Source organism: Jaculus jaculus, chromosome 15 (genome assembly GCF_020740685.1).
Source record: "Jaculus jaculus isolate mJacJac1 chromosome 15, mJacJac1.mat.Y.cur, whole genome shotgun sequence".
Classification (NCBI taxonomy): Eukaryota; Metazoa; Chordata; class Mammalia; order Rodentia; family Dipodidae; genus Jaculus; species Jaculus jaculus.
Genome location: NC_059116.1, coordinates 16,338,176 through 16,482,354, shown reverse-complemented (window position 1 = coordinate 16,482,354; position 144,179 = coordinate 16,338,176).

The following is a 144,179-nucleotide window of genomic DNA, read 5'->3' as shown; positions in this document are numbered from 1 at the left end:
TTTCCTATTTTTTTAAAAATAATCACAATAATCTCTTTGCCTTTTCAGCTTACTTGAAGTGAATGTTTTTTGTGATTAATTAACTTTACTCACCTCGGCATTTAAAAATTCACAGCTGCTATTCATTGCTCTGCATCCTAAAGGTAATAGAAGTGACTACTAACATAGCTGTCTATGCCAAACTATCCCAAAATGTAGTTTCTTTTTAAACAGCAGAGGGACATGCTTGCTTCCCTGGTAAATGAGGCCTTCAGTACCTACCCAAGAATCTCAGCACACTTACAAGGGTTTAAGGAACAAGATCTCCACTGCTCTGAGCTTTTACAGCAGGATAAGATGGACAAATGGCAAATCCTCCTCTGCAGGTAGGTTCACAGAGTCACCGGCATGTCTGGGAGTAATGGAAGTATACAATGCCCCAATATTTTACTCTTGTGCACTTCTTAACCTAAGTGTTTTTTTACCCCTATCCCACTCAGGGTTTATCTTTCTATAGTCTCAGATTATAAAGATATTGATCAAATGACTTATATGAAGGTGGAGAGAGGTCATCCTACTAACTTTCAACAATTCACTTTTTAACATTTTTATTGAGAATTTTAATGCGTGGACATACTATGATTTGATCATATTCCTCTCCATCACTCTCTTTTGTCACCCTTCTTCCACCCCTCTTCCACCAAGCAGACTCATCATTCCAAGTGGTCCACCTGTTTTGATGTCTCACTTCTTTTGTACTTCTCTGCCCTGTGTGTCAAAATGCTGACGGGCTCACGAATTGTGCAGTTTTTGTGGGGGTAATGACAATCACTGTGTGGCCATGAACATGTCAGCCAGTTCCACATGTGGGGGACAGTTTCTCATATCTGCTTTCAACAAATAGTGTTGGGAAAATGGAACATCCATATAGCAAAAGAGTAAAACGGAACTATTTCATTACATCATACACAAAAATCAGCTAAAATGGATTAAAGACTTAAACTTTGGCAATACTGAGAGTATAATATTCCTAGAAGAAAATGTAAGGTGAATACTTTATTATTTTTGCCTTGGCAGTGATTTCTAGGATGTGACTCAAGTACAGGGGCTAGCATACAAATTCAACAAATAGGACTACATCAAACTACGACATTCATTTTTGCATAGCCAAAGACATAACCAACAGAGTAAAAATACAGCACATGAATGGTCTCACTCTAGCCCAGGCTGACCTAGAACTCACCCTGTAGCCCAGGCTGGTCTCAAACTTATGGTGATAGTCCTACCTCAGCCTCCTGAGTGCTGGGACTAAAGGAGTGTACCATCATGCCGGGCATTATCACTCAATAGCAAAATTAAAATTAAATTATGATTAAAAAAACTTTTAACAAAACAGAAAAAAAAACCCTCCCAAGCTCCATGTCCAAAGTAAAACAATTAAAACAAAACTAAACAGAACTAAACAGACCATAAAAACACGACTTGAAAAATCTGCAAAGGGGGCTGGGAAGATTGCTTAGCAGTTAAAGGCACTTGTTTGGAAAGACTGCTGGACTGAGTTTCATTCCTCAGTACCCATGTAAAGTGAGATACACAAAGTAGCACATGTATCTGGAGTTCATCTGCAGAGGCAAAGAGACTCTGGAATGCCTGTTATCTCTCTTTCTGTGTTTCTCCTTCTTCAAAGATAAATAAATAAGAATATTTAAAAATCTTCAGGGCTGGATAGATGGCTTAGTGGTCAAGATGCTTGCCTGTGAAGTCAAAGGACTCAGGTTTGACCCAGTACCCAAGCAAGGCAGATGCAAAAAGCGGCACATGTGTCTGGACTTCATTTTCAGTGGCTAGAGGCCCCGGTGTGCCCATTCTGTCTGTCTGCCTCTATGTTTCTCAAATAAATATATAAAAATTAAAACTTTAAAAATCCTCAAAAAACTCAATAAACATAAACCCAAAGAGAATGTGCCAATAGGCAACATATATATATATATATATATATATATATATATATATATATATATGTTGTCTATTGTGTATATATATATATATATATATATATATATATATATATATATAGACATAGCATTCAATGTTACGGACCATCAGGGAAATGAAAGTAAGAATCACAATGACATATACCTCAATGCCTTTCAGGAACAGGACAATAAGAACAACAGAATACACGTGTCACTAAAGATGTAGTGAAATCAGAATCCTCTTTGTATGCCATTGGTGGGATGGTAAACTAGTGAGGCCACTATGGAAAACAGCATGAAGAATTCTCATAACTATTTTATTCTCTAGTAGCTTCCCTACTGTGTATACATCAAACAGAATAGAAATCAGATTCTTGAGTGGATATCTGTGTTTCCATATTCATTGCAGCTAAAAAATGACAAAAAAAACCCCTGAATGTCCATTGACAAATGAAAGAATGTATGATACACATGCAAACAAAGATACTGTAGAAGTTACCTTCTTGTTTGTGACTAAAACACCTGACTAAAAGCTGCTTATAGAAGAAAGATGTTTATTTGTGGCTTATAGTTATGAGGGGGCTTTTCATCATGGAGGGAAAAGAATGGATGGCACCACATCTTGTCACCGTAGCATGGAGAGAGAAACAAGACTGCGCTGGCTATGGACAACCCGCTGGGATTGGGTCAATCAACCTCAAAGTCCATCCTCAGTGATGGACCTTCTCCAGCAAGGCTCCAAGTAAGTATGAGGCTTAATCACAGACATATGAGGCTAGCAGGGACACTTTCCATTCAAATTGCTACAAACTATTCTGCCTTTAGAAATTCCTGCCACAGCCGGGCTTGGTGGCGCACACCTTCGATGCTAGCACTTGGGAGGCAGAGGTAGGTTGATCGCCGTGAGTTCGAGGGCACCCTGAGAATACACAGTGAGTTCCAGGTCAGCCTGGACTAGAGTGACACCCTACCTCAAAAAAAAAAAAAAAATTCCTGCCACATATGACAAAATGGATGGATCTGGAAGACATGCTAAGAATCACAAATGTAACAACATTTAATTTATATGACATGTATAAAATAGTCAAATCATAGAAGCACAGTTAGAGTGGTGGTTGCCCAGAGCAGGTGGGGGGAGGGAAGAATGTCACAAAGTTTCAGTTACGAATATGAAGAATGTTTACATCATACCTGCAGTTAGAAATAACCTATCATACCCTTACAACTTGGCTAAGAGGGCAGAAGTCATTTTAAGTGCTTAAGTGCTCTTATGGTCAAAAAATAAATAATTAATTGTTAAAAATGCATGCACTACACACTCACACATGCATGCACACATGCCTGCATGCAGGCATGCAGCACCACACTGTTGTGTAGCAAATTACTCCAAATTGAAACACTCCTCCTGAAGGGAGGAGGAGGGTTAAAAGGTCAACATGTCTGGGAGAGTCGAAACAGAAAAGTCACAGATTCTGACCAGTGTTGTGTAGCATTTTCTTTTTATTTTTTGAATTGACACATTTTCTGTTGGAGGGAGGAGGGGGATTCACGAGACCCAGGAGCTCAACAAGTCTGGGGACAAGGTTGCGAGACCCCTCCCTGAGGTTATACCAACAAGCTTTTGGGGAGGAGACTCTCCAGACTACCCAGTACCAATGACTGCCAGTCCTGGCAGTGTACCCCAGAGACACAGCGCTCGTGCGTCGTTGCCAATGCTGGGTAGGTTTTGTGGTGATGCAACTACCTTTGAGTCACTCCCATCAGAGACCCCTCACCCTGCCCTCTAAGTAACCCCAGTGAACTCATTGGTTCACCAGAACTGGTTTTGGTGCAGTCATGCTTTGGTCAATTGTCTGAGCCCTATCTGGGGTGAATAGAAGAGATGTATTCATATCTTTAGCGGGGAGGGAGAATTCCATGCTTCCATGCAAGATACACAATTTCTTCTGTTCTCATTTCTTGTTTGCAACCAAAGGATGTCAGACTTGAAACCCAACCATGTTTGAGCCCATCATCTTTGTAACTGCTGATGTACTCTTGCAGTTCATAGGTGCCTGAGGTATCAAATCCTATTGCTTTAATTAATTTATAATGAAGGCTATAATTGCCATAAGGATGGAAAAGTCACACAAGCTGAGTCACATGGAATCCAAATTATATTCAGAGAGTCATTTGGTAGACATGAAGTCAGGAATGAGGATGGTCTCATGGCCTCTATCAGGATGATGGTTGAACGCCACAGGCAGGTCATTCAATGCTAGAACAGGATGAGGCTGGGAGGTGATGGCTAACCTTTTGTCCTTGGTTCCCTTTCATAAGCCTCATGATTTCTGTGGTACACGGCATGTGCCCCCCTCAAGCCTCTCTGTCCATCTGTTCTCATTTTATTTCTCTGGAAAATGCTGTGCAGGGATGTTGCCTGAATGAATTTGAAGTTGTTTCACCATATATATTTCTTTCTCTGTTCCAAGACTTGTAGGACAGTGAGATTTGGCCAGGTGAGAGGCCCACACCTGTACCCTTCTGCAAACCCAGCAGTGTGAGGACCTTCCATTAGACACACTTGTAAAACCCAGCCATGTGCAGAGCTCGCCACTTAGACTCACCTGCAGCCCAGGCGCTACGAGGGGCTCACACCTAGCTGTATCTGCAAATGCAGCAGTGTGAGGGGCTCACACCTAGGCTCACCTGGTGGGAGGCTCATAATTGAAGTCAACCTACTAGCCCAGCAATGTGATGGCTCTGCTCCTACTGAGCATAGTTGACGAATGGGATCCAGGCTGATGCATACACACTTCTTCCCTTTTCTGGACAGCTCTGAGGCATAATTTTGATCATACTTTGCAAGGTCACAGTGGGATTGAGCCTGTCCTGCTTTCACTGAAGACCAGCTCCAAGGCATGCCCACATGTTTTTGTTTTTCCACTTTCCCTGCTCTCCCTTTCCTCGTCCGCACTTCTGAAATGAGGCCTCCACAAAGTTCCTACACCAAGATTTGGCTCATGTTCTGAGTTTTTGAAGATGCTGAAGGGAAATTGTTCACCAGGATGTGGGAACAAACCGTGCACTCACCAAGGTGAGTGTGAGAAGGACTTCGCTGCTATAGAGAGTGGTGCAAAGAACCCTTGGTGTCTGGGATCATCCTGGTAGTTGCGACATTTGCTGGAGATGATTTGCGAGAAGTACAAGTTAAAGGGTCAGTTATGCTGCGTCGTGGGCTGGGGAGCAATGGTAACTGGAGGACGGTAGAGCTGCTTGGCTTTTGCTAATGGTTGCACAAAGTACCAAGATCAGTTGAGGTAAACATCTACAGAGGCTTACTGTGAACATGGAGAGGTTTTGAGAGAGCAGCCAAAACAGTAGTTCCTATCCTTGTGTGCATATTAGATTATATAACCTGAGGTACAAGTGACATCCCAGACTGATTTACATCTTGAAGTGGGACCCAACCAGCAGACTTAAAAAACATTTTTTTTTTTTGCAGGAGTATAGTATACATATATATGTGTATGGGTGCACATGTGTGAGTGCATATGTATGTGTATGTGTGTGCGCCCACGTGTGCATGTGTGTATATGCATGTGGAGGCCATAGGTTGATGTTGACACTCTTCCTCAGTCATGCTCCATTTTAGTTTTTAAGATAGGGTCGTTTGCTGAGCCCAGAGATCAGTAAGTGAGCCCAAAGGAATTCCTGTGTCTGCCTCACCAGCTCTGGGATAAAAGGCATATTCCATCATGCCAGACATTTTACATGGGTGCTAGGATCCAAACTCAGGTCCTTAGGCCTTGCACAGCAAGCACTTTACCCACTGAGCCATCTCGCTGGCCCCACGTAGCAGGCTTTTGAACCTCACCTATGATTCTAACATTGAGACAAATTAAAACTACCTGACGAATTTTTTCACTTGATCTCATGGGACCCAGAATTTAATGAGGAGAGCAGAGTTAGAGGGGAGACTGAATCCATTCCAGAGCCAAAGTCAGCATCTTAATTAGATCTGTCACATCCATAGACTTGGGATATGGGTAATTGAGTGAATGACAATCTTGAAGCAACCCCCCACCATCTCCTAAGCCCTCTGCAGTCTGCATCTTATTCATAATAGGAGAGCATCCCTCACTCATGTGGAGACCCTGCAAAGACATCACATGAGGCATGTGTGTGTGAGGAACTTGAATTCCTCAATTTAGTTGCTATCTCACCACACATTAATAATAGCCCAGCCAGTGTCCAAGGTCAGCATGAAGCAGAGGAGAAAAACTGGTCTATTCACCAGGAAAAAAAAATAATTTGACTGCTAAAGTATTAAACTATCTGACTGTAGCATCAACAAAAGAAAGTTAGGCATGGAAGCAGTCTTCACCGCATCGCATCCCTGTAAGAAGAGCAGAATGGGTAGAATAGAGGATATGAGCGTGGTAGGGCCATCTCATGGCTTGTGCGTGTGTATTCTGGTAAGGATACTGGAATTGGGCCCCTGGGAGCTATTGGAAAGCCAAAGTCGAGACACAGTGATACAGTTCAATAAATTAGCCCAAAGTCAATCTGGAACCCTTTTAGCACAGTGTTGAGAAAGAGGTGGGAATGAAAGCACAGCCCAGGGAGGCAGAGGCATTGGACAAAAGGAATCTGTTACCATAGAGTATACCATTCAGTCTATCCATAAAGAAATCCTGGTGAGAGGGACAAATCTTGGCCTCTTTGGAAGTGGGGGATAAGTCCCAGGAAGAATTGGTGACCTATGCCAATGATAAAGCTTTGGGTCCTTGTGGTTTGGAGCTTACTGCCTCATGTCCTTTTCAATAGATGGCAAGTACTGCATTCACTTTCTCTAACTGTTAGGAAAGAGGCTCACTGCTTGGGGAAGAGTTTAGCATTTGTAGGCAGAATAGTGCTTCAACCCATTTATCAGCTGACTCAAATGCTTCCTGTTTTTGAAAGGCTCCCAGAACAAAACAGAGCTATGCAGCAGGCCCAGCTGCAGCACAAATTGCTCTGTTGCTCATAGCAATGACTCAGCAGGGATGACGGTGCTGGAGGCAGCCGTGGTGAATAAGGTTGCTGGGTAGAGGTCAGATCAGCCTAAAGTTCGAAAATCAGTGTGGATGCTTAGAACAAGGTTCTGCAACGGGGAATTATTTACCATTTGAAAGCCCTGTGTTTCTGAGTCCTAAGATTGTGCCCACTATGACCTGGATATTATCAGATCTATCCAGTCATCATGGGAGACAGTTGTATTAATAACCCATCCTACAATGAAAGTGTTCCACTGGAAATTACTCTTGAGTGGCTCTAAAAGGCTCTTCAGTTACGTGAACATGCGCCTGTACTCATCTCATTGACTTCTGTGACACCAACCCTTTCGTGGCTGTGACTTCTAGGTTTTTTTTTTTTTTTTTTTTTGAACAAGCAACTTACAGAGGAAGAAAGACTTGAGTCTGAGCATGAGTGTAGCTCCTGTTGGCAGACTATGGAGTGCTACCAGCACACACTAGCCTCACTTAGCGACCTTCTAGGGGATAGTACCTAGGAGGACTCTCCTGGTGGGCATTAGAAAGGTGATCATTGGAATATAGAGAGAATGCTTGGGATGTGGCCAAATAGGTATGCTGAATGGAGGACACTGGAAGAGGAAGGACAGCCATAAGTAAGTAAGATCAGAAAAGAGGTTTGAAAAGACCTCCTGGCAGTAGGGACATGATGTGTGCATCGTTATGAAATGCCAATGCCACTAGAGAGTTTGACAGTGAAATATGGCTCCTATTGGACAAGGTGACCTTCTTGTGGTCATCAGCCAGCCTTTGTTCTTGGCTCTCAGTGCTTGAGCAATGAGCCCAGGAATAAAGTGGTCAAGGTTTTGGGCACAGAAGACAAACAATAGTTTCCCAGCCTGGACTGTTGTGCATCACAGCCAAGTTAGTGACCAGCACTGCTACACACCCAACCTGCCGTCATCTATGTCTTAGCAGGTCTCGGCTGGTCTTGAGGACCAGCTATTCACCTGTGGGAATGTGTGCATAGCAGACTTCCTCTGTCGCAGTTAGGGCAATCTCTATGTGTTTACTCTGCCAGCAGACCTATCTGAGGGCTTCAAGTACACCTAGTACTAGATCCCACACAATGCTACATCTGAGTAGAGGGCCCATGATTAGACAATGAGGGCACATTTGATGTCCTACCTTGCTCCAAAGCAGAGTGTTATTAATAATTTTGGGTTCCTCATGATGTTGGAGTTTCATGGTCAAGGTTCTAGCCAATTCTGCTGGCCAGGATGCTACAATGCAGAGGAAGGCCTCATTTGTGATCAGAACTTTATATGGGAAAATGTAGCAATCTTGGCCTAACACCTATTTTATAACTGCGTGTCAGACCCCTTGGGGGTTGAGGGTCTGAGTCACACTGATAAACAAGTAAAATGGATACCAAGTGATGTGTAGGTGGGAGGAATCTGAAGGAGGTAGAGTTGAAGGTGGTGGATGTAGATTATGGTCTGGGATGTGGGATGACAATCAAGACTGGCTTGTTTAATACAGTTTCCTGAATTAGGTCTTTTAAAAATATTTTTTGTTTATTCTTATTTATTTGAGAGCGACAGACAGAGAGAGAAAGACAGATAGAGGGAGAGAGAGAGAATGGGTGTGCCAGGGCTTCCAGCCACTGCAAACGAACTCCAGATGCATGCGCCCCCTTGTGCATCTGGCTAACATGGGTCCTGGGGAATCGAGCCTTGAACTGGGGTTCTTAGGCTTCATAGGCAAGTGCTTAACCACTAAGCAATCTCTCCATCCCAGGTCTTTTTAATTTTATTTATTAAATTTGAGAGAGAGAGAGAGAGAGAGAATGAGAGAGAGAGAATGAGAGAGAGAGAGAGAATGGGCATGCCAAGACCTCCAGCCACTGCAAACAAGCTCCAGATGCATGTGCCACCTTGTGCATCTGGATTACATGGGTACTAGGGAATTGAACCTGGATTCTTAGGCTTTACAAGCAAGTGCCTTAGCCACTAAGCCATATCTCAAGCTCATAAAAGTACTTTTCTTTTTAAAAGTTCTTTCATAATTTCATTTATTTATTTATGAGAGAGAGAGAGAGAGAGAGAGAGAGAAAGAGAGAATGGGTGTTCCAGGTCCTGTAGTCACTGCAAATGAACTCCATAAACATGTGCCACCTTGTGCATCTGGCTCACATGGGTCCTGGGTAATAGAACCTGGGTCCTTTGACTTTGCAGGCAAGTGCCTTAGCCACTAAGCCATCTCTCCAGCCCCTTGGGTGTTTTTGAAATATATGACCAAACGCCCATTTGATGATTTTTGGGTGTGCTTAGTGAAAGGCATTTTAATATGAATGGTCCAAACCCTGGGCTGTAGCAGATACCATTTTTGCCTACCCCCTCATGCTTCTGGGCCACCTTTTAGTCAGCTATTTCCATAGTAACCAACCTCTTCTCTTCAGCCATACTGTGAATTTCTCGCTTTCTGCTCCATACTTTCTCTGATTTCAGGAAGAGAATAGCTGATCAAGTCCAGACCTCCAAGAGAATCAGTTTAATACTTTGCCAACAAGAAGGTGAAACCAGTGGAGGACCAATCTCTTTGAGAGAAGGAGCATGTTCTACAGAGGTGCCCAATGGAAATGAGGCAATGCTCACTGTGGGGCCAGCTGCAGAATGCAAATTTCAGTTCATTGCTGTTTCCTCTTGCCAGTTTCCCTCTCCTGGTCCCACAAGTCACTTCCTGTAGCAGACTTGTGTGCACAGGCTATGTTTGAAACTCTGCTTTTGTGGGTCCTACAAAGACCCTGAACACTCGCCCCACACCCTCACATGCTTTCTCCACAACTACAGCAAGTATAGTGTGGCTTTAGAAACAGAAAATCATTCTATACTTTTGAATAACATGCTGACCTTTTCTCTTTTTCTTCTTGCAGATGCAAGTGTGTTTGGTGTGTGAACGTATGTATATGCATGTTCACATGTGATATTGCACACACACACACACACACACACACACGTGTGTGTGTATAGAGGTCAGAGAGCTCAATATTAGGTGTTTTCCTCACTCTCCACTTTATTTACTTCTCACTTGAAGGCAGGGCTCTTGCTAATTCTGCTAGTACAGCTAGCTCATTTATCCCAGGGGTCCACCTCTAAAGAACTGCTGGTATCATGGCACGTCATAACATGCATAGCATTTATGTGGACTTTAAGGATCCAAATTAAAGTCTCTGTGTTTGCCTGCAAGCACTTTACTGGCTTAGCCATCTCCCCGGACCACCTGCTACATTTTCAATCAGTCTTTCTACTTTATGGCTTCATTAGGACTCAACACCTTCATCACCCAAGACATATACATTTGGAGATAGTGTCCTCCAGAAGATAAGAAAAGTTTAGGGAGGGTATTATTATAAGATTAACATGGAGCCCTTTTCTTACTGGACCAATGTTCTTCCATGGAAAGGAAAGAGACGCCTCTCACAGAGGAGAGGCTGTGTGAGGACCAGCAGGAAGGTACTGCCCACAATCCAGGCAGAGAATTCTCTGTAGAAACCAAACCTTGATTTTGGATTTTCTGCAAGAGAAGGTGAGGAAATGCATTCCTAATCTTCCACACCATGCTGCCATGGCAGTCTATACCGACAGATACACCGCTCTGCACCATTTCCCAAGCAAAATTCTCTGCTTCCCTACTAGGCTTTTCTGCTTAATAAATATATTTACATTACAATACTTCCTAATCTTTTCTTCTTATATAACTGCTTTTGCTATTTTGATGATTTCGTTCTTTTTACGATGTCATCCTTTCATTTGGTGACATTCTATTGTTATTAATTTGTCTGTTGTAAGATCCTGCCCATCTGCAACACTATTGATGACTTTGTATCTCTCTTACAGCAGTAGTCTTCCTCATGTGTCCCGGGATGTTCTACAGGGACGTTTGGATCCCTAGAATCCACATAAATGCTACGTATGGGGGTATGCGCCTGTACATACAAAATGTGTATGTTGAGAGATATGTATTGTACCGAGGAAGGCAGGTTGTAAGTGTTCGTGTTTCTTATCACATACTGCACCATTAGTGCTGAGGCCACCTGGGGTCCCTCCGATGTGGTACCTTGGCGACAATTCCAGCCCTGATGTGTGCTGAATGGTGACGGGGCTGGTGAGGATCCATAGGGTTCCTCTATTCCCTTCCAGTGCTTACTTGCCCTACTGCTTGAGTGCCCTCAGTTTAAATGTTAGTGTTGGACAGGAGTAAGGCAGCCCTGCAGATCTTATGCTGGAAGTCATGATTCAGCAAAGGCAGGGAGCGGGGATGTCACCAGGTTGGAAGCAAGAGGTAGACATGCTCTCTGAGAGATACAGTTATTTATTATAGAACTGAGCCAAAGTAGGTAGATACTCTGAGGCAGAGTACCAGATGAGAACATACAGGCGTGTCCAGTTCTGTGCTGGGGATTTAGGATTGAGTTGAGGAGGCCTATGGAGAGTAGCTCTGGCTGGACGTTATGGGACAAGCTCAGTTACTTTGGCCTGCAGGATGAAGCTAGCAGCCCACTCAGTGGGTGAAGTAGCTCATTTTACTTCCTACATGCTGTATACACCTCACCCCAGTCCTTTCAGCTAGGATGCTACTTTGTAATGATCTTTACCAAGAAGAAACCTAGATCAAAGAGCAGCTAGACGTGCCCACACATAAACACTCACACACTCACCTCCTCACTCTCACACAGCCAACATACTTAAACATCATACACACACACACACACACACACACACACACACACACACACACACACACAACATAAATGAAAGGACTATTTGGGAAAGAAGCAATATTAGGATGGGGTGGTGAGAAAGATGATGGTAATAGGAAGTAAATATTGGCTAAGAACATCGTGTACTTGAACAAAAATGCCATTATGAAACCCATTACTTTGTAACACAAATAAGAAATTTAATTAAAAAGATTTAAAAAAATCGTTATGGGTTTTTGTAGTACTGTGAAGGTGTGTGTATGCATTACAGTGTCCTGGGGCTTGGGACAGCTCCTCTGTTCAATCATTGCTATTCTGCCTCTGGACTGAGAGGTTTCTGCTGTGAATATGACTAGATTCTGTTTTCCTTCTACAGTGTGTGTGTGTGTGTGTGTGTGTGTGTTGTGCATGCATGTATATGAATGTACATATATCGATGCACATGTGTGTGCTGGTGCTTATGCATGTGTGTGCACATTGTGTGGAGGTCAGAGGTGAATGCTGTGTTTCTCAGTCACTCTTCACCTTACTTTTTGAGATGAGGTCTCTTACTGAGCCTAGAGCTCACTGATTCAGCTAGACCAGCCAGTAAGCCTTAGGGATCTTTCTCTCTCTCCCAAGTGCTAGGATTACAAATATGTGCTACCATGCTTGGTATTCTATATGTGGGTGCTAGGGAACTGAATACAGACAAAGCTTGTGTGGCAAGTGATTTACCTACTGAATCTTCTCCCAGGCCTGCTTAGGTTATTTCTATGTCTTGCTTTGGTGTTCTGAAAGCCCAGATTCAATAAAACTGTCCCCTAGATGCTGTTAATTCACCCATGTTGTTTTCCAAGATTTGTTATTGAAAGTTACTGGTTAGCATGTGCCATAAAGTGTACTTCTCAGAACAACGGAGATTTATGGTAAGGCATGACTGCAGATTTCAGACTTCTCACTAATTAATATTGGCTTTTCAGGTAGTTTGAACTTGCCTTTGATTTTTCTCAGGTGTATATTGTCATATGTTTGCTTTTTTTATTATTTTTTTATTTGAGAGGGACAGACACAGAGAGAAAGACAGATAGAGGGAGAGAGAGAATGGGCCTCCAGCCTCTGCAAATGAACTCCAGACGCGTGCGCCCCCTTGTGCATCTGGCTAACGTGGGACCTGGGGAACCGAGCCTCGAACCGGGGTCCTTAGGCTTCACAGGCAAGCGCTTAACCGCTAAGCCATCTCTCCAGCCCTGCTTTTTAGTTTGTATACTGCATAGCAAAAAAAAAAGAATTTCAAGCTCAGAAAGGCTTAATTAGATGGGATTTTCCTCTGCATTCATGTGGGTTTCTCCAGGACATAGAAATTTATCATGTGTCCTATACTGGACGGCTTCTTCACTCATAGTACCCAGGACTTATCTCCCAGAACCTGCTTGTGACTCCTTATCACTCCTTTGCTGTCGACGTAGACATTCATGTCATTATTTATTTTGAAAATAATTCTGAGAAAAATATAGAATTGACAGTTATGTCTCTTGCATATAAGAACCACTGGGTGAGCGCTTCCTCCTCTGTTTGGGAAATGGAGACAGAATGACTTTCTGTGGGGCTCCTTCCAGCCCAATAGACAACTCTTTTCCCCTATTGGTAACTCTCGTTTCCCAGTATGATGCCAGTGAGGGAAACTCAGGGCTTCCGTGATAACAAGGACAGCAGTGCAGTGTGTTTCCCAGCATGCTCTGCTGGTCCTTTCTTGGCATGGGGTCTGGATGGCGTGGGCTCTGCCTTCGTAGAGCCAGTGACTTGCCTTCTGGCAGTGCTATGCCAGCAGTCTCCATGTCAGAGCTGTGTGGACCCGCTCCGCCTTCTTCTAACCTTCATGGCCACTCCTTTCAGCCCAAGAGCCCTCAGTAGCCAAGGATGAGGTTGGTCTTCATGTCGTATAGATGAGCCTGGTCACTTCTAGTTGTCTGAACACTCCATTTGAGAGCATGGGCCAGTTCTGTGGAGGCTGTGGGATGAGGCACATTGAGAAATATATTCAGACTCAGACCTTCCTAACTGGCAACAGCTGGGACCTAATCTTCCAATGCCCAGCTCTGTATTACCTAGTTTCCCACTCTCTCATCAAGACATATCCAATAGCTTAACTCTGATGCCCTAAAATATTCATGCTGAATTCAAAGCCTTTTTAGTCTTTCTTGCAGCTTTATCCTGAAAGTGGCTTTTATGGAGTTCATTCCTCTAATCCAATGGGATACTGCCCACCAGACCCCATTATGATGGCTGCCGTTCTTCTAATGGATGCTGAAGGTAAAGAAATATGATTTGTTACCATGGATACCAGAATAGCTGAGATTCTCCACTGGCTTGCTCAGATTAGAACAGGGCTTGTGAACCTATTGCGGACATGTTTTCAGTGTCTTCCTTGCCATAGTTCACATTGGCCAAGTCTTTGTCTTACAGAAATTAGCCAGGAAATGACCATTTCAATTTGAGAAATAACTGCCTGAACCAGTATTTTAAAGCATGAGAAGTTCTGAGGGATGTGTAAGTCCATGGGAAGAGTGCAACAAACACACCCTGCTGGGTAGCTAAATTTGGGTGCAGGGAAAGTATATCCTTTAAACTCAATATCATTATGGGAAAGATGTCTCCTTGGTTTAGGGATATAAAGAGCATTGAATCTGGGGTCATTGGTCAGGTCCTCTCAGGATCTTTACCCTTTGCTGGGTATTGATCCTCAAGTTGTCACATTTGACCTCCAGCCTCTAATGAACAACAGGAAAATGATTGCTCCAAATTGATTTTTAAAATTTTTTAGGGCTGGAGAGATGGCGTAGCGGTTAAGCGCTTGCCTGTGAAGCCTAAGGACCCCGGTTCGAGGCTCGGTTCCCCAGGTCCCACGTTAGCCAGATGCACAAGGGGGTGCACGCGTCTGGAGTTCATTTGCAGAGGCTGGAAGCCCTGGCGTGCCCATTCTCTCTCTCTCTCCCTCTATCTGTCTTTCTCTCTGTGTCTGTCGCTCTCAAATATATAAATAAATAAAAAATTTAAAATTTTTTAAATTTTCATTTTTATTTATTTGAGAGTAACAGACAGAGCGATAAAGAAAGCAGATAGAGAGAGCCACTTTATGCATCTGGCTTATGTGGGTCCTGGGGAATCAAGCCTCAAACCGGGGTCCTTAGGCTTCACAAGTAAGTGCTTAACTACTAAGCCATCTCTCCAGCCCCAGATTAATTTTTAATGCAGAGAAATACTTAGCCTGGGGCTGCTCCTCAGTAACACTAGATGGGTTAGGTATAAGAGATTTGAGCTTGCTGCTTGAATAAGGAAGGATTTCTACAAATATGCTGACTTCTGAATAGCAGTACTCAAGGTGCGTCAAGTCCATCTGTAGAAAACTATGAGGACCGTAGATGATCATGTGAGTGTCTTGGAGCAGATTTCCAATGTCCCTATTGTGTTATTCATATGCGACATGCGAGGGAGTGCAAAAGCCATTGTTGGCTGTATAAGGCCCACTCTTGGCTTTCTGCTCTATTCAATTTATGTTCTGTTCAAACGGAGATTGTTTCATTAGAGCAAGTCTCCAGAATATGCATATCCTCTTATTTTATTACCTTTTGTTTCTCTAATGAGTGAAATCTCTAGTTCTGAGCATGGCCTTTGCGTAGCTTCTTCCTACCACAGTGGTTTTCAGAGTGAAAGGTTAGCGAGGTGGACTTGAAACAACTGGTCAGGGTTAAGAGCCAGGGGATGTGTGTAAGCTCCACAGAGTCAGGAGATGGGGTTGGTAGAAAGTACAAGAAGACCTTTCATGCACCAGTAGGGTATCAGTAAATTCCCCCAATTGTAATGTTCCCTGGGAATTAGTTCAGCAAGATTGTCATCTCTTATTTTTTTTTCTTATGTATCATGAATCCTAGAAACAGGTAAACATACCTGCATGGCTGTAGATGCATAGGTAAGAACTCTAATGGTGAATAAGTCAGCTTGGCTGGAGACAGTGCAAGGGAAGGGCACGAGGTAGAAGGAGACAGCCAAGCAGGGACACGGGCTTTAATTTCTAGTTGCTATCAGCTTAGTAGACTAGCATTCAGAATACCTAAGTTTATAGGGGACACCTGACTCAAGCCACCACACAAGGAAAACTGACATATAACACTCCTAAGTACCTCCAACCCCATGCAACACACCACCTCCAGCAAGGTAGCACCTCCCAAATTGCCACTAGATGAGAGCAAATTATTCAATATCCCTGAGGCTGTGGGTTATATCTCATTCAAATTGCCACATGTCTGAAATTCTCCATGGGGAAGCAAGACACAGGAGGAGCCCCAGGACCTGCTGGCTAACTAGTCTAGCTGAATCAGTGAGTCCTAGGCCAAGTAATAGACTCTGTCTCAAAAAATACATTAGAGAGTATTAGAGGAAGATGTCTAACAATGATCTCTGGTCTGTTCGTCCACAACATGTGTACACACATCTCCACCTGCTCACATAAATATGTATATTAATGTACATGTGAATACACATGCATGCATATCACACACACACGAATGCACACAGTTTTCAAAAGATCATGAAGTTTGGAGTAAGGCTTGGGGTTTAGACTGTCTTAGCCTGTAGCAGTGGCAAATGACCACATTTGTATATATCTCTCTTAAAGATTTTTTTTTATGAGGAGTACATCAAAGGTTTTTATGAAGAGCATACATAAAATATTTAGCACCAGGCCTGGCACACATTTTATTCTGAACAAACAGCTCTTCTGGTAATAAAAGAGTTATAAAATGCTTTATATGTGAATTCAATGATAATAAAATCATTGATAACATTGTTAGAGTTTTGGGCTGTACAGTTAGAAATTAACTCCACCCAAAGTGAGCTCTGGCCTTTGTCCCTGATCATGGGGTAAGTAACCTTTTTTTTTCCTCAGTACTTTTTATTGAGAATTTAATGCATGAATATTTTATATGTTGATCATAATCTCCTCCAGTCACCCTCATTCTCCACCCCAGTGACAGTGAACCTGCTCTTCTTTCCATGCACGTCATCTTTTATTTTGATGTTTCATTCTTGTTTTCCCCTCCTCCATCATCTATGTCAAAGTGTTGATGGAGTGGGGGCCTGGAGAGAGAGCTTAGCCATTAAGTGCTTGCCTGTGAAGCCCGAGGACTCCAGTTCGAGGTTCATCTTCCCCAGAACCCACGTAAACCAGATGCACAAGGTGGCATATGCATCTAGAGTTCGTTTGCAGTGGCTGGAGACCCTAGCACACCTATTCTTTCTCTGTCTGCCTCTTTCTCTCTCTCTCTGTTGCTCTCAAATGATAAATAAATAAAAAATAAATATTTTAAAAAACGTTGGTGGACCCAATGTTGTTCATGTCTTATGGAGGTAGTAACCTCCACTTTGAGTGCACCATTCCCTTCAAGTCCAGAGGACAGTATCCTAGAGGACGACTTACTCTCTGACTCTTACATTCTTCCTACTCCCTCTTCTTCCATATCGCCTGGTCCTTGGAGGTCTTGGTAGAGAAGTCATAGACAGTACTGAACTCTCAACAGCCTCTCGCTTGCAGCCCTGTGATGAATTTTGAGACTTCCCACTATTCACAGCCATCTCCAAAATGGAATTTCTCTGCTGAGTGGTGGGGGTAGCACTAATAATTTTTGTGTGACATTTCCTATACAATGTTACCTGAGGAGCACAGCCAGGTGTGATAGAAATGTCTTGTCCAGTGCTCAGCCCTCAAGTGTCCCTTCTTCTCATCACTTTGATGGATCTTGGATCTCCCCCCCTTATCACCAAAATCTGCAAAAAAAAGCTTCTTTAACCAAAAGTGAGAACAAAATTAATCAATGGGCATAAGCATATACATTTAGAAGGCAATTTGCTGGATACAAGGTATCTATTTAGCCAGGGAACAGTGGTAACTTCTCCCTAAGGCCTATGACATTCCAAGTCACAGGCTTTTAGCTCAGTTTTAAATACCAGGCATGAATTCCCTCCCTCGGAGCTGCCCTCAAATCCAATCAGAAATCAGTTGGCTGCCCAATGTGGTAATTCGAGTGAGGTATCCCTCATAGCTTCATATAGTCCAAACAATTGGTCCCTAGCTGGTGCCAGTTTAGAAGGGGGAGCTGTGCTGCGAAGGTGTATCGCTGGGGCAGGATTTATGAGTCCAGCTGGCCAGTGCTAGAGAGCCCCGTTCACTCTTGCTGCCTTTGTTCACTTAACAGTGGCAAGATGTGATGTCCCGCCTACGCAGTTCTAGTCTTTTCTCTGCCATGATGAAACTTCCTTCTGAGGCTGAGCTGAAATGAACCCTTCCCTCCCATCAGCTGCTTTTGGTTGAGTGTTTTGATCCAGTAATATAAAGGTAAAAGCAGTCCCATAACTGCGTGCCATTACTACACCTGTGAGTACATCTCGCTTGGAGAGCTGGTTATTTAGCGTGTAGGATCCACTACTTTTGTCCCCCCGCAGCCTACATTGCACTTTTCAGCACCACGACAGCTAGTCAACATAGAAGGCTACCGAAACATGTGCTATTTTCAGAAGTAGGATGTTACCATCTAATTCTGGTGAGTAAATAAGCGCATTGGCAATACCCTGTATTGTTTTGGAGATCAAGTGCCTCTATGACCAACAATTCATTTGGGTTGTCCTAACCCTGGCACTGGGATTTTCCTGTAACAAGCTATGGCTTCTGGGCATAACATTTCCACTCCAACAGGTTTTTTTTTTTTTTCTCTCTCCCTTCCTTTTTTTCAAGTTGTATATTTTAACTAACTAGCAAACAGATTTCCATACGGTTTGTTCAGAATTTCAGTAGTTTTGTGAAATCCTCTCTTCGCCCTGTTTTCTTTCTTTTCTCCCCCTCTGTTGAGCCTATTTGGACCTATACACTCCCTATATTTTCTCATTCTACTATCGCATGGATTAACTCTTCCCTTATGCCCTCCTTCCTTCTCCTCTATCCTGGCCTGTTTCTAATTTCCTGTTGTCTACTATTGACATTTGCTTGAACTTACATACTTTCATAAAAATTCGAAGTTAAAATCCCCTCATGAGGGCTGGAGAGATGGCTTAGTGGTTAAGGCACTTGTCTGAAAAGCCCAAGGACCCAGGTTTGATCCCCCATTACCCATGTAAACCAGATGCACAAGGTAGCACATGCGTCTGGAGTTCATTTTCAGTGCCACGTGGCCCTGGTACTCTCTCTCTCTCTCTCTCTCTCTCTCTCTCTCTCTCTCTCTGTGTGTGTGTGTGTCTGCTGCTTCCTCTCAAATAAATAAATAAATAAATAAGTATTTTAAATAAAAATTTCGCATCTGTCTTTTTAGTCACCCAGAGAGACTGGCAGATGGAGTAATTAGCTGGGGAATTGGGGTTTCATTCTCTGATCTCTGGCAGCCAAGCACTGGGTTAGACACCTTAAGAAGTATACAGGCAGAGACCCACAGAGATATGTAGGCAGAGCAGGGGCAGGCCTTTGGGATTAACACCTTACCCCTTGGATGCTTGCCGTCTGACACTGATTGAATTGAGTTAGGAATGCTGACAGACGCATGGACAGAGTACAGATGGAGCTGGGGAACTGGGACCTTACCCCTTAGATTCTGGCAGTCTGACACCAGTGAAGTTGAGTTAGGGACCCTGGGAGACACATGAGCACAGCACGAATGGACCCAGGGAATTGGGCACCCATCCCAGGCATGTCTGTCTAGGGACCTGGAAAGACACGAGAGCAGAGCAGGGGAGGAGCTCTGGAATTTAAAAAACATATTTATGAGAGAGAGAGAGGGGGGGGGAGAGAAGGGGTGCACCAGGGCCTCCAGCCACTGCAAATGAACTTCAGACTCAAGTGCCACCTTGTGCATCTGGCTTATGATGGTCCTGGAGACACGACCCTGGGTCGTTTGGCTTTTGCAGGCAAGTGCCTTAACCACTAAACCATGTCTCCCTTCCTGGAATTTCTTGAGTATTATGAATGCCTGTATTATTCATGGGGGCTCCTTAGTGGCACCTTCTTGCTTGTGTTAGGTAGATAACTAGAGTGAGGACCCCTATCCCAGTGGGAGCAGTTTAAGGTTACACTTGAGCGGCCTTAATCAATCCTGCTTATATGTTGAGGTGCTAATAAAACCAATACACACCAAGCTCAGGTGAATGTGGAGGTGTCCGTTCCCAGTGTGTGCACTGTTGTGCCGTGGTGTGCACATTCTGGCTGGGTAACAGGAAGCTGAGCACATAGCCACTCTCTGTTTCTACCGTGTCCTCAATTTCACCCTCTGTTCTCCTTTATTTTCTGGTTCTGATTTGCATATATTAAAGTGGTAATAGTAAATATAGCACTTTCCTGAGTTCTGTGAGTCACCCTCACAGATTATCAAACCTGAGGGAGGACATTGGGCTCTCAGATATATAACTGGCTGATCTGAAATGAGACGTTATTGAGATTTTATGAACTTGTAGCTATGGTGAGAAGTCTTGGGCCAAGTCTTACCTTTGAGTTCAAGTCTGGCTGACTCTGGAACCTGTTGACCCCAGTTGCAGCCAAGGGTCTGTTCAGGGAACACGCAGACCTCTTAGCGTTTGTCAGAACCTCCCTTGAGGAGGCGTATAGTGTGTTTGCACCCCATGCTCCTTTTCATCTGCTCAAAAATCCTTGTGAAAGTGGCCCTTCTGCTGTTTTATCCACCACATATCCTAAAATGACACCACATTTAACTGTGGTTGGAAACTTCTCACTCCTTCATGTATTTTGTGGACATTTTCAATTTGCATATAGTCCTCTGCACTTAGGATACTCAACGAAGTTAGATCCTGTCTATGGATTTGAATATTATGAAGTTCAAGGCAGCTGTTGCCATCTAAACAAACCACAAGCACCAGAGGCAGCATTTTGGCCCATGGTTTTCACATTGAACTCCCTCACTTAGGGCTGGATCTCACTGCACTATTCCTGGATCTCACTTCATCCTGTCCTGTTCTAAAAGTGAGACTGAAGGCCTCAGGATGTATTCTGTGGCTCAGACTCTGCAGCTTATATCCCAAGGGTACCCTGAATCTATTTCCAAGCGTCACTTGGAATATACCACTTGGGCTGTATACATAGTTTGGCTACTGTGTGCAGCCTTGCAGCTCTCTTCTCATTCATTGTGGGGTCTGTCTGCTATAGGTGGTGCTGTTCCTTCCTGGTGACCGGTGTCCCTGAGCGTTTGTGTGGGGTATGTGGCACACCAACACTTTTGGTACATATAATTTGTGGGAGAAATCCAGAGGTTTTTTTTTTTTTTTGATTTTCAAAGTAGGGTTTCACTCTAGTCCAGGCTGACCTTGAATTCACTATGTACTCTCAGGGTAGCCTTGAACTCATGGTGATCCTCCTATCTCTGCTTCCCAAGTGCTGGGATTAAAGATGTGCATCACCACCCCCAGCTTTTTTTTTTTTTAACTGCACGAGCCATCATTATCTCATCCAAGGTCTTGGCCTGATGGTGCTTGGTCTGCTCAGTCTGTGACTCAACTGGTTTTAACTGGGATTTTGATGACTAGATGTGTGGAAACCAGGAAGAATGGATAAGATCCCTGTATTTTTCTCATGCTTCAGATATTGTAACAGTGGATTCCAAAGAGCTTTGTCTCAAGTGTCATTAACACAAAAACATGTATTTGGAAAGAGAACAGGACTAGAGAGAAGTTTTTCATCATTGGCTGTTTGAGAATTTGGGGTGGGGATAATAATAATTTCTCTGGTAATCTGTCCTCTATGTTGTGGGAAGGCTTTGTGGAATTATTGACCTCTACTCATTAGATGCCAGTAGCACAACCAGCACTCACTGAAATGTCTTAGAAATCACCAGTGTCTCTGGGGCTCAACAGCATCCCCTAGATGATACCCACAGCATGCTGAGAAACGTAGGGCTGGCCTATTTCTGCTACTTACTTCAGTCATGGGAATGACATTTTATTTGCTCCAAAGCACTGTGTATGCATAAGGCAAATTCATCAAATTGGGTTATGCCCAGAAAATATTGTATGAGGGAAAAGCATATATGTCACAATGTTCTTTTTGCATCATGATTTGGTAAAGATGACTCTTGGATTATCTGAACTAACCCATACAACCTGTAAGAGGTGATGATATGCTGTTACACATTTGTGTTGAGTTCTTTCTGTCTCAATTTTTCTGTCCTATTCTTGAAGATCTTCCTCCCCAGTCTTTTACCTCAGGAAGTCAGAAACATCATCAAGCTGTGGTTTAACTCATTTGCATCTTCCCTACCTCAGCAAGCTGAAAATTTTACTCAATCTTGAAGCATTTGTTTCTCCCACTCTTCAAGCATCAAACCCCATTGCCTTCAGCCTCTGCTCCCAGAACTTTTGCGAAAGCTAGAGAGTAACCTAATGATCAGGATGAAGGCTATGATGGCAAAACAGACATTGGCTCACACTTCTCTTGAGAACTGCATCTCAGACGTTTCTCCAATTTACACTCAGCATGGTCCAGTCTGGTTCTTCATCCCATTTTCAACACTTGGTATTGCATTCTCTTTAACTTCACCCTTGCAACAGACATATTTCAGTGTGGTTTTAAGAGACTTGCTATGCAACATGAAGAGAAAGAATGTGATGCCAGGCCTTGAGGAGAGTGACAGTCTTTTACTTATTAAGTACTTCCCACACATTAAATACAACACTACGCATCCTGACCACCCTATTACTTCATTGCTAGTGACTATCTGATAGCTTTCACTTTTCAGAAGAAGCAATAGGCTTCAAAAACACTTAATAATTTACCATGATCGCATATTTATGAATGTCACACCATGGAGGTGGCTGTAGACTTCTTTCAGTATTGGCATTCAGAATCATCTATGCCTTTAGTAGAAAGAATGCAGAGTCTGGGGTTGGGGAGGGAGGAGAGTTAACGAATTTCTCCAGCATCCTTTGGGATTTCTCTGGGAAAGAAAGGAATTGAATCTGACCTTTCATTTGGGTACAGAGTTCGCCCACCACAGAGGCTCAGGGTACATTCTGGGTACAATCATGCACGTTCTGCTGCACAGCTCTCAGATGCTTCCTCCAGCAAGGCAGCTCATCCTGATCTCCTACTTGCTCTTCAGGGCCTCACACCCATGTGCTCTCAGTCCATATAGCCTGGTGGAGTGTGTCTGCATTTTCAGGTTAAGCAGTTGTTGCTAAGAATTCTTTAGTGGATAATTCAAGGTCATACAGTAGACAGAATCTTATTAATCGCCCAAATTTTAGTGTTTTTTTTTTTTCTTTAGCTATAGTTCAGGGAACTTTTAGCTATAGGCATTTTCTTGAGGGTCCTTTGTGGTAGGATCTGGTCTGACTACTTTCTAATTCTTCTATTTTATTGAGCCTGCTATTGGCTGTAACAAGAACATAATGAGTGCAGCCTCACAGATGATGGTATTGATAGACAAGCTTTGTTGAAGGGCACTGTGCTGAAACTGTGGGACCACAAATCTTAATAATGGCCTGGGCGATGGGTGCTGCTACTCTAGATGAGAAGAAGGGCCGTGCTTGTCCATAGTTGCTGGACTGAAAACCTAGGATGTATAAGTCATTAGTTACTATGTTCGCTGCACAGTCAGGTTCTTGTTTTCTTACTCAAAGAGTTGAAGTACACAAAGACGACAGAACAGCAAGGAATTTTATTAAAGTGCGAAGCAAAATTTAAAAAAAAATGGGGTCTGGAGGGATGGCTTAGTGGTTAAGGCATTTGCCTGCAAAGCCAAAGGACCCAGGTTCAATTCCTCAGGACCCACGTTAGCCAGATGCATGAAGGGGTGCAAGTGTCTGGAGTTCGTTTGCGGTGGCTGGAGGCCCTGATGCACCCAATCTCTCTCTCTCTTTTTCTGTCAGATAAATAAATTAATAAATAATAAAATATATTTAAAAATGGGTAGGGAAATACACTGCAAGAGAGTAGCAGAGTCCTTGAGCTTGTTGGCCTCAGAATGATGGGTTACTGTTTAATCTTTTTATTTATTTATTTATTTTTTTATTTGAGAGCGACAGACACAGAGAGAAAGACAGATAGAGAGAGAGAGAGTGAATGGGCGCGCCAGGGCCTCCAGCCTCTGCAAAAGAACTCCAGACGCATGCGCCCCCTTGTGCATCTGGCTAATGTGGGACCTGGGGAACCGAGCCTCGAACCAGGGTCCTGAGGCTTAACAGGCAAGCGCTTAACCGCTAAGCCATTTCTCCAGCCCCTGTTTAATCTTTTTACAGTGTCGATTAGGGACATAGTTTGGGTGGCTCTCTGTTTTGACTAACAGGCTTGGGTTAGGTAAGCAGTTGCCTACCACTTATATCCTTTGCCATGATGCATAGGATTTTAATTACATGTATACCCAATTACACAGGGGTGTGAGATGGTAAATAAGAGATGCTTTCCTAAAAGTTCACCCAGAGGACACAGTTTACCTGATTGCACTGGCACCCAAAACCAGTCTCACCTTGATCAGTCCATCTCCCTCCTTTTCTAAATGTATCCTGGGACATGCTTTAAAAAGAACAGGGCAATATGTAGGGGTTGCTAAAGGTAGTAACTTATTTCCATTGTTTAAAGCAGAAATATGTGGAACTAGATACAGGTGAATGTCCCAAGTTACTAAATGCATCCTTAAGGAAAAGGTTTGTTTACTGTTCAAACCAAGTGGAGTCCTGGGGTGCAACCTTTACCTACACTTGCATGCTTCAAGGTCACTGATCTTTTGTGCTCCCCTTTCAGACCAGCCAGCTCACTTTTTCCTGGGGTTCTGGTCTCAGGTTGTCATTGGCTGCCCTTACCTTCGCTCAGGTCCCTTTTCAAAGTTACCACTTCCTAGAGGGCACCTCTGAAACACCTGTGAAGCTTCCTTGTTCTTTTTACTATGTTCATAAAAATATGGACACATCCCTTTGCATTTTTATTGGCTTATTGTCTTTCTCACCCTCCTCTCCTGGAATCTAAGCTTTACAAGCTTGTCTTGTCCATCCAACACTCCCAACACCTAACATCCTCTGACAGGAGGTAAGTGATTCCCTCAATTTTGCTAAATGGCTGTATAAATCTCATGGGATTGCATTCTTTCAAGAGCAGCTACTTGCTTCAAGTTGATTTGCGCTGTCTCCTTGTAATTTACTATCTGTGTCACACATTTGTGTGTTCACGTGGGTTTCATGCACACTAGTATATCTAAAATTTCTGCACTAATGCCGTTGTGTGTTACATCCCATTTTACAACTTGCTTTCATTTTAATACTAAATGTTTACAAGGCTAATCTGTGTTGAACTTTTCTGGAATGGCACAGCAATTTAACTGTTAGGCAATATTTTGTTGAATGAATAAAGAGTGGCTTTATTCATTCTCCTCTGGGGCTATGGTTATTTCTCACTTCTCTGGGGCAGAGGGAGAGTCTACTTAGATACATGTGGGAATTCCCTTTAAGACCTACAGATGTAAAATTGTTTAATTATACATTATGTGCACATTCAACCTTACCAAACCTGCTTATTTTTCTCCAGAGTCCTGTGTGTGTGTGTGTGTGTGTGTGTGTGTGTATTATTAATTTTATTATTAAGAACATATTTTATGGGCTGGAGGGTTGGGTTAGCAGTTAACATGCTTGCCTGTAAAGCCAAAGGACCTAGGTTCAATTCCCCAGGACCCACGTAAGCCAGATGTATAAGGTGACAAGGTGGCACATGCATCTGGAGTTTGTTTGTGGTGGCTGGAGACCCTGACATGCCCATCCTCTCTCTATCTTTCTCTCTCTCCTTCTCTCCCTCTTTCTCTGTGTCAAATAAATAAAAAAATAAAAATGACCATATTTTGTATGGCTACATCATGTGTTGGTACCAGCTTTGTTATCCATTCATCCAATGATGGGTATCTGGGTTGATTCCAGTTCTTACCTCTAATGAATTGAGCATCTTAAACATGGTTGAGCAAATATCTCTGTAGTGATGCATGGAGTATTTAGGATAAATGCCCAGTAAGGGAATAACTGGGTCTGTTGGTAGTTCTATATTCATCTTTTCCAGGAATCTCCATATTGATATCTATAGTGGTTGAACAAGTTTGTATTCCCACCAAAAGTTAACGAGAGTTCCTCTTTTCCCACATCTTTGCCAACATTTGTTGTCATTTGATTTTTCAATGATTGCCATCCTTGCTGGAGTAGGGTGGAATCTCATAGTTGTTTTAATTTCCATTCCCTTGATGGTTAAGGATGTTGAACATTTTCTTAAGTGTGTGTTACCCATTTCCATTTCTTCCTTTTAGAACTTCCTATTTAGTTCTCTACCCTGGTTTTTAAGTGGGTTTTTGATTTTTTTATTGCTTAGTTTCTTTGAGTTCTTTGTAGATTCTATATATTAGGCATCTGTCAGTGGTATAGCTAGCAAAATTTTTCTCCCATTCTGTGGGTAATCTATGGGGTTTTCTTATGGTATTTTTGTGTAAAAGCTTTTTAACTCCATGAGATCCCATTGGTAGAGAGACTGTTTAATTTCCTGGGCTACTGTGGTATTGTTCAGGAAGTCTTTCCCCACTCTTATATCATGGAAAGTTCCTCCTATTTTTTTGTCCAGTATTTGAAGAGTTTCAGATCTTATAATGAGGTCTTTAATCCATTTTGAATTGATTATTGTGCATGGTGTGATGAGTGGGTCTAGTTTCATTTTTGTACACATGTTTATCAAATTTGTCCAGTACCATTTGTTGAAGATGCCATTATTGGCATCTTTGTCAAGTAGCTGCAGCTACTTGACCTAAGGTCCTGGTCTCCAGTTCTATTCCATTGGTCTGTTTTTCTGTTTTTATTCCAGTACCATGCTGTTTATGTTACTATGGCTTTGAAGTATAGCTTTAGATTGGGTATGGTGATACCGCCAGTGTTGTTTCTTTCACTGAGGATAAGCTCGCCTATCTGAGGCCTGCTCCTATTCCATATGAATTTTGAGATCAATTTTTCCATCTGTGTGCACAATGTTCTTTGGTTTTTATTGGTGTTTCATTACATCTATACATTGCTTTTCATAGAATTGCCAATTTCTCAAATTAATATTCTCAATTCCTCCTTAATTTCTTTCTTGAGTGATTTTATGTTTTCATTATATATGTCTTTCACACTCTTGGTTAGTGTTATCCCAAGGTACTTAATTTTTGTGGCTGTTGAAAATGGGACAGCCTTGCTGATTTCTTTCTCTGTGTATTTGTTTCTTGCATATATATAAAGGCTATTGATTCCTGTATGCTGATTTTCTATCCTGCTACTTTACTGAAAGAATTAGTTGCCTCTAGCAGTTTTGAGATGAAGACTTTTGGGTCACTTATGTATAAGATCTTATAATCAAATAGGGCTAATTTGATTACTTCCTTTTCAATTTGTATCCCTTTTATATTTTTTTACTGCTCACTGCTTGGGCTAGGACTATGTTGAAGAGCAGTGGTGAGAGTGGGCACTCCTGTCTTATTTCTGATCTCAGTGGGAACCCTCTGAGTCTCTCCATATTAAATATTATTTGGGATTTATGTACTTTATAGATAGCTTTTCTTGGGTTGAGATATAAAGTGATCATGCCCATCCTCTCCTGTGTTTTGATCATGAAGTGAGGTTGAATTTTGTCAAAGGCCTTTTCTACATATATTGAAATGATTATGTGGTTCTTGTGATTAAGTTTATTTATGTGGTGCATTATGTTGACTCATTTCTATATGTTAAACCATCCATCCCTGCATCCTTGGGATAAATCCTACTTGATCAAGGTGGATATTGAATTTTAATGTGTTGTTGAATTTGGTTCGTGAGGATTTTGTTGATAATATTTGTATCTAAGTTCTTCAGGGATATAGGCTTCTAGTTTTCTTTTCTTGTTGTATATCAGTTTGGCTTTGATATTAGAGTGATGCCAAATTCACAAGAGGCATTAGGGAGGATTTTGTTCTCAGATTATATGAATCAGTTTAGAAACATTCGTTTCACTTCTTCAATTAAGGTTTGATAGAATTCAGTTGAGAAGTCCTGGACTTTATTTTTGGGAAGGCTTTTGATTAACTTTTCAAACCCAGTGAATGTTATAGGTTTGTTTATTAAATGAATCTGCTCAGAGTTTAGTTTTGGTAGGTGGCATGCATCCAGGAATTCATTCATTTATTCTAGATTATCAAAATTTTGTGGGGGAGAGGTTTTGGAAGTATGTCTTGATGATTCTTCAAATTTAATTGATGTCTGTTGTGAACTCTAACTTTTCATTTCGAATTTTGTTAATTTGAGACTTCTCTTTTTACATTTGATCAAATTGACGAAGGGTTTATCAATCTTTTTCATTTTTTCAAAGAAAAAACTCTTTTGTAAATCAATTTTCTTAGTTTCTAATTCATTAATTTCTGTGCTGATCTTGATTATTTTTTTCCATCTGGAGCTCTGAGGGTTGGATTCTGGTTTTCTAACACCTTTAGGTAGATAGTTAGGGGTTTAATGTGGGATCTCTCTATGTTTGTTACGGAGACATTTAGTGTTATGAATTTTCCCCTTAGGATGGCCTTCATAGTACCCCATAAGTTTTGATGGATTCTGTTTTCCTTATCATTGTCCCAGCTGAAACTACAATCTCTTTTTTGAGTTCTTCTACAACCTTTTCAGTCTCTAGAAGCTGGTGGAGTTCCTGATGTGTCTATTGTTGTTAATTTCTACCTTTAAAGCATCGTGATCTGATATGATGCAGGAAGTTATCTAAATTTTCCTGAATTTGTAGAGGTATGCTTTATGGTCTAATATATGATATATTTTGGAGAAGTTTCCATGGACTTCTAAGAAGAATGTGTATTCTGTAGAGTTGGAGTAGAAAGCTCTGTAATGTCCATTAGGTCCAGTTTATCTATGATGTTGTTGAGCTCTATTATTTGCCTGCTCATTTTCTGCTTGGATTATCTGTCTATTGATGACAGTGGAATAATGAAGTCCCCAGTTATGATGGTGTTAGTATTTATTTCTGTTTTGTTCACAAGCAGGTTTTGTTTAATAGACGGTTGTTCTACTATGTTTGGTACATATAGATTTAGATTGTGATGTCCACATGCTGGATCATTCCTTTGATAAGTAAGAAGTGGCTTTGTTTGCCTTTTTAAAAATTAATTTTGGTAAGAGTAACACCTGCTTGTTTCTTATTTCCATTTGATTGGAATCTCATTTTCCATCCTTTCACCCTGAGGAGGTGTCTTTAGTGGTAAGGTGGTTTTCTTGAAGACAGTAGATAAAACAGCCTATTTTTCTGATCTACCTTGTTAAAGTGTATCTTTTGATGGGTGAGTTAAGACCATTGATATTTAAGGTTATAACTATGAGGTTGGATTTAATCCCTGTCATGATGGGGTGCTTAGTGAATTTTGGTCCTTTCTTGAGCTTTGTACTCTTTTGAGCCTGCTCTAGTTCTGGTTATTGTGATCTTCTTTTTTTTTAAATTTTTTTTGTTTATTTTTATTTATTTATTTGAGAGTAACAGAGGGAGAAAGAAGTAGATAGATAGAGAGAATGGGCACGCCAGGGCCTCCAGCCACTGCAAATGAACTCCAGACGGGTACGCCCCCTTGTGCATCTGGCTAACGTGGGTCCTAGGGAACCGAGCCTTGAACTGGGGTTCTCAGACTTCACAGGCAAGTGCTTAACCACTAAACCAGTTCTCCAGCCAGGTTATTGTGATCTTGTTGGCTCTTGATATTGATTATTTCACTCGTCTATGTGGATTATTCCATAAAATTCTCTGTAGGTTTCACTTTGTGTTCCTATAATCATAGAGCTGACTTTTTCATGGAAATTTTTTCTTTCACCATCTATTATAAGGGTTACTTGCACTGAGTACAGTTATTTGGGGTAGAAGTTATTGCTTTTTAGACTTTGAAGTGTTCCATTCCAGGCTTTTTGGAATTCCAGGGTTTCCATTGAGAAATATGAAGTAATTCTGATGGGATTTCCTTTGTATGTAGTGAGTTATTTCTCCCTTGCTACTTTTAGCACTCTCTATTTGTTTTCATTGTTGAGTTTTAACTATGATGTGCCTCAGAGAGTTTCCTCCTGGAGAGAGTGTATTGTTGGGGTGGGTTTATGGGTTTTATAGCCAGTTTCCCCATGCCAGTGTTTGTTACACTCTCCTGTTACTATGGCCCACTTTATGTTGGCCAGGTCATGGTGTCCACCCTCCCTCTGCTCATGCCATTGTTTCCCCTGCCATCATGGAGCTTCCCTCTCAAGCCTGTAAGCCAAAATGAACCTCTTTTTCTCCACAAGCTACTCTTGGTTGGGTGATTTTTACCAGCAATGTGAACCTGACTGCAATAATCAGTTACATTTAATTGTCAAATTACTCAGCTCAGGAACCAAGAAACAGACATGCTTCCTGGTGGGCTTCTCAGGAAGAACTGATGGAGGTAGGAAGACCCTGGAGTCCATGGCCCTTCCTGTAGTACACTATACGTAAAGAAACTCCACGAGAACACAGGGTCTTTTGCCTGATTGCCCATGCTGCTTTCTGGTGTATCTATCTACTCTTTCTAGTATCCTTCACAGTCATTGGAACCAGCTTTATCATACTTCCACCATGAACTGAAGACCAGTGACTCTCCAGGAATCCTCCAGACCTTAATGCCAACTTGGGACTACCGAGACAACCAAGCTCATGGACTGAGCAGCTACTGGGCTCTCAGACTTGCCAGCCTACAGTTATGGTTGGATCGCCCACCCTGTATCCTGTAAACTAAACTACTAAGTTCCCTTTTATAACACATATTCCTTCCATCAGTTCTGTTTCTCTAGAGAACCCTCACTAGTACACACACACATTGATTAAAATTCTGCATATGAGAGAAAACTTACAGTATTTTTCTATCTTGGTTTGGCTTATTTCTACTTCAATCCATTTTCTCTCAAATGTAATTATTTCAGTTTTCTTTACAGTTCAGTAAAATTCTGTTGTGTATGTGTACCACATTTTCTTTATCCATTCAGCCAATGTGGATATCAGTGTTGCGATTTCTCACAAAACAGGGCTACCGCATGACCTAACTATACTATTCCTGGGTATATGCCCAAAGGACTCTAAGCCTTATGACAGAGATTCATGCAAAGCCTCTATTTATCATGGCGCTATTCATAATATCGAAGAAATGTAAGCAGGCTGGATGTTCTTACGTTGTCTTTATTTCCTCAAGATTCCACATGTTAATGAATCCATGTGTATTGATCATTTTTCATATTTCTTTTTAAAAATCTTTTTATTTATTTATTTGAGAGTGACAGACAGATAGAGGGAGATAGAGAGAATGGGCAAGCCGGGGCTTCCAGCCACTGAAAACGAACTCCAGACGCGTGCGCCCCCTTGTGCATCTGGCTAACGTGGGACCTGGGGAACCGAGCCTCGAACCGGGGTCCTTAGGCTTCACAGGCAAGCGCTTAACCGCTAAGCCATCTCTCCAGCCCCATTTTTCATATTTCTGTGACAAAATACCCGGCAAGGGACAATGTAAGGGTTCATGTTGGTTTATAGGTAGGAAGGAATACAGTCCACCATGGCAGGGAAGGTAAGGCAGCAGGAGCCCGAGGCAGCCCAGCTCATGTTGTGTTCACAGTCAGGAAGCAGAGAAAACAGGAAGTGTAGCCCAGCCATGACTTACTTCCTCCAGTAAGGCTCCACTTCCTAAGTTATATAGCCTTCCAAAACAGCACCAACAACTGGAAACCAAGTGTTCAAACACAAGAGTCTGGTTGTGGGGGGCATTTCACATTCAAACTGCATCATATCACACATATCTACTACGTCTGGTTTATTTCAGTTAACACGTTGACCTCTAGTTCCTTCTGTTTCCCTACAGCTTGCATGATCTCGTTGTTCGTTGTGGCTAATAATGCTCCATTGTGTGTATATGCTACATTTTATTGATTCATTCATCTATTGACGGATATGTAGGTTTGCTCTCTATGTGAACAGTGTCACCATAAACATAGGCAATAGCATTATTTAAAATGTACTGAAAGAGTCTTTTAGCTATATAGCCAGGAGTGTTCTAGCTAAGTCAATTTTAGTTTACTAAGCAACCCACACACTTCTTTGCATAATGACTACACTAATTTACATCCCACCAATAAGTGTCCTTTTTCTGATATAGTTTAAGACAAGGGTCTACTTTTACTTTTACTTTTTCATGAAGAGATACAATAAGTAGGTACTGTTTTTTTTAACTAATCATTTTTGAATAGGAAACTCATTTGTATGATTTGAGGATTAAATAAATGCCACAAAATTCTCTGAGAGGCCTTGTCCCTATACCTGTCCTATGAACTCATTTCTCTCTACAGAGGCAACAAATTCTTATATATACCAACATGTTTCCCTGTGCAAATAAAGCCAACAGGAGAGCTGCACTTACTTTCTTGTCTCTAGGACAAAGTAGCATGTTTGAATATACTATTCTGCACCTTGCTCTTCCCAGTTGCCTACTTGTCCAGGAGTGCTCCTATGGAAGTGCATATGGAACGCCCCATCTTTTTCAGCATTCAAATTGTCTCCACTGCACAGAGCCATCAGAACATGTCTCACCAGGTTACTGCAGTTGGCCACAGAATGCTATCTCCAGATTTTTCTCATTGTCATCATACATGCTGTACTGAAGGACCTCTACACACATCTTTATCAAATTCCCCCAAAGAGGATGTCTGGGTTAAAGGGCATATAAATATGCATCTGAAAATATAATCGATATTGCAAATTAACCCGCACAGCTGTGGACGAATTCTGCCTCCTAACAGGCAAGTAAAGGAGCATTTCTTTCTGCATAGGCTTGCCAATCATGCATTTTTGACAAGGGAGGAATGGCATCAGGGCTTAATTTTTGCATTTCCATGCCTTTCTTTCACATTTTATATTGCTGCTTTAGATTGAGTTATAACTAGAATTGAGTATATAGACTTAAGTTCTCCCATTTCATGACATTGCATATGTACCTATCTTGTGTATATGTATTTGTACTCAAGGAAAATATAAGCTACTACCATTATAGTACGTGGCTCTATTGCCTCTGACTCAATGAGCACAAGTCTCTCAAAGTAAGTACTGCTCAAATTAATATCATCACACATCAATTGTGCCTAATTGGAATTATGACATATATTCTCTTCTGCTTGTTTACTTCTGTTTATATCTGTGAGAATCATTCATATTCTAACATATAATCAGTATTTCTTTTCCATGAAATTTCATTGTAAGAATATACTACCATTACTTAACCATTCCTTGTTGGAAAACTGTCTAACTTGTTAAGTTGTTACCAGTTTGGATATTATGACTAAAGCTGCCATAAACATTTTTGGAGTTTGGTGATACATATAGGTGCTCATTTTTGTTGAGCACATAAATAAGTAGTGGAGGGCTGGAAAGATGGCTTAGCAGTTAAGTGCTTGCCTGTGAAGCCTAAGGACCCTGGTTCGAGGCTTGACTTCCCAGGATCCACATTAGCCAGATGCACAAGGGGGCACATGAGTCTGGAGTTCGTTTGCAGTGGCTGGAGGCCCTGGCACACCCATTCTCTCTCTCTCTCTCTCTCTCTCTCTCTCTCTCTCCCAATTTCTCTCTCTGTCTGTCACTCTCAAATAAATAAATAAAATAAAATATTAAAAGAATAAGTAGTGGAATTGCCAAAGCTGTGAGAGTCCCCAGGTGCTATGCATGCTTCAAGTCTACACATGAGTGTGATATTGGGTTTTGATGAGAGTAAGTTTTGTAAGTATTGGTCTTATCAAAAATTTTCCAATTGGCAACCTGAAGTACTGATGAAACCATAGGAAAGACTCTTAAACACATTTCATGTGTGGGTGTGTGTGTATGTATGTATGTATATAAAATCTCAATGTAGTAGTTCCACTTATTGGAATCACTACATTGTTGGACAGACGTGAGGTCAGTAGATCTGTTTATCTTCTTCCTGATTTTAAAAAGCTCTGGTAAATGCTTCATGACTGCATATTCTATGGGCTATATGTTATTTTTCTTCCATTTCCTAGTTGGAGGAAAGAATACTACTTATTTTTAGTTTACTGAGATGATTGAAATGAAGACTGGCATTTAGTTTTATTAAATATGTTCCTGTCTCTGTTGAAAGATGAGCATGTGACTTTTGTATTTTCATCTGCACATGATGAATTTCACTGACACTCTCTGTAATGGTGAGCCATCCTTGCTTTCCTGTGACAAATTCTTTAAGACATAATTTTAGGAACCTAACTGCTAGAATCTTGTACTGTCATATGCTATTATTTTAAAAATATTTTATTTTTATTTGTTTATTACATAGAGAAGAAGAAGGAGGAGGAGGAGAGATAATGGATATGCTAGGACCCCTTGCCACTGTAAACAAACTCCAGATATATGTGCCACCATGTAAATCTGGCTGATGGGGGTTCTGGGGTGTCAAATCTGGGAACTTAGGTGTCATAGACAATCACCTTAACTGCAAAGTCATCTCTCCAGCCCAACTTATTAATTCTGATTTTATTTTCAAAAGTGGATTGCTTCTTCATTTATTCATTATTTTTGTTCAATTTCTAGATCACTAAAATTTTGTAGTGCAAATTTGGAGAGGTCTCCAGATTTGTGTGTGTGTACATTTCCTTTTATTATTTTTAATGATATTGGGAAGGCTTCTAGAATCTCATTAGACAACTGTTACTCAGTTTTGAAAGTTTCACTTTTTTAAAAAAAATTATTTATTTATTTATTTGAGAGCGACAGACACAGAGAGAAAGACAGACAGAGGGAGAGAGAGAATGGGCACGCCAGGGCTTCCAGCCTCTGCAAACGAACTCCAGACACGTGCGCCCCCTTGTGCATCTGGCTAACGTGGGACCTGGGGAACCGAGCCTCGAACCAGGGTCCTTAGGCTTCACAGGCAAGTGCTTAACCGCTAAGCCATCTCTCCAGCCCAAAGTTTCACTTTTTGATTGATTAACTTTCACTTGAATTCTCAGTCTTTCCAAATTTAGTATTGCTAACATCTGCATAATATGTCTATATAGCAAGTTAGCAAGTTTTCTGACACTGAAGGGCATCTATATCTAGTGGAATTTTGGCAGCTTTAGGATGATTTTGAATATAAAGTTAAGTATAGCTGTCTTGAATAGAAGGGTAATGATAAATCTGGAACAGATGCTGAGTAATTCAGAGAACAAAAGCCATTCTACATGGTGGTAATTACTCTTTTTTATTTATATATCTAGACTATAGATATGATGTCCTCTGTAATAAAAGTAAACTATAGCATTGTAATGCTTTTAATCTTTGTGTATAGTTCAAATGGTATAGTCAGAAAAATTCTCTGACATTCAAAGATTCATAGATTGTTTAACTTTCTGTCAAATATTTTGTGGCAAACATTGGAAAATATCAGTGAAGAACTACCATCTTCCTAAAGCCTTAAACTGACTGATTTCATACTTTGTCTTAACTTCAGGAAGGTACCAGATTTCTTCGTTTCTCTATTGCCCAATGAATAACCTATGTGGAAGATATCAAATAGCAGATATGGTACAGTGTGAAACATAGGATTGTATGTATGTTCCTGTGTCAGGTGAAGGGGCAAATCTATAATTTTTACTTTCCTTAATATTGAACAATAGTTCTAAAACTATCCAGGATAAAGTTGCTCATATAAATGGGAATATCAGGGAGAAAAGAGCACCTGCCATCCCATGATCCCCACAGTTGAGCAGAGTTGCTCACAAATAACCATTGACAAGTGTTGTTCTTGGAACTCTATCCTCATCAATGAGCCAGATTCTCATTTTCTGTTCTTCATGCCTGAAGATTTTAGAAGTTACTTATATCACACATAAAGTACTAGTGATATGCATTTTTTCTTGACAATTAATGATATGGACAACATTTTCATATACTTGTTTGCCAATTATATATGTATTTTTGAAAAATATCTATTCCCATTTATGTCCTGTTTATTATTATTATTATTGTTATTATTATTATTATTATTATTATATATGTCTGTTGACCTCAGATGCATCTTTCATATAGTATCAGTGCAAAGTTATTAGCTTCTTTTTATTTATTTATTTAAGAGAGAAAGAGAGAGAGAGAGAGAGAGAGAAGAAGAAGAAGAAGAAGAGGAAGAAGAAGAGGAAGGAGAAGAAGAAGAAAAAGAGAATGGGTGTGCCAGGGCCTCTATCCATTTCAAACAAACTCCAGATGCATGCTCCACCTTGTGCATCTGGTTTACGTGGCTACTGGGGAATCAAACCTGAGTCCTCAGGTTTTGTAGGAAAGCACCTTAGCCACTAATCCATCTCTCCAGCCATTATTAACATGTTTTAATGACACCCATGTCTTTAAAAATGTATTTGCTATGTCTTTAGATGACTTGTCCAAAGCTTTAATTGCATTCATATACCTTCCTTCACCAAACCATGCACAGTGGCATCTTTCTGCTCACTTTCTCGTAACTAAAAATATAGGTAAAAGCAGTGAACAGTAACTACACCACAGGCAAAGCTGTGCTAAAATTTCCTCTACCAAATTAATTAGCCTACTACCTTTCACTTCAACCTTACTTTTCCAGGGAACAGGCAGAAGGCAGTTAAATTCCTTGCCAGAATGGAACAAGAGTGGTCTACAGCCCAGTTCCTGATCTAGTCCTCATTCCCTCTGACATCTCATGAGATAAGCATTCCTTACATACATTTCTTTCAGCATTCAGGTCTTCTTAATTCTCATCAGAATGGCCCATTAATCTTTATTCACAGCATTCTAAATTCTCCTATCGTTCTCCTCCAAACTAAGCCTGAAGGCTTGTGAACTGCATGGTCAGGTTTCTCAAATAATAGTCTCACCTCTGGTACCAAAGTTTCATGTTATTTGCTTGTCACAGTGACAAAAACATCTGTGAGAAGCAACTTAATTGAGGGAGTGCTTATTCTGGCTCACTGTTCCAGGGACTCTCGGCCCATCATGGTGGCAAAAGCCTGAAGTATAAGTTATTGCATCTTGGCAGCATATAGGAGCCAGAGAACTTGGTTTAGAAACAAAGCCATGTTATAACTATCAAAGTCTACACCTGCCAACCAGAAACTCACTTCCTCTAGCTGGGCTACATCTCCTCAAGGTATTAAAACCTACACAAATGGCACCAGCAGCTTATGAAGGAATGTTCAAACACATGAACTGTTGGTGTAAATTTTGCATTCAAACCATAATGCCACTCTCAGGTACTCAGAAGGAGGTACGGCTTCTGTGAAATGCTTAGAAGAAACAAAAATAGTATTTAGCTGTTAAAATGACTTGATCTTAACATTTTAAATATATATTTGTTATAAGCTGTAGGAATTGTAACTCAATTATACCTTAATACTTCATACGCACTGATATTTTAGCTTCTCTGGGTTAGGTTTGAAAACAGTCTACATGGTGGTTAACTTTGTGGGCCAGCTTGCCCTGACTAAGTTTATCAGTTACTCTTTCCTTTATGGGATAAAACAGCTAGACAGAAACAGCTTATGGAAGGGAAAGGGTTTAATTTGGCTTGTAGCTTGAGAGGCAAAAGTCCATTGTCCTGAGGAGAGTATGGGAGGAGCAGGAAGTCAGCATTATATTGGTATATCAGCAGGGATTAATGAGAGAGAAAGAGACGAAGAAGGATATCTATATAACCTCAAGACTCCCCTCCAGTGACACACTTCCTCTGGCAAGACTCCATGTCCTAATAGTTACACAGCATGCTTGAACAGTATCATAAGCTGCAGATTAAATATCCAAACACTCAAGTCCATGAGGTGCATTACATCCAATCCACCACAGTGTGTGTCTGTGGGGTGTTCAAGAGTGGTTAGCCTAGTAGACTAAGGAAAGATAGCCCTTGTCCATGTGCATGGGCACCAGCAATGAGTTGAGGACCCGAATGGAACACAAAGGCAGAGAACAGGTGGCTTTCTCGGCTTCCACTGGGGCACCCACATTCTCCCCACCCCTCCCCACACCTCTGCCAAGAACCCTGGGTCTCCTGATTCTGGGATTTTCAGTCATGGGTAGCACTTAGGTCATCAGCTATTCTGGGTCTCAATCTTGCAGGCTTTCTGAGCCTATTTAACCATGTGACTCAATCTTTCTGTATTTTCTTCCTACACATCTCTCCGTGAGTCCCATTGTCCCTGTTTTTCTGGGGCTCCTTGAGGAACACAATCTGTAGTTGTCTGTGCCCTGTAATGAGAGCTATACCACGTTCCTGACATTTCTAGCCATCTCAGAGCCAGGGTGAGGTCAGTTGTACTTCATCCTCTGCTCACTGTGAATAAATAATGAACAATGAAAATCACCCAGGGTTACAGTAAGAAACATTGAACTGCATTTGTCTTTTCTGTACTTCTAATGAGCATTGCTGTTTTAAGATGTATGCCAATTTACTAGAGTCATAGGGCAAACTGAATTGTATTTTGTGACTTATCTTACTAAAGATTTATTATCTCCTGAGAAGGTTTAGTCTTTTATTTTATATTGACTTTCTTTTGCACCACCTTCTCCTCTGATTTTATTATGAATCATATCATTCCTATTAGGAACATCCTTTGATGACTGCTCGATGGGCTTGTATGCTGGCACAGAAGTGAAAAGAAAAGCAAAAGAAACATTTTGCTTGAAATGCAAATAGGTAACAAGAATCTTTGCTGAATAAAGTTTATCACACTGACATAGGAAGCAAAATAGGATCATAAAACACAGCTTTTCCCTCAAACTTAAAAAAATTATGTATTTGTTTGCAAGCAGAGAGACTTAGAGAGAAAAGAAACAGAGAGATAGAGAGAATGCACTGCAAACAAGCTCCACATGCATCCACCACTCACTGTGTATCTGGCTTTACGTGGGTACTGGGGAATTGAACTTGGGTTGTTAGGCTTTTCAGGCAAATGTCTTAGCTGAGGAGCACCTCTCTGGCCCTCTCTCAAATGTTTTTATGTCAACAATAATACATTTTATGTAATACTGTGTAATACATATTACTGTGTAATACATATTACTGTGTAATACTGATTCTTTTCTCTTGTCTTTATTTGCCCTGAAATGATTTTTTTAAGTGTTAAAGTAAACGTTGAAAAGGATAACTGATATACCTTTTCTGAAGAAAATATTCTAATGCTTAAAAATATCAAACATTTCTTGCCTTCTTAGCTACTATTATTATCCTCACAATGAAACTGAATAATATAAAATGTGAATGTTTAATATTAACCTATACATTGTATTATTTATGAAACTCTTAAGGAATGCATTACATTTTTACTACTTATCATTTCAAATTTATATTTATTTATGAAGCACACTGAGTTTATATACTTTCTGACAAAACTGGGATTCATATATCTCAAAACCATAGAAATCCCAAGTATGAATATTTGATTTTTCTAGAATTTGGAATTTAAAATTTTAGTTTGGGCTAGAGGAGATTGCTCAGTGGTTAGAAGTTCTCGCTTACCAAGCTTGTTGGCCTAGGTTCCATTCTGCAGTGACCATGTAAAGTCAGATGCAAAGTAGTGCACGCATCTGTGATCCTAGCCCACCTAAAATCATGGGAGGTGGAGCCGGGGAAATCTGATGGCTATAGGCCAGACTCATCTGGATCAACAGGAGACTTTGTCTCAAAGAAGGTGAGGCACAGACAACTTCCTTGACCTCCACATGCATTTCATGGATTTCACACCCCCTCCCTTTGTGCATATAACACATACATGCACAAATAAATAAAAACAGTAGGAAAACCTCATCTTCAACTGAAACTTCATAGAACATCCAAGTATTTTCTATTTTCCATCTTGAATGGCCCACAAATTGGTCTATACATAGAAGGCTGAGTCTCCAAGCCACCTTTGAGAGGTGGAGCTTAGAGGGAGGTTCTTAGGTCACCTCAGAGGTGATTCTGGGTCCCCTATTTCTATTTTTTTTTTCTTCCTGGCCCTATTTTTTTTTTTTTCTGTGGCCTGTTCCAGCCATCATGTGCTACTTTGCCATACACACAAAGCAACATGGCAAATCACGTAGGGACTGTGATCCATATAAACCTTCTTTATTTATAAGTTGATTATCTCATTTTGTTATAGTGTTGGAAAACTAACACCAAGTAAATGAATGAATGAATGAATGCAGTGTATAAAATCTTATTCTTTTCAGTTCCTTTCATTGATAGAGTTAGTAATGGCAGATTGAGTTTCTAAAATATTGTATTTAAAAAAATTTTTTTTTTAATTTATTTGAGAGCGACAGACACAGAGAGAAAGACAGATAGAGGGAGAGAGAATGGGCGCGCCAGGGGTTCCAGCCTCTACAAACAAACTCCAGACATGTGCACCCCCTTGTGCATCTGGCTAATGTGGGACCTGGGGAACCGAGCCTCGAACCGGGGTCCTTAGGCTTCACAGGCAAGCGCTTAACTGCTAAGCCATCTCTCCAGCCCAAAATATTGTATTTTATTAGTATTTAAAAAAAAAATGCTTGTTGTTATCATTGACACCATTCTTCTCCAATTACTATGCCGGTTTTGAGACTTCCCTGTGAGGTCTGTCTCAGGTGCTAGGAACACAGAGAAAGAATAACTTCATAATAATAATGACAATGGTCATAGCAATGACAACGTACATCTATTGACCCTGGGACCAGTTTAGGATGTGGCGTACCAGGCACGTACTTGAGGCACAGCAGACATAGGGCCACCAAGAATCCCAGGAAAGTTAAAGCACAGATGAAAAACGTTCACTCAGCTCACCTTAGTCTCACCCTGTGGAAAACTCACAGTATACAAGGTCCTATACTAAGAAGTTCACATGCATTTCCCCCATAGTTCCAACAACCTTCTCAGGAAAGGTTCTGGCCTGTATGTAGTGGAGGAGTAAGTTACAGCCAATTGCACAGCATCAAAAAGTGGTCAAAGTGGACTTGGAACCCACTCTCTGTGTGTTGAGTGGGTTTTTTCCTTCACAAAGTGTAATATTTGCCTTCCCAGGGTCAGGAATGGGGCTGCAGCCGTAACAGACGGTTATGAAAGTCATGCTGCTTCCTTCTCCCATAGAAGAGACCCTTGCCTGCTAAGATGGCATTATGTGGCTTCCTGGAAATTTGCATACATCTGGCCTTTCTGAGTACCCACTTTAAAACTTTGACAGATTATTATTTTATCTTTTTGTCCTATATTCTGCTAAAAAAATCATCCCTTTTTATTTTGCACAAGTCACAAAACAAAACAATCATCCCAAAGCCCTTGCCCTTTTTAAGCTTTGCATGAGTGGAGCCTTGTCTGTCATCCGCTGTGTGTGCTTACCCGCCCCCATAGTGAGTCTCTGATTAAAAGCGTAATCTTAAAGGCAGGAAGAGATTTGCAAACAAGGCCCTGGTTGATTACTCTCTTCATTCTTGTCAACCTTAAAGATGTTTGTCAAAGCAACCTTGGAAAAAGAAAAGATTTTTTTTTTTTTTTAATAGAAGAAAAACATAACACTCTACTTACATGAACAAGGCAAAGAGGTACTTTTTGTGTTTTGCTTCTCGGCAATTGCTGCATCTGAACATTATTATTGACTTCCTTTTCCTTTGAGGAATGTTGCAATAAATTGAACGATTAAGGAAAATCTTTGCCATTTGAAGCTGCTCTCTCCTGATAATCAAAGCCCAAATTACTTCCCACAATAACATGGTTTGAAGGAATGGGTTCTGCCTTGGCGGTTGGCATACTTCTTTCGGTTTTATTTCCCCCCTTAGGAAAACCCACCTAACAACTCTGAACCGAGAAGGCAAGACAGAAGAAAGAATGGCAATGATGCTGGCTTATTTGGTGCTCCCTGTTCTAAGCACCTTGCCATTGTGTGCTTTCATGAAAAACTTAGTTCCAAAGAAACAAATGAACCTTCATGTCAGTTCTCATTCAAATAATTTTCTACTGAGGTATAACAAAATTACAGAGGAAAGCATGTTTGAACTTATGCCTATCCACAAATTTTGATATGTATGCATGAGCAACTTTTTGTCTTTTTTATGTGTGAGAGAGAGTGACAGAGATCCTTAGGCTTTGCAGGCGATCACCTTAATCACTAAGCCATCTCTCTAGCCCATGAGCAACTTTCAAAAAGTCTACTAACTACTGTGTAGAGAAAACCTGCCTCAGAGAAGGTGGATCATGTGGAGAAGAGATACACTGAGGGTATCAGGCCAGTTCTCTGTATGTGTGGCTGTGCTTATTTGAACGTTTCATGTCTGAGAATCACAGACGATGAGGAAAGATAGCCCATTGTGCAAGCATGTTCAGACACTCCAAATATTGCCAGCAAACAGTGTCCTTGAAAACTTATAACCAAAAGACAGAAGATCATTTATGACATTGTTAACTTGAGAAGTATGAGATGGAGTGAAGAGAGATTTTGTTTGGTCTTATCCAAGGGTCTTTGAGAGCATGGTATCATCAAGTTGACTTTCGGCTGAGACCTCTGATCTGGGAAGCTCTGATGGAGTAGGCTTCTCCATTCTGTTTAGCTCCTCTTCTGGGCAGGGTCTTGCCTTCAACTGATGGTAGTAAAGATAGAGTTATATACAATAGTTACTCGTAAGGAATTTATACATGTGCTAAAGTGAGGAAGTATATTGACTACTACTTAGTAGTAAGAAGAGACAATAAAAGTGTCATTCTTTCACAGAAACTATGTCATTAGTTTTTAAACAGATACATCCATCTGTAGAATCATTTGAACCATCAAGTTTTAGAATATTGATTTTTCAATAAAGCACGTGGGCAACATTAACATCATCATTGTGACACTCTACTCCATTGCGTTATGATGGGCTCTGCTGCCTTTTACAGCTCTAGGGTTTTAAGCTCAGCTACTAATATATTGTCCATTCTTTAAATTGCTATTCTTAAGTCCTTCCTATCCAAAAGCACATTGTTGGCCAAGAGGGTGTAATAAGGAGTTGCACATTCTGAAAGTGTATTTCCATTCCTGGCCATTTTCAGTGGCTGCATGTGGAGATTTCCGTGCCATTGTCCTGGTAGGAAAGGCACTTTCATTTCCATAAGAGAATCCACTCTGTGGTGCCCTTGCAAATGTGCCTTATTAAAGTCGCTGAAGTGCTACCAAATGACAGTGAGAGAAAGGGAGGAGGGTGGTGGCGTGCTCACAGCGTGGCAGAGCTATGAAGCGTCAGCTGCATTGTGCATGCATGAGAATACTGTCGATAGACATCACTTCCACCTCAAGTCCTACTTGCCCCATATTTATGTGACCACTATACTTATAGTGCGGGTTATAGTCCTGACACTATAACTGAATGGATTGACTTCAAAGCTAATTAAGTTACCTTCTGGCAAGGACAGCCTCTAGCAGTTCCAGTTAAACCATTCCCCTCACAGATCTTCCCCATACACCTCACCTAATACACTCCCCAAACTCAGTGCTCCAAATCCTATCATTTCTCCTCTCCCTGTATAATATCTGCTCTTCACCGTCCTTGGGAAAATGTCATCAGGGGATTTGAGCTACTCTACTTCCTGTCTTTCATTTCATTGATTCTCTTTCTCCTGTCACATAAGTATATAACAACATCACAGGGATGTGACTCTTCAAAGCTTTTATGGCTAATGTGATGTTATTTTCTGAAAGATGTCTCAGTGCATTCTTTAGAGCATTCAGGCTTTTTCTAAAAGAAACTTCCCAAATACTGCTCACATGTTATTTGTGAATTTTGCAGACATATAATTGAGACTTAAAGGAAAGGAGCCATCATGAAAAACAGGTCGGGGGCTGATATAGTCACAGACTAGAAATACAGACCCTGTTCTGCCTAATTCAAGTAACTACTCTCATTTTCCTTGTTGGTGATTTGTTGCTGTCATTGTTATTTACAGTGAAAATAAAGTCGAGGAAGAGATAAGGGTTGAATTGGCATGGAATAACATCAGAGAAAGTGAGTAATGGGAGCTGGGCTTGAGACTGGTGCTGCTCCTCTGCCGGGAAAAATGGTAGGGTCAGAGAACCCGCTTTCACCTCAGGGTGGAGGAAGTAGAGGGAAAACAGGGTGGGGGAGGGCACAGTTACAACACCCCCTGGTCCACTACCAGTGACACACTTCCTCTAGCAAGGCACCACCTCCTGAGGTTTCCACAACCTTCCTGAACATTGCCACCTGCAGGGCTCACGTGTTCCAGCACATGAGCCTATGGGGACACTCAAAGTGCCACAGGGAAACAATAGCTAAGAGCAGCTTTTTTTTTTTTGTTTTCCCCCTTTGGCATAAGGCAAAAATAAAAGATGTACAACTCACAAAAGAGTTTTGTATGGGAAAAGTGGTGAATTGAGGTTGGCAAAGAGAGTTAACAGTCCCAGCGCAATAAAGTTTTTCACTCAGTCCCCTGATATGGTTTTGTGCCCAGAGGGCACAGTTATTAAGGAAGTCTGAAATTCCCATTCTTGTTGCTCCCATACGCAGATTCAGGCCCATTTTTCTGTTGATTCTGTCTTTACAAAGTACAATTTCTTCCATGTTCTTGAGTCAAAACCTAAATTTACTTTAATGTGGAGCTATTATTTTGGAAGTTTTCTGTTAAAAATTATTTTTTTAATGTCCTTTTATGACAAGCAAGATGGGACTTAGGAAACTAAAATCATGAGAATAGAGACCCAGCTAAAGCCAAAGGAAGAGTTTTTCTGTTTTAGCAGGGTTTTGGGAATGTCATAGCATTTGAGCATTTGTTAATAGCACATCTATATACATATTTTTTTGAGGTAGGGTCTCACTCTAGCTCATGCTGACCTAGAATTCACTATGTAGTCTCAGGATGGACTCGAAATCACAGCAATCCTCCTATCTCTGCCTCCCGAGTTCGGGGATTAAAGGTGTGTGCCATGTGCCACTTTGCCCAGCCATGTGTATGTATGTGTGTGTGTATATATATATATATATATATATATAAACACATACACATAGTACCAGAAGTGTTCCTTCCATTCTTTCATATCTTACTAGGTCTCATAGCTGCTTCTGAATATTACAAAATTTATTTCTTTGGTTTTGTTGTTTTTGATTTCTCAACAGGCATAATCACCTGCTTATGTATATTTCTATGGATATATTTGGTAAGATAACATGTGTGCACTGTAGCCAAGATAAAAACTCTCCCTTCCCAGATCTTTCATTCATTTTTCCTTAAATATTTCCTGAGATTCCTCTGTGCATGCAGTGCTATCGTAGACGTTAGTTACATGATGCAGGAGCCCACTGACAGTAATCTATGCTTTCATGGATTGTGGGAGGCAACAGAGTAAACAAATATGTGCTATCATGTCAATGAGTGATAATTCTACAAAAAGAACATGGATCCCTCTGAAAGTTATTAGAAACAATGTCTTTATAAGCATGTGATAAAATGTGAAAATCTTTCCATAAGTTCTAAACAAGCATCCGATAATGCAGAGAGAAAAACTCATGCTCATACTTTGTGGTCTCTACTCTTTCATTTCATAATTCTCTGGGCTCCCTGTGTTCAATTTACACTTTCTTCTTCTCTCTGAATTTTTAAACCTTTTCCTTGCCATCTTTCCACCTACTGATTCCTGGGTCTATAATATTGTTCTGTATTTTTTCACCTGAGTCTTTCCCCTCCCCCAAGTACTCAGATATTAAGTCAAATGAAAGTGTCCTTGGAATTCTCCCTGAAGTTTCCCTGTTCTGTCACCCTCACACGCTGTGCCATGCTCCTTCAGAGCACCTGCCATTATGGAAGACACCTAGGTGGATGGTTTTCAGCATGTCCCTCCTACTAGGAAGAGTTGTTATATTCGTGACTTCTCTCATTGCTGTGACAAAATACCTGACAAAGGCATCTTAAGGGAAGAACAGTTTATTCTGGCCCACGGTTTGAGGACACAGTTCATCATGGTGGGGGAGGCATATTGGCAGGAGCCTGAACCATCTGGTCACAGTGCATCCACAGTCAGAAATAGAGGGGGGGGGGCAACGTTGGTATTCATCTCACTTTCACTTTTGTTTTTAGCTTGAGACCTCAGCCCATGGGGACAGTACTACCCACCTTTAGGGCACATCTTTCTAATTCATTTAACCCTGGTCTAGAAACTATCAGAGACATGCCAAGAGGTTTGTCTCCTAGGTGTTTCTAGGTATGGTCAACTTCACAGTCAACATTGACTATCACAGACATCATGAGTGGATGGACCTCCCTCATCTGCATTAATTCACTGTTCTACCTTCCATGATTACAACAGTGGTTAGTAATGTAGTGATCATGAACCCTTCAATGAGGAAATGAATGCACTGTTCCATTTGAAAATTTGAGTGAAATTTGAGAAAGCTATGTCAAGGTCCTTATGAATCTCAGTGCCGTTTGTTAGGCACAACAACATCTTTGTTGGGAAAGGCCATAGATCCATTAGCACTCAAACATGAACTTGGTGTTAGTGTCAGGAAAGTTTTCTAGGACATTCTCTAGGTAGTAATTTGTACAGGTTAAGGCATAGTTACTCTATGACTCAGATATCATCTTAAATACTTAGCACTTGAAAGCTGGAATTGCAAAATGCCTAGCTGTAAGAAGTCCAATTTCCTAGTTATGTTACATTGTCAAAACTTCAGACAGTCTGCAAACACACTTTAAAAAACATTTCAGTATTTCTGTTTCAAATGAAAACACAAAAAGGAAAACTAGAAACTAAACCTTATTATGAAAGAAGATAAAAATGGACTTTCTGGTTTGTTGTTTGAAAAATATTTTTGTGTAAGAAAATTGTGCTATAGTCAATGTAAGAATGAACATTACTTTCACATGCATGCTAGATGTAGTAATATGAATATTAAAAGACACTAGAAATTTCTAACTCAGAATTTTTATTTTAATAACAATTTGAGAAGAATAGAAATCTGTCTAAATCATGAAAGGAAAATGATTATTCAGAATTACCTGAAAAAAAAAAACCCAACATCACTGAGCAGTTTAAGAGGTCATTTAAGAGGTTATTCACAGATTATCCATAAATTTAACCCTCCAAGTGTTTATTTCTCCTCCCACGGCATCTGTAAACTATGGCATCATGTTTGCATGCTAAGTTGAGCCAGAGATGGTCTCTACCATGTTAAGGGTTTCTCAGTGGTCGAGGTTTGTTCACTGGGTGCTCTGTCTTGATGTGTTCACTTGTGTCCTATGTACTGTCTGGTGAGGACACCTTGCTCTGTGTGTACTCAGTGTATCTCAGTAGCAAATTTTATACCTAAGAAAAATAAATTAGCCAGAAAGAGAATTAGTATTGTTTTCTTGTAGATGAAATCTTATTTAAGTTTCAATTTATTCCATGGGGTTTCTTTCAACTCTTATTTCCAGAGTAAATGGGTACTTGTATTCACACAACAGTAACACTTCACTCAGTCATGTGTCAAGCATGGCTGTGTGGAATGCCCTCCAAGAAAACTGTCCTCAGAGGAAACCTTTGGCACTCTGGACCAATTCCATCCATCATGTTTTTAACAGAGGCAGAAAAGCAAGTTGACTGCTGGTCCAGTGTGGCTATTTTAACCTCACTTTGTAAGTTCTGTTAACAATATTTTCTTGCCCTCTGACTAACCTTGGTCTAAGTTCAGCTAGCTCTTGTGTTGAGACACTTCAACCAGCCATCGTCAAGAAAGCCCTGTGAAATCTCTGAGCCCCAGATAGACAGCCTATTCAGTTCTTAGCACAACTTCAGATTCACCGCTGTCCCCTTATTTCATGTGGTGGTATGTAGGAATTTTAGTAGGTCTCATTAGCTCCTGATGTTTTCATGTCAGAGTTGTCTATTGTTGTGTTTGATCCTTTGGATACTGTGTCAGCCTGTCTCCCATACGTGTCTCACTGGTTCTAGAGTTCCCCACCTATAAGATACCAGGACTACTTCCAAATGGAACCATGTTTACAGCCAGTGCTGAGTCTGTGGAACCAGTAAGTGTTGTGACCTTTCACACAAAGTAAATGTGGATTAAGTCTGTTGCCATTTATACTCCACATGGTTTAGCTAGTACAGGGATCTAGGGTCTGAGTTTTAATGAAATTTTGGCTAAGTTTTCCATTCCAGTATTTCTCCTCTCTTTTGTCTCTTGCCTTCTTCCACAGCATGGCTCCTGGAATTCACTATGTAGTCTCAGGGTGGCCTTGATCTCAAGTCGATCCTCCTACTTCTGCCTCCCGAGTTCTGGGATTAAAGGTGTACTCCTGGCTGGTTAATGTATTTTGTTATAGTTATTGAAAGTATTTAATACAAATCCTAATTGCCATTAGAGTTTAATTCAGTTAACTTACTTCACTGTTACTAAATGGTAATCTACTTCTATCTGTTTTAAAATTTAAATCCTAGAACTGAAGTAAGATCTTTGTGAATTAAGTTATATAAGTGTGGGAATTACATTAGAATTTTGAAGGCGTATAAAATGGTTAAAATGACTTAGAATAGTGTAAAACATTTCTCAGAACCTGTAATTTGGCAAATATATGTTCTCATAGCAATCAGGGCCACAGACTCATATGTCCACAGGGGCTTGGCAGGGAAGTAAATTAGAGCATACATATTTGGCCACTAGGGCCATTATTGAGCCATAGGGGATGGAGAAGTCTTTAATAAACTAGAAAATTAATAATTTACTTAATAGCATTCCAATTAAGCTAAAATGGTGCTGGCAATGAGAAAATATTAGAAAGAAAGAAAGAAGAATATTAGGTAACCAGCCCAACTCTATTTTTGAATTTATGAATTTGATGCATTAGAATATAAATAATTAAGCCCAATTTTGTTGAAAATTGTTCTAAGATTTTTTACTTAATTTAAAAATATTTGACATTTCTATACATGTCTGTACTTTGATCTTATTCCTCTAAAATTCATCCTATACTAAAAGGAGTAATTTTTAAATAATGCCAGAGTTGAGAACATAAGAAGCAAATAGCCCCCAAATGTTGTTTGAGAACAGGTACACAAAGGACACTGTAAACTAACTCCAGACACATGCGCCACCTTGTGAATCTGGCTTATGTGGGTCCTGAGGAATTGAACCTGGGTCTTTTGGCTTTTCAGACAAGTACCTTAACCACCTTAGCCACTAAGTCATCTCTCCAGCTCTGCTTTTTCTTAATAAGTATCTAAAAGCAGGGTCTGGCCAAGTCTTTGGTCATGAGGTCAGCTGAGCTGTACAGAGTGTGTGGTGTTGCAGGGAGCAGGCAAGGCGTGGTGGGCACTGGTCCCTTCAGGACGCAGAGAGGAGATTCCCAACGGTGGAGCTGAGCTCACAGCTCACTGGGACAGTGGGGGAGGGGTAGCCCTCCCGCTGTCTGCTTTGAGCAGCAATAAGAAGTGTGAGTAATCCTCAGAGAAAGAAACTCTCTGGACTCCCTCTCACCCCTTTTTGCTTACTTTTTTTCTAAGTAATTGGATGCTGGGGAAAGCACTTGACTCTGATTTCATGCATATTATAAATATTTGTAGGGAGTAGTGGAACATTTTCCCTTTATTTATGCAACAAACAAAAATAATGATTAATTTTGCAGAACTGAAGAGAAACTTGACGTATGTGTATACTGTGTGTGTGTGAGAAAGAAATTGAGTTGAGTTTACTCTTATTTGTGTGTGTGTATGAGTGTGGCATGCATGTGTATGTCTGTGTCCATACATATGTGGGAGAACATGCACATGTGAGGGCATTTGGAGGCCAGAGGTTGAGGTCATGTGTCTTCCCTGGTTACTCCCACTTTATTCTTTGAGACACAGTTTCTCACTGAACCCAGAACTCACCAATTCTGTTAGACTAGCTATCTGGTGACACAGGGTTGGAATCCTGGGAGAGATTAGATATCTATAAAGACTCAGGAGACCTATCACCCAGGCTCATGAACCCCAGCTTCAGGTCCTTGTCCAAGTTACCAAGGAATTGAAAACACGAATTTAGCAAAGGGTAAATTATAATATTTATTTTAGGGAGAGTTGGGATTAAGATGGGAAGCAGGAAAGCCCAAGCCAAGGGAAAATTTCCTCCTTCCCAGAAAGCTTGGGAAGGGGAAGGAGTGATGGACAAAAATCTTCCTCACATATGGAATGGTCTCTCTCTGGGAAATAAACCTCTGGAGGAAGGGACTTATACATACATGGAGAGTAAAGCAGGCTCAGCAATAACTATGGAAGAAGCAGTGGAAAGATTGTAAGAGCCGTGTGATGATGAGGAAAGCTTCGGATGTCTCTTCTCTAGACACAAAATATGGTTACAGTCATGATCTCACAGCAGCTATTTTTACTTGCACAAGGCCTGCATGATATTGGTCCCATTCTACATGCTATCATGGATGATGGTGGAGGGTAAAACAAAACAAACAACAACAAAAAAGAATGACATCGAAGTGGAAGAAGGACTACTTGGAAAGAAGAGGGGTTCAGTGGAGGTGGTAAAGAGAATGGGGGACAAAGCATGGCAGGATGGGATTATGATCAGGGTACATTGTATATATGTATGGAGGCCTCCATAAATCAAAAAAACTTCATAATATACTAAGTGTGGTCATAAACAATTGCTTAATGAGATCAGGTTTTATGTGATCCAAATATTTCTTCCAGTCACTCATGAGACATTGTTGGTTTTTCAGCCTCCCATAAGCAGCACATTATAAATACACAGCTGAAGATTTAAAAAAAAAAAATGAACAAACATCTGTCTATTGGCTTCATTTCCCAGAGTTAGTTATGTGGAAAATTTTGCTGAATAACAGAGCAGTGTTCAGATTGTTAAAAATCAATGTGAAATAAGGATGTGACTTTTAGTAAAATTTGCAAAAGAGGAGGTGGGGGAGGGAAGAGGCAATCAGAGAAGGAAGGGAAGGAGAGAAATTGCTACAAAGAGCATACAACAAAGCAGTTCTCCCTCCCATGAGTCCTTCTGACTACTTTGTTCGGAGAGGAAGATGGACAGGAAAGCTACTCCATGACTGTGAGGGCGGGTGGGGGGCGATGGGTAACATTGCATACTATGGTTCCCAGCACCAGAAATACCTGAGAAGCCTAGACCCCCCTCCAGGGATGAAGCTCGTCCTGCTGGCTGTGACACCTGCCCAGGCCCCTGATATTTTCTAAAGCAGTGGATCTTTCTCACTTTCCAGATCTGGTGTCCTTGGTTGAGCTCCAAGCAAAGATGAAGAATAATGGCATTAATTAATTAATTAATTGTAGAGTCTTTGGGAGGTGAAGTCTGGGAAGAAGTAGGTCACTGGGCTAGGCCTTGGGACTTGATAGTCCAGTGCCTGTCACTTTACTTTGTTAGGGCTATTTTGTTGTTGTTGCTCCTGTGACAAGATGTGGTGCCTAGATGCCTATTCTGCCATGTTGTCCTTGCACAATGAAAATTCCCTCAAAACTGTAAGCTGACATAAACACTTTCTTCTCATAAGCTGCTTCTGGTCAGGTGTTTTGTCCCTGACCAGCAATGAGATGAAAACTGCTACCCCTGCCCACCCAGTTTCTTTCTGAAATTGAAGGTGATCACAGGGGACAAGGATCTGAGCTACTTTGTTCTGTCAGTGGAAAGGACTAAGTGAATTTTAACAAAGCAACCTGGGTGACTGGGTTTTTCTGGGCTTGCTGAGTGGTTCTCGGGAGAACATGCTGTAACACGAACAGGCAGGCTTCCATCCAAGAGGAGAAGATTGGCCTCAGAATGTCATCAACAGCCCCAAAGTAAGGCTTCATGGGAATGGTGAGAAGACTGTGGTTTCGGGGATCCCTGAGTTTAGTTGTGATGAACAAGGGAGGATGTTGAGAAATTAGGTGGTTGGGATAGCAATGTGTAGGAGCTGAGGGGGCAGGTACAATGTGGGTAGGTTTGTTATGTTTCAAAAAGGCAAAGTGAAAACTCTCGCTGTCACTTTACTTGAAGTGGCCAGAGAATGCATCCCAGGTTCCCTTACAGCATGATCACTGTGCTCTCGATGGCTTCCTTTGTCCTGGTTTTAGTAGACACTGACTTTCTCCCCTTCTGCATAATCAGCACTTCAGGTAGGGACTAAGAAAAGGTCACCGGCAAATGGCCACTTGCATTTTTTTGTACATTCTAATGGTTCCAAGACCTTGAGATAATTCATTTTAAGTGATGTCTCTGATTCCTAGGTCTACATTTGTACCTGGCAATCCACACTACTGTTGGTGATGTAAAGACATTCTTTCCCACTGCCTCCTTATTTCTTCTTTATTATCCATTTCATTAATTAAGGAGTGCAGAAAATGGTGTAATTATATGAACTGAACTTCATTGGATGTGGCAAACATATGTATAATTTTAGAACATTTTATCTTAGTTGATGGACAGTTTGTCCAAGAGCCAGGAATTGCCAAGAATTGGAGAGGGGTGTGGGACAAATAGAGGTGAAATTAGCTTACTGCTAACTCAGGTGACCCAAGTGACTGAGTAAAGGAGGTGGATCCTGGTGAGGATCTGGAAATTTCAAGAACAGTACAGATGCTGGACATCTGGGAACCAGAGGTCCCAAGGGTGTTGCCCTTTAAATGATTAGGTTTCTAGAACATTCTATCACATGTGGGTGCCATTTGAGAGCCAAGTATGCTTGCCCCACTCCATACTTTTCTAAGATGTCCTTAAAGAAGATCCTGTCATCACTACCTGTGACAGTGGCCTAGGTATCAGGTGTAGGTTCTGGGTATGATTGGGTTTTCTTCATCAAGGGATCACGGAGTTCCTAACAACTGTCCAATCATAGCAGGAAGCTCTAAACCCATCAGTCTGAACTCAATGTCCATATGCAGAAATCGGGGATAATGGTTCATTCACATTTAAGGTAAGCTGTCATCTGGCTTGGCATTGTGTGTGGAAAGTTAAGAAGTTTGGAAATCATTCTTATGGGTATCATGCATACCATATTTGCATAAGATTATTTTCCTGCTACATTCAAGGCAAAGTTAATGTGCCACAGAGGTGTATAATCTGTGAAAATACTCAGCAGTTCTCATGGCTTTCATCACTTCTCATAGATACCATTTGCCTCTTTTTCATTCTTTGTCTTCTAAATTCTCACTCTGGACTGTGTCACAATGCTTTCTTCCATTTTCCACATCAAGTCCCTAGAAAGACAAGAAGACTTGTGTATCTAAAATTTTGTTCTTTAACATCCAATGCCTTTATTCACTGTGGGTAGAATACTTACAAAAGTTCTCCAGTTACCTTAAATAAAGTGATTGGACCTAAGTAAAGAAGGTGGTGGCATCATCCTGGAAAGACTCCACCTGGTGTGGGCTGAAGCCACACTAAGTTAGTTGCTGCCCGAAGTGCAAATTATTCACGAGAAAATGCTGCTAGGGAGCACTTCTATTTCTACATTTGGCTACCTTAATCTGCAATGTGCTTCAAGTGAAAGATATGCCTTGACATCTAAGACCTACTGTAAAAGTATAAGATATTTCACGGAGCATATTTTTACTCAGGTATGTGTGCAGGTATATGTGTGCGGGTATGAATGCACGTGTGTATGTGTGGGGGACAGAGGTCCATATTGGGTGTCTTCCTTAATCACTCTGCAGCTGCTCAGCTGCTCTGGGTAGTGTGCATCTTTGCCTATGGAGCACTGCAATTGAAGACAGGCCACATGTCTACCCTTCTATGTGGGTGCTGGTGGTGCATCTACTAAACCACCACCCTCAACCCCTCCTACATAGCTGATTATTTATTGATTGCAGCTTGATTATTTGCTGGACACATTTGATTTAATAAAATATATTACTGAAATTTTGCTTGTTTCTCTTTCCATTTGTGATGTGGTTGTTGAAAAAGAAATCTTAAAATACAGATGTAGTTTGCATCACATAGGTATTCCACAGTACTGCTATGTACCACATATTAACAATCGAAAGAAATATGTTTCTGATTTGCTTATAGCATCAACTTAAAAACAATACACTCATCCAATCCTGAAAGAATGTGACTTTAAAGGAGAGTCTCTACTAACTGTGTGCTTGTGATTAGGTGATGGTGCATTCACATGATAGCAAGGGCCGAGACCAGCAGAAGAAGGCTACACAAAGATCAGGACCATCTGTTACATTCTAGGCAATATATCAAGAATGAGTTGACATTATGGCTTAATTTGAGAAACACACACACAAAAAAAATTCATCCAAATAGTGAATGTTCCAAACCCATAAAGAAGTGATGTTACTAGACAAAGTGTATAGGTTTTGGGGTGAATTGCTTTCAGTTTCTCCCTGTTGAGATAGTTAAGTGAAGGTATTATTAGGATAATCATATATGCCAAAGAAAAGAAAGCTGACTGTCTAGCATGAGACAAATCATTTCTCACAACTGCCAGGGCACGGGAAACATTATAGAAGAAGCAATAGGTTAAATATGAGTGCTGCCCTGGCTAGTCCAAGAACCTCCTCAAGGGATATGGCAGTGGACGATGGGGAAACACAAACTGATAAAAAGCAGAAAATCAGAGGCTTCTGAGTGCGCAACACTAAAGGAGACTCCTAACACCCTCAAAGGCTCAGGGGAAATTGTAGAAAAAGGGGCCGAAAGACTGCAAGAGTCCCAGGGTGGAAAAGAGTCTTGTGAGGCATTGTTCCCTTATTATCACTGAGACTGCTGCATTCACGACCCCCCTGTGAGTATCAGTAACCCTACTGAGGAGGCCCCTCAGTGGAATGGAGGCAGGGAAAAAGGAACATAGACCAAAACTCAATGTGAATATGACCATCATGCAGTATGTCCATACAATTAAGTTCTCAATTTCAAAACCTAAAAATGTGCTGGAGAGATGGCTCAGAAGTCAAGGCACTTGACTTCAAAGGTTAATGACCTGGATCTGATTCCCTAGTACTCTCATAGATCCAAATGCACAAAGTGGCACATGCATCTGTAGTTCATGTATAATGACTAGTGGCCCTGGATTGCCCATATTCTCTCTTTCTCCCTCTCCACTTGAAATAAATGGAATATATATTTGTGGGTTGGAGAGATGGGGGCATGAGCGTGCCAAGGGCCTCCAGCTGCTGCAAACAAACTCCAGAAGCATGTGCCACCTTGTGCATCTGGCTTACATGAGTCCTGGGGAATAAAGCCTGGGTCCTTTGGTTTTATAGGCAAGCACCTTAACTGCTAAACCATCTCTCCAGCCCAAAAATATTTTTGAAAAAAAAAAATCTTAAGAGTTATATGACATGAAAAGCAATGAAGAAATGAAGTCTACACTGCTTCTAGGGGCCATATTGCCAGCTCTCTGTGAGGCACAATCTCTTTGGGGTAAGTTTCCTAAAAGATCATCCTGAAGCCAACTGGGATTGAATTATGGAGACTATCCAGGTGGGTCAATAGAATTTCGAATGAAGAGAAAATTTTCATATCTGTTTACTATTCCAAGGAGAGATCATGTGTTATCACACCCCTCAAGGCAATTGGCCAGCTAAAAACAAAGAGCTAACCAAACAGAAGGCTTTTCAGGAATTTATTTAGTTGATTCTTTCTTGACTTTTGCTTTTATGATACAGAATCTTTCCTTCCTTCAGCTTTTTTTTTTTTTTTTTTAGGAGCAACTCAGATAAAACAACTTGGATGAATTGGGACACACATGGAGACTTATGTAGCTGATACTCCAATCAAGGTAGGAAGCATTTCTGCCACTTTAAAACCTCCTGTGACCCTTAGCAAGCGATTACTTTACCCCACTCAGGGCTGTCAGCGATCTGATTTATGACACCTTAGATTCATTTTGCCATGTCTGGACTTTATATAAGTGCAATTGTGTACTCTTGGCATATGTCTTCATCACCTGCAGAACGTGTTATTGAGATTCGTCCATGCTGTCATGAGAACGGTCATTGTTCTTTGTTGTATTTTATTGTCTGGATACAACTCATCTTCTTTTACCTTTATTGAAGGGCATTTGGCTCATTTCCAGTTTGGAATTATTATGAACAAAGCCACTCTCAACTCTTACCTGCAGGTTTTTGTGTGGACTTAATATTTCAAAACAGTTGGGCAAATATCTGGGAGCATGACCTGGGGATGGTATAGTTCCAGCATGAAATTGTCGTACTGTCTCCCAGAGGGGCTGCCTGTTCTGCCCTTCCCAGCAGCAGAGAGGCTCCCGCCATTGCACATGTTCATCAATATTTGGTGTTCCCTTGCTAATTGCTTTTTTTAGTAGCCATTCTGCTACATAGTGTTGACACATATATTCATTAACTTACATATCTTATAATGTTGTTTTCCTTGTTGCTGAGGTTTTTTTTTTTTTTTTTTTTTTTTTTTTTTTTTTTTTTTTTTTTTTAGTGCTGGGAATGGAAGCAAGGCCTTATGCATGCTAACATGCTACCAGTAATCCTCACATTGCTATCTTTTTTTTTTAATTAATTAATTTATTTATTTGAGAGCGACAGACACAGGGAGAAAGACAGATAGAGGGAGAGAGAATGGGCGCGCCAGGGCTTCCAGCCTCTGCAAACGAACTCCAGACGCGTGCGCCCCCTTGTGCATCTGGCTAATGTGGGACCTGGGGAACCGAGCCTTGAACCGGGGTTCTTAGGCTTCACAGGCAAGCGCTTAACCGCTAAGCCATCTCTCCAGCCCCACATTGCTATCTTAACATGCAATTTTTAATGAAAAATGATAATATATTCATATTATTATTGATAATAATCTATATAATCTCCATGGTGTGAGCTACGTGTTTGAAAAAAATTTCCCTAGATAATACTTGGGTTGCTTTTTTGTCTTGCTGTTAAGTTTTAAATGTTTGTATATCTTGCATGCAACTCCTTTATATGTTTGCAAACTCTTTCTTCTGGTCTCTGGTTATTCTTTTCCCTCTCTTAGTAATTCTTCATAAGAAGCTGTAAATTTAATATAGTCAAACTTAATATTTTCTATTGTAACACTTTTATCCCTTTCCAGATTTTATTGACTGTACTTTTAAGATATTGTCTTTGATATATATTGGGGTTTTATGGAGATATTTTATTAAAAATGTAAAGTTTCAAATCTGCCCACACAAGTTTGTATCCAGCTAATCAAATTTATATATTTGGAATTTAAACAAAATCTCATGAGATTCTTGTATAAGCTTTTCTTTTATTGACTTACTGGAGGCCCTTTAGTTATCTTGGTTAAGTAAAGATTTAGTTATCTCTGTTTTGATTTTCTTTATCTTGAGACAGTGTGATGACAGCACAGTGGTGATTTTAATTGTTTTTCTATTAAAGGGTCACATCTTTATTCTGGAGTTCCAATAAGTAGCATGACAGGTCACAGAGGGAAGGTAGGTTGCTCTCCCAAAGGTGTCCATGGCCACACTGTGGATCTTGGAGGAACTTTAGGACCACCAAGTTGCCAGAATGCTTGCCTTGCACAGAACAGGAAAATGAGAATTGGTCCCAGTTCATTGAAGACACATCCGACCCAGAGCAGAAAGGTTGGCTGGGGAGAGGACATCACTGGGTAATAACTCTGCCTCTCTGCCCCAGCACAACGCTTTTATTAAGAGGCATAAAAGGAAGTGATTGACAAGCTTACCTGTGGACGGTACACTAAGATACGACCACTTCTTTGTGTCTTATGTCAACATACATTGGTGGTTTAGTAAGAACTTAAACAAGAGCTAAAACAAGAGCATTATGACCTAGAAACAACATTATTGTGACTTAAACTCAGCAATCAGAAAGCAGCATGCAAAAGGTGTGACATGTATAAGATAAACGTTGAGAAACTTTTGGACTTCATCACAAAGAGTCAGCAGTTCACGTGAGAATACTTGGGAGATACTTATTTGTGATCATGTTCCCCCCTTCCTCCTGATATGCAGGATGGAAGGGTGCAGTCCAGATGGCTGCTGGACTCCTGCTATGGAATCGGTCTCCAACAGGTGCTCAGTCTCACAAAGTCTGTCCAAAATTAAAGGATTCTTTGATTGTGATATGTCTGTCCAATTTTATTTGTTGGAAACTCAATTTCAAATTGTATGGTAATGACGTTTGAAAAGTGCAGTCTTTGTGAGGTGACTGACAGAGTCCCCATGAGTGGATTAATCTATCCATAGATAAACAGGTTGGTAAATCAGTGAGTTAGCAAGAGAGCAGCTAGCTCTCTTTACCATGCCTGCTGTGCCTTACCATGTGATGCCCTTGGCTTTGCCATGGCTCTGCAGAAATATTCAATGACTGATGAACAAATGTCTGGGGCATGCTCTCAGATTCTGGCAACCAGAAGTGCAACACAAGTATACAGTTGTTTGGTATATGCTATGTAGGCCCAAGTATTCTTCTAGAAAAACAGGAAACAGAGGAACAGAGGAAGTGACTTATAGACATTTTCCATAAATGTGAAGGCAGAGAAAGATTGCTGAGGGATCCCAAGCTACAGAGTGAGACCCTGTATGAAAATGCAAGAACAAACTAACAGAAAGAAATGAAATTGGGGCTGAGGAGATGGCTCAATGATTGGAATGCTTGCTTATACACATTCGATTCCCCTGTAACCATGTGAAGACAGATGGCCAAAGTGGTACATGCATCTGGAGTCATGTGCACTTGCAAAGGCTCTGGGTGCCTGTCCTCTCTCTCTCTCTCTCTATCTCCCTTTCTTCCTCCTTGCAAAACATAAATAAAAATATTTTTAGAAAATGAAATTGAAGAGGGACTAGCTAGAAAGAAGGGTTTCAGTGGAAAGGGGCCAAGGTAATGGTGACAAAAGAAGGGCAACGGGAGTGGATTATGATAAAGATCCATTATGAACGTGTATGAAAATTGTCAATTAAAAGCTAAATTTTTTTTTAAATGAGTAGGTAATTGAAAATGTGAAGGCGTTTTTCTTTATCCATATTTGCAGAAATGAAAATAGAAAATGATTACTGCAAAAAGATCCATAAGTCTGAGCTTGGCTCTAAGACAAGACTTCCTTGTCAACTTTACAAAGTTCTGAAGAAGATATTGTTTGTGCATTATTTTAGTAATTGTCAGAAGAAACTGCTAGAACATTGTGGAAGGCACTGGGAAAATGGAATGAAATAAGAATCTAGGACTTGAAAATTCTTCTGCAAGGAAGCTGATAGGATTTAGATGAGTTTAGATGGTGTGAGGAAAATAGACCTTTGGCAACCTGGGAGATAGGGAGTGTATTTGAAGGATATGGATATCTGTGGTCTAGAGTCAGGTCATGGGAGGCAGAGTGACTCTCTCTAATATATAATATACCCTCTCTCTAATCCCAGTAATTTATGCAAACCTGGCAAGAGAGACTTTCAGATACAATTATGATCTTGAAAGCAGGACAACTCTCTCCTGGGTTATCCAAGTGGTTGCCATCTGTTCCCATGAGTCCTGGAGTCAGGGAGGTGATACACAGGGCAATTCAGAGAGATGTTAAGTGTTAGAGGGACTTTACTCACCATTGCTGGAGGAGCCACAGGGAAGACAGAGACAATCAGCAAGAAATAGAATGTCAGTTTGTCAACTGCAATGGCACGGATGCACTTGGAATCTGCTTCATCTGCAGAGTCTCAAGGCTGCAAGACCTTCAGGCAAAGAAAAGGCCAACTCCCCCAGACTTATGACCCTTGGAAGCTGAGGTAGAATGCATTTGCATCTTTACAGCATCACTGTTATTTTGCCACAGCAGCACAAGAAAATACATACCCATAGGAAAAGGAAGGTGCTATTATATACAGTGAACCAGGAGCCTGAGAGTTTGGAGAACCCAGTTCAGGATGGCTGCCTGAGGTGGATTTGAACATAGGAAGAATGAGAACCAGGACCAATTAGGGGAAAGGAGACACAGAGGCAGAGCTAAAGTATACAGAAGGAAGAGACTCAGCTGAATTGACTGATCAGCACACTACGTTAAAAATTAATGAACATGATTCATCGATGGAATATTCTGAATGGATGCCTGTACCTTTTGACCCTAGGACAAGGAGTGTGGAATGACATTTTGCCAACAATTACCTTTATTCTGCCTGAACCCAAGGTTCATATTTATGTTCAAGGCACATATTCTTATGCATTTATTTGGAAAGGTAAGGGACCAGTAGGTCAGCAGCAATAAGATTCCTGAATGTAATAACTTAGATAATGTGGATAATTTAGTCAGGTGGATTAAGCTTTCTCTAGAAATATGGTTAAATTCTAGGTCTGCTGGTTTGCATCATTCTAGGATGGGAACAAGGTTTTAGGAAACCTTGGGTCTCAAAACATCTGCAGTAAATTGAATTCTGGATTACTGTTCTTCCATTCTATTACCCTAATGTAATTTGGTTTTATAGTTTATTAACATTGTATGAATCCTCAATCTTTCATAGTGACTTATTCCATGAGTCCTTAAATCAGAAGAAATGTGGGCCTCAACATCTTTCTAATACTATTTCCACCAACAGTAAAAATGGACAGGTTTTCAACTCGAATATGAAGGCTCCCATTATTAATCCCCATATGTTGGGACTGAGGACATGGCTCAGCAGTTAAAAGCACTTTGCTTTCAAAGCCTACTGGCCCGAGGGTCCATCCTCTAGTACCCATATAAAGCCAAGTGCAAAAATTGAAGCTTATGTCTGGAGCTTGTTGGCAGTAGCAAGAGGTCCTGGTGTACTCATATACTCTTTCTCTCCTGAATGAAAGTGTGTATATATGTTAGATTCCACTTGCTGTTGGATGTGTGATTAGCTGCACAGCACCCAAGCAAACCCCTGGGGTTGCTGTAGTATGCAGGGTGAGGTGATTTCTCATGACTTCTGAGCTTTTATCCCCACAGGTCATTGTGTGGATCTGTCAATCCTGAGAAGGTTAAAAGGAATATTACTCAAAACCTGGCACTGAGGCACAGAATTTCAATAGGCTGTTATGTCATCAAGTTTGAGGCTTTTAAGGTGAGAGTGATGGTTATTCAAGCCTTCTCTCTCAGCCTCTCTTCCGCAGACCTCCTAAACAAGCATGATAATTATGGAACCTAATTCATCTGCTGGCTCATCTCTTTCATTTCCCAATTTCTACAAATGAGTGTATAATCATTCCACATAAATACAAACCTCTGCTGCCGTTGTCTCGTGGTTCTCCTTGAATTCACTCCTTCTTTGAAATGGAAATAGCACGTTTTCATGTGTCATATGCCTTTTGGTTATTTCCGACCACATTAACATCACTAAAATGTTTGCACATAATCTATTGCAGGTTTGCTTCTTATGCCAGGAATAAATTTCAAACTTATAGGAGGAAAAGTTAATTTTCAATGCTCTTTCTAGAAGAGAGGTCTTGGACAAGAGATGGCACATACTTATGGAACCAGAGTTGTTTTTGACCTTTAAGAGAATCTTCAGGGCCTGAAGAGATGAGTCAGTGGTTAAGGTTACGGCACTTGCCTGAAAAGCTTAAGGATCTGTGTTTGATACCCCAGTACCCATGTAAAGCCAGATGCACAAAGTGGTGCATATGTCTGGAGTTCATTTTCAGTGATTAGAGGCCTGGCGTGTGCCCATCTCTCTTTCTGTCTGCCTATTTCCCTCTCTCACTCTCTCTCAAATAAATAATTTTTTAAACAATAGCCATGCTATTCTTCAGAGGTTTTTTTCTGTCAGATTATGGAAATTAAAAATTATATATAAAAAAGAAGAGAATCCTCAGTTGGAAGAACTCGTATCATATCCATCGTTGAGACAATGGCTTTCTTGTATATATTGTATTACATATGATCAAGAGTCTGTATTTATAAACTAGGTTTGAAATTTTCCTAGAGTCCCTCTCATGCAAAATCTTTGCAAGTCTACCTGGCTCTTGAATGTCACCATGCACTCAACTTTCATGATTAGAATGCAAATATTCATGTGCATGTTAATACACACGCACATGCTAATAATTGCTCAGGGTTGTGATGAGAATGTGGAATGTCCCCATTAGGCTCAGGTGTTTGAACACTTGGTCCCCAATTGGTGGTTCTGTTTGGGAAGACTGTGGAATCTTTAGGAGACGGAGCCTTGCTGGAAGGGGTCACTGGGGACAGGGCTTGAGGTTAGCCCCATGGACGTTCTGTTTGCCTCCTGCTTGTCCACTTGGCCTCTTGCTCATGTTGTCACGCTTTCCCTGCTGTGGTGCATTGTAAGCCAGAATCAGCCTTTCCCAATCATAAGCTGATTTCTCATCACGCATTTCACCACAGTTATGTGAAAGTAACTACCACATCTAGGCTTAATATGGATGCCACTGAGTAGAGGGACTGTCATCTCTTCAAACAAGCCTCGACAAGGAAGTTGATAAGCAGTGGTTGCTGCCCCATAGAATGGGGATACTTTGATCTGTCTCTTTTTTAACTTTTTTTATTAGCTTAAAAAGAATTGGGGGGATGGAGAGATGCCTTAGCCCTTAAGGCACTTGCCTGTGAAGCCTCCACACCCACGTAAGCCAGATGCACAAAGGTGAGGCAAGTGCAAGGTCGCACATGCCCACTAGGTGGCGCAAGCATCTGGAGTGCAATTGCAGTGGCTGAGGATCCAATTTTCTCTCTCCCCTCTTTGCCTCTCTTGTTCTCTCTTAAAAAAAATTACCAGAAAAGAATTAGGTTAATTAATTAATTAATTAATTTTTTGGTTTTGTTTTTTTGAGGTAGGGTCTCACTCTGGCCCAGGCTGACCTGGATTCACTCTAGTCTCAGGGTGGCCTTGAACTCATGGTAATCCTCCTACCTCTGCCTCCCAAGTGCTGGGATTAAAGGCGTGCGCCACCATGCCTGGCTCTGATTGTGGTTTTTATACATTTTTTTGTTTGTTTGTTTCCTTTCACCACCGATCTTTCTCCCTGGAAAGTACTGAGGAATCTTCTGTGTTTTTTCTCTGTATCCTTTAATTACCCAATGTGCAGAGAAAAAGCTTCTGACTGAATTGCCCGGCCTGGCTCCTCACTGGTAGCGGCTCACACACTATAGTTGTTTTCCTCTCCTCCCACTGGGCCCCGCCAGGTTTGACCACCCACACCCCTCCTGGGCTTGAAACTGGAGCTCACTTGGAGGGCAGCAGCCATCATCCATACTCCATATAACTAAGCTTCATTCTCCAATCCAGCATTGCCACAAAATAAGGGCAACCTTTTGTTTTCCGACTCTTGTACCTATTCTTTAATTACTCTTGAACTTAGCAAAAGTTTATTGCAGTTAAAACTCCTACAAGAGCATTTGGGACTATTTGCTTATTCTATGCCAAAAAAAAAAATGAGTTTACTGAACATTCAGCAACTGTGGACCTTTGTTATAGGACCCTCAGGGAAACCTGGAGTGTTGAGTGTAAAGTCACCTGCATAGGGGAGGGCAAAGTCGTGCATTCTTTAAGGGAAGTGTCACTCTGTCCATCCTTGTATAGATCAACTGCTAAAATGGAAATGCTAGTTCACTTATCATTATAGTATATGCTCCTATGAGGCTGATTTGAAGTCTGTTTTGATTGTCTCATCTCTTTTCTACTTTAGGCCACACAGAAATCCAAGGGTGTTTTGGTCAGAACAGAGGGAAGTTGTTATATGATTGTGTTTGAGTCGGTTTTGTTCTAGTACAACACAGTGCCCAAAACTGGGTAAGTAGCAAGGATTAGTGAATTATTTATCTACAAAACCCCACCTTCAACATCACCAGACTGCTCTTCACAATTTTGTAAACGTGGGCTTTTCATGAAATTTTAGAAGGTATTACTGGCAGCTACATCAAGGAGGACTAGATATAGCTGGAATGTCTTGAGACTGAGAAGTGCACGTTGGTGTGTGTGAGTGGGGGGGTGCTCTAGGAGGCATCCATCAGCTCATGGGAGAAGAAAGAAGGGCAGGAAAGTACAGGAGATCGAAACAGAGCTGAACTCTGATGAGGGATTCATATCTTCTCCTGTGATAAGCATTCATAAGTTCCTGAGGGCAGCTGCTGTGGCTTAATCTTCTCTGGCTGATACCACTTTTCAACACTAGTGCACTAAGAGCTAGACATTCAACACAAGAACCACAGCAGGCTGGATCCCTCCAAAGGCAATAGGATTGGCCATTGCTTCTCTGTGCAAAAAAAAAAAAAAAACCCTATCGACAAACTTTTCAGGGGAGTTGATTCATGGTTGAAGTATTCTTAGATACTCTCTGACATTTTTTTCTATCACTCTATGGACCTACTTCATCCACAATGGGCATTGTGATAGTTATTTTTTTTGTTGTTGTGAAAAAAAAATTCCTGGCATAAGAAATTAAGGGAGGAGAGGGTTCCTTTGGCTCACAGATTCAGAGCATCATGGAAGACTATGGAGATGGAGGAGTGTGGCTGGAGTTCTCTACATTTCAGTGTCAGACCCAGAAGCTGTGATCTTCAACCAGAGCCACTAGTGAAAGTCACCGGTAAACCATCAAGGCCCACCCCCTCCCACCCCAAGTAACCCAGTCCCAAAGCTTCCATAACCTCTCAAATCAGTCTCACCACTCGAGGACCAAGCAGTCAAACACACGATTCTACAGGGCATATTTCACAATCGACCTGTAACGGTCACCTCTTGTGTATATATGTCAATCCTTCGATTAGGTTATTGAAGGCTTGGCCAGGATGCTTTACACCCTTCCCCAGTCTCTGTACAAGTCTTCCCTGATGCAGGCATCAGAAAGCAAACTAAGCTGACCCTGAAAAATCCTCGCCAGAATACTCTTCACAGTTTCACAAACATTTTCTTGAAATTGTAGAAGACATTACTGGAAGCCTCAACAAGGATGACTAGATAGATATACTGAGTCCCAGAGGGCTCTCCGGGTGTAGTGAGTCCCACATTAGTGACTGTCAGGGGTTCGAGGCATTGCTATGCCAGTTTCTCTGACGCTGAGGGGACCAAGCTTCAGATCTGATGCACACTATCTTCAGGGATCCTTCGGAACTCAGTCGATGTCTCTGTATTTATTTTCTCATTGCTGTGACCAAAAATCTGGCAAGAATCAACCTAGGGGGAAAATGCTTTTTTTTTTTTCAGCTTAAAGTTCAAAGTTATAGTCTGTTATCCCAGGAAGGGCATTGCAGCATAAGTGTGAATGTGCTGGTTACCTTCGATGAGGAAGCAGAGGGTGGTGAATGCTCTTGCTCAGCTAGCCATCTCCTTTGCACACAGCCCAGGATCCCAGCCTGTGGAACTCTGCCTGAAGTCCAAGCATGTCTGTCCACCTCAGTTAAGATAACCAAGACAATTCCTCACAGGCACCTCTACGTCTTGTCTATTAATAATAATAATAATAATAATCATAAAACCATTGTTGTCCTGCTTTGAAGTTATTTGCTCATTATCCAATCATTCTTTGGAAATCTGTCTTTCTTCCCTGTTTCTCCCTTCTTATCGTTTTAGAAAATTCCCATCCCCATGTATGAGAATCAGCTATCAAGGAAAGAAGGTGAAATGAAACCATAGAAAGAGTCAGTCAGACCCAGGGTTGCACAAAGGGCAGTTTTGTAGGTATTTATCAATGTAAGGATGTCTTGGGTACCAGGAAGATGCCCACACTCCAAGGCAGGAAGAAGAGTTTTATATGATAATCCAGAAAAGGAAGATCACAGTTGAGCATAATGAACCCAGTCTTTTTAAAAGACTATGAACATGTCTAACGTCAGGTAAGAAACAGTCTGGACACCCATGGCCAATACTTGGTTGTTTAATGACTTTTCCTCTTGGGTTTGGTATGTGTGACAGTTTCATTGTGGGAAAAATTGTAGTTATATCTAAGATGGCTTTAGTTATTTCAGATGGATTTTAACACTATTCATTACTGATCCTTCCTCAAAGCATTCTAATATTTTAGAATTGGTTCCACACAAATCAAAGTTTGGGTTCTGTTTTGGACAAATACAACTTAATTCAATCCATTAGCCCCCATATTTCCATTATATTATGAATTTCCATGTCTGCAATGGGGTGGCTGTTTTTTTATATCCCTAAATGTTACTTATTTGTTAGTAAACACAAACCTAAAACATTAATGTAACTAATTTAGTGCCTCTGTGTAGTCAAGTAGGGTATGAGGAAGCATGGTAACACTACCCCCTCCCTAAGAACTTTTCTTCCTTTGTCATGGTCCCCTTTTAACTTTCTGCACACACACACACACACACACACACACACACACACACACACTTAAATCTAGACTCTATATGACAGAAAATATGTGGCATTTGTCTTTCTGAGTCTGGCTTATTTAGCTTAACATCATTTCCAGTTGCACTGATTTTTTTTTAAACAAATGTCAGGATTTCATTTATCTTTAAAGCTGAATAAAATTTTATGGCTGGCTCATGTGTTCCAACACTTGGTTCTCAGTATGTGATGCTGTTTTAGGGAGGTTGTAGAACTTTTCAGAGATGGAGTCTTGCTGGAAGAAGTTGGTAACTGGGGTGGGCTTTGGGGTTTTATATCCTAGCTCCATTTTCTGTTCATTTCTTGCTTGCTGACTGTAGCAGACAGCTTCAGGTTCACTGAGATGAACTTTCAGACCAGGCACAATTATGGAGGAAGGGATTTATTGAAGCTTACAGATCCAGGGGAAGTTCCATAAATGGCAGAAGAAGCTGGCCTGCCTTCATATGCCCAAGCAAGAAGGCCAAGAAACCCACCACCACACCTTGAGATCACCCAGTGACATTGCCTCCAGCCAGGTAGCCAGCAGATGCAAACTGCAAGCAATAAAGAACTGAATATATTGGGGGCCATCTATTCAAACCACCACACTGACGATGGATGCAATGTGAACATCTCACCTTATGCACTTGCCACCATACTTTTTCCACCATGATGCACTATACTTCTATAGTACTTTCAGCTGAAAAAAATTTTTCTTTAAAAAAGCTTATTATGACATTGAGGAGTAAGAGAGAGGTAAGAAAAATAGGGTAAGATGGAAAATCACAGAGCTATGGAACAGGGCTCCTGATTGCAAGACCCTGGACCACTGACCTGTCTCTGGGATTATTTAAACAAAATAAAGCATTAGATGAGAAGATTTCTGAGCCCTCTTTCACATAAGATAAAAAATACTGGGGATGGAGAGATGGCTTAGAAGTTAAGACGCTTGCCTGTGAAGCCTAAGGACCCAGGTTCGATTCTCCAGCTTCCACATAAGCCAGATGCACATAGTAGCAGAGTTTGTGTCCAGAGTTTGTCTTCAGTGGCTAGAAGCCCTGGTATGTCCATTCATTCTCTCTCTCTCTTTGTCTCTAGTAAATAAATAAACAAAATATAAAAAATACTGGAATGAATACTTAAACATTGAAAACAAAATTCATAGTAAAGTAGGAAGCCCAACTCAGAACGGAGGAGCAGTGCTGTTAGAAGAGGTTAAGTGGAGGAGTAAGTAAACATTTCATAGTTGAAGTACTAAGAACCTGTATCTGATCAGGTTATGCAGAGAAACAAAGCCGGTGGCATATGGACACACACACACACACACACACACACATACACACCCCACACCTACTTTAAGAAATTGGCACAAGTGTTTGTGGAGCCCGGTAAGTCTAAAACTGCAGTGATTCTTGCAGACTGGAAACCCAGCAAAGTGTTGCAGCTGTCAGGTGACTGTGAAGGCTGTGTGCTGGCAGAATTCTCTCTTCTCCTTGGATCTCTGTCTTTCTCGTAAAGCCCTCGAGTGACTGGATGAAGGATACCTGCTTGATTCTAATTCCCCTACTTATAATGTCAGTCTCATCTAAAACAGTCCTTTTCAACAACCTCGAGACTGGTATGCAGCCAAATATCTGTGTACTTGGTCCCAGCCAATTGAATTTTCATTATAATGCACCATGCTGGAGGTCAGATCTTCCCTATGGTTGGCAGACTGAGGCTATCTACTCAGTTCATCCTATGAGGGCCAGGGAGCTGTCCAGAATATTGGAGGGGAAGAACTCACTAAAGCTGCAAGGCTTGTGCTGTCCAGGGTCCTGATCATCCTCAATGCTGGACCAATATACTGCAACCATAGGGATAATTAGAGACTTATATATTTAAACCAACACAAATTAAGCAGCAATTATTAATATCAAGTTATTTTCACAATGATACACTGTAATGCTGGATCAATGTTCATAATTTGATGATTTTTTGTTATCAATTCCAAAACATTAGAAAAAGTTCACACTTGAAGGGAAAAGATTATTTCATAAAAGAAAACCAGCTTGAGAACAGGTTATGGGTTAATTGTGTGTATAGTTTGCAGATTCTGTTTATTATCTTTGAGTTCAGTAATGTTACGCTAAGGCCAAAATGTATAATCAATGAATAACTGCAAATCAACTAGGCAAGGAAACATTGTGAATTATTTAGTATTACTTTCTCCATTTATTTTATTTGTTTTTTGGCTGCCGCATTAAGACCCCATCCTTCATTTTTTACTCTTTCTTTTCTTCCTTACCTGTGTGTCTAGCTGCCTCAGTTTGTATTTGCATCTTCTAACTCTCTTCCATCATCCCATATTGCTCTGTTCACACACTTCCCATGTCTTTACCGTTTCCTTTAAAAATTGGTCTTTGGACAATTTGCAGCAAAAATCTCCTGGGATTTTTTTTAATGTCTACTTTTGTGTTTTAAATACTCTGAGTTGCTTTTTTCCCCTCTCTTTTTCCAAAGCTTAACACTTACTTGTATTTGGTCCCCTTCCTTTTAGAGATATTTTGTTCAAAAGTCCTAAGGACCCTATATGATCTTTGTAAAGGTGTGCAGTCCAGAGAAGGAGCTTGTTTACTAGATCCTTGGAGGATATTGGTGGCATATGGTTGTGTCTTGTTTCATGATTAACTTGATCCTGGCTTTGTAGGGAGTGAGTCAGCACCTTCTTTATCTAGGAGAGAATGATCATTTTTCTGACACCTCTGAAATTCCCTACTAATAGTTAAAAGTAGAAAGTAAAGAAAATAAGAACTATATGTTGAGGGAACAACCTTGGTAGATATTTTTAGGATTCAGGTCAAAATACACATTTTAATTTCTCATGTTGAAATATATTTGACTATTATGTCTTTTTGACATAACTATTATAGTTTTCACTCTTAAATATCCTTTTTACATCTGAACAATGAATGGACACAAGACAAGACAAAATATCAATAGTGTTATTCATATAATGCCATGGTTATTACCTTCAGATCATTTCAATTAAATCTATTTTTCAATATCAGATTATTTCAGAGATAATCACATAGCTGCAACATTTCAATTTATATTAAAAATTGTCAAGTGATTGCTTGTTAAAATCTTCCCTGTGTTTGGAGTTGCAGAAATTGCTGACTAAAGCGAGCACCTAGAAAACCTAGTGTATTTCCTATGAAATCTTGAAATATGAATTACTTTTGTCAAGATTCTTGAAGCAAAGCTGTAAAAGCTCCATTTTGCTGCTGTGGTGTATCAATCTCTTTTCACGTCACTTTGATTGTTTTTCACTGACTGGATAGTGGTCATTGCAGCTCCATAAATTAAAGGCACAAGAGAGATTTCGGCTTGAAAAATGTATCATTTCTAAGAAAGGCATGTTGTACCCTGAAATCTAAATCTGATTGTGTCACAGACTTCAAAGAAAACACATGATTAAGAATTATTTGTTCTTCATCTTAAATCTCAGCAAGACTGAATTGTCAATTTTAGATACTGTCAGTCCTTCAGTTCCAGTGTTAGTCCACCCCAATCCATGGAAGCTTTTGAGAGGATTCAGCAAAAGTCATTCTTTTCAGTCATTGTTAGACACAAAAGGCCAACATGATGAAAGCAAATATGGGATTATTGTTAAAAGCAATGGTCTGTTTTTAAACTAGTCATTGAATTGCCTGGTTCCTTTCTTATTCACACAAGTTTAACAGTCAGTTGGAATTGATTTTTCATTGATATTCATTATGGAAAAGTCCACCAAGAAGAGCTAACACTCTCTCTTTAGAGTTACAGGCTAGCCTAAGATATTCTTTGAGCCAAGGGTGACTTTTATAGTTTTTCCTTTGGCTTCAATTAACAGAATGATTTATAGCTTCAAACTTTTGGGCCCTCTTATGTAAACAATAGTTACACCACACATTTGCTGCTTCAGGAAAAGAAAACAGCACCAGAATATGACTGATAACAAATTTTATACTGGCTTAAAATATATAATTACATAAAAATTGATGCCTTAAGATGTCAATATGGAATCGTGAAGATACTTCCCTTTCTCAAAAACCACCCCAAAATAGAGGGAGTAAAAAACAAAAACTGCAGAGGGTTGGGGAGATGGCCCAGTGGTTAAATGCCTTTGCTTGCAAAGCCTGCTGGCCCAGGTTTGATTTTCCAGTCCTTTCATAAAACCAGATGTACAAAGTGGTGGGTGCATATATCTGGAATTTGTTTGCAGTGGCAAGAGGCCCTTGTGTGCCCATATGTCCTCTCTCTCTTTTTGTCTGTTCCTTTCTCTCTGTGTGTCAAGTAAATAAAATATCTTTAAAATCTGAAGAAACCAATAAAAGGCAGTACTGATGAAAGTTAAAAGCAACACAACAATTTTATGGGACAGAGTGTGAGTTGTGGATGATATGAAAATGCGGTTTCGCTTTGCATAAATACAGAAATGCTCAAGGGTGGTAAGTCATGGCAGACTGGCCCCTGATACCTAGCAAGCAAGGAATTTCCATCAGGTGTCCCAGACTGGGAGTGGGAATGTTGGTGAGGGGTGTTGAATGATAGGAGAAGCAGAGGTAAGTTCAGCTTGCGTTTTGCTTGAGAAAACCCTTTGATCTTCTTTTGTCCACCCAGTGACAGAATAGAGCAGGATGATGGTCCTCTAGGAAAGCAGTGTGACATCTTTCCCTGCAGAGACTGAAATAACCCAGAGCAAAGACTTACGCAGCTCTCCCCCCACCCAGCAAAGTCCAATCCAGCCACTTGTCCATCAGTTTAAACTCTTCCTGCTCCAGCTGCGCTGCAGTGCTCCATCCTTAAATTTCCAGAGTGACACCAAGCTCATCAGGCATGCAAGAGGAGATGGAAGATAATTGTCAATCACAAGGGATTGAACAAAATAAGATACTTGGGGAAAGCAGTAGGCCAAAACATGTTTTTGGAGACATGATTCGCATTCCTGGAAAAAAAATAAAGGACATAATCTACTCCTCATTAGAAGTCAGAGGTGTTCCTTGGATAGCCAAAAAAGAGTTCTAATAAATAGAAAATGTAGAAAAACTTAATAAAACATTGAGGTTTTCAAGTAAAAAGAAATGGATATTGGGAAGCAAAGATACAGTGAGACCAGTTCAGGAGGCTCAATAGCTAATAGTAGTGTATCTATAAAGAATGAATGGATAATTATATGGAAAAATATCAAAAGAGTAATACAATAGTTGTTATACATACCAAGAAGACTCATCAAGGTAAAAAAAAAAACAATAATTGTCCAGCACAATGGATCATATAAATGACTCATCTCAGGCCATATCATCAGAAATTTCAGAAAAAAATGACAAGGAGAAGTCCTAAAATACGTCCAGAAGGGGTAGAAAGTCAAAGGATTCCAATAAGGAAGACATCAGATTTGTCAGTTGTAACACTGGAATCTGTCCTAAGATAGAGCTCAAGTGTCTTACTCTAAACTTCAACAGAAGGGCATACGAGAGCGAGGTAAGAATTAAGAAATGCTGAGATGAAAAGCAGGTTGAGAACTTGCTCCTTAGCCAGGTGTGGTGGCGCACACCTTTAATCCCAGCACTCGGGAGGCAGAGGTAGGAGGATTGCCATGAGTTCAAGACCACCCTGAGATGACAGAGTTAATTCCAGGTCAGCTTGGACCAGAGTGAGACCCTACTTTGAAAAACAAACAACAACAACAACAAAAAAAAAAAAAAAAAAAGAAAAGAGAAAAAGAAAAAGAACTTGCTTCTTGAGCAACTTTTATTTTTGTTTTTCAGGAAACTGTTTTTCAACAAAAATGTGAAGGGAAAAGCCAAGAAAGAGGTGAATGAAGATTTGGGAACACAGAGAATGCAATGTAGACAAGATAGAACTGGATTTGTCCATGTCAACAAAGCCAGTTCCAGGTGAGCAGCCAGTGTGCCTACAGCATCTGGTTCAGACTGATGCATACTAAGAGAAAAAGAGAGAGAGAGAGGGAGAGGGAGAGGGAGAGGGAGAGAGAGAGGGAGAGGGAGAGGGGGAGAGGGAGAGGGGGAGAGAGGGAGAGAGACGGGTGGGGGGAAGAGAAGAGAGAGAAATGGAAAGGAAGCTGGTAGATTTTTCTGATTCACTTGATCCTCAAAGATTTTAAAGGGACAGGCAATATTCCAAGAGAATAAAAATTAATGATGAAGTGATGCATGTAGCAACTGTAGGGGAAAGCAAAAGTTGAATCAAAAATGAAAGTATAGGGCTGGAGAGATGGCTTAGCAGTTAGGTGCTTGCCTGTGAAGCCTAAGGACCCTGGTTCGAGGCTCGATTCCTCAGGGCCCATGTTAGCCAGATGCACAGGGGGTGCATGCATCTGGAGTTTGTTTGTAGTGGCTGGAGGCCCTGGCATACCCATTTTCTCTCTCTCTCTTTCTATGTGCCTCTTTCTCTGTTTGTAGCTCTCAAATAAATAAATAAAAATAAACAAAAAATTAAAAAATGAAAGTATAATAATGTAATTTGGATAAACAATATCATATATATATATATATATATATATATATATATATATATATATATAATATAAACACTAAATTTGGACTAATTCAAAATCAACAAAACTAAATTGAAAGGTTAAAGAAAGAAAAGGTATGTGCAATCATACTGAACACTTTCTGAACTTTTGGATTGGTGTGTGTAATATTATATCATAACAAAGTAATCTCAGGCTTGGGAGGTATCTCAGTAGATAAAGTGAGCCTGAGCTCTACGTGTGGTGGCATACTTTTGTAATTCAAGCTCTGGGGGGACAGAGACATTGGGGTTCCTGAAGCTCACCTGTGTGCATATATGTGCATAGGCACCAAACATGCATAAACACACATCCACAAAAATGTACAAAAAAATAACATCTTTATCTCTAAATATGTATCATTTAGAAATGTCAGAACGGGATAACATCTAAAAGAGTGGATGCGTATTACTGTGGAAGGAAAGTGAACGGGAAGGAATATTGCTTCTGTTATTACCTTTTTGTTTGTTTGTCTTTTCAAGGTAGGGTCTCACTCTAGCCCAGGCTGACCTGAAATTCACTATGTAGTCTCAGGGTGGCCTCAAACTCACAGTGATCCTCCTACCAAGTGCTGGGGCTAATGGTGTGTGCCACCACACGTGCATGGCTCTCGTCATCTTTATGGGACTAACTTCACAATACGAAAAACCATGTTCAGGTGGCGAAGTCATAGCTCAGAGGTTGCACATGTTCTTGGCACATGTCAGATTCTATGTTCAGCCCCAGCAACACACCACCCTAAAAAAAAAAAAAAAAAAAATGGTCATGTAATAGTGTAGATAAAGAAAATATTAATAAGTGACATTATAAAACCAAACCAAGATGGCATTTCTAATGTAACAGGGCTGGCCTCCTGTATAAACAATAACCTGATAGAACACTGAAGTCACTGCTCATCCAGGGCGTAATCTGAAACCATTGCTAGTGACTTCTTTGCCTTGGGCCAATCTGAGCAGTAAAGTTCAACAAAGATGCAGACAAATGCATCCTAAAGCTTACCACATGCAGGGTGCTCAGCATCAGAACACCAGAGTGTGAATTGCTTAGCCAGCCATTTAGAACTGGTGGAGGATAGGCCTGGAGGGAAATTAGCTTTTGTTGTGAGAGAAGGAAGGCGTTTAGCTGAGGACACTAGCTTCTTGGAGGTTATTTGTCCTTGAGGTTGGACTGTTAGACACACACAAAGGGAGAATTACGTGTCTCAGGGCCTTCAAAATATGTGTGTGTATGTGTATATGCTTGTTAATGTACATGTGGGCGCATGTGTGCATGCAAGGGATTTGGAGTAGGAGCAAGGCAGCCATGTTTTTGTAGGTTGTCAGCTAGAGACTGGCCCAAAGGAACATGGATGCTCTCCTACCTCAGCAGGAATAGGACTCCAGTCGGATTCAAGATGACCATAAGGGAGCTGGAGAGATGGCTTCGAGGTTAAGGTGCTTGCCTGCTAAGCCTAAGGACCCAGGTTTGATTCCCCAGTACCCACGTAAGCCAGATGCACAAGGTAGCACATGAGTCTGGAGTTCATTTGCAGTGGCTGGAGGCCCTGGCGTGCCCATTCCCTCTCTTTCTCACTCTTAAATACATACATATTTTTTTAAAAAAGATAGCCATAAGGACCAACATGCTAATTTTTCTGCTTGAATTTTTTCCATGGGAGGATAGCTTCCTGAGTCAGCACTCCTTCTGGGCCCAACAGCCAGTCCAGACCCTTCATATGCATTTGGACATGGCAATGTGACCTATGCTAATTAAGACTCCTTATTTATATAAGTAAACCTGAGCCGAGCCTCTATGTGAGTTTTTTTTTTTTTTTAATTCCCTTTCTTCTGGGCTTGAAAGATTTCCTGCTTTTTCGGCCCTTCTACCTCATTTCTCCCTTAATAAATCTTCCCTGATGTACCTACCCTTCTCTGTGCCTACCTTTCTCGACTCTTTGCTAACGGTGGCAAAAACTGGCCCAGAAGTCCTAATCCCACCCAGAGCGCTCTCCAGCTACAAGGGGAAGGAATCCATGGGCACATCATTCACCTGTTTTCAAGTTAGTATCTCTCACTGGCTTGGAGTTCACAATGAGGCTAGACTGGCTTGCCAGCCAGTGCCTGGGTCCCCATGTCTTTGCTTGGATTATGTACATGTGTCCTTCTGTTCAGTAGAAAGAGGGTGCAGAGTGCAATCTATGAGCAGGAGTAACAGAAACACTCCTGGATTCAGACTTTCAATGATCACCAGAACACACACACACAAAATAAAATAAAAGAAAAGAAAAGAAAGAGGAAAAAAAAAAGAATACATAGTTGAAAGCAAGTTCTGTTATTTTTTTAATTTTTATTTATTTATTTGAGAGCAGCAGATAGAGAGAGAAAGAGGCAGATAGAGAGACAGAGGGAGAATGGGCGCACCAGGGCCTTCAGCCACTGCGAATGAACTCCAGATGCGTGTGTGCCTCCTTGTGCATCTGGCCAGCATGGGTCCTGGGGAATCAAGCCTTGAACCGGGGTCCTTAGGTTTCACAGGCAAGTGCTTAACTGCTAAGCCATCTCTCCAGCCCAAGTTCTGTTATTTTTTTTTTTTTTTAAATTTTTATTTATTTATTTTATTTGAGAGTGACAGACACAGAGAGAAAGACAGATAGAGGGAGAGAGAGAGAATGGGCGCGCCAGGGCCTCCAGCCTCTGCAAACGAACTCCAGATGCGTGCGCCCCCTTGTGCATCTGGCTAACGTGGGACCTGGGGAACCGAGCCTCGAACCGGGGTCCTTAGGCTTCACAGGCAAGCGCTTAACCGCTAAGCCATCTCTCCAGCCCAAGTTCTGTTATTTTTTAATTAAACCTTTTTTGTTGCTTGTTAAATTGAATTTTTCTCCTTTCCAAGAATATACTTCTCTCTTCTCCCTTGTTGAATTTAGACCATTCAGAAAGTGTTAAGTTTTTATTACTTCAAATTAGAGTCTTTAATATCTACTATAAAACACATGCAGAGTACATATGGGTAAGTATCTTTCGCCTTCCCTATCGAAGTATTCCATGTCCACCAGAAGGCAAAGGTTCTAAATAGGAGGAGATCAGTAGTCAAGTTATATTTATATGTCCTCTACTTGGGGTGTCCATAATTCTGGTAATAAGAATGTCTACTGGGTCCCAGATACACAGACAATAGTGACATCTGTTTATGTGCTTCTGTGTGGATTACCAGCCTGCAGATGACAAACTTGGGATAGCTTAACTTTCTATTTTGGAATTTAATGAGAAGTGGGGGATGCTCATTTTTCTCTTCCTTGTATCTTTTCTTTCTTTTCTTTTTCTTTCTTTCCTATTGATATTTTCAAAACAAGTTTTGTGTTTTGTGTCTATTCATACAGCTGCTCTGGGAAGACTAAAGAATGCTTGGCAGGTGTTGGAATTTGGAGGGAGGGTGAGCATTACACACAGATGTCTATGGATGCCCATGGAATGGAAACACAGAAAAGCTGAAACCCAGGGTAATTGATGTAAAGAGACTGGTGATGACCTTGTCTTGGCACCACTGTCCACCCTGAGGATGAGTTGGTCATTCTTTTTTTTTTTTTTAAACTTTTTATTTATTTATTTGAGAGCGACAGACACAGAGAGAAAGACAGATAGAGGGAGAGAGAGAGAATGGGCGCGGCAGGGCTTCCAGCCTCTGCAAATGAACTCCAGACACGTGCGCCCCCTTGTGCATCTGGCTAACGTGGGACCTGGAGAACCGAGCCTCGAACCGGGGTCCTTAGGCTTCACAGGCAAGTGCTTAACCGCTAAGCCATCTCTCCAGCCCGTGTTGGTCATTCTTTAGAAGAAGGTCAAGTATAGATAACTCTCTTTCCCCATACTATTTATATCAAAGTTTTTGGCTGGTGAAGACAGTCAAAAATGGCTTATTTATTGAGACAGAAACTCCCTTGTACCTAATCATGAAGAATCCTATTTAATTTAGGAGGGGAGAGGGAGAGAGAGAGGAAAAGAGAGAAAGAGAGAGAGAATGGACATACCAGGGCCTCTAACCACTGAAAACAAACTCCAGATGCATATGCCATCTTATGTTTCCGGCTTACATGGGTTCTAGGGAGTCAAAACTGAGTCCTTAGCCTTCATAGGCAAGGGTCTTAACAGCTAAGCCTTCTTTCTAGCCCAGAACCCTGTCTTCTTTTTGGCTTTCAGCATCCTTGAGAACCTTATCCATGTTCAGAAGGCATATATTCTAAGTTTCAGGCGCATGTCCATCATCATCATCCTGAAGTGAAACTCCTTTTTTCTAACATGATCTTTGGTGAGTCGAAGCTGGTCCTTCTGAGTGTCAGAGCTTTCTCTCCTTCCTTTTCTGTTCCTTGCCACCGGGCCAAAACTCCACTGGAGACCTAGCCAACTGGGCTTCTTCTCTGAGCACCAGCCCACACTTCCACAAGGCCCTCTGTATACTGGACAAATCATCCATCTCAAGGGCATGAGCATAACAGCCCCTGATGCCTTTGCCACTTTCTCAGACCCTCTTTCTTGAAGTAAGGTGTTCTGTGTGGTTCTTTGAGCTCTGTATTGTCTTTCTGTCTGTCTCATCTCTCTTCCTCCCATCCTCCTTCTCTCCCTCCTGCTTGGCTCCAGAGTTCCATTCTGCCAGCTCCCAGCATGGCCAGGGTGTGCACAACTCTCCAGGTCCCTTGCCCCTCCCACTTCCCGAACAATCTTGACCTCAATAGCAGCTGCCCATACCATACCCTCTCCTGATATTCCTGACCTTCCCTTCCTTTCTTAAACTGTACCGTTCTGAGCCACTAACAATCAATAATAACAAAATAAATGAAAATAAATAAATAATAATAATTTCTTATGCACCAGCAAATTGATCCCAGAGCCACTGTTTCAGACTTCTGACAGTATAAATTACTCAGCATTTCATGACAGCTCATATGGCCTCTTAAGTTCAAGTTTCAAATATCTAATCAAGTGACTTTCCAGAGAAGCTCCCGAGCCTGAAAGTTTCAGTTGCTGCAGATGACATCTTGACAGGACACCGAACTGAGGGTAGCCAGGGCAGATAACTGATCTAGGGCATGCTAAGAGACTGAGTCAACTGTTTCTGCCACCTTGAATGTCACCATCTCTATTATAAGACTTACTCTGTGTCTTCAGCAATCCCCTCAAGTTATAGTAATCCGTAACGAGAGGGGAATCCTCTTTCCTTCCATTTGTATTTGATCAAGGTGCTCCCCATAGGTCCACAGTTAACTTCCCTCTTTCACCTGTACGTACATTTGCCAAGATGAGTGGGTTGAACTAGATTTGAATCCCTGTATTCATACCTAACAAATGCTTGGTTTTACAAACTCTTGACTCAGTAAATTTTATGTTGAGGTACCTTGTGGTGGTTTGAATCAGATGTCCCCCATAAACTCATATATTCTAAATGATAGGTCTTCAGCTAGTGGCAATTAGGGAAGATGATCCTTGCTGAAGGATGTGTGTTGTTGGGGGTGGTGGGCTTTGGGGTGTTATAGCCCACTCCTCTTTGCCAGAACTTGGCTCACTCACTCTCCTGCTACTATTTTCTACCTGCTGTGGCAGAGGTGATGTCTAGCTTCTGCTCATGCCATGCTTTCCCCTGCCCTGCTCACAGTCTCCCTGGCTGTAAGCCAAAAGAAAAACTCTCCTCCTATCAGCTGCTTTAGTTTTGGTGCTTTGTCCCAGCAATGAGAAGGTAACTACAACGGGTCTTATTTGTACCTCTGCAATTCACCTTCCACTGCCCCAGCTGCTGACATTTTGGCAATCATGTTTCTTTCTATCTGACTAACAAACCTAGGAATACATAGGTGTCCAGCTGCTCAAAAAATCCAAGTGTCCAAATCAAAATCAGAAATGTAGACATGTTGAGGAGAAAAGAACAGTCCTACTTCTGGAGACACCCCAACGCATTGTAGAAGGTAGCATGATATCTAACCACTTCTTAAAGATTTTCTTATTTTATTTATTTATTTGAGAGTGACAGACACAGAGAGAGAAAGAGGGAGAGAGAGAGAGAGAGAGAGAGAGAGAGAGAGAGAGAGAGAGAGAGAGAGAGAGAGTGGGCACACTAGGGCCTCCAGCCACTGCAAACGAACTCCAGACAAGTGTGCCCCCTTGTGCATCTGGCTAACGTGGGTCCTGGGGAATCAAACCTCGAACCGGGGTCCTTAGGCTTCACAGGCAAGTGCTTAACCGCTAAGCCATCTCTCCAGCCCTGATATCTAACCACTTTTATAGAGTGGAGGGAGGGTGCTCCAGGCTCAACTTGTTAGGAAACAGGAGTGTCCAATTTACTAACATCATAACTTAGTCGTGTTTCTGTGTTAACATTCGTCCAGCAGTTTGTTGTTCATGTAGCTGCCTAAGAAACACACTCCTCTCTAAAGTTAGATCTGGAAAACATCTCCATGTTCTAATGTCATTGTTCCTGCTACTTAAAAAAAATTTTCCTTTCATCATTCTGTTCCTCAGCACAAAGTTCATCTTTTGTACCTTGGTGGTGAACTCAGGTCCTCACACATGTGAGCAAGCAGTCTACCACTGAACTGTACCCTAAGCTTTCCTTTTACCTTATAATTTGATTCAGGGTTGCATTAAGTTAACCACGATGGCTTTGAACTCACTGCAGCCTAGGCTCCTCTGTCTATCCTTTCAGAGGAGCTGTGAATATGGCCCAGCTATGTGTTGGGAGCCATAGAGCAAAAGCCTCTCCATTTTGACTGGACCTGTTCTTAAGTTGACTCATTTATTAGAAAGCTGGTCCATCCAGCTTGCAATTAGGAATGTTGGTCAGCAGACTGTTTGCTGAATCTTATCTTTTGCAAAAGGCCAGTTTACGAGCCTGACACGGTCAGGCTGTTAAGCCATTGAGGTCAGGCAATTAAGCCATTGAGGCTAAGTTAGACAAACACTCGGTTACATCTCCTCGAGGCTCCCTAAGATTAGATAAACACCCGGTGACATCTACTTTAGATTCCCTAACAATCCCTCGGCCCTAAATCACGTCAGCCAGCTTAACTCCCCGCTTTCTTCCCCTATATAACCATTGTGTAAAAAATAAAAATCTGAAGACCTTGATCAGAACATAGACTTGGTCTCCTTCTTTGTGTCTCTTGTCTCTCATCCAGGTTAATTTCCCCTTGGGTCTTTGTTTGACTCCCCGCTGGCTGGGGCAGCTATGAATTCCATCTTATTGTGAGATTGACAATACATGAAAGCTGGTGTGGGGCACTCCCAAGGTGAATCTGCCTTGACTGATAATTGAGATATCCATTTCCTTTCACATGATCAGAACATATCTCCATGTTCTTATTAAGTTCAGATAGAGGAAAGCAGAGGTAGTGAAGGTTAAAGTTCAAGGCATTTAGGAGTTTCCTGTGTGAAAAAAAGTTCTTATTCCTGTTCAAATGTGTTTGGTATTGTTATATGGTTTCAAAATCTGCCTAAAGAATCAAAGTCTTGCTCTGTTGGAGAGATAACTCTCAGCTTTCATTTTCTCCCTCTTTCCCTTTGGAGTATGGGTGTAGAGTCACTGGCTTTTCAAGAGCAATCTTCACATATAAATGCATTTGTAATGAACGTAATTTCCTGCTCTGCATATGAACTTCCTCAGGAGTAGAGGGGTAGCATTTACTGAAGGTTAATGTACGAAAAAGTGCTCACATAGTTAATGTTGTAAGATATAGTCTAGGGTAATAAAATTGGTTTGCTTTATGGAATGTAAATGAGTTTCAACTTGAGTGCCTGCTATGTGACTAAAAATGAACAGTTATTTTCATGAGAGTTTAGGAACATGGAAAGTTTGTCATTGTGGTAGTAAAATCCTACCTTGGAATAGTTAAGGAAATTGTGTTAGGTCAGTTCTTGGGGCCCCAAGGTAACTAATAGCTGTAAGAACGGGATTAATCGTTTGGCAGGTGGCCATTTTTTAAAAAATATTTTTTGATATTTTTATTTATTTATTTGTGAGCAACAGAGAGAGAAAGAGGCAGATAGAGAGAGGGAGAGAGAATGGGTGCGCCAGGGCCTCCGGCCACTGCAAATGAACTCCAGACGCGTGTGCCCCCTTGTGCATCTGGCTAACGTGGGTCCTGGGGAGTCGAGCCTTGAACCCGGGTCCTTAGGCTTCACAGGCAAGTGCTAAACCGCTAAGCCATCTCTCCAGCCCTGGTAGCCATTTCTTAGGTACCCAAAACTCAACGGATGCTTAAGAGACATGGTAAGATGCCATGAGCGAAGTGCCACCACCCAGCTTCTCTAGAGGGGGCTCCATAGCAGTTCCGAAGGGGTAGGAGCAGCAAGGTGACCCAATATGTTGGTGCTCCCCCTTGTCCCATTTCTGAGCAGTTCCAGATCTGCTTACTGAACTACTTGGAACTCAGTTTTACCGTGTGTCAGTCAGCAGTTCATCTCTTGGCTTGGTTTTCTTGCAGTAAAACATATCATGATTTTTTTTTTCCTCTGTGTATTTTAGGTGTAGTGTAAGAAGAGGATCCCAGTAGAATGGGGGTAGGGGAAAGGGAGCATAAGAGTATAACTCAATGGGATTATGACAGATTTGCTAAATAGATATTAAAATTCTCATTAAAAGTTTTTAAAAAAGAAACCTTTCCTTTGGTAGAGTTCATAAAAATGAAATCATATATTATTTTTAATATTTTATCGTTTATTTATTTCACAGAGAAAGGGGGGGGGAGAGAGAGAAAATGGGTGTGCCAGGGCCTCTAGCCACTGCAAAAACTCCAGATGCATGTGCCCCATTGTGCATCTGGCTAGTGTGGGTCCTGCGGAATCGAATTTGGGCCCTTTGGCTTTGCAGGCAAACACCTTAACAGCTGAGCCATCCCTCCAGCCCCCTATACTTTTTTATAAAAGGTTTAATGGTTTGCTTACATTTAATGTAAAACATATATTCAGTCAGGAGTTACCATGTGGGTACATTGTGAAAATTTTATTTTATTTTTTCTCGATGCATATATAATGGTCACAGCACAATCTACCAATTTAATCATAAATTCACTAATTACTGCAAGTCTTTCCTTTATCTTAATCTTCAGTTTTGTAAATCTATATTAAATTTAAAAATTATATTTACTTATTTAATGTGTGCGTGTGTGTAAAGAATTGGCACACCAACCACTGGGAAGGAACTCCAGATACATGTGTCACCTTGTGTATCTGGCTTATATGGGTACTGGAGAATCTAACCTGGGTCCTTAAACTTCTTATGCAAGTGCCTTAACCACTAAGCAATCTCTTTAGCCCTGTATATTTTTATTTAAATGGGAGATAAAAATATAAAATTGTACATATTCAAAGGTACCACATAATATTGTTTGATGGTTAAATCATGTTAAACATATTATCTCCTCGAGGGCTGATCTTTTCTTTATGGCACAACTGCCAAAGTCTATTCTTGTAGCTCTTGAAATACACAGTATACGAGTGTTATCAATAATCATCCTTTATTTTTTAAAAAATATTTTATTTATTTACTTATTTGAGAGAGAGAGAGGCGGGGGGGGGGGATGGGGAGGCAGAGAATGGTTATGCCAGGGCTTCCAACCATTGTAAATGAACTCCAGATTCATGTGCCACCTTGTGCATCTGGCTTATGTGGGTTCTTGGGAATCTAATCTGGGTCCTTAGGCTTCACAAACAAGCACCTTAACCTTCAAGTGACCTCTCCATCCCAGTAGTCACCCTTTCTGTGGGAAAGATCTCTCTCAGGCAGAAGATGTGGACACACTATAATATTGTGTTATATTGCTGTGCTCTCTGCTCAATTTCTTCATACAAAAAAACAGCTTTTCAGAACGAGGCCTATGTTTCCAGAGATCTGCAGCTTCTTTGAATAATCAACATTAAGCATATTAGGAAAACATACCTGAGGTGGCGTAATGTACTCTCCCCTAGCTGTAACTGCGTTGGCGGTACAAATCAATGTGGAGTAATTTGATATCTTTTGTATTAACAGAAGAATTATTTCATATTTTACTCTGGAACTGCATAGTTTTCCCTGTGGAGAGAGCTTGTGTCTCCTAACATTACTAATATTTGATTATTTTTATATCATAAAAGCCTTGTAAGGGAAATATGTGCTATGCACGGAGAAGTATGTGAGTCAGTGGTGCTGAGCTAGGTGAATTTTTACTAGGTGAACATGCTGTCTAGTCACTGCCAGGACTCCCGAGGCTCCTGTAACATCTATGCCTTATAACCTTATCCTGTTCCCATTCCCAGAGCCGGCCTCTGTAACCTGCTCATTGACTTGGATTGCTAATATACTTCCAGTGGTCCCCTAACCAAGTTCCCACACAGATATGGTATAATTTATTGGCCCAATTTATTGGTTCAAACGTCATCACTAGTTATGTGCTTTCTCTTCAAAAACATATTCACAGAGAAGGTGCAGTATATAAAAATAGTGTAGGTATGTGACGGCCAAGACTAGTGATCAGAGCCAACCAGGCAGCAGCTGGGGTAGACCGAAGCAGAACCAATGTGTGTGCGGGAACATTGCCCAGTCAGACAGCACTGCCAGGAGCGATCGGGGTGGGCTCTTAATGGAGCTGGGTAGCCAAGCTCTGTGGTGAATCCACCACTCACACCGTAACTGTCTGCATGTCTCTCAATCATATCAGTTTCAGCAGTTGCTCTTTCTTTCCAACATTAAAAAAAATAGGATTTATTGATATCTTTCAAAACCCATTTTGAAATTTTATTCCTCCCTCATTGCCAACCCAGTTTTTCTTCACTTTAGGTCAGAAGGAACAATACTAGAGATTAAAGGACAAGGAATGATTTAGTGGACATGGTAAAAGAGGGTTGGATTCTACCACCCTGTATTAGCTGATTTAGTAGCTATAGTAAACTTTTAATGAGGTTCTATTCTCTCCTTCTAGAATGCATTTCTTCTTTGTGGCTTTTATTCAGCACTGTTGTTTGAACTCAAGGAGTGCAGTATTGAGTCATAAAAATTGAATTTTAACTTTCTTTTAAAAATATTTTATTCATATATTTGAGAGAGATATAGAGAGAGAAAGAGGCAGAGACAGGGTGTGTGTGAGAGAGAGAGAGAGAGAGAGAGAGAGAGAGAGAATGGGCACACTAGGGCCTCCAGCCACACAAATGAACAGACACATGTGCCACCTTGTGCATCTGGCTTATGTGGGTACTGGGGAATTGAGCCTCAACTGGGGTCTTTAGGCTTCACAGGCAAGCTTTTAATCACTAAGCCATCTCTCTAGCCTGTATATTTCTTTTAAAAAAGTAATTTATTTTATTTATGTAGGGGAGAGAGGGAGAGATAAAGAGAGACAGAGCGATATAGAGAGAGAGAAAGAAAGAGAGAATGGGTGCACCAGGGACTTCAGCTGGTACAAATGAACTCCAGACACATGTGCCACCTTGTGCATCTGGCTTATGTGGGTTCTGGGGAATCAAACCTGGATCCTTTGGCTTTGCAGACAAGTGCCTTAACCGCTAAGCCATCTTTCTCCAGCCCTGAATTGTAACCTTTGGCACAATGCTATATATAAATAATATTATAGGTATTGGCCTCTAAAATGATTAACTATTGCCATGTGACTGAGATTCTTCTTCATATGAATGTGAAACTAATTCATTAAGGGCTCTGATGAATGGGACTGTTAGAAATAATTTGTGGATAGGCTGGAAAGATAGCTCACTGGTTAGGGGCTTGTCTGCAAAGCCTAACAACCCTGGTTTGTTTCCCCAGTTCCCACTAAAGCCATATGCACAAAGGCATATGCTCTGGAGTTCATTTGCACGGCTAGAGGTCGGTCCTGGGACACCCATTCTCAAACCCCCCCCCCCGTCTGTATGTTCCTCTGATTGCAAATAAATAAATTACAATGTTTATAAATATAAAAAGAAAGAATTTGTGGGAGGAAATGTTTATTCTGGTTCAGGGTTTTGGGGGAATTTTAACCCATCATGGCGAGGAGGGCATGGTGGCAGGAGTGGCATCTCTAGTGGGAATGTCACCTGAAGACTTGCTCACGTGGCCCCAAGGCAGGAAGCAGAATTTAGGTCAGGACCATGGACAGATGTAACTTTCAAAATGAGGAAGGATCTCCTAGTGACCCACTTTCACTACTGCAGGCTCCATCTCTTAAACAGCATAAAGCTTTCAAAACTGTACCACAAGCATGAGCCTGCAGAGTACAGTTCAGATTTAAACCATTACAGTGTCATAAAACCAATCCATCTGACATAGTCCATCCTATTTTGGTCAGTGCTTCAACTTGTCTTTGTAGAATTGAGCAAATGAATTTCTTTCTTTTGTTGTTGTTGTTTGCTTTTATTTATTCATTTGAGACTGACAGACAGAGAGAGAAAGAGGGAGAGAGATAGAGAGAGAGAGAAAGAGAGAGAGAGGGAGGAAGGGAAGGAGAGAGAATGGGCACGCCATGGCCTCCAGCCACTGCAAACAAACTCCAGATGCATGCAACCCCTTGTGCATCTGGCTAATGTGAGTCCTGGGGAATCAAGCCTCGAACCAGGGTCTTTAGGCTTCACAGGCAAGGGCTTAACCGCTAAGCCATCTCTCCAGCCCACAAATGAATTTCTTAATTATTTCCTATAATGGCATGCAACATAAGGCAGTTGGTTGCATCTCTGGAGATGGTTCATATCAGACTACGATATTGAGGTCTGGTGTGATACTCTGAATACTGACACATTCTTTTGAACAATTGTAGGCACAGTAAACATTCATCATTGAAGGATGAATCTGAGATCTGGAAAGACGATAAAACCAACTGTGCCTGAGTAATGAGAGCTATCAAGCCTAACAGAATTGCTGTGGATTAGTGAAGATGAGCAAATAAAAGTAATGAAACCAGATATTTTTTTATTACATGGTGTGTGTGCAGAAATCCACTAGGCTAATTATTAAATCTATTTAGAACAATAGCACTTTCACTTGAATGGCTATATAGCTTCCATGAGTAGTCTAAAAATGATTATTCAGATAGCAGCGGATGAAGGAAACATGGCTTAGCCCATGTGTTGGTGTGGGGCGGGTGGAAAGCAGCATTGAGGAGGCCTGGGCTGAGACATTTGTAGTCTCAGTCTCTACTGAGTGCTTCATATGGGGTTAGTAAGTAAGTACCTTGGCAGAGAGCATCGTTCCAACATCCTGGCTGGGGATTTCGTTTCTAATCCGATAGGATAATTCTGGATCTGTGAGAAATGACAGGTTACACTGAGAAGAGTCTTTAAAAATCACTTTCCAGGGCTGCAGAGATAGCATAGTTGGAAGAGTGCTTTCCTAGCATACATAAAGACGTGTGTTCAATTCCTTGTCCCACATAAACCAAACATGCTTGTGTTTGCCTGGATTCCCAGCCCTTGGAAGATTGGAAGATAGAGGTAGGAGGATCAGAAGTTGAAGGCCATCCTTAGCTACATAGCAAGTTCAAGTCCAGGCTGGGCTACATGAGATTTCCTCAAAACAAAGTCACTTCCAAACCTCCTTTGAACATGTGGACACCTTCAAAATACTCAACAGGTGCATGTTAGGTTATCTATAGGATTCAAATTCAAATTCAAAGCAGGTCAACATAAAGTGAGTTCTTAGGGTCATGCTTCTAATTGAGGGGTCATAGTTTTGTGTCATAGTGATAGGATTTGGGGATACTGTGATCCCTCCAGCATTAAGTAGTTAAGACTCTCAGGAGATAAATTTTGACCTTACTTTTTCCTGCTGCAATCCCAGCAGACTGGCCTTTTTAAAAAATGTGTTTGTGTGCTTGTTTGTGTGTGTGTGTGTGTGTGTGTGTGTGTGTGTGTGTGTGTGTGTGTGTGAGAGAGAGAGAGAGAGAGAGAGAGAGAGAGAGAGAGGGAGAGAGAGAGAGAGAGAGAGAGAGAGAGAGAGAGAGAGAGGGAATTGGTGTGTCAGGGTCTCCAGTTACTACAATCAAACTTCAGTTGCATGTACAACCTTGTGCACATGTGTGACCTTGTATGCTTGCTTCACCTTGTGTGTCTGGCTTATGTGGGACTTGGAGAGTCGAACATGAGTCCTTAGGTGCTTTGCAGGCAAACACCTTAACCACTAAGCCATCTCTCTAGCCCTTGACCTGATTTTTAAATACTAAACATAGCATCAAAATTCATGGACAAAAATTTCATCCACTGAGTACTCTTTTCAGATAAAAAAAATTAACAACTGTGCACTTTCAGAATAATTGAAAAGTTTATATTGTGTAACGATTAAATGTAGATAAAACAATTTATTTTTCCTGTATTGTTTGGGACACAATTTGCTGTAAAAGATAATCCTGTGATTTATAATCTAGACTTTTTATTATGTAGTAGACTTTACTGGAGGTTTTATAAAATGAACTGGGTATTTGGTAATTATCTTTGCCTCCTTTTAAGCTTCTTAATGCTTCACAATCCCTGCCCCAGAGTGACCTTTTCAAAGTTGGCTGGCTGTATTAGACTCAGAGCACGTGTGTCCTGCAGGCTTCCACAGAATGGAATCTCTTCAATGTGCATCTCCCAGTGGCCTTTGAGGTTAGGATTCAAAATAAATGTCTGATGTTTCAAGCAGATGGAAAAACAATGGACAAAGTAATTGTACTACAGAATTTACTTTTGCAACAATATCAATGGATAATTTTTAATGGATATTGATAAAGTACACACAAAAAGCCTATATATCTCCCTCCAGGTCAGATTTGGTGGAGGACATTTATATATGTGTCTCCACTTCACACATATGGAGAGCTAAAACTGAGGCACGCAAGCACAGGGAATAGTTTAATCCCTTGGGACATTGCTTTGCCTGGGCAGTAAACATACCCATCTCCTGTACAATGTTCCTAGCAACCTGTTGGGAACCTGAGACCCCCACATATACTGGACTGTAAAAAGAAACAAAAGAGTGAATTAGTTTTCTTCTCCCCTTGGTTATCATGATTTGTGTTCCGTTCCTATTTAAGTATGTTCTTAGATCTTGGATTGGAACAACAAGATACTATGCATCCCGGACTGTTTTTTGGGTGCATGTGCAGTAAGGCAAACTATAGGTTAACTTTTAGAAAAAATAAAACCCTATTTGCCATCTTATGTCTGTGCATAACTGGGTGTTCATATGATTAAAAGAAAATTTTATATAGCCCAAATCTTTCAATCAAATGCCCTTAGCGACCCATTCGTCCCTAAGGATCCTATAAAGAGAATCCCAAAGCACTTCTGGCGCCCTTGAGTAATTTCCACTCCCATACGGCTGCCCCAGCAGTGAATTCAAACTTTTCTTTTGCTTTGCTCTTAACAGATTTTCTTGTTGCTTTGCTTCTGATGTTCATCCGTGCCAGTCCTTTGCATGAGGTGCCAAGAACCTGGAAACAAGCAGAAACTATTGGTAACAAAGCTGTAAATAAAATCCATTCCATTAATATGTTAACACTGAATAGAAGACCACTCATAAACTGTTGATTCATATGACTACTTTCTGCCGGATTCTTATTTCAAAGGGTGCAAACAAAGTTAGAATAAAATACTGTTAGTCCCCCACACTTAATTAGTATACTTTGTTAGCTCTACAGCATTTTACAAGGTGGGAGTGTATGTATTTTGAAGGAATTATTAGTTCTTAATGAATAAAATTATTTTATTTTTTTGTCCTGCTACATATAGCATCTTATAAATGGTTTAGTTAATCCTTTTCTTAGACTTCAATACCTAGAGAGGCATTTGAATTCAGAATATGCAGTGCCAATCATTCAGGCAGAACACGTATTTCTCTAAGGAATTGCCTTATGAATAAAAGGAAGATTTTTTCATTAATTTATAAATTATCCAAGATGCAATATGACAGCAGAAGCCTGCCTGGAGCTGGGGTCCCAAGAGCCAAACAAACTTTCACTCTTTGTTGTGTTGAGACCCAAAGGTCAGGAGGAGTAATGGTACCTCCTTACAGGAGGTCAAGGTGACTATAGAGGAAGTGTTTCCTTATCTTGAGCAAATTTTCCCACTCAGTCCCCTTTTTGAACACTGATCTTAAACTTCTTCTCATCTAAAAGGAGAATTTAATCATTTCACTAGACCACAGAGGGAGAGGAGCCGGGGAGACCTGGACATCCATGTTTGTGAAGCTCATGAACCTGTTGACCCCAGGCAGATAGAATGCAGTGTGCGAAGTTTCTCCAAGGCAAGACACAGTGACAGAGCCTAGCTTTGTCACTGTGTAGAAACATTTGGCGACCAAATTGATCTTTGTTGTTGTTGTTGTTTTTTTCGACATAGGGTCTCACTCCAGTACAGGCTGACCTGGAACTCACTATGTGGTCTTTGGGTGGCCTTGCACTCATGACGATCCACCTACCTCTCCCTCCCAAGTGCTGGGATTAAAGGCGGGCACCACCACACCTGGCCAAATTGATCTTTTGACAAGGCATTTTGGTGAGACCTGAAAGAAACAAGTTCAGAGACTGAGGAGGCGGTTTCTGAGAAATGGTTAAAGTTCAGAAGCTTCAAGTCAAGATAGATTTTCTTTGGTGTGTGTGTGTGTGTGTGTGTGTGTGTGTGTGTGTGTGTATGTGTGTACACATATGGTGTATGCATGTGTAGAGGCTAAACACTGGGTGACCTCTATTACTCATCTGTCATGTTTCTGTAAGACAGGGTCTCTCACTGAGCCTGGGAGCTCACCCTCACCACTTTTTTCCCCCCTTTGTCTATATTAGTTGTTTAGCAAGTCCCAGAGAGATCTTCACGACCCACTCAGTACAGGGGTTACAGGAATTTACAGTCAGGACTATATTTTTACTTGGGTGCTAGGGATCAAACTCAGGTCCTTATGCTTGTATAGCAAACAGTTTTACCTACCAAGCTATCTCCTTAGTCTCAGATTTTTTTTGTTGTTTGTAATTTTTGAGGCAGAGTCTTTCCCTAGCCCAGGCTGAACTGGAATTTATTGTGTAGTCTCAGGCTGGCTTCAAACTCACTGTGATCTTCCTACCTTGGCCTCTTGAGTGCTGGGATTAAAGGCCTGCACCACCATCCCCAGCTTCAGAATAGATTTTTGAGCAGCTTAATAAATTCCAGTGTGGTTAGGGCCTAAGATATACTTGGGTTGATGTTGGGTTTTGAGGTTGGTGATGGGGGAATTATAAAGTGATGAGAAAGAAGGCTGTGAACATAGGCAGGGTTGCATAGGAAATGCTTTTGGACAGGCAGAAGATCAACTTCCCAGACTGATGGGTGATTTTGAGAATTATAAACCAGGCTAACACAAAATTGAATGTATAAAGTTTTTTTTTCCTTTCATTTTCTCCTTGTAATTTTAATATTTGAAGACAATTAACACACTCCTTTTCCTCATCCTTCAAGTGGTAGTGTTTCTAGAATGTTCATCAATATGATTATCTTCTAAAGAGGAAAAACTTTGTGCCAATATTTTTCTTAAAATAAAGAATGCAAAATGGAATGAAATGATCCAGATGGGATTATAAACCGCGTATGTCATAGTTGAGTTATGTGACCTTTCTTTTTTGTTGCATATTTAAAAAAACCAAAACTACTCTGACATATTATTTGTGTATTTTTTTGGGGGGGGGAGGATTAAGGCAAACTAAACAAAATACACATTTCCCCCCTAAAACTGATGTGTGGCCAAGACTGTCACGTCACATGTAAGTAAGATTTCATGTGTTCCCACTGAATGTCACACCTACTCGTCTCAGTAAATAATTCATACCTCTCAGGACTATTTTGCATCTTAGTTATGTTATTTGAGACACTTGCCATCTATCTCAGCTCATGCCAGTTGCAACTTTTTAATTTTTTTTTAAATTTATTTATTTATTTGAGAGCGACAGGCACAGAGAGAAAGACAGATAGAGGGAGAGAGAGAGAATGGGTGCGCCAGGGCTTCCAGCCTCTGCAAACGAACTCCAGATGCGTGCGCCCCCTTGTGCATCTGGCTAACGTGGGACCTGGGGAACCGAGCCTTGAACCAGGGTCCTTAGGCTTCACACACAAGCGCTTAACTGCTAAGCCATCTCTCCAGCCCCAGTTGCAACTTTTTTATACAACTGATTCCAACTAGCCACTTTTCTCTGGTCTTCTCATATAGGTTGATAAGAATAAGCTTTCCTACCTTTATTTATTTATTTATTTATTTATTTATTTATTTATTTATTTATTTATTTATTTATTTAGCTCAGATGTAGATCTGTTGAAGTGTTTCCCAAACCATTTTTCATTATAGATCCAAAATGATATTATGAAGAAGTTGGCTAAGTGTTTTGCTGAAATTGAGGCCCATGATTTCTTTGATATTCTCCATATCTTCCAGTGTTGTAAACCATTTTTGGATGATTTTACACTTTTCTAAAAATACCTTATTTATTATTTATTTGCAAGCAGACAGAAAGTACACACACACACACACACACACACACACACACACACACACACACACGTACCAGTTATGAGATCTCTTTCACTGACCAGGACTCATGTCCAACCAGAGGGCAGTTGGTTACTCACCAAGGCTGTGTGCCACTGTTGTACAAGTATGTGCTTCTCCAAATTTGATGTTTTGTTTCTATATCTCTATCAACATACGTGACTTCATAGAATTAACATGTGTTTCACAGCAAAGGAAACTATCAGCAGAGTGAACCAATCCAAAGCCTTTAGAATAGAAGAAAATCTTTGTCAGATAGTCCTTTGACAAGGGGTTGTTATCTAGAATAAACTGGCACAGCCACCGTAGAAATCAATACAGAGGTTTCTCAAAAAGCTAGAAAGTGGGGCTGGAGAGATGGCTCAGCCATTCAAAGCACTTGCTTGAAAAGCCCTATGGGTTAGGTTCAATTTCCTTAGTATCTACCTAAATCCAGATACAGAAAGTGGCACATACATCTCGAATTTGTTTGCAGTAACAAAAGACCCTGGTGCACCTATACTCACACACTCTTTCTCTCTGCCAGACTCTTTTTCAAACAAATAAAAATACTTTTAAAAGTTAAAAATTGCCAGGCATGGCAGCACATACCTTTAGTTCCAGCACGTGGGAGGCTGAGGTGTGAGTTCTAGACCAGCCTGAGACTAATTTCAGGTCAGCTTGGGCTATAGCAGGACCCCACCTCAAAAAAAAACTCAACTAAAGGTTGAGCTACCATATGACCCAGCTATACCACTCCTTGACATATACCCAAGTGTTCTATGTCTTACCAAGATGCTTGCACGTCCATGTTCATTGCTGCTTCCTTCACAATAGCTAAGAAATGGCACCAACTGATGATTGGATAATGAAAAATCCTGTACACATCCACAATGGAGTTTTTCTCAGCTGCAAAGAAAAGTGAAATTATAAAATTTGCAGGAAATGGGCAGAGTTGGAAAAAAAAAACTACAAAGACAAAAATCACAAGTTCTCTCTCATATGGGGAAGAATGCTTTTAATGTTTATATTTATATGTACATAAGGGGATGCGAGACTGAGAATGGGCTATAATCTTAGGTAGGAAACCACCGTAAGGGAACAAGAGGTGGGGAGAGAACAAGAGAAGCCATGTAGTATAGTATAAAAGCAGAAAGGAGGCAAAGTTGAGGGGAGGCTGCTAGAGGGACAACGAAAGGGGAAAAGAAGGGAGAATGAATTTGTATGAAAACACCACAGTGAGACTTCATTCTTTGTAAGCTAATCAAGAATTCAATTTAAAAAATTTAATGTTGAATAAAGAGAGCCCTTTTATAAAACATCTTCAGGGATTAGTGCATTAGTACCTGTCTTCCTGAGCACCAGTTTCAGGATTGCGTGGTTTCTTCCTATTGGGAATTAGCCATCTGCATGCTGTCCCCAGTCTTCCTGTACTATTTCTCCTCTTCCTCCTCCCCGTACTCTTTGTGCTCCTCCTTCTTTCTCTCTTTCTTCTGTTCTCTGTGTGTATGTGTGTGGTATGTGCCACATTAGGCACATGCATATGCAGGGGCATGTGCCCCAGGCACACGCAGGTGGAGGCGAGATAAGCAAATCCAGTGTTCAGAAGGTCGCATATAATAGCGTTCAAGAAGCTTCTGGGGTTTCATGTTTGTTATCTTGACTAGTTTCCACATGCTAACTATTATCAGTTATGGAGGATGTTGGTCAATCACAGAAATCCGCCTGCCAGTCATATGATTTTTTTTGTTTGGAAAATTATCAGTGTAGGATTGAAACTAGTTCAGAAACAGAAAGTAATTGAAGATAACAAGTGGGTGTGTGGGGGGGGCAGGAGCACTTAATAAACAAGGTAAATAACCTTCAATGTCTCACTACAAAAATACTCAGCATCACAAAGCTGTTTCTGAAAGAAAGCTCATGTGAAGTGGAAGGCATCAGAGGAGACACTACAGCAGGCAGCTGATCTTTATTTGTCTACCTCAGAGTCATCCCTTTCTTCTTTACGAATGGGTATCTGACGTTATTTGAACTCACCTTTCTCTGTAATGTAGGATTAATGTAATCATTAACATTTAAAAGAAGGAGGGGGGAATGGCTCACTGGTTAAGTGTACTTGCTTGAAAAGCCTATTGCCCTGATTTGATCCCCCAGTACCTGCATAAAGCCAGGTAAAGAAAGTGGTGTATGCACCTGGAGTTTATTTTCAGTGGCTGGACATTCTGCCATGTCTGTTCATTCTCTCTCATAAGTATTTAAAATGAGAAAAATAAGATAATACCTTAATATCCTGGATAAATAAGAAGAAAAGGCAGGGATTACAACTCCCTTTTGAATTTATAATTGCATTGTGTATTATAAGAAGAATAATTACTTCCCCCAAAGAGGCCCACATTCCAATCCCTGGATTCTGGTAATGTGTTGCCTTGTACAGTGATGGGGAATTGCGTGCAGAATTTGTTGTGCTGGCCAGGTTAACCTTAAACTGAAGGAACAATCCTGCATTATCATATTGGCTCCAGGATGACCACCAGGATCATCGAAAATTGAATAGAGGCAGAAGGTACAGTGTGACATAGGAGAAAGAGCTGCTGTTGCTGCCCCTGAGCTTGGACAGAGGGACCACTGGTCAGGAACTCAGGTAGCCTCCAGGAGCTAGAAAAGGTGGTGAAATTGGCTCTCTTCTAAAGCTTCCATGAATGAAAGCAGCTGGGCAGACCCCCTATTTTAGCAGGTGAGACCTGATTTAACTTACAGAGGAACTGTAAGATAATAAGTTTGTGCTGTTTGCATGAACTGTCATTACCAACCACCTCCAGATGGGTTCAACCTCTCGTTTCTAGCGCTCTCAACATCAGGACGCTTCATTCCTCAGATGCACTGTATTGTTCCTGCCATACCACCATAGCTCCAGCCCCACGTTGAGATTTTTTGAGTGGTATGAAAATTGATGTATAAACTAACTTTTAGACAAAAATTTGTCCTTCCAGTAGGCTGCTTTATCATTAAGTATCACAATAGGTTTCTACTTTTATTTGAGTAGATTTTTAACCTCTCATACTTTTTTTAAAAAGGGTTCCTAATTTAAAGTACCTCATTTAAAGGAACTTTATTTTGTAAATTGCTGTGGGAAACTGATTTTTTTTTTTTTTTACAGTGATCTCTCTAGGGCTTTTCTTTTTGCTGATATATGACAGGATTTTTGAATATTTTCTTGGCTGTAGCTGCATAACTGAACTTTCAGAGTTTATTTTTAATGTATCCTGCAGAAGTTTGGGAAGGGTTGGGTGACGTGTATGAAATAGCACAGCATGTTTTACACTTTGTAAGTTCTCAGTTCTTACTGTCTGCCTTCCTCCCTTGTCCTCACTCTCTTCTTTACAATAATACATTTGTTTCTTGTGTGTATAGTGGGCATTTTGTCACGTGCTCATAACTGTAATTTTTATTTTGTTTTATGAGCTTTTATATTGGCTAGAATTTCAATAGGCTATTTATTCATTCAGTTGTTTGCTCGTTCATTCATTTATTATTAATTTTGAGATAGGGTTTCTCATTGTAATCCAAGCTGGTCTGGGACTCACTATGTAACCTACGCTGGCCTTGACTTTACGACAATCCTCCTGTCAGCCTCCCAAGAGTGAGAGGATTTCTTGGGAATAGTTCTTTAATTGCATCACAATTTTCTCAATCTTAATGAATCCTTGATGTGGTTCATTTTGTGTATGTATTTCCTAATTCTCTATTGTCCTTAAATTTATACTTACTCACACAGTAATATTTTACTGTTGTATTAACTTATGTTTACAAGTCATTCTGTTAGAATTTTTGCATATGTCACATAAATAAAAGAGAACTACAGTTTGGTTCTCTTTGTTACATGTTTTATTTATTTATTTTGACAGGAAGAGACAGAGAGAGGAAAGGGGGCATATAGAGAATGGGCACACCAGGGCCTCTAGCCACTGCAAATGAACTCTAGACACATGTGCCATCTTGTGTGTCTGGCTTACATGGGAACTGGGGAATTGAACCTGGGTCCTTAAGTTTTGCAGGCAAATGTCTCAATCAATAAGCCATGTCTCCAGGCTCCTGGTTCTCTTTTTTTGGAGTCAATTTTAGGCGTTAGGGTTGTGTGTGTGTGTGTGTGTGTGTGTGTGTGTGTGTGTGTGCATTATGTGTGAAGTCCATGTGGAGATCAGAGAAAAATTTCCTCCAGTGTTGGTTTTCACCGTCTACCTTGTTTAATGTAGGGTCTACTGTTGTTTCCAAGTCTAGCTGGTTCATGACCTTCTGGGAAATTCTCCTGTCTTGGCCTTCCTTTTTGCTTTAGGCATGATCAGATTACATTACAGAATTCCATGTCAGTTTCTGGCTTTTCTGCAGGTTTTGGGGAATCAAACTCAGGTCTTCATGTTTGCACAGCAGTATTTTATCCACTGAGCAATCTCCCCAGTAGTTACTTTTATAGTAATGTTACCTTTATAAGAAGGATGGAGAAATCTCTGTACAGTGACCTGAAGTCTCTGTATCTCCCATAGGTCAGCTATTTAAGAACTTTAAGTGTTATTTTCTTTCATTGATTCTAAGATACAATTTCTATTTGTTAACTTTAAAATTATTTTATTTACTTATTTGAGAGAAGGGGGAAGGAGGTAGGGAGAGAAAGAGAGAGAGAGAGGGAGGGGGAGAGAGAATGGGCATGCCAGGGCCTTTAGCCATTGCAACTGAACTCCAGATACATGTGCTAAATTGTGCATCTGGCCTATTTGTGTCCTGGAGAATCAAACCTAGGTCCTTTGGCTTTTCAGGCAAGTACCTTAACCACTAAGCCATCTCTCCAGCCCTACACTTTCTCTTCAAGTATATGGTCATCATTCACACATAAATAAGAAAGAAAAAACATGCTGGCAGCCTTTTAAGCTGTAAGTGAAAGAAATTTTGCAATTTAGAATTTTTGCTTTTACTTATTAAAGCCTACTTCAATCTCTTAAGACATGAGTTTTAAAAATCAATTACTATTTACATGTAAGGTTTTCCCAGACTTTCCTTATACTCAGGACTCTATTCTGAATCCCTTTCAGAGTGTGAGTCACTTTCTACACACATGCTGTCCGTCAAGAACTTCAACGGAGCTGGTTAGGTGGCCCTCTTGTACTGGGCTGTGCTTTCCCCAGAGCAGAACCCATGTTGGGGGTTGTGATGAACACATGTGTTACAACAATGGTATCAACACTGCTTCCTGTCATGCAGACATTAAGTTGCATGAATCCCGGATTCAGAGGTATCAAAGCTGAGAGTGAATGCATTGGTGAGAACAAGACATGGCAGTTGATATCTCCATATCCAAGTGATTAGGAAGTGATGCTAATGCCACCAAACCATATACATGTTGTGTTCAATTAGGTCCGCTCATCTCTGTCCACTCCCACAGCCACTGCCTTAGCTTATGCCACTCTGGGATATTATCTGGTTGACCATATGACCTTCTGAATGGTATTATTGTGTCCCGCAAGGTCCTGTCTTTACATGGTGTGACGTGTTTTCTCAAACTCCATATTGTGACCTTGAGTCACTGCATATTTTATTCCCTCCCAAGCACCATATGTCATTGACTCGGATGTGCCAAGCTGTTTCCAGCCCTTGAATATACTGTTCCCTTACGTTCCTGACATCTGCAGCATGAACTCATCCTGAAGTGTCAGCATGAATGTCATTGCATTATAGACATCATCCCTATCTCTGTCTACTTGTATCCTGCTCTTGTTACAGTTGATTTCCAAGTGAATTCTCTCCAAGAATAGGTAATAAATAAATGACATTTCCCATCCTGTGCCTCCTGGGAAAGTGAATGTCAACTGGACATTAACATTAACCTTTGCCTTCCAGGCTCTCTCCAGCTTCCTCATCTGCAGCAGGGTCTGCTTAGTAAGAGCTCATCCAATACTTGTTACCTGCTACATAGGCTGTGTAAACTGGGATGCATGCATCACCCCTGCTTCGGCTCAGAGTTTCAATCCGCATCCTTGGTGTTGGAGGAATCCCTCACACCAGAATCATTCTTATGTCATTGACCATAGTCTTGTCAGGCCATGGATCATGCCACCAGGGGATGGATCCTGAATCTAGGATCATCCATGACATGGGCTGATTCATGATGATTAAAAAAATCTTCCTGAATTGGTGGTGTAAGAGGTACAGAGTCAAAGTGCTCTGGTAGGAACATGAACTGAAGAGATGTTAGCCCACAAGGCAGCAGCAGATTGCATGTTGGGGCTGAGATGGTAGCAGGTCTGCAGCTGGAGTGGCAGGGAGATCCATGTGTCCAACCAGGCCGCTGTTGAGGTCAGTAAATACCCAGCCCGTGTCTGGGTCATGCTGTCAAGATAAGTCCACAGAGTCTCCAGATCAGGGATTCTGCTGCCTGATTTCCAGGACAGGATATGGAGTGTCGTTTTCTCCTGGAATTGCTCTTCCTGACTAGAAGGACTTTGGATTCCACCCACAGTCCTCCGACTGTTTCTGACATGCCCACAGCCCTTGCTTGGACAGCAAACGTGGGACAGAGGTCTTCCCTGGCTTGGTTTCCTAGTAAAAAGAGTCTGCACTTGAGCCTTCTCAGAGAAACAGTGCGGGTAGGGGGCAGGACTCAGGGGCCTGGGAAATAGACTCTCAGAGGATCCCCAAAGATACCCAGTGCTTCTCTGCCTTCCATGTGGGCCATGACTTCATCATCACAGGCAGTCAAGCTAGAATTCGTGGCTGATTCTGTTCATGGCGTCAACTATTCTGATTCACTCTGAGGTTATAAGCAATTCCTCAGGTTCTGAAAGCAGATCAAAGCCTGGCTTTTGTCTTACATTTATATGTTTTATACACTTGCATTTAGATGCCATCTTCTTATGTTCTGCCATCAACTACTTCCAGGACATCTTGGAAGAGTTTCTATGAGGACTGCAGAAATGTTTTCAATTTTGTCCCAGTCCCTGCTTGTCCTGAAGTACTTCCCTCACAGTGTCTGCCAAAGCTGTGTCCTCTTGAAACCTCGAAACCAAGAGCTCACAATTCTTTCCATTCATCTAACCAACTTGGAGCCATTTTGAAATTGCATGCACATCTTTAAACAGATGCCACCTATTAGAAAAACAGTGACATTCTATTTTAAAGTTTCCCTTTTTTGTGTAGTTCAAAAGAAGCCAAACACAATTTGTTTTGCTATGTAGATGTGCATTTTATAGAGGATGGTAGAGGACAAAAGAGGCTTTAAAATGTTTATAGTGTTGAAACAAATTTTACACTGGTCATAGTTAGATGGGGAAACTGTGATGGAAGCAGAGGCTGAGGGTTTCTATGAGCCAGGCTGTCTATTCTCAAATCAGAGGCAAATTTCCTCTTGTGTTTAGGACAAAGGTGATTTTACAACTTGAGTGCGGTATACCCTCTGAAGTCAGTCTACTCCAGAGCCTTTAGAAAGACAGCTGTGGATTGTAAAACTAACAAGAGAGTTTGAAAACACATTTCCATCTAAAAAGAGCAAGATCATCACCTATTTTAAAAGATCTAAGTGGGAATAGAAAGACGGCTGTTACTAAAGTGTTCACTGAACAAGCAGGAGGACCTGAGTTTGGGTCCCTAATTCTGGTGTAAAATCTGGATATGGTAGCTTGTACTTTTGTTATTTTTAGGTGGTGGGGGAGGGGAATTGGCACACCAGAGCCTCAGCCACTGCAATTGAACACCAGATGCTTGCACCACCTAGTGCCCATGTGTGAACTTGTGTTTCCATCACCTTTGTGCGTCTGGCTTACGTGGGATTTGGACAGAGATTGAATGTGGGTCCTTAGCCTTCACAGGCAAGTGACTTAACCATTAAACAATCTCTCCAGCCTGCTTGTACTTTTAATTGCAGTACTGAAGAAGTCCAGGGACTTGCTGGATAGATGAATCAGCGAGCTCTGGAATCCTGTCTCAAACAAACAGGCAAGCAAAGAAACAAAATTAATTTTGAGTTATTGAGAAGGAGACTTGATGTTGATCTCCACATGCATGCACAGACATGTGAACATGTGCACCCTACACTTATGTCTACATACATATGAGTACATATGCACATGTACCACACCCAGATATACACAGATACAGACACTGTAAGAAAGGAAGTCTTTCCATGGGGGGGGGGCAACATTAAGCCTTGTCAATAAGAAGTATTTCAATGGAGCCAGGAGCAGGCAGGGTGGCACACTCCTGTAATCCCAGCACTCGGGAGGTAGAGGTAGGAAGATCACTGTGAGTTCAAGGCCAGTCTGAGACTACAGTGAATTCCAGGTCAGATTGGGCTACAGTGAGACCCTACCTTGGGAAAAAAAAGAAATATTTCAATGAAAGAGTAGATGGAGAATAATTTTCCTATTTACTTCTATCATACGCAACTTTCTTTTTTCCTGAGGAGATGTGCACACACATCTATTCACGCTAGATTGGGCACAGAGGACAGACCACAGCACGACTGCACCAGAACCGGTGAGTTAGTTCACTGGTGTTATTGCAGAGCTGGCTGAAAGGTTGACTACAGGAGCGTGGATGACTCAAAAGCAGCCGAATCATGGAAAAGCCCACCCCAGCGTAGGCGACTCATGGGAGCTGCATCTTTGGCATGTCACCTGGTTGGAGAATCTTCCGCCTAACCCCCAGCAGGTTCTTACTGCTCCTATAACCTTGTCAAGTTGTCACAGGATCTTTTAAGTTTCAACTCTCTCAGTCTTCTTGACTCCCTCTTCCCTTCAGGAGGGAATGTTTCAATTTGGTGGCCTTTGCTGTACGACTGGCTTGTGTTGTCGATCCGCACGTGCGTATTGCATGTAACTAACTGGCACCAAGATGGTCTTCGGAGCTCCGATGTGAGGAGGGGCGCCAGGCACAAGACACTATCCTTGGGCAGTTTGTGCTGGCATGTCAGGTAGCGACACTCCAACTCCTCAGTGTCCCTCTGGGCTGAGGAGATGAGCAGTGGGATGTGACAGAGCTGCTTTAAGACACAGGAAATCTTGTCTAGAATCAGCTGTGGCCCGAGGGCTGTTCCTCTGGGTGTTGAATGGTGAGGCGGCTCCAGAATGCTGAGGACGGCAGGCTGGTGTGGTGGGGGCCTGAGGTTTGGTGACCTGCTGCTGTGGGGCATTGCCATCTTCTCTGCAAATAGCTGTAGTGCCTCTGTATATACTCTGTCCCTCTGGCGTCTTAAATTAGGTTGTGGTGAGACCAGAGCGGAGAAGTTTCCTGGCATAACTTCTAGCAGTGGGAAGGAGGCAACCATGGCAGTGGCCTTTAGAAGAAGAGCACCTGCAAGTCATGACAGGAAATCCATGAGGTTGAGCCGGCCAGTCATAATTAAGAAAGACTTTCCCTCTCTTTATCTGTTTTTTGTTTTTTTTTTTCCTTCAGACCATCTCAAATATCTTTCTGACAACAAATGGGCCTGTGTGTAATAAAATCTGACAGGCTGTTAATATATAAAGCGTGATATGTAGCAGTTGGCAGGTCCCTTTATCCCATAGGGCCTCCATTGTGCAGTCTGGCTCCTTCCACAACGCACAGCACCTGCTGCCTAACCTTGAGGGTAGGAGAGCTGGTGGATTCATTATGGCTAGTGAGTGGGGCAGATTTGCTGAAGAACAAGGCAAGTTGTGCTCCTACATGAAAACGTCACCCAGGGCTGCCTGGAGCCACTTGCCTTGTCCCTAGGGAAGTGAGGTCTGGAGACCATAAGGCTCCAAGGGGTTGTAATTTCTCTATGCTTGCACTGATGAGTCACAATGCTGATCATTTAATACAATCTACCATGCCTGGAAATCAGGGTCTTTCTGCTGGCAGCAGGAGGTGTTTACTGACCTACGAGTAACAGACCACTGGAATACTGTACAGTTGGGAAAAAAAAATATGTTTTCAGAGACACTGTCCTCCACATTGTCTTTGGAACATGAACAACAGTATTTCTCTAGCTCTTTACCTTGGTGGCACCTAGGAGAACCTCAGATGCCCCTGAGCTATGTTCTCTGAGGAATCTCAGAAGAGGATCCCTAGCTAGTTCTTCTAGAAGATCTTCCTGCCATGATTTACCCATTCTACTCCAGAAAGCCAGGCAGAACACTTCTGTGCGAATATCTGACTATCCAGGTGAGAAACATGAGGTTCACCCCTGGATATCCCACCAGCCCTTTGCCGAGGACTCTGCTGGTGGCCTTCCACAACTGTTAACTGCCCTTCAGCACCCATACCCTCTTCCCAGTTGGCTTCACCCTCTTGTCTGAACAGCCTTTGCACTGGTCACCCCCTCACTCTGGGAGCTTCGCTGTACCCAGAGAGCCTCCTGGGCTGGCTCCCTCTTGTCAGTCACTTCTCGACAGTCATTTTCCAAGGAGGCCTCCCTGGTGTCTGGCCTGAGGTCCTCCCCCTTCCAACATGCCTGTTACTATTGTGTCATCCAGCACTGCTTTTCTCTGACTCTGTAGAAATACAACAGCCTCACTTTGTCGCTCATTTCTTTGTTCTCTTGTCTCCACAGTCATGAAAGCAGTTGCATTGTGACTGGCTCATGGCAAGATTGCTAACAACCAGCAGAGAGCTTTATTTTCAGCCAGCTATTCATGAGTATTTGTTGAATCAATAAATGAGTGAAAAATGAATGAGACAGCCTGAACCTGGAGTCATGGGTGTCTACTTGTACTGTGAGTTAGTATTATAGTCTTTGGAAAGCCGTTTTATCATCTTTGGGTTTCAAATTCTATTTCTGTTAAGTGTGGTCGTGCATTCTTGCCTCGTAAACAGTAGGTGATTAAAGATTATGTGTATGTGATATGTATATGTGTGGATTGACGTAGCTAGCATGTCTTTCCTGGTCACCCTCCACCTTATTTACTGAGCCAGACTCTCTTACTTGCCAATATAATTAATCTAGCTAGGAAGCTTGTTCTGGGGACCCCTTGTCTCTGCTTCTTGAGCTCTTTGATTATAGGTGTGTCAACACTTCTATTTGGCATTTATGTGGATACTAAAAATCTAAACTCTGTTCTTTAAATTTGTGCATCAAATGCTGTACTGCCCACCCCTAAAAGAATGTTATTCAGCAGCACTAAAGTGCTAGAAACTGGATCCCAACGCCTTATAAATGCTAAGTAATCATGCAAACACAAAACTACATCTCCAGCCAAAAACATGGTATATTATTAGAATTTTTTTGTATCATGGGGGCCAACATGGGATTCAGTTAGCATAGTCGACACTGGATGGACATAGAACATATTTCCTTTTAGGTTAACACTCACAGCACGTTAATCTTATATTTTGGCATGCAATAGGACATATCAAGATTTTTAGGTTCCATTACATTCATTTTTCTTTACTTCCATGGCATTTAACCAGTGGATTGACTTCATGAACAAAAAACAAACAAACAAACAAACAAAAAAAACCAAAAAACAAAATATGTATATCACCTGGTCTTTGCCATTTTACAGCTGTTGTATTAGACAAGCAAGTCTGTTACATTAGACAAGCAAAAACAAGAAAACAAAACAACAAAAAATCATGGCTCTTGTTCTTGAGAAGCTTATCAATGATGGGCAGCCACGAAATAAAAATCATCTCTTGACAGAAGAGAAGCTGAGAGTGGGAAGTTAAGTAACTATGCTGGCCCTGAGAGAGGAATGATAGTTCTGAAGAGGGTCCTGTCTTTTGGTACTTTGGAGAGTGGGGGGCAGCTAGGTAAGGGTGAGAGAGAACCAGAGAGGGAACGGGTGCTGCTTGTAAAGGTTCTGAGGGAGAGGGGGTGGGGACACTGTGCTTGGGAAAGAAGAGAAATTCTGAGTGGAGGAAGCCTAGAGAATAAGAAAGAGTAGAGGACAGATGGATCTGGACAGGAACTAAGAATGGCAGTCCGGAGTTTATTTTACAAGGCACTGAGGGTTTGAGGGTGACTTGATGTCACATGAAGAGAATATGAAGGTACCTATTATAATCATAATCCATCATCCCATCCTCAGCTTCCAGTAGGTTAGTGCTTATGTCAAAGGAGGTTATACTAGAGTTTTCTTAGAGACCTAGTTTTCCTGGGAGCTCAAGTAGCCCCTCTTGCTGCCATGGTTAATATAAACAGCCATTCTAGTTAAGTATTCTTATGTTCACTCTGGGGGAAAAAGGGATGTGAGTTCTTTAGATGCTGTCTCAGCAGGCTGCTGTTCCCTCAGAATCTCAGGCAGAACTGTTTCCATATCCACACTTACCATCGCTTGAGCAGACAGATCTGCTGCTGTGATTCCTTGTTGCAATACATCCTTGTGCAATATCCAGCCTTCTCTAGATTTGGATTTTATATGCCACAGGGTACAATTTTTGTGTTTGAAAACATAAAACATGGTTTTACTAAGAAGAACAGATATCCGATTAGATATAAGCCTTCTTAGAATAATTATGTCTATTGACATCAGCATCAGAGTATGACCTCTTCAACCGACAATTACTGTTCACATTGCTTTAATCTCATCTTTAAAATGTTTGGCACTAACCACAGTTTGGAGGTTTCTAGACTTTTCTTTTCTAGCTAATACAGTTGCGACGTGATGGTATACTCCTAGAATGAGGAGCGTGATTCCAGGCTTCCCAAAGGCTGGCAGATCAGCCTCTCCCCCAGAGATGCAGTGAGCTGCCCCTCCATGGAGGTGTTTTGCTGCAGTGAGTTTGTATTTTTTCCCTGTGAACTCAGTTCCTCAAGGCTCATTTACCAGGAAATTGAAATAACTTCTTTTTCTTCATGATTCTGTTTGCCTCCTGGTGTTTTGCACAGTCTACGAATGAAAAGCAGCCAGTTCAGAAAGTATGATTAAACCATTGAACAGCAAAGGAACACATTAAGAGGTACCTATAAAGGCCGCTGCATTAAGCAGAGGACCACTGGGTTTTATTTTGTGTGGTTGTTTTTGCATGAGGACAGACAGGATAACTAATTCACCTCTGCGTAGACCAAGACAGATTGCAACTTCAAATGGCTCCAATTGCCCAGCCAACTTCCTGATATTTCCACACACCTTAAAAATCAGAAGAATTCTACACACTTTTCCTAGCAAAGTAAAGGTCAACAACACTGACTGGTATTTCCTTGGTAAGAAAGTGGGATTACAAGTTGTCTTCCCAGGGAGAAAGTAAAGGACACATGATCCAGCTCCCAGCTGAAGATTTGCATTTTGGCACACACACACACACACACACACACACACACACACACACACACACAGAGAGAGAGAGAGAGAGAGAGACAGAGAGAGAAAGAGAGAGAGTTTAGGATGCTGTCAATTCAAATAAAATGTATCCAGCTCTAGGCTATCACACTGTGTAAATTGTTAAGGCTGTGTTGCTGATTGACTGTCCTTCTGTCCTTGCCTTGAAGAGATATAAAGTAACAGTGGAAATACACAAGAGGTAATGAACCATATCATGTTATTGAGTGCCCTAGACTTGGTGGACACACCTAAGAGGAAGAAAGGTAATTTATTTTTTGCTGAGTGGAAAACTGGTCTGGTACCTAACTGCCAGGACTTGAGAATCATCAAAGACAGAAGAAATGGACTGAATACACATGTGGCAGGCAGGTACACAAATGAACTTTGGTGGCTCATGGAGGAGTGATGTGCATCTAAGGTGATGATTGTAGTCAAATCGGAACTAGTTTTGAAAGGCTCCTCTTTTCACGAGTTACAATTCTGCTACAGGATGCTGGGCTCTTGTGAAGGAAGCAGCAGAGGGCATGTGGGGGATATTTGGCAGGGAGGCAGGGCAGGAGTGGTCCTCTCTACAAGAGCAATTACCATCAGAATAAAACATTTTTTTTAAATTTCAAGTGAACAGTTCTGGAAAAGGCTTGCACAATGACATGTCATCTGAAGATAGGATTTCTTTGCTGGCAAAGCCACTGAAACAGTACTTCTAGATCTGAAGTAAGTGAGTAAAAAGGACTTTGTCTAGGATGTGGTCATCATTTGCTCTAATACACAAGAGGAGGGAACAACTAAGCATCTGTCCTGACACTTGTGCTGTAACTTGGGCTGGAGAGATGGCTTAGTTGTTAAGGCACTAGCCTGTGAAGCCTAAGGACCCATGTTCAATTGTCCAGATCCCATGTAAGCCAGACACACTAAAGTGAGGCAAACATAAGGTCTCACATGTCCACTAGATGGCACAAGCATCTGGAGTTCGATTGTAGTGGATGAGGCTCTGGCACACCAATTCTGTCTGTCATGTGCTCTCTCTCTCTCTCTAAATAATAAAAATTAAAAAAGCAATCTGTAAGTAAGGTCATAGGACTATTGTTCTAATTCCTATGATTGTCATAATTGCAGAAGGTGCTGTCTGATTAAGGTTTGCCCTGGGCCTCTTTGCTAGTCTTGTGTTTCAGGTAGCACACTTGAAATTCAGATAGTAAGAGCATAATGAGCAAGACGATTCTCAATATTTTATAGAACCAGATTAATTTTCTGGCATTTTTGCATTGGCTCACATGCCATATGGATCACTGAATATTTAAATCCTACCCCTGAGCAGATGTGGGAATCTGCACTTAATTGTGTCAGATGCAAGAATGATGGCCAGATACAGTTGGCTTGGGTTCAGAGTAATGTGTAGAGTTGCATTCAGATTGGCAGAATAGTGGCTGGAGGCAAAGGAGTTGGTCTCAAAGAGCTGGCTGCATAGCTGACTCTGCCCTGGGTGAGTGCAGCAAGTTCTAGCAAGCAGCTTGTCATGGAGTTCACCATGTCTGGGGTGTGTTCTGATCCCTGGCTTGGGAGGACACCCTAAGCCTTAACTGAGTGAAAACAGCTGGGCTTCATTCTGCATCTTGATTACTTTGTTCCAGGAAAATGGGTAGAATGAGATGAAATATAAGGTATTTCTAATTGATTGAAAGGATGTGAAGGGGTAGCCATTTGCCTTTTATGACTATCCTCTCGTGAGAACTCAAAGGGTCACAGGAGAAGCATCAAAGTGCACCATGGGAGCTCTGTAATGTCTCTAGTGAGCTAAGGGCTTGCATAGGGCCTTACCTCACAAAGATTACACTACCCTCCTACATCACCCCTTGCATAGTGAACCTTTGATGGGCACACACAATATTTAACCCATAGCCATCCTTTAGATCCACATCGTGCATAATTCTATTATTTTTCAGTGACTATTTGGCCCTATTCAATATGCTAAGAGTAGACTTACCCATTACAGTGATGTAGGTCATGAAACTTGCTCTGGAATGTGAGTAATGTATTGGTCAAGGATTTGTGTTCATGGGGTTTGGTTGGGCATTTATGCTCCTTTGTATGATAAGAGTATGACCAACTTAATCACCCTTTCCTAGTAATGGGACTCAGAATGTGGCATATGTTGAAAACACCTGAACCATGCCCTAACTATGGACTATGACCTCCCCCCAAAATGAAAAACCTTGAGTGAGAAATAAGCATTTGTTTTAAACAATGAAATTTGAGTGATGCTTGTTTTGCAGAGTATGCTGACTAAGCACCTGAATTATCCTCTGTGATGTCAAGTAGGAATGTCTAGAGCAGGGATGGCACAAGACAAGGATTATAAACTGGAGACCTTTGTAATTTGGCTTATCAAAATTGCAGTAATCTCCTACCAAGGAGCAAATCGGTGAGTCTGCTGGTTGAGAGACTTTTCTGAGCTCATTTTAAAGTAGACAGTTCTACTGATGACAATGAAACACTAAAATACTAAAATTCAAATGTGAGGGAAACTAACACTTCCCAGGTTAAAACACTTCCACCCACTTGCATCAGCATACATTTAGGGCATACAGAAGATTTCTAGTATTGAAATCTTTACACCTAAAATGAAGATATAGCATCTTAGCCCTTGTTTGGGTTATAAAAATTACACATATAAAAGTTTTCATCATTAAAAGCTCAACGGTCAGATTTTTATACCTATATCATCTGTCATATATGTCTCTGGAATTGTATATCTACACTTGTGTTCATATATATATATATATATATATATATATATATATATATATATATATACACATATATGTGTGTGTGTGTTATGGGTGTATATGATGTGTGTGTATGTACATACTGCACTTGTCTGGAAGTCAGATGACCATCATGTGTTATCAGTACTCACCTTTTACCCTTATTTGAGACAAGGTCTCTCCAGCAGTTTCTCATGCAAACCCGAGACTAGCTCACATGAAAGATTTGGGATTCTCTTGTTTCTGTAGGTACGTTGGGATTCGGATGCCTGCACTTCTGTGTTTGGGTGTTGGGGATCTGACTTATATTCATAAGGTTTGTGCAAGAAGAGAAATCTCCTCAGCCTTTACACTTTTTTTCTTCTGCTTTTATTTCTCCTCTCCCTTCTTCTCTTTCCTCTCCTGCTTTCTTTTCCCCTTTACTTTTGAGAGAGTTTTTACTAGTGAGCCCCAGCTATTCTTTGAACTCAAGTCACTTCTGTGTCATTCTCTCAAGTGGGATTACAGATGTTCATTTACCATGTCTGGCTTAGGTTTGCTATTTCAGATCCATTCACTCTGCTTTTCTTTATAGCTGGCCTCCTTTAACATTCACTCAACAAACATAGACTCTAACTTTTAGCTGAGAAAGTTATAGTATTGATTGGCACACGTGACATAAAAATATATTTTCCCAGCTTGATAGTCAAAGTTAAGAACATACTACAGAACTCAGAAATCTTAGTAATTTTAGAAACCAGAAAACTGTGACAGAGAAACCCAAGAAAATCTCTCAAGATCAACTAGTAAGTCCCTACTACAAGTTGAGTGAAAACTCTGAACTCTGACTTTGTATACTCATTAACATGGCTTAATTTTTAAGCCATGTGCCTTTTCTTTTGAGGTCTGTATTTTGGGTAAATATAATAGAGAAAATAAAATAAAAATAAACAAAATATAATGAAAGAAACAAAACCTCTTTGTTGGTGGATTTCAAGGAACCAAAGGCCAAATCAAGGATATATGAGTGAGGAGCTCCCTGTGCCCCTTGTGAGAAGCAGCAGGGCTGGGCCCACACCAGAGATCTTTAATGAAGGGTTATGACTGTGGATATAGCCAGGGTGTCCATGCATAGCTAGGGGCCACAGTACCCTCTGCAGACCACCTTGCTCCTTCATGAAATAGGGCTTAGGTCATGGATTTCAGTGCTGGGTCAACTCTGACTGTCTAACATCTTAGGAATTTTTTTTTTAACTCTAAGAGTTTGTTTGATTCACTTTTTCTAATTAATTGATTAATTAATTTCAGAAGCAGAGAGAGAGAGAATGGATAGATGTACCAGGGTCACTGCAAATGAACTCTATGCATATACCACCATGTGCATCTGTCTTACTTGGATACTGGGGAATTGAACCAGGATCCTTAAGTTTCAAAGGCAACTCCTTTAGCCACTAATCCATCTCACCATCATTTATTCACTCTTTTTGGCAGCAGCACCGGATATGACAAAGGAGCAGAGAGCAAAATTTGATGATGCCATCTTTAAGGATTCAAGAAAAAAAAAATCCAGGAACCAGTAGAACATAGGGTCATTCTGGAAATTCATGAACCACTTGATAAAGGGAACAAAGTCATTTCCCAGTGATCAGTTACTTTCTCCTTTCTGGGACAAACTACTCAACAAGGAGCAGCGTGTGGAGGGAAAGGGAGCATTGCCACAGCTTGTAGTTTGTAGGGAAAGCCCATCATGGCCGAGGGAGCCTGGCAGGAGCAATTCATCACTCACACTTTTCACAATAGCAGGAGGAGCCTAGTAGATTTCCATCAGCAATAAAAACAGGAGGCAGAGGATACAGACAAATATGCAACCAAGTTATGATTTGAAGCTCAAGGGTTTATTTTTATTTATTTATTTCACAGGGAAAGAGGGAGAAAGAGAGAGACAATGGGTGTGCCAGAGTATCCAGCCACTGCAAACAAACTCCAGATGCATGTCATGTGCCACCTTGTGAATCTGGCTTATGTGGGTCTTGGGGAACCAAACCTGGATCCTTTAGCTTTGCAGGTAAGTGCCTTAACTGCTAAGCCATCTCTCCAGCCCTGTTTTTTTTTTTTTCTTTAGGAATATCTGTGGAAGAATTATTCTCCTTTACTGGCATGTTTCTAAATTACTCATGCGTGTGTAAAAAATGTTTTTTGTCTGATAATAGGAAAATGAATTGAGTTCAATCTCCAGTTCTCCAGTTAGAGAGGCTTTTTGATAGTTTTTACTTTTCTGCTTTTTATATGGAAAGTGATTTGATCATGAGCGAAAGAATCTTCCAAGACACAGAAACCTAGCTGTTAACTTTATTCTACTATGAATTTTTGAAGTCTCATCCAGCCTCAATCTTTTGTAAAATCCATCATTAAATTGCACAGTTGAAAGAAGGAGTCCCATGGGAAATAATAAACTGTCACTACTCCATTGGAGTGCCTTTCATGAGGCTCTGAGCTAAGTGGCTGAGGGGAAGGTTTGTCTTGTTTCCACCCTGTTCATAGCATCCAGCTATTATGACTCCTTATTCTGATTCCTTGTGGGTTTTGTGGTATTTTTTCCAAACAACTTTCAATTTGATGCCCCAGTTTTCTGTAAATATTCCTATTACAGTCTATTGGCATATTTCTGGCTATCAGATTGTTGATATGCTGATATACCTACTCAGATTTCTAAATGTTTTTCTTGTCTATACTCTCAGAAGTCTTTTCTTTTCTTCAGTGCTAGCCTACTCTAAAGGTGAGATGATAATTAAACGACTGATTTCTTCTTGTTGAAAACACAGAGACTTAACACCTCTCCCTTTCATATAATAGCTACTTTAGAAAACTTGTAACTGGAACTGTCCTTATTTCTTCACTTTATGTGCATCTTAAAAAAAAAATCTAAGACTTAATTTTAGGGCATAGGACTTTTTTTCCAAGGATTCTTTTGTAACTTGACCATTAAGGAAGACAGCATCCCTACTTTCCAATCTCTGGGGGGGGGGGGAGGACATAGGATATTGTCTTCACTCCAGAACTATCTCTTCCCACAATTATACAAGGAGTCTATCTTTCCCTTTATAAAACAGCTACTATAGAGTCATTCATGAAGGTGGGTATGGGGTGAAGTCTCTGTGGCAAGTGGAGCTACCGAGTCCTTTTCCTAAAGAACTAGTTACTACTTATCTTGAGAACAGATCTATTAGTCAACTTCTCATTGCTGGGGCAAAATACCTGCCCCCCCCCCCACCAAAAAATAATCAGTGGAAGTGAGGGAGGGTAAAAGTTTCAGCTGACAGTTCTAGGTTACAGTCCGTCATGTCAGGGAAGGCATTGCAGTAGGCACTCATTCAGCAGTGATGAAGCAGAGTGGGACGAACACCAGTGTTGATCTATCGGCCTTTCTGCTTTTTATACAGGCCAGGACCTGAGCTCATGGAAAAGTGTTAAGGTGGGTCTTCCCCCCTCAATTAACCTAATCAACATCTGTCCTCACAGACTTGTAGAGAGGCTAACCTAAGCCATACAACCCATGACAACACAATAGATACAATAGGCAATCACGATAAACCATCATTATGGGTTCGGGATGGTCTGTATCTTCCTAGCTATGTGAAGGGCACAGCTTCCTTCTGCATTTATGATCTCTCAGAAGATTGCCTGAAGTGTGAGTTTGATACATAATAAAGTTGTTTTCTCCCTTCCTAACTTTGAGGGGAGGTTTTCTGTTTGGAGTGGAGATTTCAATTTGGAAGCAGTTCCTCAGTATTACGCACATGTGTCCCTATCCCATCAGTAACATGCTAGCTACTATTTACTTTACTGCATGCTAGATAATATTTTATGAACTCGATTAAATTCTTACGACTCGTTGAGGGAGATTTCTATAAAACCACCTATCGGCTCCAAGGTCCTCAGTGAGAGATGGCTAAGGAGGTGAGATCACAAATTGAAACTAAGATGAGGGAGCCGCTTCTAGAGTAGCCACACGTTCAGTCTAGACTCAAGCTGCCGCATATTATTCGAGGTACCCCTTTTGTACAGAGCCTAACAAAGGTGGCCATTTCCCAAGCTCACATTTACATAATGTGGTCAGATGGGAAATACATAACATGTTGATTTCTAGCTCACTGGACATATAGTCCTGAAAATCCACTCGACAGCTATCTGGTCAACTTATTTCCATACTCCAATACCTGCTCTGACCTCTCCTTAACACCACTATTATACAGTTGAGGAAACAGAGACATAAAAATGTAAGGCTGCTGGCCTAAAATCACTCAGTTCTAACTGACAATGCCAGGATTCCAAATCTTGGTCTGTTGTTGGTAAGTCCTGTGCTGTCGTCCATCACTGTATTCAATTGCCTGTTGAAGGTTCACCTTCCTACACCTTTAGTGTCTGCCTCAGAATTCCAAAGAGCAAAATTGCTGACAGAAGCTGAAAGAGGCTGAAGGTCTGTAGAGTGAGAAAGAAACTGCCTATGACCAGGATGCTTGTGAGGTCTGTGTCTCTGTCAGGAACTTCTCAAGAAGTGCTAACAATTGGAGGATGGATGAAAAAGTGATGTGTAAAATGTGGAATCGGCAGATCTAACAAGTTCCAAATTCCAAAGGCTAAACACAAGCAGACTTTATATTTATATTTAATTATATATAAATAAAGTATAAATACTTAAATATATATATATATATATATATATATGTGTGTGTGTGTGTGTGTGTGTGTGTGTGTGTGTGTGTGTGTGTGTATGTATATATTGCAGCCACTGCAAACAAATTCCAGATGTATGTGCCACTTCGTGTATCTGTCTGTACATGGGTACTGGGGAATTGAACCTGGGTTCTTGGACTTTGCCAGCAAGTGCTTTAACCACTAAGCCATTTCTCGAGCCCAATATTATTTTTTTTCAACTTAATAAAAGGTCCATAAGGAAATAAATGTAAATATAGTCATATTTATAATTAGCCAGAAGTCAAGTTAATTAGTAAGCAGCATAGTTTCAGATCCTAGAGAAAAGGAGTATTTTTCTGTTTAAACAATGGAAAGTAGGACCTTTGGAAGAGCACTTGAAGCCCCGTTCCTGGGCATCCATATGAACTGTCTACACTATGCAGTTCCTGATCTGGGCTGAGATCTTTCCTGGATGTGGAAAGAATAAACTGGTGATGGATTTGTGGAGCGCCAGAGCAGAAACAAACCCTGGACGCGAGCATTGATTCCTGGCCTTGGTGCACGGTGAAGATGCTGCAGAGACTCAGGGTTAGACTGACGCAGGCCCACTCCCAGAGCCACAGGTCTGCTTATGTCTTAGACACTGGGGAGGAGGTCCCTCCTCAGCCACCTTCGATATCTTGGGTGCAGAGAGAGTTTATATAGACAATAAGTTGGTCTTATCTTTGTCATATAGTATTGACCTTTAAAAATATTTCATTCATTTGTTTATTTGAGAGAAAGAGGGAGAGAGAGAGAGAGAGAGAGAGAGAGAGAGAGAGAGAGAGAGAGAGAGAAAGTAAGAGAAAACAGAACCTCCAGCCACTGCAAACAAACTCCAGACACATGTGCCACCTTGTGTGTCTGGCTGTTTATGAGTACTGGGGAATTGAATCTGGGTTCTTCGGTTTTGCCAGCAAGTGCCTTAAGCACTAAGCCATTTCTCCAGCCCAGTATTAATTGTTCAATTCAATCAAAGGTCCATAGGTAATAAATAAAAAATAAAATAAAAATATTCTATATATGCTTCTTTTGTGTAGGTATACCTTAAAATTTCAAATAGTTAATTTCATATTCTTTATATACATAGCAATGCTCTTGTCTTTATTCTAATTTTTTGCTCCAATATAAAATAATGCTTTGTTCTTTTCATGGAAAAAAGGCTGAATTATTTCAGTATCAAGTAGAAAAAATTACATGTGGTATCACACATTAAAAAGAAAAACAAAATGCCTGCCAGTCTTTCCTTCCCTTTAGGTTAGCTGTTTAGTGTCCTGTCCAGGACACCACTACAGTACTTCTACAGCCTCTTCAGTTCCAGACATTGTACTAACAGTTATTTGTGGCCTCAGATGAAGGCTAGTGCCTAAAAATGCTCCTTGGTATTTGCCATTGAAGAGGTTTTTAAAGTCCTGGAACAAAATCTCCAATGGAATGTAAAAATAGACTATGATTCCCAGGTGCATAGCGAGCTGAAAGTACGGTATTTGCAATCAGGGCATGCAAAATCTCTGGGTTGACAATGTGTAGCCCCAGAAACTAACGTGAGATGATTTCCTTTTGTGTGAGGCCCTGTGATTAAAAAATATGCTGCATGCACAGAAGGGGATTAGGCCTATGATTTGCCTAAGGAAAAGGAACAAACAAGAGGTTCACTTGATGGTGATTGCTCAAGTTGTGAGGGAGATTGCTAATGCAGCTCCACCAGCAGGAAGACATGATAACATCCCCACCGTGAGAGGGAAAGTGCACACTTTGAAGTTAGCTTGGGTTTTATTCTTCTGTCCATTCCTAGCAAAGCATGTGGTCTAATTACCTAAACCCTTCAGATCATTCCTCACATTCTATCCAGGTCTAGCAGGTTTTGATCCCATGGGTGTTTGATTCATTGAAATTTCATCTCGGAGAGAAATCAAGGTTACTTTCTAACTGAGGATTTTCTTATTTAGATTCTCTCTCCTTTATTCCTGATATTCATTTCATGACCATTGAGTGGCTACTTGCAAGATTACATTGAGGAAAAGTGAAAGAGCTTGAAACTTAATTGAGGTGAGTTTGCAACTTCTTTCACGTTTTGGGATGCATCTAGCTTAGCCTTGCCTCCTTACATGTCAACATAACAGGCGCTTTGATGAATGACTGCTGTGCGGATAATAGATCCATAAATGGATGGGAGATGATTCCTGGTAGGTTTTCAGCACTCTGAGGACAGTAACAATTTCTTGCTACTGTATTTTGTGACTACTCATGGCATAGGTACTTAGTCAATCTCTCTCAGATTACAGACCTTTGGCAACTTTCCAAGGGAACAAATTATACTTCTATCAGTTTCTATTTCCCTGAGAACACCCATGTGTCACGTAATTATAAGAATCTAACTAGATAGTATCTTTTCCCATTACCTCTATTAAATTTGATAAAGAGGTCTTCATTCAACAGGGTCATTCAACTGTTATAATAAATCATCTCCAAGTCTCAGTGGGTTAACACATAGTAAGTTTATTTCACCCTCATGAAGCAGAGCAATGTGAATGTGAAGCAAGTAGCCGTTACTGTGTTGAAAAGGAATCTAAGCACCTGCCACCTGCAGCTTTTTAACTCCCTGATCATCTGCTGAATCTTCTGTGTTGGCTGCGGATGAGAAAAGAGGACAGAGAGCAGATGATGTGGATCAAACGGAGGAGAAGGACCTGTGACATTTCCTCACATTCTTTGAGCAGAACAGTCACATGGCTACAGTTGCCTGTCCCATAAACTAGGACCTAAAAGTGACCTGTGATTATTCATAGGAAAAGAAAGTTTGTTTTGTGACCCATAAAAAGTTATCTACTACAGTCACCCCTTCTATACACTGGACATAAACTTTAGTCTTTTAATTTTCACAGAACTGGCATCTTCCCACCCCATATCCCAAATAGACATTGCAACAGGGCCCAAATCAGGATCATTAAAGTAAGGTTCTTCAGACCACATTTTGGGACTTTCTCCCACATCCATCATACAGTGATGTGAGGGATAGCATAATTGTTACAAAACTCTGACTTAGAAGAGAGAAATCAGGAAAAAGAATAGTTTCTAGTCTATAATCAGCCTGATGCTTTCTGTAGCTGGGGAAAAGTCCTAATATCTTAAATCTTATCTCGTATCCTTTGTCTCTTGTCCCCCATGGTCACACTCAAGACAGGATGGTGAGCATGTTGTCCCCACAATTGCACACATTCTGTTGTCTGCTTCGCACTTAGGTAAGTTTTGAGGCCCAACGTTTGCTCTAAGCATCAATATATATATGTATATAATATAATATATATATATATTATATATATATATACATATATATATATATATATATATATATATAAAGAACATTTGCAACAAAAAGATAAGTGTTTGAGGAGATGAGTGTTTTAAGTTGACTGAAACATTACACCATGTATACACATTTCAAAGTGTCACATGACATACAAATATGTATACTTGACTACATTTTTATTTATGTGTGAGCAGAGAGTTAATAGAGATGGAGACAATTTGGGCACACCAGGGCTTCTTGCTGTTGCAAATGAACTCTAGATGGATGTGCCACTTTGTCATCTGCCTGTGCATGGGTATTTGGGCCTCACAGGCAGTGCAGGGGCCTTTAACTGCCGAACCATCTCCACAGCCTCGTTTATTTTTTTAAAGTATCAGTAAATATGATAATAATAAAACAAAAAGTAAAATTGAGGCTAACCATTGCTTTATCTAAATTATCTCTTTTTTATTTATTTTTATTTATTTATTTGACAGCGACAGACAGAAAGAAAAAGAGGCAGAGAGAGAAAGTGTAAGAGAGAGAGAACAGGAGCGCCAGGGCCTCCAGCCACTGCAAACGAACTCCAGACGCATGTGCCCCCTTGTGCATCTGGCTAACGTGGGTCCTGGGGAATCGAGCCTCAAACTGTGGTCCTTAGGCTTCACAAGCAAGCTCTTAACCACTAAGCAATTTCTCAGCCCCTAAATTATTTCTTTAAAAATGAGTGGGTTTCTCATGTGTTTGCTTCCAGTTAGGGTGACACACATTCATACCCTTAGCCACAGTTTGTTTCCGAATGTGAGCAAGCCTGACTTGTGTCATGGCTACCCTAATGAGGCTTCTCTTAAATTCTTAGAAGCTCCAGTTTGCTTAAAATAAGAGATCCTGGTGACACACTTTATCTGACCTTTTCTACAAAGCCAAGATTCATTGTTTTCCTGTTAAGTGTTACCTGACCTTTGTGTCTCAAGGTCAATGTGCACATAGAGCTTTCATTTAGCAGGTGGCTCCTAATTGGTGCGCCCTTCCTTTGATCTCTGCTAGAAAGCGTTGCTGTTGCCTCTTTCTTTCTTGGATGCCCGCCAGCTTCAGCAGGAAGATGACTATCACAGTGTTCTCATGTACTTCCTAGGAAGTGGAAACTTAGCTTAGCCAGGGCGTGCACCTGCCTCCTTGTCCTGTAGGACTACATTCACGCAACTAGAAGTGTCCCAGAGACTTCATTAAAATCATGCCGGACGGACTTCTGGATTGGAGGCTATTCTACCATGTAGTTCTGCCGTCCTGTAGGATCTCAGAGCTACTGATGGGTCTCCTGTCCTTAGGGTGAAGGGTGGTGATGGGGGGTCGGGGTGTTGTATGAGCCTGTGTGTGAATGGTGATGGTCAATGACCACATATGACTCCAAGGTCATTCAAAACAGTCATCTAGGTATAGGCCCAGGGGAAAAGGAGGCAGGTATTAGTGAACCCACAGCAATCTCAGGTATGCTTCCAAACAAGTACATAATTGGCAATGCACGCTGCCATGGCTGGTAGCAAGTATATAGGAAGATAAGGCATTAGGAAGAAGCATCAGATTCACTTAGATGGAGCCAGGGAAACAGGGGAGGCAGGCGGTCCCCAGGGAAATTCCTCAGGGGTTTTTGTTAGAATTGAGTGAACAGTGGAGAGAGAGCTTTGTGTGTCTCTGCTGAGCGCCCCCTGCAGAGCCCTTCCTGAGGCTTGGAAAAGTGGGTGGGGGCAGTCTGCTAAAGAGGCTCACAGCAGTGCTGGCTTCACAAATCATACATTAATGCCACACAAGTTTGGTCCTCTCCTGCAGGGCTGAAGGATACTCATCCTTACTCATTATTCTTTAAAAATAGCCCAGGGGAGGTGGGAGGAAAAGGAAACTTACTTGGCATCCTTCTTAGAGAACTGTGGGTAGATGGCCAGGTGCCTGTGGCCTGTATGCCACACCTCAGTAAGTGTGGCTGTGTGTGCAGAAGAAGATGCCTACTGTGCCAAGTACTTAGTAGAGGTTGATGATTCAAATCTCTAGTGCGGTTTACTAATTCTTTTTCTTTTAAAATTTTTATTTATTTATTAGAGACATAGAAAGTGGGGAGAGAGAGATTGAATGGGCACACCGAGGCCTCTGGCAACTGCAAATGAACTACAGATGCATGTACCACCTTGTGCATCTGGCTTATGTGGGACCTGGAGAATTGAACCTGAGTCCTTAGGCTTTGCAGGCTAACACCTTAACCACTATGCAACCTCTCCAGCTCCTCCCCTTTTGTAAGACATTTCTGATTTTTTTTTTTTACTAACCTGTTTTTTTCTTTTCACAATTTTTTATTAACATTTTCCATGATTATAAAAAATATCCCATGGTAATACCCTCCCCCCAGTACTTTCCCCTTTGAAATTCCATTCTCCATCATATTCCCTCCCCATCTCAATCATTGTACTTACATATATCCAATACCAACCTTTTGAGTAACCTCCTCCCTTCCTTTCTCTTCCCTTTATATCTCCTTTTTAACTTACTGGCCTCTGCTACTAAGTATTTTCCTTCTCACGCAGAAGCCCAATCATCTGTAGCTAGGATCCACATATGAGAGAGAACATGTGGCGCTTGGCTTTCTGGGCCTGGGTTACCTCACTTGGTCTAATCCTTTCCAGATCCATCCATTTTTCTGCAGATTTCATAACTTCATTTTTCTTTACCGCTGAGTAGAACTCCATTGTATAAATGTGCCACATCTTCATTATCCACTCATCAGTTGAGGGACATCTAGGCTGGATCCATTTCCCAGCTATTATATATTGAGCAGCAGTAAACATGGTTGAGCACAAACTTCTAAGGAAATGAGATGAGTCCTTTGGATATATGCCTAGGAGTGCTATAGCTGGGTCATATGGTAGATCAATCTTTAGCTGTTTTAGGAACCTCCACACTGACTTCCACAATGGCTGGACCAGATTGCATTCTCACCAGCAGTGCAGAAGGGTTCCTCTTTTTCCACATTCCTGCCAGCATTTATGATCAGTTGTTTTCATGATGGTAGCCAATCTGACAGATGGAATCTCAATGTAGTTTTAGTCTGCATTTCCCTGATGACTAGTGACGTAGAACATTTTTTAGATGTTTATATGCCATTTGTATTTCTTCCCTTGAGAATGCTCTATTTAGTGCCATAGCCCATTTTTTGATTGACTTGTTTGATTCCTTATTATTTAACTTTTTGAGCTCTTTGCATATCCTAGATATTAATCCTCTATCAGATATATAGAAGATTTTTTTTCCCATTCTGTAGGTTGCCTCTTTGCTTTTTTCAGTGTGTCCTTTGCAGTGCAAAATCATTGTAATTTCTCTTCCCCTTTTAAAAAATATTTATTTGTTCATTAGAGAGAAAGAGAGGAAGATGATTCTTTAATGAAAGGAATAATGTGTGAATTTTTCCAGTGATACAAGAGAAAAAGGTCAGCCTCCTCATGCTCAATTTTCTCACCAATCTGATCTCATGTCCATTTCATTTGACTAGAAGGGGAAGAAATAGAGAAGTGCTCTTTGGGCTGGAGAGATAGCTCAGTGGTTAAAGGGCTTACTTGCAAACCTGTTGGCCTGGGTTCAATTCCCCAGTATCCGTACAATACCAGATGCATAAAGTGGCACATGCATTTGGAATTCATATGCAGGAGAAGGGACCCCTGGTGTGTCCATCTTTCTTTTCCTGTCGTTGTAAATAAGCAAGTAAATTAAAAATAGAATAAGTAAATGCATTTTTTTATTTTTAAACAAGTAAAGTCCTTCATTCTGCACCTGGTAACAAATGTATTAACATATAGACTAGGTATGTATAGAATCACCTCTAGCCTTATACATTTATCAGTTTAGAATTTCTTCCTTTTTTCATTATTTCTTTTATATATCTCAGCATCACTCTGTATATTGAGATAAATTAATAAATAAAACACTGCTATATCCCTGGAAGGTAATAATGTAATGTGATACTTGGAGTACAAATGCATTACAGACTATGCATATTATTTTAACATTTTTAGTAGCCACATTAAATACTATAAAGAAAAATGTAAAATTAATTTTCATGGATTAAATACAATTATCAAAAATTGAACCATGTTAATATTTTCCCTTCTTCATACCATATCTTTAGAAATCTGTTGAAATATATGCTTCCATAAATGCTTAAACAAGCCATGCTACATTTATAACATGGTTATTATTAATAGCATAAATGAAAGAGGATAAACTGTTGATGCACATAGAATTTGGATGGACTTTGAATAACTTAACTCAGTGGAAAAAGCCAATCTCTAAAGAACACATACCTTATAATTTCTCTGGAAACATTCATGGAACATCATAACTGTAGAGACAGAGAATAAATTAGCTGCTAGGAGTTAGAGACAGTTGGAGAAGGAAGTGAGGATAACTATTTTTTAGTATGTGATGTGTGTGTGTGTGTGTGTGTGTGTGTGTGTGTGTGTAACGTATGGGTGGTGTGTGATGAGAAGCACTTGTGCTGTGTGCACCTATGTAAACACTCATCCTTGAGATGGATTCTCCCATTCAACCAGGTGGCCATTTTTACCTGTATTTTTTTTTTTTTCCTGTTGTAAGCCCCAGTGATTTCCTGATCTCTGCCCTTTGCAGGACTGGGTTTACCAATGTGTGTAACAACACTCAGCTCTTTGTGTGAGTACCAGAGACTTGAACTAGGGTGGCCTCAACCCCTGTCAGGGCTTGAACAGCAAGTGCTCTTAACCCTTAAGCCATCTCTCCAGACAGGATTTGACTTTTTTTTTCTTTTTTTTAAAAATTAATTATTTATTTATTTGAGAGCGACAGGCACAGAGAGAAAGACAGATAGAGGGAGAGAGAGAGAATGGGCGCGCCAGGGCTTCCAGCCTCTGCAAACGAACTCCAGATGCATGCGCCCCCTTGTGCATCTGGCTAACGTGGGACCTGGGGAACCGAGCCTCGAACCGGGGTCCTTAGGCTTCACAGGCAAGCGCTAAGCCATCTCTCCAGCCCAGGATTTGACTTTTAAGGGGTGAAAATGAACACATTGTGGACATGAGAAGGAGCATTGACTGTGGTAGTACTTACATGAGGCTGTGACATATCATACACACACACACACACACACACACACACACACAGAGTGCCTGTTGAAATGGTGAGCTCTGAATGATCTCTATGCATTCTGCCAATGTCAATGATTTTGTTCCAGAGCCATGTGAGGATTCATAATGAGGATGAATAAACAGGGCTTTTTTGAACATTTCTGTACAATTACAATGAGTCTACCAAAAATTTTAAATGACAGCTAAAGATGGCTTCTTCTATTATTGCCTTTGTGTGTTTTGAGGGAGTCCTGGGCAAGTGGTGAAAATCTATATTAGTAAGTTAAAAAAAAAAAAACTCTCTTGAAGTTTTCCCTACCTTAAGTCTTTTATTGTCAGGGTATGAACATCAAGATAATAAAGGACTGACACTAAACACTATACAAAGACACAAGAGAGAGACCATCTTGCATTGTCTATTTACCAAACTCCACTCTCAGCCCCTTGACTTCAAACATTTGAAATACGAAATGAACTGCTGTTCTTTCTCCTGCTTCTTCTCAAAGTTCATGGGCTGTCTGCAGGTTTCAGTGGATTTCTGCTCTTGTAGTGACATCTGACCTTCAGGAAGCCGGGAATTCTTGAGCTCTGGGTGGATGTTCTCCTCCCGGTTTTTGTGCTTGCTCTGTGAGGCTCATGTAAAGATGAAAATGGCCAGCCACAGGAGCTGTGGAATGGAAGCTTTAAAGTACACATGCAAGTACTTAGGTTGCTTTCTCAAACCAAGTTCTTCCACACTTGTAATGACCTCTGCCCATAACAATCAAACACCCGTTTTCTTAGTCCTTCATCTGGCTTGGGCATTGATGATCCTGTTAACAAATGATTTACTGGAGGTCTTTTACTCTAACTGTAGACCTCAAAGAGAGAAAGCCAAGGGTAGCTCCCTTGGTACAAACAGGTTAGGCTTCTAAATTCAGAGGCTTATAAGTGTTGACAACGAGAGGCTTATGGCTTCAAGCTTCCAAACTCGGCTTAAAGATACAATACACAGTGGCTACAGTTAAACTCCTGAGGTTTGGGCATCAGGGCTACTAGGTTTTGAGCCTTTGGCAGCTCTCTCAAACTTCCAGTGACTGGAGCTCATTATAGCCTCAGCTCCTACCACTGGCTCTTGCCAGCCCCTCAGCCTCTGTAGGACTTGCTTCTTTATTCTCACCTCTCAATATGCTTTCTGTCATCTTTCAGAGCTCCCGTGGCTGCTGTCCCCAGTTGCTCTCTTGACCCCACGTGCTACATCTTCACTGCTGCCACTGCTAACAGGGATAGAGGCTTGAAGTTTTCTCTGTGTTTTGTGCAAGCAGCTTGGCTATTCCACAAATCCTAACAGATACAAGCAGGCAAAGACCACACAGGAGAAGCCTTTGTTACTGCCCAATGTTCCAACACAGCTGCACATAGTAGTGCAGCCTTATAAACTTATTCAGACAGAGTGGTGAGTAGGAATTGTCTATTTACATGGCAAGGAAAGAAACATGGCACCTTTGTGCATTACTAATTTCACCAGTCACCGAAAAGCTGCTCCTTCTACCAATCACGAGTGTCGCTTTGCACTCATCATGGGTTTTTTGTAGTTGTTGTTGTTCATTTTTATTTATTTATTTGAGAGCGATAGACAGAGAGAGAAAGAGGGGGGGGGGAGAGAGAGAGAGAGAGAGAGAGAGAAAGAATGGGCACACCAGGGCCTCCAGCCACTGCAAACGAACTCCAGACGCATGTGCCCCCTTGTGCATCTGGCTAACGTGGGTCCTGGGGAGTCGAGCCTCGAACCAGGGTCCTTAGGCTTCACTGGCAAGTGCTGATCCGCTAAGCCATCTCTCCAGAGTCATGGGCTTTATTGATGAATCACTGGAGGGGTGCTCCTTCTCCCATCCTGACTGACAATAGCTGTGATACAGCCAATTCCTCTGCTGGGTTCCTGTTACAGCACCCTGAAGAATGAAGTCATCAGGTAACAAAGAAGCATGAACAGACAAAAAGGATTTATTCACACAGAAACACCACTTGAAGTGGCAGGGACAGCTTGAGTCTCTCGGTGGCAACAGGTGCCAACTGGCAGGCATCGCAACTCTGAACCTGTGGCAGGTCTTGTGATGCCAGCCAAGATGGACTCTGCTGAGTGTCACAGCTCAAAGCCCTTGACAGACTTCAGCATAACAGCTAGGGAGTGTCTCACTGAGGCATGAGATTGATCTCCTTTCTCCAACAAGTGAGTGAGTCCTTGAAGCATGGGTTGGTTTTCCTGTCAGAGCAGGTTAGAGAACCCCATGAGCAGGAATATTTGACCCTGAGGCAGGTTTCAGAATAGCAGGTCTTCTTAAATTTATTTATTATTATTATTATTATTATTTTTTTTTTTTTTAGAGAGAGGGAGAGAGAAAGAATTGGTGGATCAGGGTCTCAGCCACTGTAATCTAACGCCAGAGGCTTGCACCACCTAGTGGGCATGTGCCAACTTGCGCTTGCGTCACCTTCCCAAGGAAGACACAGGTTCTCTTCCATTATGGAATCTTCCTCCTGTGACCTGGCTGAATTGGCCACTTGAAGCTGTATGCAGGATTGGCCTGAAAGTCATGGGAACCAATCAGGAGGCCAGGCTAACCTAGGAAGTGGAGGCAAATGTCTGACAAAAGATGGAAGCCAAAGCCAAAATATGGAGGCAAAAGCCAAAGGATGGATGCTCCATTTCCCTTACTGTCATGGTGATGGAAGCAAAATGGCACTAGGGCACGAAGACATCATGTATATGGGGCCAGAAGAGCCTAAATATAATTGGGAGAAAAATAAACACTAAAGCTGCTTGCCATAAAGACCCATCATTACCACTAACCTCAACATTCTCAGTGGTATTTTAAAGTACTTGCCTTCTAGATAAATAGTCCATGTCCCTTTGATCTTGGTCCTTTCTCCCCTTTCCACTCTCCTCAAAGGCTGACATTTTTGGCTGCCTTTTTCAGGTGTGTTTACAACTGGGTAGTCTCACATGGTCCCGTGGCTATGATTCCATTTTCCTACAAATGTTTACCAGCCCCCCCTCACCACACACACACACACACACACACACAGCTCACTAGCCCCATCTTATCTTCTTTCTTCCCAGACATTAGGCTACTGGCTCGACATCTCAGAGTTGTCGTGTCTAAAGCAGAATTTATATTCTCCACAGGTGCCTTCTCCACGGGCTTTACCTTATCCAGTTCTTCTGCCTCAGATAATCATATCACCAGTCATGCAATTTTCACACTTCAGCCTTAAAATTTTTGCTTGTTTGTTTCCCTCTCATTCAACATATTGAAGCCCCAGCAAATCCTGGTGGGATCACCTTCGAAACATATCCTAAATCTGACTTGTCTCACCACCTCCACAGCGACCATGTCTGCTCAAGACATGATCTATGTCTCAGAACAACTCCGCAGATTCTCTGCATGGGGCTGGATTGTATCCCTCACCTCAACCCAATCCAGGTCCTAACATGAAGTACCTCAGAGTGTGGCAGTATTTAAAGTTAGACCTTTAAAGAGAAGACTTATTTGGCATAAGGTAGAGTGTGCATTAACCCAATATAACTAGTAGTGTCCTCAGAAGAGATGGCAAGTGCGGTGATATGCATGAAGCGAAGACCACGTGACGATGAGGGGAAGGAACGAAGCCCACTGAGAAACAGGTCTGAGAACAGTAACCAACCCTGCTGACATCTTGATCCCAGACTTCTAGCATCCAAAATTCACACGTTTGTGATGATTAAGCCACCCAGTATGCATTACTCGCTGCAGCACAAGCTCCAGCAGCTGACACAGCCTCCCACCAAGGAGCACGCCGGAGAACCTGAAGAAGGTGTTGTTCTGGATGTGCTGAGCTCCTGCTTCCTTGGAGAAGTTTAGGCTAGACTTTTCTTTTTTCACCCTCAGGAAGACCTGCTGTGCAGAATGCAAATTATCCATTCACAGACACCCTGCTCTCCCTTGTCTTCTTGTTCCCACTCTTGCTCTCAACATGGAAGATTAATGTTTTTTAAACTAAAAGTTTGATCTCATCATTCCTTTGCTGAAAAAGAAAAATAAAACTTCGCAGGTCTTTATCACACTTGGAAGAAAACAACATCCAAATTCTAATTTTTTTAATTTAAAAATTTTTATTACTTATTTTTTTTAATTTCTAAAAATTTTACTATGGACATATTTAGTATAGATATATCATGTGTTGCCACAATCCTTTGCCTCGTCCCTAATCCCATTCTTCTGGGAACCCTTCTCGGTGGGGGTTGCAGGTATTCATCACGGGATGGCGGGTTATGTGTTGAGGGAGCAGCAGTCAGTTGTGGCAATGCCTCTGGGCAGGATGTCCCAACCTGTGGCTCTTACAATCTTTCTGCCCCCTCTTCTGCAAAATGTCCTGAGCCATGGCTGGGTGTATTTTAAGTCTACATCAGTGATGAGTTCTTAGGAGCCTCTGGGCCTCTGCTTTGGAAGGTGTTGAGTGTCTTCAGGGTCTGTTTCCCTCACCCTGGTGCTGGTTGTCAGGCTCTCCATGGAAGCAGCGCTCTTGCTCGTTCTCCAGTTCCTCTGTGGTTTCAGTTGTGGCTTGGCTGAAGGGTGAGGGTTTAATCTTGTCAGGTCTTACTACCTTCTGAAGAAGAAAAATAGATTTTCCAACAGAGAGTGAAGTCAGTGTAGGTCAAATGGAATAACCTTATTAATTTATGGAGAATTTGATGAATGCACTCCCCCTTTAGCCAAAGACTAGTGGGGAGCTTGACATTGGAGAGCATAATCTTTGTCTCCATAGGATTCTGATCTGGTTCCCATTTCCACATATGGTTTCTTTATCACTGAGTGGATCTCTTAGACAATCAGGAAGTTATTGGTTACTCACCAAGGCTGAGTGCCTCTTTTGCACTGGTATGTACGTCTTGTCAGGGTGTTTGCTCCTGAGTAGCTTTGACTCCTGGTCAGTTAACCCTTGATGGCCACTTTCCCTCAGTAGCTCATGTAGTGCTTTCTAGCACTAGAAGGGCTAATGTCTGGGGTCTGGTTATTTTCTGGATTCTAGTCAGATCTCTACATGATCTGTGCCAGCAGCATATGGTGTCTTCAGCAGTAGGGTCTTACCTTTTACCTCAGTGAGTAATCAAGCAGTTTGACAGAAGCCTGTCTTGTTTTGGAGACCTTGTAGGTCTTTGCTCAACAGCTCATTGTAGGTAGCAACTGCTTTGTGGGAGTTACAGGCCAGAGGAAAAAAAAAAAAAAAAAAAAAAAAAAAAAAATTAAGTTTAGGCTTCATCCAACCCTCTCTAGGGCCTTTCTTTTCAGGTGCTCCCCTCATATGTCTACTAAGGGTTCAATCTTTTAGGATATCTTTAAGAATAAAGGTTTATGTTACCAATTCATTTTGGGTTTAGTTTTGTGTCTCCCCCCCCCCCCACCGACACATCCACTTTCCCCTGTCCCAAATCTCTTCTATCCCTATTGTCTGGGCCTTAAGTGGCCTGTCAGGTCTGACAGAGCTCGAGCCGATCCAGATTAGGAACCACAGATGAGTGAGACTATGTGGCGATTGTCTTTCTGTGATTGTGTGAGTTCGTTGAGCATGATCTGTTCCAAGTCTATCCATTTTTCTACAAATTTCATTGTAACGTGTTTGCTTACTGCTGAGTAGAATTCCACTGTATAAGTGTACTACAACTTGCTAAAGTTTTTGGTCTCCCAAACTGTTTCTTCTGTTTTTGTCTTCCAGCACTGAGGTTCTGTCCTCCACATGATTATATCTGTTCCCGAGCGCTTTCAGGCAGGCTTTCACTAGTGCAATTTGATTTGTTTTCTGTTGCCCTTTTCTGTGTAGTATCTATCCCTTTGTTGAGTTCCAATTTCAGGTCATGTTTTGATTTTCTTAGTGTTTCTTGGAACTCATTCTTGCATTTACTTATGTCTTCATTAAGCTTAACCAGCTGGTTATTGAGATCCTCTATTTTTTGGCTCACCTTCAGTTCACTTAACTTTTTTGAGGTCTTTCTGGGTTTTGTTCATTAGGTCAACCCTGGTGAAGACATCTTTGTGAATTTCATTTTTTTTTTTTTTTTTTTTTTTTGGTTGTTGATTTGTTGCCAGTTCTTCCATTTGCTTGGTCAGGGTCACATATCTTGTATCTTCATTTTGGGTTTCTATTCCTGTTGTGTCTTCTATGTTTCCACTGGAGACTTCCATTGTGGGACTAGGCAACCTCTTTGGAACTTCCTCCATTAGATGTTTTGTGTTGTTTCTTTTGTGTTGTGGTCTGCCCATCACAGTGTAGGAATCTTGTATAATTAAGGAGGAAGCAGGAGTTTTCCCTTGTAGTATCTTCCGTAAGTGTTCCTTGTTATGTTTGAATAGAATAGGCTAGTGATGGCTTTATATTTTGGGATGTGCAAGGTGTGAAGGGTGTAAGTGCACCAGCCACTCTGGGCTGGTGCTTGCTTAGTACCAAAGGTGGGATTGGAGATCTGGGCTCACTTTAACTTGGCCTAAGCTGTGTCTTACCTATGACTTCGGAGCTGTATCCCTTTCCCTTGGTCTTCTACTCTACCAAGATGGGTGGATTGTGGAGGGCTCACTCATTTCTCCAGGCAAGTGATTCCCTGGTTTGCCTGTATTCCCTTTCTGGTGCTGATGTGGTGCCCCAAGTAGTAACTGGGAGTGTGGCGTGGAGCTGGACAATGGCGAGTGTGCTGGGTTCCACAGCCCAGGCCACTTCAGGGAGTTGGCTAGTGTGGGGGAGACAGGGACACTGGCCCAGGGGCACAGCCAGGGCGCCTGCAGGCAGCACAGGGTGTTGAGGGCCTGTGATCAGGGGCGGAAGATGCAGCCTTCAGGATACCCCACCAAAGATGCGAGGCAGGGGAGTGTGGAAGGAGCACAGGTGGGCGGTGGGCTTAGTCAGCGCAGGCTGCAGGAGCCAGGAGTGGGCGGGACGCAGTGCGGTGGGCCTCTGGGAGACTGGAAGGCGCTGTACACCAACAGACACAGTGGTGTGGGCCTCTGGGAGAGATGAAAAAACATGCGAGGTCCCTGACAGACACAGTGGGTGGAGAGCTCTGGGAAAGAGGGAAGGCTCCAGGGCCGTTAACCTGGCCAGGGAACGGTGGATGGGGCGAGTGGCTTCACTCTGGCATGGTCCTGCTGCTCATTCTAGAAGTGGTTACTCTTCTCCTTGGTCGGCTGGGCTTTGGGCTCTGAGATGTTTCTGGAAGAACTGGCCTCCTGTGAGTACCAAGGACACATTTTCTTGAAGAGAAAAAGAAATCCCATGTCAGCTTTCCTGCCAGGCTCAGCTTCTGGCTTCAGCATGGCTATCACTTCCTATCCGTCTAACACACATCTCTCCAATAATTGTCCTGCTATTTCTCTTCTCGCCTTCAAATTTCAAATGTCTGCTCCATGAAGGATCCTGCCTGTCATGTTCCCAGCATGGTCCAGATGCAATTTAAAGTCAAAGGCCTGGATTACTAACTTGAATTCAGACATTTTGAAGTACATGTTACATTTTTTGCATACTTTTGGAAGGGAATTAACCTTATTTGATAGGAATTTGAATCCCTGATTGTTGGTTTTATGTTCATTTTCAAATTCTTGCCAACAAGAATGTTTTGCTCACATTTTAATTTGTTTGATCAGCAGCCCACAGTGGCATTTGTTCATTGTATTGATTGATATTGTCCTGAGTGTATTCAAAGAGAGTCAACACAGTCCTTCCTGACTGGAGCTCAACATCAAATATTTAGGTGGACAAGGTGCTAGACATTCCAGCAACCTGCTTGGAAGGAAGTGAGGTTGTCCTTCAGCAACTAAGAACAAGTGCTCATGGGATTATGTACTGGGTAGCATGTAAGGCCCAGTGAAGTTAGTAAAGCAAATGCCAGGCCTTTTCGACTTGTGGGTGCAGAAGTGGCAGGCACTTCATTATGAATCCTCTTAAGTTACAGGGTTAGCTCTGCAGAAAAGGGTGTATGGAAACCCCTTATTTGCATGTATGTGTGTGTGTTTTCTGTGCATGTTTGTATGGCTGTAGGCATACGTGTGCACATGTGTTTCTTTTAAGAAGCATACTTATCACTTCACTTCATGATGTGTGGACCATTGCTGCTTCAGCATGACCGAGTATGGAAGCAATTCCCTGGGACGAAGGGGGAAACTTCAGGAATCACAGTGAGCATAAAGCTGGCATTATGTAATCCTCCACCCCCTCCCCCACTTCTGAGCTCTGAAATAGCATGCACAAGAGTGGGTGGTGAATCTGTCTAATAGTTAGTTGCTAGAGGAGATTGATGCACATTCATTTCTGCCTTACCAAATTATCTTGGGAAAGGAGTAACTATAGACCTAACATTTAGCTGAATTTCAAGGTCACTCCTGCACAACGCAGATCTGTGGCTTTGGGGAAACAGGCTAGAGTCACCTCACTTCTCACCTAAGGTAAAAGCACACATGTCTCTAAGAGGAAGAGTTCTGCTGGAGAGACCAGACTTTAACCTTTGCAGAAGACTTCCCTTATGTGTGGCTTTGTTCTTGTGATGAGTTACTTGTAGACATGTGGGATCATATTAAGCAGGACTGTCTCAATGCTAGCTTGTTGATTGTTGGTGGAAACTTGAAAAACTGCGGTACTTGTGAGCCAGAACAAAATTGCTAAGAATAATGAGCTCACACTATGCAAGAGTCAGGGTCCATGTGTAAAGTGTTAGAATGCACACACACACACACACACACACACACCCACACACCCCTACATTTGCTCTGCAGACTTTAGGTAAGGCCACTGAGCATTTCCCCCGAGTGTCCATGTGCTATAATAGTTGAAGTACTTTGCTACTCCATTAAATCTTCTCTTAATGGAAAGAACAGTGAATTCCAAACAAACAAAAATCAATGAAACAAACAAAAACCTCCACAAAATCCCTGATTTATATCGTGCAATAGCAAGCAACACCAATGAAAGTTTTAACCAAAGAAACAGACAAAAATAAAATGCCAAAACACCAAATTTGGTAATGCCTTTATCCTCCCCAAAATAGTGAAGTAAGATTTGAAGAACTTGTTACACATCGTCCTACATTATTTGTTCACAAAGGAAAGCTTACACTTTACAGGGTTAGGAGAGATTTAACTTTTAATCTGTTGTGTGTATGTGTGTGTGTGTGTGTTTCCAGAGCTTATTTTGCTTTTACAAACTTAAAACCCCTGAGTTGTTTCCTCCTACTTCTTAGATCAAACTAAGTTAAATTTTCTCCCAGTATTAGAGACAACTATGCATTTTGTGTCATACAGAACTGAAAATGTCAAGACCATATTTCTTAATTCTGTTCTTTCTCATTGTGTATCATTGTATGAAAATTTCTGCCAATTGTATTGGTTTTCCTGTGTACTGAAACTTAGATCTGCATGATTTTTGTAAAATATATTTAATGATTTTCTTAGACCCCTTTTCATTTTCTAGGGGCTGATTCATGATAAGAAATTATCAAGTGTTTCTTGTGCTAAGAACATAACACCTCGAATGTAAAAAGAGTAAACGTACAGATGTTTAGGGGGGATGGATTTTGAAAGTGAATTCAGTTAACAGACCATGATGAATGCACAATCCTTATGATTTCTATAATTTCCAGAAGAGCACTTTTTTTTCAAGTCCTGGGTGAGCTGTTATATAATTTACATTTGCATTCATGCTTTTGCCTCAGAGAATAGTATAGACTTTACTTTTATTCCAAACTAATTTTCCCATTTTGTTATCATCCTTAGACTGTAGAGTGTATTGGACCATTATGTGAAAAATGACAAAAGAAATGAGAAAGGCAAGTCAGAAGGCAATGGAAAGTTATTTGATCATTGACTGCTTTTTCATTTTGACACCTGAATAGAGCCAAAGGAAGAAATTGAAGGACTGCATTTATTCTGGGAAGGACTTAAGGAGAGTAATTGTCTTTTCCACGAAACCTTTTGTTACTTTTATCCTTCTGATATTACTAGATGTTTCATGCATGATTATAAGAAGTGGCAAGGCACAGGACAATAATAGGAAACTCTTTTTATAATTATGCTTTGCTAAAGTATCTCTTTTGTTCACTTGAGCTAGAAGAATGAACAAATTTCATAAAGACTGAATTCTTACATGCCTTCAAATTGCCATTCTGTCCCCACGTTCCTTTTGTGGCTTCTTAAGACTTTGAACAAAGTTTCAATTTGTGTTTGTAAGTATGTAAAGTAGAAATGGAACAAAACACAGGGTCCCAATGTGCTCATTACACTCACAGAGAACTTAGTGTTAATGAAAAATGTTGCCTCTGTATTCAGTGTGTGGGATCAGGCATAAGGTTGAGAGCTTATAAGAACGCAAATGGAAATCTGTACATGTAGTTTTAAAATATTGTTTCCAGGCTTATTTACTAAAAATGTTTTTATTGGGTGCTTTGATCCCTTCAGGCATGGTTCTGTGTAGTAGCAGCAAAATAAAGTCCGAATTACCACTTAGTGCTTCCTCTGCTGGTGAGTGTGCAACATCCAGATGTATAGAGAAGAGTCAGAAACCAGATACTGGATATTACTGAGAGCAGGTGTCACCAGGAACCAGGTATCATGGGAGGCATGGGGATGTTTTTAAGATGTGAAGAGACATTTAGGAGGAAAAGGTCAATATGGAAGGGGAGAATCTGAATGAACAAAGGCAGGGCCTTCCTCTGTCCTGTGTCTATGCATGGAAGCCTGGGTCATCAGTGGTGGTGGAGGCTGAAGAAGCGGTCTGATTAGACTTGTACCCCACAAGGAACGAAGCCAGGGGTATGCTTTGTGCAAGATGGTATTACATCAGAGACTCCAGAGACAGGAAAAATAGCTTAGATTTGGGAGACATCTGAAAGCATAAATGACATGAGTCACAAGAGAGAGAGTTTTGCAAGACATCAGAGTAGAAGAGGGACTGGTTGAGTAAAGGAAGTATTCAACAGAAGATAAATGGAGAGGGGGGTGTCGAGGGAAGATGACATGACAAAATACATCACAGACATGCATAAAATGGCCATTGAATTAAAACAAAAGCAAAGATTGTGAATTGGCCTGACTTTGTGAGCAAAGGCAAGGAGCTGGAAGAGTGCATAATACTCTGTTTGACTTGGATTTTATTTCAGGGCCACTGGTGGAACTGTGGAACATGGGTCTGTGGTGAACAGCTATGAAACATGGTGTTTTGACATAATGATCTAGAATTGGCTGCAGGGGAACAGGAAACAGGTGGCTGCATATGTCTGAAGTCCAGGGAGATTTGGATCACAAATACAAGCTCAGATAACAGCAGTAGCCAGTTTCTATGACCCATGATTGGCCAAGTAACTTTTCCTCCATACTGCTTCCCTCATCTGAGTTAAAGGGAAGCAAGGCCTTCCTAGAATAAATAGTGTAAGAGAAATGAATATAAAAATCATGCAGTTGGAACAATAAATACAAATATACCCACTTTCCCTCTCACTGAACTTACAATTGGTTGCAGACATTTATTTCTCTCCAGAAATCACCAGGTCTGCAGTGTCCCTCAAGTGTCCCCCGGGGGAAAAGAAGTTATGAGAGGTGTCACCAAAGGCCAGCAACCTGGACAGTCTGATACAGAGTCTGACTTCCTCCTCTCTTGAGTGGCTCTCCATAACCAGTGTTTTATCATACCTCAACAGCTTTCTCAGACATGTTCCATGCTTTTTATAGAGAAGTGCCCTGGAGGATAGCCAATTCTACCACCCTTTTCAGAGCCTCATGAGGATGACAGCTGAAATCAGTGGATCAGTCCTCCTGGCTGCAGGGGAAAAGCCAGCAGGAAGGCTTTCACATGGCCTGGGTGGTGATTATTAATGCACTGGCTGACATAGCTTAGCAACCTCCTGTCTCTTTTCTTGATGGAACTCAGTGCAAACCTAAGCGTCTTCCCTGGGCCATAGTGTGCTGACCTGTTTAGAATTGTGTTTATAAGTGACAGCAAGAGTTTCAGCAGGATGCCTATGTCTTTTGTCTCTTCTTGTGTTCTTGGTAGGCACCCCCAAGTGTTATTGGGAGAATATAATTTCTTCTGGATAATGTTTGTTATGGAATGAATGGTTGTATCTCCCCCAAACATACATCTTTCTTTAACATTTGTGGTATGTGTGCATGCATGTATGCATGTTCATGCGTGAGAGCACATGTTGGTGGAGGCCAGATTGACAACATGTGTCTGCCTTGATTGCTTTCTGCCTTATTTGGTGAGACGGGATTTCTCGCTGAAGTCAGATTTCATAAATTCCACTAGCCAGCATGCCCTAGGGATCTGCTTGTCTCCGCACTAAGACTCCAGGCATGTGTCACCATGCTTAAGAAATTATGGGGGTGCTGGAGATCTGAACTCATGTCCTTGTCCTTGTGTAGCAAGCACTTTTGCTGACTAAGCCATTGACTCATCTTCCAAACCCACACCTTAACCCTCAATGTGATGATGCTTGGAGCTGAATCTTTGGAAGATAATTAGGTTTAGATGAGGTCAAGAAATGGAACCCCAACTGAGGTTACTGCCATTATAAGAGAAAGGGACTCTAGGACTTGCTTTTCTTTCTTCTCTCAGAAGCCAACCAAGGGGGGGTACCCTGACCTCAGAGCCAGAGCCTCCAAAGCTGTCAGAGGTCCCGTCTACTGTCTAAGTCCCTACTCTGTGCTATTTGCTATGGCAGGACCTGAGTACTAAGATCATGTTCAAGTTTTGAGATCTGAGAGATTACACAGCAATTTTGAGTTTATTTCTTAGGTCTTCTTTCTAGAGAGAATACGTCAAAGTGATACTTTGAGTACTAATGCTTCTGTTGTTTCAGGAAAATACAATTTCTAAATTCTAGGGCTGTCCTTATCAGCTATGCATGTTGATGTAACAATGTGCTGCATAGCGAGGGGCTGACACTATAGATCTTTAAAAAAATTTTTTTAAATATACTTTATTTGCTGTTTGAGAGAGAGAAAGAGGAAGGGGGGTGGAGAATGGGCACACCAGGGCCTCCAGCCACTGCAAATGAACTCCAGATGCATGTGCCTCCTTGTGCATCTGGTTTACGTGAGTCCTGGAGAGTCAAACCGGGATCCTTTAGCTTTGCAGGCAAACACCTTAACTGCTAAGCCATCTCTCCAGTCCCCCCTTTTTAATTTTTGTTTTATTTATTTGAGCAACAGAGAGATATAGAAGTGAGGCAGAGAAAGAGAGAGAGAGAGATGAAGAGAATGAGTGTGCCAGGGCATCTAGCCACTGCAAACAAGCTCCAGATATGTGTGTCCCCTTGTGCATCTGGATTATGTGGGCCCTGGAGAATCAAACCTGGGTTGTTTGGTTTTGCAGCCAAGCACCTTAATCACTAAGCAATCTCTCCAGTCAAACACAATATGTTTTGAAATACATTATTTATTTACTTATTCAAGAGAGAGACAGAGAGAGGGCAAGAATGGGTGCTCTAGTTCCTCCCAGTTCCTCCTGCCACAGCCAACAAATTCCAGAAACATGTGCCACTTTGTGCATCTGGCTTTGCATGGGTTCTGGGGTCTGAAACACAGACCATCAGGCTTTGTAAGCAAGCAGTTTTAACTGCTGACATGTCTCTCCAATTCTTTATATATTTGTAAAGTAGACTCCTCACAAAGAGCTCTATGACAGGGATCCCTCTCAATTCTTAGTCATATTTTTCTGTATGATTAAAAACCCTCACAGGCAAAGAAACCCTTGACTACAAAAAAAAAAAAAATAATATCTGTCCATGCACTGCTGCACTTTAATGAGACTGAATTCTCCTCCGCGGCCCATGAAAATCGCTCTCATGACTTTATGGTGTAATCTATCTACTGTCCATGGAGGCTTCGCTTAATTCTTCCTTTGTTCAGGAGGCAAATCAATGTGAGCCAGGTAGAAGTGGATTAGGGCAAAATAATAATGATTTGAATATATGTTCATAAATATTCTAGGTCACCCTTTGGGAGAGAGCTTTCCAAATCTGAGGGTATTAATGTCAGTGGTTTTATTAATCCCCATCACACTTCAATTAGAAGACATCACTTTTCTGTGTTCTTACTTGGGTAGGGGAAGATATGCCGAACTCTGGGGACTCCTTCAGGGCTATATTAACAGCCATCTCTGGGTAGTGGCTGGGATTGAGGCTCTCCAGTGTGCAAATCCCTTCTCTGAGAAACACATATGCTTGGATTGAATTTTTTTTCACCATCTTCTTGCAACTTTAAATGCATTTGGAACAAGGGGTCACCCATTTTTATTTTATACTTGTCTTACAAATTAGTCGTGATTAAACTTTGAATATTTTACACATATCACTAAATTCTTACACCTTGCAATTGTAAAATATGGCAAGTAAATGCTATTCAGAACATGATACAGTGGGAAAAATGATAGGAGATTGCACAACTGGCAAGACAACTCCATAACACAGAAATTCCAGAGATGTGTAGGAAGGCTGGTGCGTTTGTTCCTCCACATTCTTTAAGCATGTAGGGAACAAGGTGCATCAGGCAAAGTTGTCTATAGAAAGACACAAAGACTAGTGGAAGCATCTTGTTGGAGCCCATAATCTTGGTTTCCTTAGGAATCTTGGCTCCTGCTTGGTTTCCACCGAATCTTTTAGCCAGAGAGCCTAGGCTGGATGCCACTTTTGCACAGGTGTGTACAGTAATGTAGGACAGCTTCTCCAGCAAAGGTCTGCCTGATCCTACATAGTGTTGGAGTCTGGCCTTGTAGATGCAATCCACCTGCAGAATTAAACCTGCTATCTGGAACATGCAGGGGTAGGTGAGGCACGTGACTGAGGGACACTTGCTGATAATGTAAATGCTAGTCAGTCCACAATACTTGTTTAAAGAGCAAAGAATATTCCTTGTGGAAGATACCATGGCATGGCAGCATTATAAGATAGGCCTCATTGCATTACTCTGGAGTATCAGGCATTCTTTTTGGAAACCCACTCTAGGTTAATATGCTGGCATTTCTATTAACTGTCAAAATTTTACTCCTGTCTATTTCATATGTGTGGTGGGTAGGGGTATGTAATGATAGAACATACCCTTTTAACAAATTACATCAAACTGTATGTAGTTGGTGCAGTGAATTGTATATCAATTGTTCTTCTATAAAGAGGTATAAAACACATGGATATTTTCTGTTGAGAATACTTGCGCATGACAACTAAATTCAGCAAATGCTCCTGGACCACTTTTTTTTTAAAATTATTTATTTATTTATTTGAGAGGGACAGACACAGAGAGAAAGACAGATAGAGGGAGAGAGAGAATGGGCGCGCCAGGGCTTCCAGCCTCTGCAAACGAACTCCAGACACATGCGCCCCCTTGTGCATCTGGCTAACGTGGGACCTGGGGAACTGAGCCTCGAACTGGGGTCCTTAGGCTTCACAGGCAAGCGCTTAACCGCTAAGCCATCTCTCCAGCCCTCCTGGACCACTTTTAACACAAAGGGAATCAGGATATGATGAAGGGCATAAGTGTGAGTTATTATATCTTCCCCGAGGAAGGAGAGAGATAACTCTAGAGGTGGAGAACTGTCTTTATATTCCAATCACAACTTCATGAAGTTAGGCCATTTTACATTTTATTTATGGTCCAACAGCAGAAGGTCAGTAGTAATGTCCTATCTCTGAGTCTTGGAGGATACTTGTTAGAAAGGCAGGAACTCCCTTTGGCTTTGGTGGACTTAAAATTAGTTTTGTCTGCTTGTGATATGCATTTCCAGGCACAGGCTGGAGCCTTCAGGAGATGGGCCTGAGATGCCAGGAAAAGTTAACCCCTGGGCCACAGGAGGCCACTTCCTCTCCAAGGTCAACACGCCTGGACTTAGGCTTCGCTCATAGCCCTGTGACCTTTTGCCAGTTGCCTAAGAAACTCCTTATATGGTATCATCCAGCAGCCTTCACACAGCCCATTGCCCCGCAACCCTCTTCCTGACGCTATGTAGATCACCTGATCTCTCCCTACATGCTAGAATGAACGTTCCTAGGCAAGCGACCTTTGAATCCACCAATGCCCTTAGGACCCTCTTCCTGCTCTCTCTCAACTGCTTATAAACTCATTTCCTACTCCCTGAAGTTGTCCCCCCGGGTGCGTATTTCCTCCTGTTGCACGCATGGCCACTCAAGACCCTGCTCTGCAAGTTGTCTGAATGTCTCTGGGGGAACCACGGCCCCTGGGGTCCAGGGACCAAGTAGGATGAGTTGTGGGTCTTGGAGAATGTACAGTCAGCACACTCTAACCGGAGATTTCAGTGTTTCTCCCATCTCATGTCTTGTCAGGATATGTGTGAGTAACTTCACATCATCAACTAGATAGGCTTCTATGCCTTTATTATCCTTTGCATGGGTTCTAGAATAATGTGTTGTGTGGGCAGATCCCGACACGTTTTGCAATACAAGCACATGCTCTTCTGCTGGACAAAAAAAAAAAAAAAAAAAAAGCTGATGTCCTTGATGCTGACAATGGAGTCACCTCATGTACCAGTGGAGAATGGGGTCAGTATGGGATCTTGGGCAGCTAAGCAACCTTGACCAAGTGAATGCTGGGGTGGCCCAAGAGTAAAATACACACACAAGGCCCTTCACATGGCTCTTGTGAAGATCCGAACTCCGGGACAGCTGGCCATCTCAGGTTGTGGGCAGTTTTGCAAGAATTGTGCCCATACCTGTTTGAGAGGCCTCCTCCTTCCTATCCTGGAAATGCTCTAGTTTCCTGTTTGGACTACAGATAATGTCTATCCTTCTTGAATTGCCTTCTTTCTTCCCCCTTCCTGTCAGATCTCTTCTTCCTACAACCTGGACGTGACGCTCAGTTTGGTAGATCTGTACCATCCAACAGAAACACAATGCAAACCTCATGCCATCGCTGCCAACATTCTAGTGGACTCAAAGAAAGTTTAGAAGTGGAATGAACTTTTTGTAATATCTAAAATTATACCACTTTAGCCATTGTTTGACTTTGTGATTGCTGTGAATATTAAGAGAATATATGTTAAATGCCCTTAATGTCCTATCACATACTGGGAGCTATTGATCTTATCTCCTGGGCTTGATTCCAGGCTTCTGCTAGATATTTCTACTTTGTCATTAGGCTAGGCAGGGGTATGGCAGAATTTTACAATTATGATAGATGTTAGAGAGTAGAAAGACTCAAAGTGAGTGTGCATACATTAAAAAAAATGTCAACTATCCAGGCCTTCTTAAGACTCTGGAATTTATAGACTCCTTTTTGGAGGTAGGGTCTCACTCTAGCTCACCTGGAATTCACTATGTAGTCTCAGGGTGGCCTTGAACTCATGATAATCCTACTACCTCTGCCTCCCAAGTGCTGGGATTAAAGACATGCACCACCATGCCAGCCTGGAATTTATAGACTCTTACAAGTAAGTATAATACCATTAATGTTTGGCTCACAATATGTTATAATATATGGTGCCAGATTTATATGCATTGCCTCATAATAAAATATCCATTTTGACAATAATACTAGGTTTAACAGTAAAGAAATTGAAGGGCTGGAGAGATTGCTTAGTGCTTAAGGTGCTTGCCTCAAAGCCTATGGACCCAGGTTTGATTCCCCAGTACCCATGTAAACCATATGTACAAGGTGGTGCATGTATCTGAAGTTCATTTGCAGTGGCTAGAGGCCCTGGTGTGCCCTTTCTTTCTCTCTTTCTCCAATACATAAATAAATAAATAAAATTAAAGAAATTTTATATAAACATTCTGTCACAATGATTGAAGTGATTCACTTACTTTGAGTTACAGTGGACCTTCACCAGGACTTGTTTACAACCATAGGGTGAGGAGAGACTTTAAGGATAATGCCCTCACAGTGGGGTCTGTACTGCAATATAAAATCATGGACATTTTGTGGATATCTATATGTGATCCAAATTGTGGTATACAGGGCCAGGAGAATGATTTGCCATGTGTATTTGTTGGTGGAATGGAAGTTAATTAAATAAGATCATGGAGAAAAGGTCTTCCAGGTAACAGTAAAGGCTTATGACTGAAGTCACACAGGGAAAGATAATACTGAAAATTACTAGCAGATGGTATTGAGAGCAGGTGAATAAGGTGACACTGTTGTATGGTTGTTTATAAGGGATCTTACGCCCTCCTAAAGTAGCTGAACACTATCTCACCTGTACCTGACAGTACCTGCTACTTAAAACTAATGATTGCTCATTGTCTTTATTTTCACAGTTGAAGATCATATAACTATCTATAAACCAAATATAAGAATCAGTAAAATACTTTCACTATGATGTGAAAGAAATAGAGAAGATTCATATATTATATAGTTGTATCCATGTAAATACCTATATGTAACCTCACTAAAAAACATGATGAACAACAAAAGACTAAATTGAACATGGAGTAAGGTTATGTGTCATAGCTCCAAAGGTAGGTCAACAGCGATGTGTCATACTGACAAATGCTACAAGGTCATTGTATGATTGAAGATTTTAACCTTTCATTCTATATAGTTAAGACAGAGATAAAGAAAAAGAAACAGAAAGAGAGAGAATGGGCAAACCAGGGGCTGCTGCCACTGTAAACAAACTCCAGATGCATGTGCTACTTTGTAAACTGGTTTTACATGGGCACCAGGGAATTGAACTTAGGCCATCAGGCTTTGCAAGCAGTTGCACTTAACTGCTGAGCCATAACCCCAGCTGGTAATTAAATTTTGTAAAATAAATAAACACTTGCCATTCCAAATAAAACAAAGTGCAAAGTTGATCACTCCTGGAAAAATCAGACAGCACAAGTATTTCATGTTTATGGCAGAGCATGTGGAATGCATTCCCATGCTCACTGCAGAGTACCTGGCATTTCTGGCGCTGCCATTAACTGCATAGCCTTAAACCATCAGTGTAACAGCTTCAAATCATATATAAATAAGCAGGCACCACCTCTACTAATAACCATTACTGTTGACCAAATAACACAAAACAGAGGCAATTGATCTGTTGCATACATTCTGCACAAGATATTATGGAACATGGAGCAGGGTGGTACATCAGGGAGGAGTGAGACCTGAGGATTTTTTTTTTTTAATTATTTATTTATTTATTTGAGAGTGACAGACACAGAGAGAAAGACAGATAGAGGGAGAGAGAGAGAATGGGCGCGCCAGGGCTTCCAGCCTCTGCAAATGAACTCCAGACATGTGCGCCCCCTTGTGCATCTGGCTAACGTGGGACCTGGGGAACCGAGCCTCGAACCGGGGTCCTTAGGCTTCACAGGCAAGAGCTTAACTGCTAAGCCATCTCTCCAGCCCAACTTGAGGACTTTTTTTTTTTCTCATTAAAACTTTTTTAAAAATATTTTTTATTTTTTTAAAATTTTAATTTATTAGTTTTTTTTCAGCAAATACAGGCAGTTTGGTACCATTGTTTAGGCTCATCTATGATCTACCCCCTCCCATTGGACCCTCCTTGTTGATGTAAATGGGTCGTGCTTTGTGGACTTGAGGACTTTTAATGAAGCAAAGTAGTAAGGCAGTGGCTGAGCAGATAGAGCGGAAGAGGAGAGTCCTTCAGCAAGACATCCAGATCTTAGCCTCACTGACCTTGGACACTGAGAAAACTCCAGCAGTATCAACATAGTGGGCAGAGGACCATTGTCGTTCTGAATGTGGGTGCTCACTGATAAGTGTGGGGGGGTGAATGCATATATATATATGAACTTATATGCATATATATATAATATATATATGCATATAAGTTCATATATATTATATGTATATACAATACAATGCTAAATATGGAAACATATGTATTACATTGTATCTACGTGCATCATCACATGTTTATGTATATGTTGTGTATACATGTATACATATGGCATATTTTCCAACATGGGAATCTAGAATTTAGCAGAAAAATCATGGCCACAGATGAAGACTTTAGTGAGCATCCCAAGGCTGATAACTATGAAAGAGTCTGCCGGGAAACAGAAAAGTGAGTGCAGGAAGTAAGAGCAAGAAAGTGCAGGAGGAGCCTCCGGCGGAGATCTGGTAGAGAAGGGTTAAGGGCTGGAGGATGTGTCCACAAGGGAAAGCATCACCCTCTGTTGAACAGTGTCAGATGCAGTGGAAGTTCTGTGGTGTGTGACTGAGATAACAAATGTGTGTGTGTGCACACACACCCAAACATACACACACAGCATAGCATAGGATGGTTATGTTAGACAGAGACAGCTTTATAGACACAGTGCTCTTTCCATAGAACTGAGCCCTACACAGGTACACCAGGGGGATTTATAGGTAGTGTCACAAAGAAATCATAACATGTACATATCAATTTTCTTTATTCCCACATCCCCATAAACGTGATATAGGAAATGGGAGTTTATGTGAATGCTTGTGTAGGTATGAATATTTACACATGAGGAACGCATATTTACAATCTTCCCTGGTCTGTCTTCACATTTGCAAAGGTATACTCAGGGCATACTGAAAAATATTTAGGAGCTTGAAGGGAAAAGTTATTTATATCTTGTCTGGTGTCATTTTAGACATTACAGTCTTTATAAGAAGACCTTTGCTTTAACTTTTGCTCTCCCCTGAAATAAAATTTTACCAAGTGCAGATTATTCCACTCGTTGGGGCAACCAGGCAAAACGGGCAAGGGCTCATAATTTTCTTACATGCATGGCATGAAATTTCCTTCATAACCTTCATGTTTGATACTTCTGCAAACACATGCCTAGCTTGAAGGGAATGGAAATGACCAATAGGACTACCCACATTTTGCAGAAGGTGATCTGGATGCCTGGGGAAATTGGCCAGTTTTCACACTGATTAGGAGTTTTAGTGCATTGCCAGTCTTGCTTCAAGCTCCCATGGTGTTTTACTGAGTATAGGATTAGCTGGATTTAAATATTGTTATAACAGAAGATAAGAAGAAACATGTCCATATCCAGACCACACAAATGGTTTTAATGGCCAAAGGTTTTACTGCTATGAAAAACTGTCATGTTAACAGAAACTTGTTTGGAAATTTAGTGACAGACCTAATTAGCACCATGATTCCCTATATTTAGGTCAACTCATCACACTGTGTACCAGTTAGAATAGGGCCCAAAATTTCCCCTGAAGTTAAGTAGATTCACCTTGTCAGGCTCAATAAATTGAAAACCATTGAAGACAATGACATTGTGGTGTACAAAGGACACAGAGTGAGGCCACTGCTGTCACTCCCTAATGCTTCCCTTCTTTCTTGGCATGTTTATATGTGTGTGGTGTGCATGTGCATTAATATTTGTGTGGGTACACATGCGTGAAGATGTGTGTGCACGTGTGTGTGTGTGTGTGTGTGTGTGCATATGGAGGCCAGAGGCCAATACCAGGCGCCTTCCTAATTCATTCCTCACCTTATTTTTTGAGACAGGGTCTGTCACTGAACCCAGAGATCATCTATTCAGCTAGATAAGCTAGGTAAGAGGTCCTAGAAATCCTCCTGTCTCTGCCTCCCCAGTGCTGGGGTTGTAGGCCCAAACTTCCATGCCTAGCTTTCACATGAGAATTGAGGTTCTGAACTTAGGTATTCATACTTGTACAGCAAGCTCTGAGCCCACTGAGCTATCTCTCCAGTCCCTGAGAGTGAGGTGGGCATCTTTTCTGACATGTCCTCTCTGGTATAGCTTTTAAGGCAGCTGCTGAAACATGCTAGTATTGCAATAGCTTTTTTCTTCAGGCAATCCTTACTTTTAAGAAAAACAATTATAGTTACTTTAATTTTTTTAAGTTATGTTTAAATCCAGTAATGTTTTCTGGAGGTTTTGTGTTTATACTGAAATGTGTTCTTCCCAAAAAGTACATTATACCTCACAGTTTGAACTCCATTTCTGAACATTAAAAGTTTAAATAAAAAAATCTCTAAGTATTTACACAGAATGACAAAAGCAAAGTAATTTGAAGTCAGTTCAGGAGTCTTAACCAGTGTTGTAGAACAACCTGGTCCCCAAAAATGGGAACTGTCTCCAAGGTGTGTGGATGGAAGAGGCAGAGAAATGCAAGACTGAAAAGTGTGAACTTTTTAAAAAATTTTTAATTTTTTAAAATTTTTGTTTGTTTATTTATTTATTTGAGAGCCACAAAGAGAAGGAGGGGGGAGAGAGAGAGAGAGAGGAAGAGAGAGAGGGGGGAGAGAGAGAGAGGGAGAGAGAGAGAAAGAATGGGCATGTCAGAGCTTCCGGCCTCTTTAAACGAACTCCAGATGCATGTGCTTCCTTGTGCATCTGGCTAACATGGGTCCTGGGGAACTGAGCCTCGAACTGGGGTCCTTAGTCTTCACAGGCAAGCGCTTAACCACTAAGCCATCTCTCCAACCCAAAGTGTGAACTTTATAGAGGTACTTAGGGGGAGAAGCAGGGCCCCAGGAAACACCAAGTAGATCCTGTCATTTAAGTCAGAAGCAGACACATGATGATAGTAATTAGGAGAAGGCAATCCCCCTTTTGTAGACTGCTAGTCAGGGTCACAAGCCAAAATAAAAAAAAAAAAAAGGAAATATGTACATATCCCAGAAATACTGAAATTTAATTCTGAGAACGAAGAGGTTTTATAATAAAGTATCAGTGCAAAGAACAAAGAGTTCAGGAGCTGAAATCCAAAATGGCCTACTCGTCAAGATGTCTGCTGACCACCACCCTCTGTTTTGGGGCCTTTACTTTCCAGTTCTTCCTCTCCCCTGGGGCCTTGGGTGGGTTTTTCTTTAGGAGGCTTTTTACTAAGTCTGTGTGTTTCAATCTGACCCATCAGCAGATCAGGATCCTCATATATTTGATGCCCAATTTGCTTGTGGTCGGGCCTGATAAAACTCTTTCTCAAGGTATAAAAATTTCTGGTCCAGTGGGCTCCTTGGCATCCCAGTTTTGGGTTCCCTCCCTGATGCAGGGAGCTGGCACTTCACCTCTCAGCCAAAAGTTGTTTGTCCTTCTCTTGATGTCCCCACTCATCTGTCCTTCTTCATGACTGTGAGACAATGAACACAACCCCAACACAGGTGACCAAATGTATGTTCGGTTGCGGCAAAAGTGACTTCAAGGAGAAATGCAGCTGGCTTGTCTTAAGCTAATATCAAAGTCAGGTGTATTCCTGATATAAGTGTGGACATGAAGGTCCGCCCACCTTCGTAGCTTGCTGAGTGAATTATTCTGGGAAAACCAGCCAGGCTACTCAGGGGGTGCTCATGGCGGGTACCACTTGTAACTGTTACAGTCACGTCAAAATGCACCTATGCATTCTCTATCGTGCCATTGTTTTTCCAAAATTTATTTTCCCAGTATATACTATTCAAATGTATAGCTTTTATGTAGAAAAGTGCCAGAGGGCGTGAAATGGAAGGAAGCCCATTAGGAACTTGTGCTGAGTGTTATTGTGCTTCCAGTGTCTTGGAATGAGTACCTGGAAAGTCCCTAAATTCTACTTCCACATAGGCAGTGATCCTTGTGAGAAAAGGATATTTAAAATCTGCCAATTTGTGGTCAGCCAGGCCAAATGAGCCAACGGGTGCAATAGTGGCACATCTGTCATGGCGGAAACCAACTGCCCTCCAATTGGACTAGAGGCCCTCTCCAAGGAAGGGAATATAACCCTGATACTGAAAACTTAAAACAGGGGTAGTCATGAGCCCTAGGGGTGTAGCATCTACTGATGTCTGGATAAATGTATATACTATGATTATCAAACTGCTCAGTAAGCACTTCTCTTAATATTCATACCCTTATATTGATGCTACTCTCACTTTGGGGGGTAGAATCTTCTCTTTTCAGATGGCAGTGACCTTAGGACGACTCAGAAGGTATCATGGTGCTGGAAAGAAGTGACTAGAGTACCGAGGAACATCTGGATTACACTTTCCAAGGCTCAGGGTCTAATGTGGAAGAGGTGTTGGAAAGAATGTAAGAGCCAAAGGAAGGGTAGGACTCCTTACAACGTGCTCCCTCCAGACATAAATGGCCTTGATATCCATGACCTCATAGTGCCTGACACTACCTACAAAAGACCAACATAAGAGGAGGGAAA